This window comes from Eulemur rufifrons, chromosome 1 (genome assembly GCF_041146395.1).
Source record: "Eulemur rufifrons isolate Redbay chromosome 1, OSU_ERuf_1, whole genome shotgun sequence".
Taxonomy (NCBI): Eukaryota; Metazoa; Chordata; class Mammalia; order Primates; family Lemuridae; genus Eulemur; species Eulemur rufifrons.
The window spans coordinates 14,485,975-14,630,153 of record NC_090983.1 but is presented as its reverse complement, the minus strand read 5'-3'; the positions used below and the strand labels follow the sequence as shown (position 1 = coordinate 14,630,153).

At 39.4% G+C, this 144,179-nt stretch overlaps 1 protein-coding gene across 3 annotated transcripts; it reads right to left on the bottom strand.

Moving 5' to 3' along the window:
• Positions 1–50,265: 50,265 nt before the first annotated feature.
• PAX3 (paired box 3) lies at positions 50,266–140,874 on the bottom strand. Of its 3 annotated transcripts, XM_069466886.1 has the most exons (10): positions 140,790–140,874; positions 139,238–139,473; positions 137,787–137,916; positions 136,416–136,550; positions 78,790–78,995; positions 69,445–69,610; positions 68,324–68,538; positions 51,021–51,267; positions 50,497–50,527; positions 50,266–50,332 (listed from the first exon to the last, which is right to left on the bottom strand). In XM_069466886.1, exons 1-10 carry the CDS (start codon positions 140,872–140,874, stop codon positions 50,266–50,268), a joined length of 1,518 nt encoding a protein of 505 aa, XP_069322987.1. The 3 variants fall into 3 exon arrangements, with proteins under 3 accessions (XP_069322987.1, XP_069322988.1, XP_069322989.1); XM_069466887.1 differs by lacking the exon at positions 50,266–50,332 and having other exon boundaries at positions 50,493–50,527; XM_069466888.1 differs by lacking the exon at positions 50,266–50,332 and having other exon boundaries at positions 50,493–50,527; positions 137,787–137,913.
• Positions 140,875–144,179: the final 3,305 nt, after the last annotated feature.

The following is a 144,179-nucleotide window of genomic DNA, read 5'->3' as shown; positions in this document are numbered from 1 at the left end:
CAGACTGTATTTTTCATCTTAGATACTGTGGGGCGGTTTTTTTGTGTTTTGTTTGGTTTTTTTTTTTTTTTTTTTTGAGACATGGTTTCACTCTGTTGCCCAGGCTGGAATGCAGTGGCATCATCATAGCTAACTGCAGACTCAAACTCCTGGGCCTGCTCAGCCTCCTATGTAGCTGGGGCACATGCCACCATGCCCGGTTAATTTTTTTCATTTTTTGTAGAGAGGAGGGAAGGGGCGTGTCTCACTATGTTGCTCAGACTGATCTTGAACTCCTGGCCTCAAGGGATCCTCTTGCCTTGGCCTCCCAAAATGCTAGGATTACAGGACTAAGCCACTGCACCTGGACTTCAGATACTGTGCTTTTTATCTCTAGTCTTTTGATTTGGGTCATTTGTATATTTTCCATGTCTCTACTTAAAGTGTTCAATCTTTCCTCTATTTTCTTGAATATATGGAATACAGTAATAATAACTATTTTAATGTCCTTGCCTACTAATATTAACATTGGTATCATTTCTGAATCAGTTTTGATTGATTTTTCTCCTCATTATTAGTAGTATTTGCCTACTTCTTTGCATGCCTGGTAATTTTTTATTGCATGCCAAACATTTTGAACTTGACTTTTTGGGCACTGCTTTTTTTTTTTTGTATTTCTAAACATATTCTTGAGTTTTATTCTGTGACACAGTTGAATTACTTAAAAAACGGTTTGAGTTTTTCAAATCTTGCTTTCCAGCTTACATAGGCAGAATCAGTGCAGCGTTTATTCCAGCTTTTATTTTCCCTGGTACTGAAGCAAGACCCTGCGTGGTACTCTAAACATACCCCACGAATTACGAAACTTCCCACTCTGGCTGTTGAGAATAGGCGTCATTCCTGGTCCTGCGTGACCTTCGGGAGCTACTCCCTTTAATTCCACTGAATGGTTCTTTCCCAAGCTTGGACTAGTTGCTTCATATACATGTGCTGATCACTGTTCAACTGACTATTCAGGAGAGACTTTCTGTAGATCTTTTTCTCTCTGTGCAGCTGTCTCCCTTTTGGTATTATTCCTTGTCAATTTAGCTTCCTTGTCATGCTCAGATTGTCTTCTCAACTCAAAGGCCGGGTGCATCTTTCTGTGTCCCCCTCTTTGTGCTGTAGTCACAAAACCTCCTAAAGGAAATAAGCTGGGACGACCCTAAGGATCTCCTCATTTGTTCGCTGTCTGTCAGGGATGGCCATCTCTGCTTGCCCAATGTCCAGTATCTTGAGAAGAGAATTGTCATTTCATTGTCCAGCTCTTTAATTGTTTCATGTAGGAGAATAAATCTAATCCCTATTACTCCATCTTGACTGGAGGCAGAAGTCTTCAAGTCCAATCACTACTAACTGTACTTAATATTTATAAAGCTATTTGCAGAATTGTAGAATTTGGTGGTGATATCCATTAGAAAAAAGGAGAAAGAAAAATAAAGTCTACTGAAAAACTTAAATCTTCTAAAAGGAATTTCGTTGTCAACAACTGACAAATCTTTGTAATTAAACACACACACACACACACAAACACAAGAGCAGATCATTTTGTAAATTTTCTGAAAGATTTACTTCATTTCATAATAATCTGAGCCTTGGAGTTTAGCAGAAGAAATCACATTGACAAAAATTTGCTCTTGTGATTATGGGAGGAACACTACACTTAATAATGCCTTCATGAAGAGACAGAATGAATCATGCTTAGCACAGTGCCTGACATACAATAAATGCTTAGGGAGTGAATAATGACTACTATAGGAGAATACAGAAAAGAATGATCAATATAAGAATACAAAATAGTCTGGATAAGTATGACACATTATCAAACCATTGGAATACAAAAAAAATTGTGTTCATTATACTTAGTGTTGATCCTTTACATAGGTTTGAGCTGTGCAGGCCCACTTATACATGGATTTTTTCAACCAAATGCAGATGGAAGATAAGAATTTGTGGAATGTGAGACCCACATATATAGGAGCTGGCTTTTTGTGTACAGTATATATATTGTAAGATTATATGAAGACATGGCGCTTCTGGGGTGCTTAGAATGCTGTTTTGTGACCTGGATAGGGATTATACAAGTATTTATTTTGTATCAAATTGTTAAGCTATACCTTTATATTTTATGCACTTTCTATATGATCATTATAGTACACAGTTATGGAAGTGTTTTTAAGATTATATGAGAAACCACACAGTTGCTGGATTTAATTGTCAGCTTCGAAACTGAAAAGCTGAATGATTATATTTCTTATAAGAACTCATTGTATGAAGTCTAGTCTAAGTACAAGTTTAAATAAAAATTGAAGACAGCTTTTTTGATAAATGGCTTTCACATACATTACCTTCTTATGACTCCGAGGAATAGATATAATTATTCACCTCCATTTTGCAAATGGAGAAACTGAGGCTTGAGAGGCTAAATAACTTGTCCAAGACCATATACATACATGAAGGAATTAGTTGAATCATGCTGTAGCCACTGTACAACAATTCTATATTTATCTCAGTTTTAATACAGTGTGTTAAGGGTAATATGGCAGATACCGTTGGTTTGTTTCCAAGTACCCATTTTTCCACTTTTTTCTTATTAATCGAATCTGAATTTTGCTCAGTAATCAAGCAGCCATCTCTTGCAAAGTGTGGGATGACCCTCCTCTGCCCCAGAAGGTAGTACGTGATTAGTGTAAACCAATCATAGTAATCTCATTGTTTTTTCCAGTTATTGTTTATGAAAAGGGCATGTGATGCGTCTTGACCAGTGAAATGCAAGGAAAACCTGCCATGGAGCTTACTGTGTAAAGACATAATGTTTGAAGCTGCTCAGACATCTTGATAAGCCTGAGGACAAAAGTAACATGATGAGAAAGGCTGAGTAGAAAGATTAAAAAAAAAAAAAACAAAAAAAAAAACTGGATCTCTGATGACATAGTTGAACTCTACAAGTCAAACACCAAAATATTCTAATCTCCAAACCTCTTATTATGTAGGATAACAAACAACCCTCTATTGTTTGAGCTATTTTGACTGGGTTCTATCAGTTACCTACAGCTAAGAGCATTCCTACGAATATACTAACCGCTGAACGAATGATTTGGTGATTATCTTGCATTATCTTATTTAATTTTCATGAAAATTTTATAAGACAGATATTATTGCCACTTTTCAGAAGAGGACTTAAAGCTTAAAAAAATCGTCAGTAACTTACATAAGTTCACAAAATTAGAAGTACTAGTACAAGGATTCAAATCCATCGTGCCTGACTCCAGAGCCCAGGCATGTGACATGATAAACTCTGCAATAGAATCTTTTTCAAAAGATGATGACACAGTCATCATGGGATCGCTAAAAGTTATTGTGTTGTCACCATTTTAGCTGTGGCTACAGTGAGAATCAATGTCTTTTTCTCTTTTCTCCAGTTTTCAGACAGAGTCCTTCAGGGCAAAAGGCTTGCCTCCTGGTACTGAGCAATGCATTTTATCATAAAGATTTCCTAAATGTTAAGGGAAGACAAATATTTCTTTCTCTAAGGAAGTGCTTTCTAACAATAAAATGATTACAAAGAAATGAGTGCACTGTCTTAGGAAGACAGTTCCCTGTCATAGAGGCTTTAACATAGATATTGGGTGGCGGCATAGTAAAGATGTGGCATTAATCTGACAGGTAGCTGGGCAACATAATCGATGTTCTATCAACAATGGTAAAGTTTCATGGAAGTCACACATTTTCTACAGAATAACTTATCTATATGCATTCTATTTGTCCTCTCTCCCTTTCACTTTCTCATTTCTCAAAAGAGTGAAAAGATGAATGAGGTAAAAAACCCAGATAACTTCCAACTTCTCTAGGGAAATATTTCCAAAAGGTGCAGTGTAAATATTGATACTTTGTAGCCTGTCAATTCTTTTAATCTGCAAATACTAATTTTCGGCTCTGTGAATAGCAGTCTGTTAGGCATTTTCTAAATACAAGAAAGAAGTATAATGCATGTCCTTTCCCTTGTAGAATTTGCAACAACTGACTTGATCAGATGCATGCACATAAGAAATTAAACAAAATATAAGACAAATCAAGTGATGTTATTTGACAGAATATAATTACAGGCAAAATGGGCTAAACTTTACTGGATATAAGTTTTTAAAAAGGAAATATGTCCTTCTTCTTGCGCTTTTAAAGAAATATGTACAAGCCAAACAAATTTTGTTTTGTTTTGTTTTGTTTTTTTATAACCACTTTGGAGTAAATAGCCAGGTAGTAAATTCCACTCACTTGCTAACATAATCAAGATATTAAGCAAAATCTTGACCAAAGTCAAGCATATGGAACAATACATGTGACCATCAACTTAAATTTTACATCAGAACTTTCTAACCCGGGGTCCACAGATTGCCAAGAGATTCTTCAATAGATCTCAGGGAAGTCTGTGAAGATAGATGGAAAAAAATTACACCTTTAGTTTCACTAATCTTACCCGAAATCTAGCATTTCCTTCGACAAACCACAGTATTATTAGCAGTTTCTATGAATTGCTACCAATAAAAATCACAGATACTTTTGTATCATATTATAACTTTGGAGATATTTCAATGTATATTTCTGCTCATCCTACTTCAAAATGATGGCCATTATCAAGCCTCCTGCTAGTTTTTGTTTCCTACGTATTAATAAAGACACAAGTATTACTCTGTTACAAATTTGCTATTTCTGTACATATTTTGATCAACATCATGTTTCAATATAATTAGTTTTCTTTGTAATCCTGTGTATTTTGTTTTGTTAGAAACATTACCCAGACTGTCGAGGAATCTTATGGCATCAAGAAGCCTAAGAACCCGTCGTTGGGGTATCTTCACTTCCTGCTTGAATTTTAGTGAATATTTTGCTATTGGTTTGGCAGATGTTGCTCTATGTTTCTGGGTTTGTCTCACATTTGAGTTTTGGGTTTTTAATGTTTGAAAGATTGGCTACATAGAAAGAGATCATTAGTGTTAAACACAGCAGAATGTTTAAATGCACTTTTACATTTTGTGTCTCACATACATTTTGGGCATTTGTATCTCCATTCAATAAATGAAAGGAAACTAGTCCCAATTCTCTCTCTGTGGCAGAAGTGTCCAGATATAATGCATGAATGCACCAAGTCTTGGATCTGGAATATATTTTATGGGTTTCAGGAGTCTCTACCCTGGAAATTAGCTTTTTCCTGCCATAAGGAGAGGTATAATCTACTTTTTCTTTCTTTTTTGCCATAAATTCCCTGAGCACAATTTAACCTCAATGAACTCAGTTCTTAAAGATCAGATGCTTGCTCTTTGAAGAGTCTATATTTCTTTTATATATAAAACAAGTTAATTCATATTACATAAACACCTTTTAAAGCATACATGTAAAACTTTTTTGTCAAGGCATAGAAATTTGCATCACTTCTTAAGACTATGTTTGTTTGGTCTGAAATTCAATATGAGGTACATTGTATTTAGAAGAAATAAACACCAAAAGATGACTGTTGGCCGTTTCAATTCAGAAGGTCAATTTATTTTGCTCTATTCATGATGTTACCTAGCATGTAGGTAAAGATCAACAACAATTAAATAAAATAGAGAATATTAAAAAGAGATGGCTGTTATGCTGCTTTATGTGATTTTGAGAAAATAATTTTAAGATGACACTTTCAGAAAGAATTTTGTGTGTGGGGGGGTGTTTTAAATTTCTTAAAACTCTCCCATTACAAATAGCCTCTGGGCACATGTACGCATCGAAGAAAGAAAAACAAGAAACTGACCATGAACAGTAACCCCACAGGAAGTCATGGTCCAACCATGACATTTTAGGCCAGAGCCTTTGTCTAAAGCCTGTGAATTCCCATGGAATTCCAAGTCAGAATTTAACCATTGCTATGAATGCCCATTTGTCCCTCCAGCCATCTGAAAACATAATTTTTAAGGAATAAATAGGGAAGTGGGGGTTACCAAACAAAACTCATCTCTATCCTTTTTGTTTTTCATGTGAGAAGTCACATGAATCTTCACATAAAGAAAGAGTGCTATTTCAAGTACTTAACTCTTTCAAATAAATGAGGGTGGTTTATGCCTCAAGTAAAATTCACAGAAGATATATCCCTGAAACAGTTGCTCCAATGAGACTCATTGTTATTGCTCACACAGTTTCCTATCTATAATTAGATAATATTATTTTTTTTCAAAGACTCATACTTGGCCTCAATTTACAGGTTTTTGGATCACATGAACCTTCATAGGAGAGCCAGTATGAAAATTAGTACAAGTCAGATGACTCTACTTTTCAAGATACATTGATGACACCAATTTGGGTATCTTCTTCATGTTTTCAAACACAAATATGCAAAAACGAACAAAAAAGTTTATTTCCATTTTAAATACTACAGAACCTCCTAGAGAGATTATGATTATGAGATTGTTCTCATGGCTTAGCATTCCATCTAAAAACAAAAAACAGGGTTTGCCTTGAAATCGCCTGGGCCAGAGTGGAGGTGTGTCTCACACTGGATTAAGGAAGACTGTCACATCTGATATGCTAATGACACACAAGCTATAATGGAAGGTGCAGAATGAGTGGAGCTTCAAGGCTGCAGTAATTCATGCACACTTAATTTATCTGGAATGTGGCTGTGATTATTACCATGAAATTCTCCAAAGATGAGAAATTTCCACAACAAGACTCTTAAAGCACACAGACTATTTCACATTTTGAAGAGGTAGTGAAGGATAGAGAAAAGAACTAAGATTCTTTATTTTTTTTTTCAAAATAAGAACTAAACTCTTTGTATTGAAGAAAATTGGGATGAATGGCAGACCTCTGAGAGAAAAAAAGGCAAATCTTTTTTTATGGGACTGTTGTAGCACAAAAAAAGATCCTATTAATAAAAGCTCATTCTCAGAGACTGAGAAAATTCTTCACACTCACATTTGGAACACACAACTGAACATGTTCTGAAACACATAGAGATTCTCAGGTACAATACATACTACATAAGGTCCTTCTAAAAGCCCTCAGCCAGCTTTGTGATTGCTTCATTCCAGGTTGATGAAGACACCATTTAATTTGCATATTAAATTGAGAATAAATCGTAGTTTTCCCATATGATGAAGAAACTATATAATCAACACTCAATTTTGAAATATTTCCTGAGAAAAACTGAATGATTTGTTTTCACACATATAAAAATTCAAGTTAAAATATTAGGCCAAGTACAATCTACGTAGCCTATGTAAGAAGTGGCATATGCAACTTGGCCACAGGAAATATCTTGAAGGACATTGCAAAACAATGAATCCAAGAAGACTTATGCTTTTAGAAAAATATGAAGCTGCAAAGCAATAAAAAAGTATTACTATTTTATCTCCCCCCAAAATTTTTAAGTAATATCATAAATAAGTTGTAAACACTCTAAAAGCACAAGCCCTGGAAAGAAGATCAGAAGTAAAATTTCAGTGTGACTTTGAGCAAGTTACTTAACTTTCCCAACCAAGCTTCATTTTTGCTGCAAAATGGAAGTAGTAATTGTTATAGCCTAAGATGCAAGAAATGACCACCTAAAGACCGAATTGAGCCAAATTAGGAGTCTTTATTAGCTGGCCAGTGACCACCCCCTGTTCTGGGAAAGTCCAGAGACAAAGAATGGCCCCAATCTTAAAGTGGGCAGGGGTTATATACCTTTACCACTAACAATACACATACAGCTCAGAACATGTTGATTACAATAATTCATAAGCAAGCAAACTTACAGAAGCAAATAGCAACTGTTAAATCAAGGAACATTTCTTTGAGGAACATCCAAGGAACATTTTTCCAAAGAACTGCCAAGCATAGTACAATGTAACTATACACACCTAATGATTTTAAACAATCACTTACAAGTTAATCACTGTGTAAATTTTTTTCTGTTATTTATGTATTCTTTTTTTTTTAACTTCACACAACAGTGAGTCCGTATACAAGATGGCTGCACTAGCCTGCATACAAGATGGCTTCACTGTGGCTCACAGAGCTATAGTGATTACTGTGCCTCATCACAGTAATACCTACCTTACAAGATTGGCTGAGAATTAAATAAGCAGGTATCTATGAAGTACTTAGCAGGACTCCTAGCACTCAACAGCACAGAAGCACTCAGTAAAGGATACCAGTAATTATAATAATACATGTCATCTTACTACTATTTTATTCAAGATAGCTAACAAATAGACATGAAATACAACAAGATGAAACAAACACACAAGTAAATCAGTGCAGAGGAAAAACAAGGGTAGGGAAAATAACATAAATACACAAAATGTATACTGCTCATTCTTTCATGTACTCGTTCTACAAATATTTACTGAATTCCTACTATGTGCTCATTTCTGTGCTGTGGACACAAGAGTGAAGGAAACTTGCGAGCTTGAATTTGTGGAACATAATGGTGCTGAATATTTGGTAAAGATGAGAGACATATAAACTACTATCAGCATTAGGGCATTTTTACCCCATTTTTGATATTTATCTTCAAATCACAGATATATCAATATAAATTCTTAGGGCAGATTTTTTTCTTGGGTACTTTATAATAAATCTGCAATGCTATAAGAAATGTAGAACACAGTGCTTCCTTTGCTAGATGACTAGGATAGTGCACACACACACACACACACACACACACACAGCTTATGTGGAGCAAGGGGAATGCTTTGTACTGCACATCTCAGCAGGCTCACAGCCCCAGGGATAGACCCACAGAGTCAGGGTTGTGCTAGCAGCATCTGTATATCCTGCCACTATGATCGCTGTCCCCAGTTATCCCTTAAAGCTGTCATCTCCAGAGTAGTGGCCCACACCCCAGGAAATGCTCAAAGTGATTACTGGTGTGGAAGAAGAACAATTTTGAACATTTTACTTATATTTTGTAATAATAAAAAAGATAAAATTTGCTTTACTGATATTTAATGTATGGGTGGATGCTAGTGGCCTCTGTTGGCCTGTGTGCCACGGGAAGTGTGACTTGGTACCCAGAGTAACCTGAGGGAGGAGTGGAAGCACTAACAGGGGGCCCGACAGCGGCCCCTGCTCTCCTCCACCTCCTGCATCCATGTGCAGCATGTTGAGCCATTCTGCAGTTTATTTATGCCAGACTGAAGAGTTTTAGAAGTTATATTACCTGGTTTTAATTGAACCAAGTAACAAAATGGACAAGAGAATTAAAAATTCTGGCTAGGAAAAGATGCACTGAAAATAATACAAATAATGAAAGTACAAGTAGACAATTTCTCTAAAATGGCAGAGCTGAGACTCCTCCTGTCCCCAACACAAGCACTTTGGAGTCACATCACTACAAACAATGACAATATAGTCAGATATGACAGAAAGACGACAAGCCAAATTAGACATTATCAAAACCTTCTGAAGTATGAGGTTTTGTCCACTATACCAAAAAATGACCTCACCGAAGCGTGTCATGTACCTTAAGATATTATTTAATGATAGATTTCAGTCATCATGATTAACAAGACATTTAAAACCTAAACATCGAGAACATGAAATCCAAACTGTGATTTTTCTTTTTTCCCAGCAATTTTTAAAGTCATGTAACAGTCAGGGCTTTACAAATTTTCTCTAAAACTTAATGGAAAAGGTTTTGAAGTCACTTTGGAGGTTTCTTGCGTAATAATGAAAAGACAAAACAAAACAATCTTTGGCACAAACAAACAATTCCAGGCTAAGATTACAGATATCATCATACTAGAACTCACACCTTGCCTCACTCAGAGCTATGGCAACAAAGACGTGAAAGCCAGAAGTGCACAGTTACTCAGGATTCCACTGAAGTGCTTACTTTTCCAAAATCTGAAAAAATAGCACTTTTGTATTAAAAAAATGTTCATCAATTATTGTCATGAGATGGCAGTAGTCATAAAAAGTTTTGGTACTGAAGAACTTCCCTGGTTGCCCTTTGATTAAATTACTTGATTAAAAAATCATGTGATTTTAGAAGTTTCCCAACTTAAGAAGGAGTTGCATGTTTTTCCTTTACAACACAAGTGTTCCAAATCTGCCACCGTTTTCTATGACAACTGCCAGCTCTCAGTTGTATGCTACCTAGCAAATCTGTATCTATATATCTGTATACATCTACGTCTCTTTAAATTTCATCTGTCCCTTCAAAGTAAAGGTTATCATTTAATAACAAGTAAAAAATGATATTGCTTTTGGAGAGTAATACAAACTATGGATTTCAAGCATTTGAAAACAGAAGTTTAGAAATATTTTCATTGCTGCACGATTTGTAGAAGGAAAAACTGTGTGGCACTATAAAAATTCAGATCTGTGCCCTCAAACCTGGAAAAGAACTTTCTAACTGTTTTATAATCTTCTAAACGAAGAGTTTCAGGGTTTTTTAAACCATTTGTTAAAAATATAAAAATTCAGCGTATTCTGATTAATTAAAAATAAACCTAATGACCTCAGAGTATATTAAAACTTACCAGCCAAATTTCAATAAAAAATGTTGCATGATTAAAAAATGGAATTTAAAAATGAGTATCATATCTCAGTTTAGAAAGTACATCCATAAATGCATATCTTTCATTTGAATTTATGCATCTTTTAAAGGCATTTCTTTAAGCTATGAAACCCATTATAACTAAATATCAAAATAAACTGAACTATGAGACACACCTTCAAATAAATATTTCATAATATAATTAATCTATATTTTTTAAATAATGAAGCATGTTTGGTCACGCTGCTCTTATTAAAATATAATTAGTAATACCTAACAAGAGTAAACTATATTAATGATATTCCAGTGAGACCAAAAAATGTGTACAGCAACAAATAAAATAGGGTTCTAATATTTTAAAAATATTATTTGTTTCTTCTTGAGGTCATCCTAAAATGTTTAACTTCTATTCATTATGTATATTTCACAATGTACAGAAAGTGTGTGTATAAAAAAATTATTCTAGATTAGATCTATAATTTATAAATAATGTGTTAGGGATGAGTGCACAAACATTTACTAATGGGGGTTTCAGGTGAAAAAAGGAGTGGTAGATAACATTGCTCCAGATGACTATTTCTTAAAATGTGGACCTGCCTCTGGGTCACCAAAGGTACTTGGTAAAAAAATGAAAATTCCTGAATTTCACCCCAGAACTACTGACTTAGAATCTCCAGAGGTGTGTGGCCCAAGGTTTTATAATCAAGCTCTTCTGGTAATTCTTGAGCATGCAAACCAGACCATCTAGTCAAAAGAATCATGCTGAATCCAAGCTGTCATACATACTTCCTGCTCCCAGAAACCATAGATGATTATAAAGAATCCATTCCCTGGGTTGACAATGATAAGCCCATTAGCCTGTTCTTGGAATTACAAAGAATGATAGTTGGGGAAAGTAGAGGCTGTATGGGCAGGAGAAAGAGAACTCATTACACTTTCCTGTCTGTTGGAGGAAAGAATTGGGTTTATTAGGAAATTTTTGACTCTTCTTGGACTTTTCATCTCTATAGCTCATGGCAATTTATTTATGTTAACTTTTTTAGCCACACAAATCCCCATGGCATCGTCAGGAGGTGGGACTATGAAATTCTGAACAAAAAACTGAACAAATAACAATAAAGTACATATTTAAATAAGCATTTTAAAAATAAGTACTAATCTATCTCCAAGTAAAATTACACAAGAAAATGTGTCTTTTACATCATAATCTCTGAGAACTTGTAAATACCCGCTTTTACCCCTTTTAAAAATAAATAGGACTTTGCTTCAATAATACAAAGCCAAGCATAGCAATTCTGGTACTTCCTGAGTCCCTCCCTGGCCTTATAACCACAAAGTCACATGCTTTGGGGGTCTTACCTTACAATTTGAAGGACCATCTCAGTTTTCCTCGTCAAGCAAAAGCTTTCTACATTTTCTCAGTCCTGCTCTGTGTCATCTGCCTGTCAAGAAAGCAGTTGCTTGTTTGATTGTTAATTGCCCTTGTTTTTTATTATAGAACGCATTCAAATTTTGGTGAGTAACATGTTCTTCTTTGTAATTAGATATACTAGTTAAAATATCTTTCAATTCACCATGCCATTTCCCTTTAATCAGCACATCAGCCAGGCTTTAAGATGATGTTGGAACCATATCTGCCTTTTTTACCACAGCAGGACGGCTCAAAGAAAATTGTCTTGCAAATACATTTTGCAACTGAAATGAAATTCAAAGATAGGATTGCTTTTATTTTGCAGGCCTAAAGTGTGTAAACTAAATGAAAGTAAAATGTGGGTATTTCAATCATTTGTATCAACAAGATTCGAAAATTTTCTGTGAGTCTTAGGACGTGTATGGCTATAGTTATTCAGTGAGCATGTTTGAAGTGCTGTTAGAGGACAAATCTGTCAGAGTTCTGCAGAACCTGCTCTGTAGTAAGGCAGGCTGGTAGGCGGAAGCTCAGGCAGGAACTGATACAGCAGCCTGGAGGCAGAATTTCTTCTCTGAAAAACCTGTTTTTGCTCTTAGGGCCTCCAGCCTTCAACTGATTGGATGAAGTCCACCCACATCATCAAGGGAGATAGCCTTTACTTAAAGTCAACTGATTGTAGATGTTGACCACATCTAGAAAACACCTTCACACCATTGCCTAGATTAATGTTTGATTAAATTACTGGGTACTGTAGGCTAGCCAAGTTCATACCAAAAACTAAGCATCACAGAAGACAAGAACGTTTTTAAACACTTTCTCATTAAATCCCCTTCAAGGGAAGTTTTATTAGGTCCATTGTACAGAAAAGTAAATTGAGGATTAGAGCAGTTAGGAAGTAAGGTCAGCCAAGCCCCTCTCCAAATCTACAGCTCAGGCTCTTGCAGTGGAGTGTAACACACCCTGTGAGTCACCCCCCTCCTCTATCGATGGGGAAACCATGTAGCAACAGGGCTGGATCACCCCGTCTCCCAGGTTTATCTGCTGGTGAGCCAGCCTCACTTTACCTTTCTTCACCTTGAGACCAACTCATTCATGACTGATGGATCCACCCCAGACAAACCAGAAGATGAGGACAGTTGAGTACAGGCAGTGAATAAAAGAGGTCTGGAGTCAGACCCTTGAAATTCAAAGCCAGGTTTTGTCATATACTATGTTCTTAGGCAAATAATGCAATCTTTCTAAAATTTTTTTAAAAAGCATAATGTGAAGCACCTGGAGCACAGACTGCCTGGGTTTGAATCTCAGCTCTGCCTCTTACCAGCTGAGCAACTATGGACAGCTCCTTTTCTCTTCGTGCCTCAGTTTTTACATCCATAAAATGAGGACAATGAACACCAACCATATCAGGATGGGGGTAAAATGAGACAATTCATGTAAAGTGCATAGAGCTGAGTCTTGCACCTTATAGTGCCGAATTATCATTAGCTATGACTCTAAAACTGTACGTTTTATCTGTAAAGTGAGGATAAAAGTAGGACGTCAAAGAGTTATTATGGAACTAAATATGATGATGAGTGGGGAGTGCTTTGCTTACTGCATGGCACACTGGTGGATGTCCAGTAAATGTCAGCTGTCCACTCAAAGTCAAGTTCGCAAGAGTGGCACCTGTCCCCGTTCCTCACTATTGCATCTCAGCACCTGGTATGTGGTAGGCAATTTAAATATTGAGAAAGGTGCTCTGTATTATCTATAACCGAAGGCCATGCCTAGCAGAGTGGTGCGCTGGGAATGACAAGTTCACTGGAAAAGAAAAGGAGCTGGAATCTATGGCTGTGAGCACATGCACAGAGCTCCACACTTCTTAAATTAAAAAAAAAAAAATGGAGGTAAACTAGTACTTTACTTCCGACATACACATTTTTGAACATATACATTTCTCTACTTTTGTTGTCTCCTCAAACAGCAGAAATAAATCCAGACGTAGCACCAAGAAAGAGGTGCCCAGGATGGTTTGGTTCTCTCAGCACACAGCCCAGGGAAAAAATCCAGCCTGCACCTGTTTCTGTATGGTCTACCCACTAAGAAGGGCTTCTGGCAGATGAACATTTGCAGTTGATTTGATTATGGGGAATGCTAATGTAGAACTCCAAGTAAGTAAAACCTTATCAGCCCTTCCCCCAAAGAAAATCCCATTCCTCTCATTAGTATATCTGCATTATAAAAACTGTACACGATGATTATTTTTATTATTATATTTCTAACTTTGTCAATAAAAATATGTGGAAAATGTTTTTTCCTCTTTCAGTATATAAGTATCTACCTAATATCCTCAGTTTTGCCTCATGGCCTGAAAACCCTAAAATAATTACTCTCTGGTCCTTTACAGAAAAAAAAAATTGTCATTCCATTTCTTAAGAGTATCTATATCTAGCTTGTGACTTTTCATTTCCAAGAGCTGGATACTATGAACCAACTACAAGCTTTTCACTGATGAATACATTTGCTTTTCACTGATGAATACAAAGCGGGACTATATTACATTTCAGAACACTTCTTAAATCACAAGAGAAAACAACTTCTATGCCTTGGCAGTTTTAAACTATGAAAATTTTATCAACCCAATTCCTGTCCCACACACTTAGCCGTGAAATATATTTATAAGGCTGTGTGATCAGAAACATTGCACAGTGCTTTCTAGCCGTGGGAAACAGGATCATCTTGCTGACTAAATAGATCCATTCTTTGAGAGGAAGTTACCTCATATCACATGATTAAAAGTTATCTTCTAGGAACCACTTCTAAGGTTTTGGTGGTTATAATCGTCTAATTTATTTCATTTATTTGTTTAAAATGCCACCTTTCCCCAAGGGCCCTTAAAAGTACACATTCTAAGTTGGTTTCATGCTAGATGAAGACATTTTGGGCTCTTGACATCTCATAAATGATGAAAGCTTACAATTTTTACTACATTCAAACATTAAAATTCTATGAAAGAAAATATGAGCTGATTTCCTATTAGGGAAGACAGTTTTTGCTCAATAGCAGGAAAGTCAAAACTCTGGATGTATGAAGCGTGAAGGGAAAAGAAATTATGGAGACAATGTCCTTTATCAACATCTTTATGATTCAAACAAGGTTCTCCAATTCAAAAATAAGGATCAGGGTCAAATGCAAACAAAATGAAAAAAACAGCACCACCAAAATGAGCTAGAAGTTATCAGCAGACTCCAGTGAAAAAGTATATATATACATATGTGTGTGTGTGTGTGTGTGTGTGTATTATATGTAATAATATTGCTTCTCAGCCTTTTGGCTAAGATCAAATATAGCACATAAACAAAATATCTTAGAACATGTCAGAATATGGGAGAAACAGGAATGCAGAAAGAGAAAGGCAGGACCTTATAGACTTTGCTTGTGTTTCATCTCAAGAAATCTGGTAGAAAATGGGGTTAGTTAGATGCCTGTGGTGACACCCCATGCTGTCAGATCCACAGCTAATCAGGGAACATCACAAACACTGCCCTCCCAAAATAGAAGCTCCTCACTTATAGAAGCCACAGGTCATGACCCCCTGGGTTTTGACCTCCTTATGTATCACCCATTTCTAAAATTACCCTCTGCTGTCTGCCTGCAGGGTCCATGCTGGGAAAGGACACAAAGAGGTTTTGACAATTCTTTAAAAGTAGAAAAATGAAAGAAGCAATGCCTTTGCTGTTTTTTTCTTCTTTTCACCCATTTGGATAGGGAACATCAGATTCCATACATAGCAAGTCACAAGTAGTTATTAATACATCCAAGTATTAAAACAGTTTTGGGGACTTGAGGTGTTCTCAAGCATCCCATAAAACATCTCTTTAAAAAAGCAAATTTGTACAGTTTCTCACTACACAAATTTAAAAATACACATTTGAACTAATAATGGAAACTATCAAAAGACATTCCGTGATGCTTTTCTTGAAATGTCATTAACTGGCACTTCTGATAAAAAGGTTCCATCGAATTCCATCACTTTTATAATAGGCTTTACTAAAGAAAGGAAAAAAAGTCAAAAAGAAGCCACAGAACCACAATGTTAAAGATGAAATTGACCTTGAGACATAATTAGCCCATTACTCAGCTGCTCCTGCTGCCTCCACACTTACCCCACTCCACAACCCAAAGAATATCTTTAATTTAAGCCTCAAAATATAAGATACCACAAATTTCCAAAACAAGCAATTACCTCTTAAAGAAAATTTGACTTTCAAATGATCTCCACCTATAAACAGCCACTTCCTACCCCTTTTGATTTTGCACTTACAGGTACCAGGGTTAGTCTTGCTGTACCTTCTTGAGGAAGCCCTCTGTCCACCCTCACCCCCCATCCCCACTCTTCCTGGGAAGACTCAGATCGCACCTCCCACCCCCACGCATATGGTACACATGTACCATAGGAGCATCTTCCTAGTAGGAGTCACTGGAGTCCACAGATCCTATTCCCAGTGGTGGAACCTCTGACTCACCCCTTCCCTGAGGCTGGGCCTGACTACCCACCCATACCCCAAATTTGTCTAAATAAACCAAAAGTGCAATGGGGAAAGCACTAAAATTAAAAGCCATGCACTTATAAGCATACAAATATACAAATAAATAACACAGACACATTGCAAATATACATATATACACATTTGCATTGGTATGCCTGCATACTTGTATGTGTGTTATTTGCACATGGAATTTATAGATACGGATATACATATGCATAGGGAAGGAAAATATTTGTCACAAAAAACCAGATAAGGAGTGTGGCAGGCATAACTGGTACCCCACCTAGATTTGTGCCACTGAAGGGGTGCTCCCATCCACTAGTTGAAGTGGGTGCTAATATCTCAAAGCTGGAACCTTCTCTTGAGAGTTATCCTTGGCCAGAGGAGATACACTGTCCAAGAAAATGCCTGGTTTTAAGTGTCTTGTAGAAAAGTCCTGCCCCCTCTGCTCAAGGTGGGACAACTCTTGGTGTCTTTCATGCTCCAGAGTTTCATGTGGGACCAGACAGAGCCTAGACTTTAACTAGAGCCACATTTTGCCTGGCTTCTGTCTACTCTGCTTCTCTCTCCCTTACGGTTTTCAACTGAGAACATGGCCTCAATCCCTTGCTCAAGAATTCCTGTCTGAGATCCGGTATGTAAGGAGCTCAGCCTAAGCCAGGCAGCGACAGAAAAAATAACCAAATACAAAAGCAGAAAAAAGGATTTAAGAGTTCAAACATACCAGGTCACCTGTGAACATTGGGAGTTCATTAAAGAACAAACTGGAGAAGAATCCCACAGTGAAGTGTATTGCTGCCGTTTTTCCCAAGAGAGAATAGGACCTAGGCTAGAATTGTAGAGAGAACACAGCATCAGATTGGAGAAAGGGAGGTTTATGGCATGCTTGATTTCAAAGAACAGCTGGCTCAGGTTAACGGAAAGGGGGTTGGTGGTAGCGAAAACACGCATCTTACAGAATTCAAGGCAAAGCGGGACAACCAGCCTCAAGAATGTAGAAGAGGAGAGCTCCAGGACCTCAGCAGGAAGTCGTGGATCTTTCCTTTCTTATGTCACCAAAGTCTCTTCTTTTCACCTCAAATAAAACCTGGACTCAGGTGTTTGAAGTCCCAAGTAAAACTTCTCAGGCAGAATTCTGGGGAAATGGCTGACGTGGTAGCAGCAGGTCTACCAGGGAGTCATCCTGAATCCCCACACAAAAACTAACAGGGCAACTAGTGAACAAAACCAAAAGCCCACGGACAACATTTACAATAAAACTAAGTGACAAGAATGAATGGATAAACAAATTGTGGTATATATATAAAATGGACTATTACTCAGCTATAAAAAGGAATGATGTACAAACACGTGCTACAAATGGAGACATTATGCTAACTGAAAGAAGCCACACACAAATGGTCACATCCTACATCATTTCATTTATATGAAATGTCCAAAATAGGTAAATCCATAGCTTCAGAAGGCCGATTCTGGTGGTTACCAGAGGCTGAGGTCAAAGGGGAATAGGAAGTAGCTGTTTAGTGAGCATAGAGTTTTCTTTTTGGAGTGATGAACTATCTCAGAGCCAAGTAGAGGTGGTGGCTGCACAACATTGTGAGTGTACTAAATGTCACCATGTCGTATACTTTAAAGTGGTTAATTTTATGTTGTGTGCATTTCACCCCAATTAACAGAAAAACTAAAATTGTAGGTATTCCTACAAACCTCAAAATATAAGTAGATGAGGTCCAAATCACCAACAGCTTCTAGACCTAAATGTTATTGGTGTCTGCATGGATGAAAGCAAAGGGCGTCTGACAAATCTGAGAAGAGGAAAACCCCAAAGGAGTGGACAGACATTCGCTGGAAAGTGTGAAGGGGCCATTTGAAATCAATAGCCGGACAGGGCCACGCCTACTCCAGCAGTGGGCACGGCAGGAGACTGACTGCCCACACAGCTCTGAAGAAGCTGGGACAGGATGGCCCCTGTGAAGTCTCAGAACTGGTCCAACAGGCTAGCGTGAGGACAGAGCTCCACAATGAAGAGAAACTGCTAGGACAACCAAAATTAGACAGAACAGGGACAACAGAAATGAAGAAAATAAAAATTTCAGATCAAGTTGTGGGGAGGAGAGGGAGAAACAGATAGGAAATCTCAGACAACAAGCTGCCATTTTATTTACCACGTGCAAAAGTAATGGAGAGGGAATTTTGTAAAGTTGAAAGGCTCTCTGAAACCATTTTTTGTCTAAAATTTTAAGAAGACTAAATTTACACAAAACTGAGTAATTAAAAAGCAGCAAGGTCAAATCCCACACAAAAGTACCACAAGAAAAAAGAGGAAAGGAACACAATAACATCCAGTGGGATGGAAAGTTGTGCTCAAAAAGCAGACAAAACATGAAAGGCCAACATAAATCAGCACTAGGAAAATCTAAAAGTTATGTGACAGAATCTAAGAAAGAATTAAAAACAAAGGGGAAGAATCATTTTAGAAATGAAGACTGAACTACACAAACACAACAGACAGTAAATGCAACAAATAATGTTTTAAGAGAAATAGAAGCTAAAAAAAAATTTTAAATCAGAGAAATGAAGGAAGAAATAAAAAAGGTTTGAGAGAACATGGCACATATTGAATAAAGATGGGCAAAGAAAATCCAACTGACAGATAAGAAAATTCTTTGAAGAAGAAAACCAAAATAAGAGAATAGAACAGTTACTTTCCAAAACTATAATTCTAGAAAGCTTTCCTGAAATAAAAAATTTGTATAATTCTCAAGAGCATGAGAATATTATACCAAAACAACCAACACCAAAATATATTCAGGAAAATTACTGGGCATTCAAGAAAAAGAAGAAATTTGAGGGATGTCTAGACAAAATGGCGCAGGACTGACTTATTAATAGAATGAAAATTAGATTGTCTTCCGAGTTAACAGCAACATTTATGGAAACAGAAAATGCACTTATATATTTAATATTCCCCAGAAAAGAGAATGTGAGCTAAGCATTTTGTATGCTACAAAGCTTATTTTCAAGTATAAAGGGCACACAGAAGCTGTCACCAACAACTGAGGAAGTATTGTTGCATGAGCCGTCCTTAAGGACTCTGCTGAAAACGAGCTTGAGACAACCAAAATGACGAGAGAGACATCCACATCAGGACAGCTGGAGAGCACTAAACATGTAGTCACTCACAGAACACAGGATAAACAAGCACCCAAAGGGAGAAAATCTACAATAATATGTAAATGGCTCTGTGTTCTGACAATGAAGACATAGTGCAACCAGAAAAAAGTAGGAGAGAGAGCACTGCACATATTAAATGACAGCCAGGACTGTTTCCAGTAGCCAGAATTGGTGAAGGTGTGATTAGTATTGTTATTCTGAGCTCATTGTGTGAGTAATGTGGAAGAAAGCAAATGAGTATTTATGGGATTTTAATTCTGTCCTTTTCTGTGTCCTTGAGAAATAGGATTCTTAGTGAAAAAGAAAGGAAATAAATATTTAATACAGGAGAAGCTAAGTAAAAAAAAAATCTCCATTTCTATATTTGAATTGGAAATTTCAGTATGAATTCACAAGGTTATTTTTATATATGTATGTATGTATATATTATGATATATAGTATTTTAAAAATACACATATGTATTTACTTCATATATTTATATACATGTATGTATGTGCATCTATATATCTTTTTAAAATACATGTACATACATATTTCAAATATTTTTTATATATGTACATATACGTATGTGTGTATATATATTATGTGTTAGAAAAACATGTACCCATGTATTTATTTTATATACTTATTTATATGTATGTTTTCTCTCCTTTAGTTCTGGTCACTTAAAAGGCCTAGAAATGATGACCCAATCCAAGATCAATGAAGGTTTTTAAAACCCAGATTATGGCCTTGAAATACCATTTTACACTATAAGAAACCAGGGCTCCTTGGAGAAAATGGTTTATTCCTGGCCCGAGGCAAGAAATACATAAAATGAACCTGGGACCTCTTGATGTGTCAGAGAGTCAGGTACTGTCAGAGACTGTTAGGGCCACAGCAAAAGGAATTGCAAGCCCATGTGAAGAATCTCCTGCTCACAAAGACAGGCCAACTTGAACTCCAATAAAGATAAGAACTGCAATGAATTAAAATCTATCAAATATGTCTAAATCATGAGGTTATAATGTTTAAAAATCATATTAATAACTGGTCATCTAAGGAGGACAGGAATCCAATTCATTGTCTCAAAATACTGAGTAAATAAAACGAAAGAATCACAGATTTATCTTGTGTTTTCTATATAAACTATACCATTAGGTAGATGAGGACAAGCATCTCTTTACAAAATTATCCCAGCTAATAAATGAAAACAAAATAATAAAATTAGAAAAACACTACTTTTTAGCACTCAATGAATTACTACAACTAAGCATTGGGTAGCAATAGCTCCTAACATCAAAAAAGCAAAATAAATATTATGGTCCATCTTGTACAAGAAACACCACCACCTGTGGTCTTCTCAAAAGATGAAACTTGAATCCGATCCATCCCCTGCATTCAGTTGCTAATTTGCAGGAAAGATGGAGGACAGAGAAGTCTGCTGAACTTCACCAAGGTTTCTCAGTCAGCAAAATCCAAATGGAGGGAAACTGCAGATCAATCAGACTGGGTTCTTCAAAAGACAGATTATAGGGAAAGGGAAGTGTTTGAGGGGTGTCCTGGAAACAGACTCTGAGACAATCTGTGTGCAGAAAGTTTATTGAGGAATAAACTATGGAATAACAGCTATAAGAAAGTGAAGGAAGCAGGGGTGGGCAGAGGGAAGCTGAACTACCATGTAGTTATAACAAAGACACAACCCTGGAGCTGGGGGGCCCCTCACAATAATTTAAATTGACAGGAGGAAAAACTCTTCTGGACATTGGCTTAGGCAAAGAATTTATGACCAAGGCCCCAAAAGCAAATGCAACAAAAACAAAAATAAACAAATCAGACTTAATTAAGCTAAAAAGTTTCTGCACAGCAAAAGAAAGAATCAAAGGAGTAAATAGACAACCTACAGAATGGGAGAAAATATTTGCAAACTATGTATCCGAGGAAGGACTAATATCCAGAATCCACAAGAGACTCAAAGTCAGCAAAGAAAACCCCAAACAACATTTAAAAATAGACAAACGACATGAAAAGACATTTTTCAAAAGAAGATATACACATGGCCAAAAAAATATGAAAAAATGTTCAACATCACTACTCATCAGAGAAATGCAAATTGAAACTATGAGATACCATCTTACTCCAGTTAGAATGGCTATTACTAAAACTTAAAAAACAATAGATACTGGCCCGGATGTGGTAAAGAGGAAGTGCTGTTGGTGGGAATGTAAATTAGCACAACCTCCAAGGAAATCAGTATGGAGATTTCTCAGAGAACTGAAAGCAGATCTACCATTCAATTCTGCAGTCCCACCAGTGGGTATCTACCCAAAGGAAAAGAAGTCATTATATCAAAAAGACACATGCACTCATATGTTTATTACAGCACAACTCACAATCACAAAGATATGGACTCAACCTAAGTGCCCATCAACACACCATGGAGTGCTACTCAGTCACAAGAAAGAATGAAATAATGTCTTTTCCAGCAACTTGGATGGAACGGGAGGCCATTTTCTAAGTGCAGTAACTCAGGAACAGAAAAATAAATGCTGCATCTTCTCATTTATAAGAGGGAGCTAAACTATGGCTACACAAGGACACACAGAGTGGTGTGTAATGAACACTGGAGACTCAAAAGGGGGGAGGGTCGGGGAGGAGGAGGGATGAAAAATTACCTATGGGGTACAATGTACACTATCCAGGTGATGGGTACACTATTTAATAAAAGCCCAGACTCCACCACTGTATAATATATACATGTAATTCAACTTGTACCCCTAAACCTATTAAATTTTTTAAAAAGGGGGAAAAGAATGAATTAACCGAAAAAGGCCAAGCTGAGTCAGGCTTTGCATTGACCAGTCAGCAGAAACAGGCTGTTCCCAGGAAATGGGCACAAATGGCCTAGACTGAGGCCCTACAGTTCCTCACCGTCATTCCCCAGCATGGCCACTCACTTCATCAAACCAGCAAGAAGAGTCTCTAGAGAAAGTCTGCTGGCAAGACAGGGTCTTATATAATGTAACATCATCACAGAAGTGACTTTCCATCGCCATTGACATATTCTGTTGGTTAGAAGCAAGTCATAAGTCCTGCCTGTGCCCAAAGGGAAAGGATTATGCATAGGCATGAACACAAGGAGGCAGGGGTCACGGGCTGCCCTAAAAGTGTCCTCCATGGTCCCCCAACAGATGGTGTATGAGCACCCCAGTCCTGAGTGGGGAACTGGGGGACACCCCACAATGTCCACTTTAAAGAGCAACCTGTAGACTAGAAGAAACATCTAGCTCTAAGAGACATCTAAGTTTGTTTTTTATTTCTTTAATGGAGGACATTAAACCATAGTGTCTAGGGATGTACAGTCTAGTGATAAAATAAGAAAGAAGCTTGAGGAAGTGCTAAATATAAAAGATATTTCCTATTACCCAAGCAGCAGTTATGGGATAAAGGTGTGTCAAAACTTCTTTGGCACCATGGAAATCATAGCAGATCACATCAGTGATAATGTTTTTTGGCTACAAGCAAGAGAATTAAACTCGAACTGGCTTAAGCAAAAAAGAAACTTCATTACATAACAGAAAGTCCAAAGCAGAATCAAACTTCAGGGTTGGTTAATCCAGCAGAACAATAGTGTCGAGGGGACCAAGTTCTCTCCTCTCCTCTCTTCTGCCCACATCAGATGTCTGACAAAGTTGGATCCAAATGGCTGAATTAGCACCAAACACCACATCATGAAACAAGAAGGAAGAAGATAAAACATCTGTGTCTTCTTTTGATCTTTTCTTGGAAGGCAAAACTTCTCCTAGAAGGAGTCTGTAGACTCCTCCTCATTGAATCACATGCCTTCTTTTAAACAAACCACCATTTAGAGAAATGTGGTTCCTCTTAGAAAAATCACATTCACCTCTGGAGTGGGGGCAGGGGGTCAACCTCCCCTGAGACACATAGCTACACAAAGTTGACTAAACACCTCGGTAACATCAAATTCCATTAGGAAGGAAGAAGGAGGGAATGGATGCTGGGGAGGGGACGGATCCGCAATGAAACTAACAGTGCAATCAGCACCATGCACCACATAGATAATCGTCCATCAGGGGACTTTGCTCCTCAGAAGCTTCAATTACTGACTACAGAACTCTGTGGTTTTCTTACATACAAAAAATTAGAAGTTTAAGAAAAAAAAGAAGATAGGAAGGTATAGTGCAGCAAATGTGCTGGTATTCCCCTTTTCTTGTTGGTTTACTCCTAGTACACTACTAATATGGTGGAATGTCAGGCAGAGCAGACATTTAAAAAAAATAAATGGCTTCCTAATTCCCTGCAAGGTATCTGCCCATATAGTGTCATTTCACGCACGGTTGGGTCAGCTGATCCCTCACCCTTATCACTCCTATCTCCTTCCATATGTACATTCCTGTCGCAGCCCCTGGAAGTTGGGGAGAATTCAAAAACCATAACACAAAAGCCCAAGTTTAGTCAACCTCTGTATCTATCAGGCATTCTCTGGGCCGGCACTAAGCTTCCCATCTCCAGTAAGTCCTAACGAGCAAGGCGTAAGGCCCTATAACAAACAGTGGAAAATAGGAGCTCTGGAGTCAAACAGATGTGATGTGAGTTCAAGATCTGGGTCACCTTTACTTACCATCTGTGTGACATTGGCAAGTTCTTAACCTCTCTCTGACTCGGTAAAATTGGACAGGCTAATAATAACTGCTTTCTAGAATCTTTACAATAAATAAAATAATGCAATTGAAGTGTTTACCATAGTGCCTGGCACAAAGAAAGCATTCTATAATAGTTAGCTTTCATTATTATAATACTCTTTTTCATGAATTTGATCTGTGTTAATAAAATCATCATATCACAATTTCAACTGTAACTATCCCCTTCACACATCACTAGCTAAAGTTCAGGGAATTTTTTTCTGCAATAACAATGATTTAATACATTTATTGGGAACTTTTGTCCTAAATTGGTAGGTACTTGGCTATTTATCCATCAAGCCTTATCTTATTTTTATCCATCCATTTTGTTTTCTTTCTTCCCTAAATGAGTTTTTCAAATCTGAAAAATTAATGTTTAAATTATGATATGCCAAAGATCCATCCCATGATAGCACTAAAAGAATGAATAACAATCTCATGATCTAAAATGGTATATCTTATTAACGTGGATGACTTCACATCTTAACTATGGATGGCTCAAGTGCACGCTAGAATTAAACAAAACTGAATTTTGGATCATGGACATAGGTGATCCACAGAGGAATGACTGAGCAGAACTGTTTGATCACTCAAAGCCTGTGCACAAGCTTAGAATATATAGGAGCCCAGGGTCTAAGACACCATCATCTCTCACCTGGACCTTGTCTGTAGCTTCCTAACTGACCTCCCTGACTCCAAGTTTATTCTTCACACAACATACAGAGCAATCTTTTAAAATCAAAAATCAAGGCTGGGCACAGTGGCTCTCACTTGTAATCCTAGAACTTGGGAGGCCGAGGTAGGAGGATTGCTTGAGGCCAGGAGTTCGAGACCAGCCTGAGCAAGAGCCAGACCCCATCTCTACAAGAAACAGAAAAATTAGCCTGGCATGATGGAGCACACCTGTAGTTCCAGCTACTCAGCAGGCTGAGGCAGGAGGATCACTTGAGCCCAGGAGTTTGAGGTTGCAGCGATCTATGATGATACCACTGCACTCTAGCCCCAGTGCCATAGTGAGACCCTGTATCAATAAAAACAAACAAACAAAAAACCTCAAAACTCTCCAGTGCCTTCCCTTCATTCTTAGAATAAAATCCTCTGTTCTGACTGGCTGACAAGGCCTTGCACGATCTAGACCTTTCCAGCTTCCCCAGACTCACGTCCCACGACCACCTCCCCCCTCTCTCCTTCTCAGCTGCCTTTAGCCTCCAACATGCAGAGCTCTTTTCCTTTGCATTGCCTTCATACTCTCTGGTCCCTTTGCCTAGAATCTTCTTTTCCCAGATCATCACATAGCTAACTCATTCTTGTCATTCGAGTCTGCTCAAATATCGCCTACCTGGACACGTAGAGTCTAACTATCCCACCTAAAATAGCATTCTCAACCTAACCTCTTCTCCCACTTTACTCTTCTTCTCACCATTACAACTTGACCTGGCATTTATTTCTCATCTGTCTCTTTCACTAGAACGTAAGCTTCATGAGGGGTAAGCATGTTTTCTGTTTTGTACATCTCTATATCTTCTGTTCCTTGAAGCATGTCTGTCACATAATAAATACTCAATTAATCAATGTTTAGGCTAGTGGTGAAAGTTGGTCACAAAATAATAAGTGGGATATGTTTATAGACAATGGGAGCCATACTTAGTTATTAACAATGTCTGTAATGTAATGTTTGTTAATAGAGAAAGTCTTGTAATCATTCTTATAACCCCTTCCAGCGTGACACTGAAAATGCTAATATTCAAAACAAACACAAAGGTCTCTACATTGATATACAATCTCAAAGAAATTGAGATTAGTCCACTCAAGCTGGTATATCAAACTAGCATAAACTGGGCGGCTTATAAACAACAATTTATTTCATAAAGTTCTAGAGGCTGGGAAGTCCAAGATCAAGGCACCAGAAGATTCAGTGTCTGGTGAAGACTCACTTCATGGTTCATAGACAGCCATCTTCTTGCATCTTCCCAGCAAGGGATCTCTCTGGGGTCTCCTTTCTCACACACGAAGGCTCTGCCCTTATGGCTAAACACCTTCTAAAGGCCCCATCTCATAATACCATCATCTTAGTGAGTAGGATTTCAATCTATAAATTTTGAGGAGATATAAACCTCCACTCCATAACAATCACTGACCAAAAAAGTTAGATAATTTGTTACATTGTAAATAAATACACATTAAATATACTATGCTTTCCCATTTGCTTAATCAGTATTAAAAATATACTTTTTTTACATTCATGAAAATAACCAATGGAAATAAATGACCATTAATAATCACCAACGAAAATCAGAGAAACACTTGTGTTACAAGATTTATGAATGTTTCCAAATCACGGAAAGAAAAAAATATTAGCCTCCAACTCACAGCTTTCCAAAGGATATAAAACAACACTGTAATTATGTTCTGCAGATGTTGTGCTAATAATTTTCCCATCGCATATAAATTCAATTGGGGGGAGAGGGACAAAGTAGGAAATTGATATATTTTCATATTCAGTGGTATTAGTTTATAAGGAAGGTTAAAACATGTTCTGCCACATGGCAGATACTCTCAGAGTTAATTCCCAGTGAAACCAAAAACTGGTGGCCCTTATAGCCAGAGAATATTATAAGTGACAAATTCTTTCTTTTTTCTGTCTATAATTTAAAAGAATACATCCAAAAATTCCCACTACTGATGATCCGTGATAAATTAGTGGCTTGTTAATACTGACTCAGTCTTCTCCAACTGGTAAAATAAAGGGGGAAAGTTATAACAAGTCATGCCGCTTCTTGAAAGGTCTTTTGCCGACAAATCAGTTTTTGAGAAAGTTGGTCTTTTTTTCTTTTGCTTCCGACATCACCTACGTTTAGGCAGTAATTTTGCCTTCTCAAGCTGGACTTAGCCGAATAAGGTATCTACGATCCCCGCTGAGTCAGGAGCCTTCTACAAGTATTTAGCACGGTATCCTTGTTTCAGTGTTCAAAGAATACTTTTGTCTTCAAAGCAATACTTCTCCGCCATGGACAAATCACATTCTTGTTTCAGTGCTCACTCTCATTGAACTCCTGGTAAAGACCTTTTTTTGAATCGACTTTCTTGGAGCAGCTATAACTCACAAAGATAGTTAATGCCAGAAAAGAGCAAAACAATATGACCCAAAAAATGAAGAAACAGGCATTGTCAAATGGTTTGGATTGTGGATTTTTTTTTCTCTTCTGTAGCATTTTTTACGTTGCCTTTCAGTTTCCTTTCCAGTAGTTTAAAAACATAGAGAGCTAAATCTAGTTTTCTTGATTCATGCTGTGGCTTCTCTCAAGAATAAAAAAGGGTAACTTCATCTTCAGATCCTCCTTTGAAAAGCAGAGTCTTCCCTACTCACTGAATTCCAGCTACTTGGTAGTGAACAAGGGGTTGCCCTGAAGTCCTAAGTACCCTAAGCAGAAAATTCATTTGTAAAACTGAAACTAAAATGCACTTGCAGACTAAATACAAATCTGAATGTTCGTTGCAACTTTAATTAAATCAAGTTTTAGTATTGGAGTTCCATGCAGGCTTGACTTGTTTTTCCAGGAAAAAATAAAATGAAGTTTAAAAAGACAGATTGGTTTTATACATAATATTTTCACACAAAAACCTGAATCACCGCTCTCGTTTCATATATTTGCTCTTGGAAAAATAAGAGGTAGAAAAATCATATTCTAAAATCTTCAGAAAAGACTCAAAATTTAATATTTTCATTTCAGTTCCCAAACAAGGCCATGTTCTAATTCTACTCCCAAGAAAATGAAATCTTTTCATAAATATCTCAGAAAATGAAATCCTTAACTGTCCCAGGCAAGTTGACAGCCTGGAAAAACATCAGATGGGGGCGGGGTTGTAATTTGTCCTAAATTGGGTCCTCTTGCCTGATATTAGGCACCTGGGCTCCTGCAGACTCTAACTTCCTATTGTGTTTTACCAGCAAAACCATGCTAAAGTAAATTGTTGTTTTACAAAGTAGTGAAACTTTATCTCAGCTACAAACATGCTCACAGGCACACAAACTCTCCATCTCTGAGCAAACGACAATCCCAGCTGTTTCTGCCTGTGATCCGAGTCCTAGTGGCCAAGCACGCCCCCTTTGAAGTGGAGAGCACCTCTGCCGACCTGCATTTTGCTAACTTTGCACTGTTTCTCTAAGCCTGACCCCTGAACTGATTGTCTGATGACTAATTCACATGCTAAAGGCAAGGTATATCAGTATCACTGACCTGCCTGCGTTTGTCATTAAGGGTTTGTAGTAAAAAGAAAGATGAAAGAGGAAGATGTAATATTAGACCAGCAGCCAAACATCTCATGAGTGTGTTTTGAAAATGTGACTTATAAGAGAAATAGCCAACTCATTTAAAATGTCTTTCAAGTTATGTTGAAGATCTGTATACATATTTTTATTTGTAACTTCCCTTTCATTTATTTATTTCCAAACTATTACTACTGTTAAAAGTCTACCTTATATATGAACAACATCATTACTATGTGAGTTTCGGAACTGTATAAAAAGAATGTAAAAATTAATTCTTAAACAGTGCCTGCATCTGAAACTAACCTGTCCTTCCGTGTCATTACCATCGCCAAAGTTGTCTAACAGAAATTAAAGAAAAGCGCGTATGTAGATGTTTCTGATCGAAAAAGCTTAAATGGCTTGTGAAATCAATTGCCAATTTCTCTGAATTGGTAAGGTAACCTTTTTTCTTAAACATACATACAGAAGATGAAAAACCTGTTTCTTTTTTACTTCTCATTAAAAGAATTTTACTAAGGGACATTGTTGGCAAAATTTATGCCCTATTAATACTGTGAAAGATAGTCTGTTGGAACATCTTGGCAAATGCTGCAATGAAATTCTTTAAAGAAATAGTGAGGCCTCTAAATGTGGATAATGAGTCTTTGAACAGACTCTAAAGACCCATTTCCATAGACTGGACCAATTCTTTTCAAGCAATACATAGTAAGTCAAATAAAAGGGGTGGGGCAAAATGAGAAGATTAAAAAGAGTAAAAGATTAAAAGAGGGAAAGAATATAAGGAAAATTCAAAAGGAAAAAAGATCAAAAAGGGGATTAACCATGTTACTTGTTGTTTTTCAGAAATTAAAAAAGTATGGTGGATAAGGAATTTGTTTCCTTTTGGCCCAAGAAAAATGCCAATTATGGTAGCTAAACTGCCCGGATCACATATCAGCATGCTTTGGAAATGTGAGAAATGGATGGGAAATATAAACACACAGCAATAGCTTACAGTTATGTTATGAATTAAGCCAGAAAAATATCAAGATTTAGTCACTGAATAAGCTGCCAAGGTTAATTTTCCCTGATGAACTTGAGCAAGATCAGAATAGAAGCAATAGCACTGTGGTTACATGTTTTGTGCAACACCCCCACTGCTTTCTAGAACCAAATTCTTTATTTTCTCATAAAAAAAAAAAAACTCAGTCTAAGAAATCATAGTCAACAATAATAAAGTCATGGAATTCCCTTTTATTTCTTCATTTTTATTTGATCAGTGCCTTTGGTGCTGAGTTTCTCTGATATAGTAAAACCAGGTAGCCAACCCTGCCCTGAAGAGTCATTTAATGACGATCTTTGTACAGTATCAGCTCTTAGCTTTTTTAATTATACCATTTTGATACCAGAAACAATCATTTAAATTCACTTTAAAATATAGAGCATGTTTCAGTTTCTATATATTAATCAATCTGATAAAATTAATTTGTATGTCTTAAAATGGAATGTATACTTTATCACTAAATAGGCATGTATATCAGTCTATTTCATTTATTTTATACTTGGTCAACTTATAGCAATTTTTCCTTTATGTTTTTTCTGGTCCACATACTGTCTTTTGGGTTTGGTTTTTTGTTGTTTTTGTTTTTGCCTTCATTCCAGTTAATCTAAAATTAAACTTTGTTTAACCACAGATCTTTTTAATTGTCAAATATTTATTGTTTGAAAAATAATAAAATCAAACAACTTAGAAGCTCTAAAAGGTAAAGTGGAGAATCAGTAAATCATGAAAGAGAAACTAGAATGAAGAGAAAAAATTTAAAAATTGTTATATTACACTAATGCCAAATGAATTCTAATAAAAAATAGATTCAAATTCTAAATCATCTGGTGGAATTATATTAAAAAATTGTCTATGCCACTTAGGTACTCTAATGATATATTTAATATACTCTTTGTCAAACATTCAGGAGTGTATATACCAACAATGCAATTTCATGGAATTTTGAATAACACTTAACAACACCTCATTTTTTTCCCTCCTCTTTTATGAACTATGTAAAATGTTTCCTAAATCCAGATGCTTTTAGTTTTATTCAAATTCCTCTTAAAGGAACATAGCACAGAACAGATTCCAGGAAAGCACATGAATTTTATATTCATTGCCCCTTTTGTCAGCAGTCCAAAGGAGCAGGCTGTCACGTCAGCTTCTGAGGTTGGGTCACTATGAACAAACAACTTAGGTCAGGAGCCACAATAGCTACTTCCCTCCTGCTGTCCCCACCTCGTGTGCACTTTGGTGGAATGGCCGACGGTGGGAGCCCATGTGCCCCAATGCTGAGGAAAAAGGCTGGCAGGTTCCTGAAGCAGGTGGGGCATCTGCTGAAAAGAGAGTTGCTTACGGCAGCAACCCCACTGCTGGGAATCTCTCCTGTGGAAATACAAGCGCCAGCATAGAAGGATGTACACACAAAAGCTTATTGCAGTATGTCTACATCCATCCACCCAGAAATGGTGTAATGAATTATGATAGATCCACCCTCTGCAACATGATGCCATGATCTACTGCCAAATGTAAAAATAAAGCACAGAGTAATATGTGCTAAGAAAAACCCTCCATATATGCAAATATAAGTTTGAATATGCTTATATACACATAAGGAATGAGTGGAAGGATACTATTAACTTTGGGAGACTAGGGGGAGATATGCAGACTCTTAACTTTATTTATATGCCTCTTGGGTTTGGGCACAAGTAGCATAGAATCGGTTTTTTTATTTACACACACATACACACATGTGCATGTCTGCTGCTTTATTACTTACACACACATACGCATAAACATGTATGTGTATGTGTGTGTAAGTAATAAAGCAGCAGACCCCAACCTTTTTGGCACCAGGGACTGGTTTCATGGAAGACAATTTTTCCATGAACCAGGGTAGGAAGGATGGTTTCAGGATGATTAAAGTACATTGCATTTATTACTCAGTCAAACCTCTCTGCTAATGATAATCTGTATTTGCAGCCTCTCCCCAGCACTAGCATCACCACCTCAGCTCCACCGCAGGTTACTGGGCATTAGATTCTCATAAGGAGGGTGCAAGCTAGATCCTTCATATGTGCAGCGTATAGTAGGGTTCGCGCTCCTATGAGAATCTAATGCTACTGCTGATCTGACAGGAGGCAGAGTTTATGCGGTGATGTGAGCAATGAGGCGCAGCTGTAGATACAGATGAAGCTTTGCTTGCTCACACGCCGCTCACCTCCTGCTGTGCAGCCTGGTTCCTAACAGGCCACAGACCAGTACCGGTCCACGGCCCAGGGGTTGGGGACCTCACTAATAAAGGACCATAAGAAGACAATACATAATTTTTGCACCCTCCTCTCTTATTTTGGAATTCTTTATTCTAGGATCTAATTTTTTGAACCAACTCTGAAGATGACCTAGGGGAATGGGGAAAGAGTTTCCAAGTAGGCAAAGGAAAATGAAGTTGCAGAGTCTCTGGAGAAGGAATGTTTCAGGAAGAATAGGCACAGAATGCAAAGGCCCTGAGGTAGAGGGTACTTAGAGTGTAAAGAAACAGGAAGGAGGCCAGTGAGTTCAGAGCTGAGTGAAAGAGAGAACTAGAACTAAAGAGGTTATAAAAGGCCCCAGGGGTCAGATTAAGTAAGGGGTTTTCATTTTTCTTTTACTGCAGTTCAAAATAAGAAAAATGTTTTTGTACAAACCAATGCATCTGTATGTACACATATAAACACACATATACATGCACACTCACACACAGATCATAAACCAGTTTGAAAAACACTGAATTGTATTCTATGTACGAGAAAAAGTCATTGGAAGCAGAAGAGTTACAAGATTTGGCCTACATTTAAAAGATTCATTATGGTTGCTGTGTGGAAAATAGACTAAGGGTGGGGTGGCAAGATAAAAGGCAAAGATTCCACTTGGGGGACAATGAGACAGTGGTCTAGGTAAGAGGGAATATGGCTAGACTGGAATGTCAGCAGCAGAAGCAATGAAAGGTGATTAGATTTAGGATATATTTTTAATCCAAAGCCACTAGAATGTGCTAATAATTTGGAATGTTCAGTGTGAGAGAAAAATAGTCAAGAATGACTCCCAATTTGGGGGCATGATTGACTGGGCTGACAGTGATGTCATTTATTTAGATGACGAGCAATAGAGTAGGAGCAGATTGTGACAGAGAGGGAATAAAGAGGTCTATCAACTTGGGGCAGTTGAGTGACCACTTTTGAAGTTAGAATGGTCATGTGGCTTGCTTTGCTCAATGAAGTATGAGCAGAAGTAAAGTGTTCCACTCTGGTGGAGATGTAAATTTGGGTGTCGTCACTCTCCATATGGCTAGCTAGTAAAGCCAGAGAACAAACAGTAAGCTTTTAGGGCAGGATTTTTCAAACTCTGAATCTTGACCCATTTAATCAGTCATGAAATTAATGTAGGGGTCATAGCTAGAATTATTTTAATGAAATGAAATGGATAGGATAGGATAGCATAAAAGAACAGAGCAAAATAAAATAGAATGCAATGAAAAACATCAAAGGACACCACACATACACTTAGCAAGAACTACATACTTGGCCAAAACCTGCAGTCAATTATGATGAGCATGTGAGAGAGATAGTAAAGAAGACGTGATGAATACATGTATTGGCAAACAATATTTGATCTCTTTCATACCTACATCTCTTTTGACTTTCCAGTAAGTGATGATTTACCATAACAGGAAAGTTAATATTGTACATATTTTCAGTTAGGACATAGGAAGTGAAAGTAAATTGATAGAGAAAATCCCTAGGTCACAACCTAATGCTAGACCTTCCCCCACTGACCCTTTTTCTCTTTCTTTATAGCAGTTTATAACCTGTCTGGGATACATAATACTACAAGGACCAAAGGGCCCAGCCATGACCACTCATTCCATGGTTATTTTTCCATGTACTCAAGGATCTTGATGATGTCATTTTGTGTGTTGACATCTAAGTCTCCAGTCATATTTGTGTGCCTCAGTAATTTAAGATAATAAAAATAATAAATTCCAACTGTCTTTCTCTTCTTTAAAATTCAGATTTTATATACAAGAATAGGAAAAAAAATGAAAGAGTCTCCTTGGTTTCCATACATTTAAGTGTTTACTAACTGGTGTCTTCTAGTATTATAAGATTCATATATACTAGCCCTTATAGTCAAGTTAAATGACTTGAAACACTTGACCAACAAATATTTATTGAACAGCCATTAGGTTGCAGGAAAATTATTTCATTTATTTCTCATGACAACTCTGGGAGGGAAAAATTAATATCTCCATTTTAGAGTTGAGAAAACCTAAACTCATGAGGTTTAATGAGTTGCCCATTCAGCTAATCAGTGGAATTTGGAATTGTGAACCAGATCTTTCTGAAGTCAAGCCAAGCTTGTTCTTGTTATATGAAACCACAACGGCTTCGTCTGTGTGCTGTTGGCATTGTTTGTCAAAGGAGGAGACTGGAAGTATCCTACTTCTTTATCAAAAAGGGAGTGGTTAAGTGAATTATGGTACATTCAATAATTAAACACTATTGCATGCAAGAGAACGATTTTATATAATACAGAAAGGTCTCCAACATATACCGTGTGGAAATAAAACAACAAAATAATCCAACAATGAAAGACAAGACAGAATAGTGTTTAACGAATATTCTTATATAAGTAACAAAAAAGGATACATACATACATATATCCATATACACACCACATATGTTTGTATATGAAGAGAAAATTTTGAGCACGATACAGCAGAGCATGTCAATGGTGGCTGCCCATGGATAGAAGGACTAGGGGGTCTGGGGTAAGAAATAAAATTAGTTTTCATTGTTTCCCAAGTATGCTTTTAACCTAAGTGATAGTCATGAGTACTATATTAATAGTTCAAATAATTCCAGACATTTTCCCAGGCACACAGTGGGAATGCATTCCCCCTACCCTTTTTGAGGTTAGTCTGTGTGGCTTGCTTTGGTCAATAAAATGTGAGCAAATGTAAAATGTGTGATGTCTGGGTCCAAGTTTTAAGAACCAGTGCCCAACTCACCATGCTCCCTTCTCCTGTCCTAGCCACACTGAAAGCATGTATAGAGATAAAACCATCAGCTAGGCTCCCTGAGTAACTGTGATGAGCAAAGCTCTCCCGACAAATCACATCAGAAATGTAGAGAAAGCAAGAAATAATCCTTTGTTGTAAATAATCCTTAGTGAAGCCACTAAGATTTGGGGTTGTTTGCTATGGCAGCATTGTGCAGCTGATCCTGACTAACAGGATGGGAACATGGGAAAGAAATGCAAGACGTAAAGGAAACATAAACCCAGCAATCACATTAGAACTTTTTCATATTTTCAAATGTTAAGGGGAAAATGTGTTTTTAAATGATACATTAATTCATGTATTCGTTAAACAATGTTTAGTGAGCACCAAATATGTCCCAGGCAATTATAGGCACGGGGAAGTACTATTCACTAAGACATCCAAGAACTCCACTCTCACGACTAACATAAACAAATTAACAAGTAAGAAGATATCAAGTAATGATGCATGCTCTGATGAAAATAAAGTCTCATAACATAACTAGGAGGGACAGAGTTATTAGTTTGGCTGATCAGAGAGATCTCTGGGAAGAAACCACTTTAGCTGCTGGTTGCAATGTTGCAATTATAATGATACAGTCGACCCTTAAACAACATGGGTTTGAACTATGCAGGTCCATTTACAGGCAGATTTTTTTTTTTTTTTTGACCAAATGTGGATTGAAATACAGTACTTGCAGGATGCAAAACCCATATATCAGGAGGGCCCACTTTTCTTATACTCAGGTTCCATAGGGTTTACTTCAGGGCTTGAGTACACATGGATTTTGGTATACCTGGAGGTGGAGGGGGGGTAATACCAAGGGGCAACTATAGTTCTACACAAACTTCACAAAGAAGTTTCTTTAAACTTTTCCATAGTCTCCAAATTTTCTCAAGTAGGTCCATATTTCATTTTGAATCAGAATAACACCATAAAATAAATAAATAACAGCGGGTAAAATGGTTGGGTAATAGAGTCCTCAGTTAGAAAACCCAGGAGGCCCAGCCTTCATCTGAAAAGTGAAGGACCATATTCAGTTACACCTGCAGATGGAACTGATAGAGTCATAAGTGGATACAGAAGCAAACGTTGGCACCTCTCTAAGTGGAGGCGGCCACCAATGGGAAATTTATCCCATAAAACATCAATCAAGATAGCAGTAAAAGGGGTGAAATGTGTACACACGTAAAAACAATTGAAAACATATTTGCCTAATTATACAGACAAAGATATCAAGATGAGTGCTGAAAGGGAATGAAAAACTATAAGATGTGGAATCTCTGTTCTAAAGAAATCCAACTCCAGGGCTGGTAATATGGCCTCAGGGACAAGCACCACCAATTACAAAAACACTAAAGAGTTAATAATGCTTGTGAAGTCGTTCCAAAGAAAGGAGGATCTGAAAGAAGGCACAATTCTGCTTTTATCAGCAGTACTCTTTCATATTTTTGTATCAACTTTATTAAATCATTACCCAAAGGTCAAGGGGGATGTGTCTTTCTTGGACTATTTTCCTATTTCATGACACAGACTGAGTAACTGGATAATATGCACTGTATTTCCAAAGACTGGAAGACATTTATACCCAAATGCTGATTTCCTGTGGTGTGATATTAGTCACTTAGACAATGAAGTTTTATATGATGCTGTGCATGTGCAGTCTTTCAGACAACTCCCTCTTCTTCAGTGCCTGAAAAGTTTCCAGTTACCAGCTGTCAGAAATACACTTTAACGGTTTATCATTAAAATAAGAAACCAGTCCCGGTTCATCTCGATAGCAATAGGGCATGATACCCTCAGGATACCATAGTCAACACTTTTCTTAAATGACATAATTTATTCAAAAGGCATAAAATCCATTTAGCTCCTAGGGTAATAACCTTTGGGCTATCAAAGTTCTTTTAGTCAACATGCCTTCCTTCCCCTCATATCAAGGCAATGTTGGAAATTCTAAATGGTTGACCAATCCAAAAGAGGACCCCAATATTTAAACTTTTATTGCATCACTCTTATGATCATTTCGAAAGTGGCAATAGAACAAGGCACTATATTTATCTTTTACCCAAAAGTTATAAAAGTCTTTATAAATATTATTTCATTTTTCTTTCAGCATCCCTAACCAGCAGGCACTGCCAGATGTTATTATCCCCAGTTCAAAGAGGCAAAGAACCAAAATGTTTCCAGTGCTTGTGTTTAAGTTGTGGCTCTGTAGGTGGACGTTTTTCATCTTTCTACTCTTCTGTATTTTCCAATTTTTCTTTAGTGACCTTTTATCATTTTTACAGTGAAAATGGAGTTTTAACATTTTGAAGTAAATACTAACAGATATCACTACCCCCGGCACATACTCCCTAAGGCAAGGATTAATGTCTGTTCTCTGTCCTATTGTCACCAACCCGCCATCCTCTCTGCCAAGAACTCTTCCCCATTAAGAAGCAGAGTATGATGCTTCGTCTATACCAAGTGGGGAAGGAAAGAGAATTAACATTTTTGGAAGCTAATTTTATGTGCCAGAACTGTTCTAAGACACATAAAATTAACCCAGTTAGTCTCCCCATCCTATTAGCTAAGTATTTATTACTCAAGTCATTTTCACTTGATCGATATGAAAATGGCAGCTCAGAGAAGCTATGGACTCAAGGACACAAGTCAACTAATAATAGGAGATCGAAACAGGATCCAGACTCACGTCTGACTGATGCTGAAGCCCATGCTCTCTCCAGTGCTACATGTGCAGGTCCAGCCTCATCCTGCTAACTTCCCAGAGTTTCCCATCCTGCCTCCCTTCAATGCATCTTCCATACAGGATGGAAATTAGATCATGTCCCTCCTCTGCCTGAAAGCCTTCGGTCAACTTCCCACTGCCTAGAATCAGATCCAAGCTCCATACTGTGGCTGTTCTCATAGTATACTACACTCCACCACCCACCCCACACACCAGCTACAAGCACCTAATTTTAGTGCCACAAACAGGCAAAACGCTTTCTCAAATCCACATCATCACACGTGTTGTTTGCTCTCTCTAGAAAATCTTTGTATTCATTTCCCAGGGCTCATTTCCGCGAGACCCTCCCTGACCACGCAGTCCAAGTAAGGCCCGTTATTCTCTCTTGCACCTATTCCTTTCCTTCCAGCACTCATCATACTTCCCAATGACATGCTCACTTCTTTATTCACTTATACCTTTCTCCCACACATGAGCTGCAGAAGGTAGGAATTAAGTTTGTTTGTTGACCAAAACATCAAAGACACAAAAACAATTCCTAGCTGACAGAAGATTCTCAGAAAGTACTTTTAAATAAATGTATAAAAGCGTTGAAACTAGGTCCAAGGACTCCCAGTTCACATTCTAATTGTTAATGTAATTCTTAGTGTTCATTCAAAAGGTCATTTGTCCTGCCTGGGTCCAATTCTGCCATAAATTAGTATTTTCCTCATTCTCACCTTCAAGGGTGTGTCAATTGTATTATCTGAACATAATTTTCCCTTCATTCCTCGCCCTTTCCATGGATTCTACTGGGTCCATCTGACTTGAGCACATGGCTGTCATACACCTAAACAAAACTGGGATTCTTTTGGCAAACAAGGAGATAGGAATGATCATTTGGGTGGTCAAACAATAGACCATTCTTGCCCTGGATCTTAAGGTTACAAGTCCACAAACTTGTATCTACAAAAATCTACTCACAATTCCCCCCACAATAGTATAGATTTCTATAAAATCCAAACCACAAAGAAGTAGTAAAGCTTCTCTACAAGAGACTCTGATACTCCCAATAACTTCTCCTCCAGTCCTCTCACACCATTGTTAAGAATCAGTCTTGGGCCAGGCAGAGTGGCTCATACCTATAATCCCAGCACTTTGGGAGGCCAAGGCAGGAGAATTGCTTAAGGCCAGGAGTTTGAGATGAGACTGGGCACCACAGTGAGACCCTGTCTCTACAAAAAAAAAAAATTTTTTTTAATTAACTGGGCATGGTGGTGCATGCCTATAGTCCTAGCTGCTCAGGAGGCTGAAGGCAAGAATATTGCTTGAGCCCAGGAGTTCAGTTGCACTGAGCTATGATCACATCACATCACTGCACTCCAGCCTGGACAACAGAGGGAGACCCTGTTTCTAAAAAAATTTCTTAAATAAAAATAACAACGAATCAATCTCTAGTGAGATATTCCTCAGCATATAAGCATAGAAGGGTGGGGGAATTGGAGATCACTGCCTTGGACTGACTCTAAGTGCATTTCCTCTGAATCTTATAAACATAACATTCATATCTGTTTCATCACTTAAGTTCCAGTGATGAACAAGCCACCATCAGTAGAGATTCTTTGGAGTAGAGATAAGCTTATTTGTTTGTAGTTTTGGTCCCATTATTTTTATAACTCTCAGTGGTAAGAGAGAGACATTTAAAAACTATGACCTTATATGGCAACAAAAACCTATGAATTCATCTTCTGAATAAATCATATTCACATAAAACTATTTTATGACATCTCCACTCATGGTCATTAAAAATAATCCCTCCATTATTTTAGTAACTTGGGTAGATTAGCATGTAAATTTAAAGTCCCAGAAACATATTTTATAATCTGCATATTATGATTAATGTGATCAAATAACAATATTAATAGATAACATGTATTAATTGTTCAACATAAGCCAGACAAATGCAAGATCTCATTTAATCTTCACTAGAGTCTAACAAAGGAAATATCACCATTTTTCTTTCTTTACGGAACTGGACATTGGTTTAGAGAAATTAGATAACTCATCCAAAACTGCAACAGCTAACAAAAGATTTTAAAACTGCTGATTCAGAATTTAGAAACCTAAGTCCGTAATTTCCTAAGGTCTTTCTCCCCAGCACTAAGCTACACGACTTTGAGAATATCACTCTCAGAGCAATAGGCCATTTTTACAGATTTGGAGGGTGCAAAGGAAAGGGCAGGGGAGTTGTCTCAGAGGAAAGTCCCTCATACTTGGCACCCTATCTAGCCCAGCAGCTTAGGTCCATTTTCAACATACCTATAGAACGCCTAGGCAGAGATGAAGACCCTCTTCTATGCCCATGCGGTGGTTCTCATCTCGGTTGTTGTCAGAAACACCATAATGCAGCTCTCCAAAACAATGCTCCCAACAAGATATCTTAGGTTGTTTTTCTCCCTGATTTAAAAGTCTAGTCTAGCAGTTTCATACATACTTAGAAGGAATCCCTTATAATGGCATTCAAGGCCCTACAAGACCCAGTCCCTGCCATCCTCTCTAATGGCATTTTGACCACTCACTCCTAGCTTGCTGTACTGCAAACTGCCCAGGAAGAATCAGTCTAAACTTTAGTCATTTCAATCCTTAAGCCTGAGGCATGAAATTTAACAATAGAAAGTCACTTCCTCCTCACCTGGGCGCTTAAGGCTGGGCCATCATCCTTCCCTGTGTCCCAGAACAGAGGCTTCAAGCAACCATGTTAAAAGCAAGTGCTTGAACTCCCCCTCACTCCATCCCTCCAAGCCTCCACGCTCACTCTCAGCTGCAGAGAAGATAGAGGCAGCCAAGGTGAACTTCCTCAACTTCCTGGATCCCTCTTCCACCTGCAAACGTGTTTGTGTTCTTCCTTACTTCCGTTATTCAAGTAGAAAATGTTTAAAAAGACACACTTCTTCCTGGATAAAGCCAGTCCTCCAATATGGGTCCTGCACCTTATTCATTTCTTTCCTACTTTGCAAGGACTTGCTTCCAACTGGCCTTCGTTCTTCAACATCTCTGCATTGGTTCCCCAGGGCTGCCCTAACAAAGGCACTGCAAACTGGGTGGCTAAAAACAACAGAAATTGATTCACTTACAAGTTTTGGAGTCTTGAAGTCTGAAATCAAGGTGTCAGCAGGGTTGGTTCCTTCTGACTGCTCTGAGGGAGAACCTGCTCCATGCCTCTCTCCCAGCTGCTGGTAGTTTGCTAACAATCAGCTTACAGCTGTAGCACTTCAATCTCCCCCTGTCTTTATGTGAGATTTTCCTCTCCTGTGTCCGTGTCTTTTCTCTATTTTTTTTTAAGGACACGAGTCATATTGGACTAAGGGCCCGTCCTACTCCAGTATGACCTCATCTTAACTTATATCTTAATTACAGTACATCCATGAAGATCCTCTTCCCAAATAAGGTCACGTTCCCAAGTATCAAGGATTAACACTTGAATGAATCTCTCCGGGGAGGACAAAATTCAAACCACAACAACTTCTCATGTTATCAACCTACTCCTCTCAGACTATGAACATGCTTAAACCTCTCCAATCTTACTAAAATGAATAAATATCTTGTTTCTTCAAGCATCCATGACTCCCAAACACATATCTCTGGGCAGAAATCACTTCCTAACTTCAGCTTTATGTATCCAGCCACCTGACAGTGCCTCTTGGGATCCCAGAGTCATTCACCATCCGTAGGCCATGCCCAAGAGGAATACATCACCTTCTCCACACCTACTCCTCCTCCTGTACTCCCTACCTTAGGGAGTGGAGCCACCACCAAGCCCATCACCCAAATGAAAATCCTGAAAATTATCCTAGATTCTTCTCTGCCCTCAGCCTGCACATCAATATGTCAACAAAGCCTATCAGGAGTTTACCTCCAATTACCCCTCAAATCCCTTCCCCTGCTCCACAGTGCTGATCTGTGCCCTCTTCCTCCTTCCTTAAACTGCAATCGCTTCTTAACGAGAGTCCCTGCCTTCGGTCAGTCCCATTCAATCTGTTCTCCACGATGATCTCAGATGCCACGTCTAAGACAATCATGTCCTGTAGACCAGGAAACACAACCCTAACTCAGGAGCTTTGAAACCTACTCTGTGTTTTTTATTTTTTATGTTTCAGGATATTATGGGGGTACAAACATTTTGGTTACTTACATGAATTATAAGGATTAAGAAAACAAGAAATAACAAAGAGGGTATGGAGGTGCCTTTGGGGCGACAAGGAAGTGAGAGAGCTAGTCAGCTTTCATCTCATGGGGCAATGCAGGTTGGCTGTTGCTTTAGGAAAAGTAAACTCTCTGAGTATCAGATGATATCACTACATTGTTGAGTTGCTATGAGGATTTTTAGAGAATACGTAAAGTCCTTTTCACAATGCTAGGGAAGCCATTCTTTATAAAAGCTCAATAAAATATAACTATTATAATTACAGAGTTATTTCCTAAGTTTTTCCAGTAATCTAAGTTGTCGGTCTTCTACTCAGAGTCCTTCAGAGTCTCTTTACCCTTAGAATAAAGTATGAATATGTCAACATGACACAGTGCAAGGCGTTCTGTGTGACTGGGCCCTGGCTACTTTTCCAAGCTCATCTTTTCCTGTTTCTCCACAACCTCACCCAAAGGTAGTTCCAAAAACACATTAAGGTCTTACCATGACAAACTCACCTCCCCACAAATAAACCAGCTTAAGCCCCTATCCCCGGAGGTTTTTCTTTTCACCTTTCAGACCCAAACCAATGTCCCCTCTCCCAGACCTTCCTGGGTCATTGCTACCCAGGTCTGGCTTAGGAACCCCTCTTCTGTGTCCAACCCTCTCCAGATGTAATATAAATATTTACTAACTCACGTCTTCCTGATTCTGCTATGCACTCCTTGAAGGAAAGGCCCATACATGAACGATCCTGTCATGGGACTCCATGACATTTAATTAGAAACCACGTGGTATTGAAACGTCAAGAAGAAGCCATTTACTTTACAGAGCTGGAATTGGTGTATGAACCTGCAAGGCGTAGACAGGGCGGAGACATGCCTTGCTATTAATATAAGCGGTAGGTGGTTAAGTTCTCCAAATCTCCCCATCAGACTACCTCCAGCATCACTCTGCCACATGGACAACTGATGTTATATTTATCAACAAGATTTAAATGCAGCTGAGACATCCCTTCCTCCCGTCATCACTACTTCCCTTCACCCCCGCCTGCTCTGACACAGTTGGCCTGGAGCAGCCAGCAGTATAAGGATTATTAACTACAGCCAGCAGGCAATACTTAAAAACTGGCTCTGTATTATATTAGAGGAATAAGCAATGATCCATAATACCTTATAAAACTTAGCCAGCTTCTCTTACAAGCTTAGCTAATGTGAGCAGGGATCTAACAGACAGTAACAGTATGTATTTAAGAACCCACTGAGTACATATTCTAACTGAAACGTAGTATTGTGGAGAGATTACTAAACTGGAAAGTAGAAGGCCAGAATTGCAGTTCTGACTCCACCATTACTAGCCGAGTGGGACATTTTGGACAATCGTTTGACTTTTCTATTGCTTAGTATCCTTGCTGTAAAATAAGAATCATATTCTTGAGCTGCCTTCCTAATGAAGATAACTGGGAAGATCAACATAACATATGTGAACACTCCGTGAAATTGTAAGGTGTTATACTGACCCTCACAGACACATAACACTACTCCTCAAACTCTTTGATGTGATGTTTACTATTAAATAAAAAGTCTACAAATATAGAAACACATATGGAGACATTTTTTTGCAATCAATGCTCAAGGTAACTTTTTCTTTTCAATATTAAATTTGAGAATAAGGATAAAAAGAGAAGAAGGAAAAGAAGTGAGGTGAGATAAGAAGCTAAAACAAAATAAAATTTAAAAAAGGATGTGCTTGGATTTTATAAAAAAGAAAATCAGAATTAAGGAATTTAGTTTTTATTAATATTCCCTTGTACACTATAGGCGAAGCATAGCTCTGAGCAAAAAGAAGAAATAGAATACATTAAAAGCCCTATAATTCAGACTACATCATCGGAGTAACCAGAATTCTTGAAAATTATAGTGTATATGTGGAGAAATTAGACAATTATATGGGGATTGATATAAGTAATAAATTTTTTCTAAAATTTTTTTAATTTACTATAATTTAATGATCATGAAAATTCAGGAAGGTTTAGCTAAGACTGGAAGAGAATATGTAAAACTAGAAATGTCTCTCATGTTGGTAGAATAAAGTATTTGTTAAGGCTTCCCTAAAGTTAGACTGTTACCTTTTTTTAATTTGAACAAAATTGAATTGATAAAATTTTCTTAAGAAAAGAAGTTTAATTATATCAAATATATATATAGTAATTTAAGCTATCAACTTAAGAAATGGCGCCAACTATAAATTTCTATAAGTCCCTTTCTAAAAAAATCATGTTCTTCTAAATTATAATTACCATATAAATGATTCTTTTTGTGATCTTGACGACCTGACTTTTTTAATTAGTGGGCTCATTGTCAGCATAATGAAATTTACACTGTAATTTTCTAGGAAAATCATTTTTCCTTTCTTATACAAAAGTAGACTAAAATTTAGCTTTTATCAAGTAATCTAAACAATATTATAAATTCATCCGTAGACTAGAGCTTCTTGAATGGAGGAACCATGAGTTGTTCTGTCTTTTTAACCTCCAAAACACCTGAGACCTAGAGCAGAATTCACTGAAGTCCTAAATGCCCTCTATATTTTTTCTCCAACTGTAATAAACCATCCATGTTACATTATCAGAAAACCATAAATAGTAAAGAATACAATCGTAGAACATAGTATTTAAATCAATTACAACTGAAAATAAGTAAATCTATCATATTTAAGTTTAAAGAACTATTCATGTGCTGCATAATAACCAAGTATACATTTTGCCCATCAAAGTTGAGCAAAGACACTTGGATGATTAGTGAGGATGGACTAACAGGTAGAGGAAATGAAAGACATTACTGCTTCCCAGACAAATGCCAGGGACAAGCATGCAGCAGCTTCCAGACCTCCAACAAAAAGTCCTCCATGATAAAAATGCATCTGGGCCACAGGAATTAGCATTACACCCCTACCAAGCTTTTGGGGGCAGCTTAGGAAGGCGATAAAGACAACAGATATATGTTACTTCACCCATGAGTTTCTTAAGTGGCCCTTGAGATTCAACCTCTCTCCATCTATTTTTAGGAAAGAAAGCACCACCCCACTTTGGCTCATCCCAGATCTTCTGAACCCTATCAACTAGGGATTTCCAGAATGCTCTGGCTGGACGTTTCTCACCAGAGAATCGGGGAGCCCAGCCCGTATCTGATCTCCCTGGCTTCTTTTGTCTGACAATCCAACAGCTGTCATCATATAAAAGTGGAACTGGCATGCCCTTTCTCACTGCATCTGCCCAGTAAATTTTTATTTATTCTTAGAGATTCAGCCCCAGGGCCCCTTCCTCTGAAATGTGTTCCACTGCTGGGTGGAGTTATGCTCTCTCCTTGGGTTTCCATACTGACTTTTGCTTACATATTATTTGTGCTCCAACCCTTTGTTGACTGATCCAGCTCATTCTTCTGCCCTTCCATCCTTTGGCAGCAGGAAATGTGTCTTCCTCACCATTGTAGCCCCACCACCCAGCATAAGGTAGGAGCTCAGGAAGTATGCAAAGCATCAATCAATTAATTAGGAAATAGAAATCACTGCCTATCTCCCTCACTCCACAAGCAGTGAAAAGAGCCAGCATTTGTAGGGGTTACTTGTGAGACTCAGGAGCTGTATGAATGCTCACCATCACGGAGTGGGGAGAGCTGGACAAGTGGGATGGGAAGAAAGTTAAGGTTTCAGTTCCATGCTTTAAACTCTCCCAAATGCCACAGGATCACAGGAGCAGGGGGGAAAAGATGTCACCACACCTCTAGGAGGGGAAATACCCAAGCACTACTAATTTTTGCATGGTGGGGCTCTGTAGGCTTCCAGCTGGGAAAACGACACATAACACAGTGCCAACCAGTTGGGCACGACTCATCATCCTAATTCCACAACTCATCTCATGCACTATTATGGGAACTGCTGCCTTCCACGTCTCCCTCCCTGGCTTAAGAGGTGGTGGTCAGGTTTGGGAGAAGACAAGGCTGAGGTGTCTGCATATTCCAAAGTGACTTCCCTCTCTCAGGTGTGCTGTGCTGAATGGCTCTGACCACTGCTGCAAGCCCCAGAAACCTTACCTGGTCAAGTGCAGCCAAGACTTCAAAGCAGCCGAAGGCTTCTCCCCGAGCTCTTGCTTTGTCGACCCTCCTGGCGATTATCTCTGTGGAGTCTGAGTCCAGCGGTCTGGGTGGGCCCAAGTACTGGTTGCTCTGTCTTTTTTTTTTTTTTTTTTTTTCTGTAGATTACTATACAACCAGGGCTGAGAGCCACTTTTCTAAGCAATAAACTAACTGGTTCTTTCCCTTTTCTGTTCTAATCCTCCTAGTGGTGAATCCAGTAAATCGCCACCTTGTGCCCTCTGCATCAATCAGAAACACCGGAAATGTGGCTTTTCAGTGACTTGTTAGGCCCCCTGCCTCCTGCTCCATTCCTGAGGCTTTGCACCAATCCAATCTTGAGGCGATCTGTGCACCTGTGGTCCTGGAATCAAATGTCTCCTTGTTCAGTAGATCACGTGGGGACAGTATAAGAATGTCACTCTTCATTTATTTATTTATTCATTTATTCAACAGGCATGTCCTGAGTACTCGTTATAGATCGGACATGGTGCTAAGCACGTGGGAGGCAATGATCAGAAATACTGAAATCTATGAAAAAGGTAGAACTAGCTTATATCACTGGCATCTGGTGAGAAGCCCTATGCCAAGCTCTGTTTTCTTCCTTTTCTCCCCTGCATCATCTAACAATGGCTTCCAGATCCATGAGCCCTTGTCTAAGACTGAGGCTGGTCGTGTGCATCTTTTTGCATAAATACTGCCACCCGTCATTTATTGTTCTTCTCAATGTTTGACATCATCTCTCCTTATCCGTGAATGATTAAACACCAAAACTCATTCACTCAGAGTTGTGGAGGCCCGATTTTTTTATCCCCCAAATAGATTTCCATCTTATGGATACTTTGGTTCTGGTCCCATGTGCTAATTTAATTTTTAATTATGTAGTATGAGGATAAATTCTTCCATGCTGTGTTCAGACAAAGGGCACTATTAATCCATATCCTCCTCCATTTAAGACTTCCTCAACTCAGGACCATGAGCCAGAGATCTTGTCTGTAACTCTGATCCTATATGCCAGCACTAATAAACATCCCTTCTAAACTAGGATGTTCCCCAAACTTCCAAGTACATGTGAAAATACATTTCCAGGTTGGGCTAAATTAAAGGCATAAAACTATGATTTTTTTCCATCACAGATGTGAAATATGGTTTCGATTCCCAGGAAAATTGCTGCCAAGGAATGGCTTAGCAGCTGACAATAGTACATCTACCATTTAATCATTTTGAGTTCTAAGTTTCAGTTTTTACTTTTACATTTTCCAAATGAAATTAAATAACTATATGGACAAGGGGGAACTGCCCACACATAATCAGGTTCGCGCTCTGTTGAATGTGAATGATTCAAAGTCCCTAGACCTCCTTGTCCCAGCAAATGAGAGCAGGGACCCCGACTGGAAGACGTCAGATCGCCACTTTCCTAGAGTTTAATTGGACGTTAAAAAAAGAATTAGGAGAAAGAAAGATCTACAAAGACTTTCAGCATGAAAGATTTCAGAAACATGCAGAAATAAAAGAAGGACATAGAGAAGTATATCCAAAAAGATATGAGCCATGCATGGCAAGTTCTGAGATCGGGAGACAGAAAGCAAAGTGATGTTGTAAGATCAGTTGCTCTTGTGTAACCGGAATCCTGGTAGCATTTCTCTTGTGCCCTGGGAGTGAGTGTTTTTTTTTTTTTATGCCTGTTTTCAACTTGAATTTGGCATGAGGATGGGTTGACATAATAAAGTGGGTATGGCAAGCAACATTTGGAGAAGTAAAATAAAACAGGTTCTGCCACCAGGCTAAGTAGAAGTCAAAGCCTGCTTCCACTATTTCTGGCTGTATGTGGCCTTTGCCCATCTGCTTAACAACTCTGGGTCTTAGTCTACTCATCTGTAAATTGGGGCCCATCTCACAGGATTTTGTGAGGATTAAACAAAAGTAAAGATTATCTTCCTTTTCTCTTCTTATATTATTTTTGGAATAGACAATTATCAGAAAAAGAGCAACATATTTGATCAGAAGGACTCCTGTGTGGGCTTAAAAAAAAAAAACCTAAGGCATTTTTAAAAAATGGAACATTTTATGTACTGCACTTCAGGTCCTTGGGATTATTCAAAGATGAGCTCACTTGCTTTTAGATCATCTGGCCAAAGGAACTTTCTGTGACGATGGCAATGTTCTACAGCAACGCTGCCCAATGCTTCTGGCCCCATGCCACTAATGCACACTTGAGATGTGGCTCGGGACACTGGGGAGCTAACCTTCTAATTTTATTTACTTTTAATTGCTTTAAATTTAATTAGGCACACATGGCTAGTGGCTTCGGAATTGGACAGCACCCATTTAGATCTTCCCGACTGTAAGAGTCTCTCACACCATTCCTGAATCAAGGATGCAGAAGGACATGAGTTTAAGCACGTAGGCTCTGGAATCGGACTGCCTGGGTTCAGATCCCAGCTCTGCCACTGGATGATCTCATGCAAGCCCCTGTGCCCAGTTTTACATTTTTGTAAAAGAGGAATGCTAATGACATCACCTGCCTCATATGAGAAGTTGGGAGGAATAAATAAGGTACTACAAGTAAGAGCTTCGAAGGGCATTAATATGGTCATTTCCCCTAAAATAACAGTCCTCACACTTTATCAAAATTGTGCGCTTGCTTCTCTGCCTTCCCCAGAGGTTAGAAGCCCTGCTATTACACCAGTGCCAGCCACCATGCCTGGCGCATTTAAACTATTAAATAAGTGTGGGAAGAAGGAGGGAGGGAGAGGAAAAGGAGAGAGGGAGGGAATAGGAAAGGAGGAAGGAAGAATGAATGAAGTAGGCAATACTTCATGAAGAGTACAGTAAGCTACAAACATAAAATGAAATGAGAGCTTTAAATAAAAAAAACGTCAGTGGCGATGACTGTTAGAGATGAAGGTGGAGCCTGGTACCCTGGAACAAGCACACTTCCAAGTGACAGTGAAGGGATTTGGTAGCTCCGAGAGCACCAAGGGGAGAGGAAGGGAGGTAGACGGGAGGGGTTTTCTAGATTCCACACTTACAAAAACATCAACTTCAATCCTTATAAATGTGTTTAACCAAGTTTCTTCAAGTGAATACAATCCTAGGTCAAGTGACCTTATTTGGCCGTGGCATATTCTAATCTAAAAGGTTCCATTCGAAGTGAAGTATATGTTTTTTTGGGCTCCCCACTGCCAAGTTTTTATTTATACTGCAGTCACCAGTTCCCCAAAAACAGCAGTGTTGGGCAAGTTTTCATAACTGTTTATTCATTATAAATAGTAAATATTTACTGCACTTTTTACATGAAAGACATTTTTACAACACATCGTTGTTGGTTGAGGCTGCAACACAAAGATAGTACTTCTCTTGTTCCACCACCCTCTAAGACCAATGTACGAACTAAACTCGGCACTATGGCTAGTCGCACTAACTCTCTACGTCGTAGTTCTCAACTCTAACAGGAATGTATTTGTGCCTACCTCATTCATGGTTCCAAGAATAGAAAGAAATAAATAACACTGCCTTCCACCTTCCTGTTCCTCTTAACATCGCAAAAAAAAAAAAAAAAATTTATTGACATTCTAAAATGTCACCACACAAATGTTTGTAAACCTCAGTTCCTATTACCTTTTAATATTGGATATCAATGTATAATTTAAAAGTACATGAGAGCCACATGAACATTTCTGTTCTTGCCCTGCCTTTCATAGAAAAGAGAAGAATGTAAACGTAATCATTTTAAAAGCATTATCTTCTGACATGGTCTCTAATCAAAAGGAGCAAGCCAGGTGTTGGTTGTCCAGCAAATGGCGAACATCACTGCACTCTATCACAATGAATTATGGGCTGCGAAAATAAAAGCACCTGCAAAAATATATTTCTGATTTTGTTTATATCGTGCCTTGGGCACTGCCAAAGCATCATGAGGTATACGGTACTGCACACTGATAAGCAGATATGTGAATGCATGTCACTTCCTCTCCACCACGCCCTTCCCCTCACCCATGGGGGCTTCCAAACGAAGAGGAATTGGGAAAAAGTCCCACACCAAAAACAAAACAAGCTTTTCTTCCTGTTAGCCCCATATCCTGTTAGCAAGATGTGTCTGGGACATTTATGGACAACTAGATTACAAAGGAGGATACAATAACAAATAATTTATTTGGGAGGTCCTTTACATCTAGTCTAGTTTCCTAACAATGTTGGCATTTATTTTTATATCAATTTCCAGTGTGTACAAGTGAAGGGTTCCTCCATTCCTGCTTCATGGAGTGAGCAGTTTTAAAGTTGTAGAAGTGCCAGCATTGGACATTAAACATGTTATACTTTAGAGTATTCTCCTACTGTATTTTAGAACATTCTGCTTGCCCAAACCAGTCCTGGAAAATCTCAGATACGCATGTACACACACACACACACACACACACACACATATGCACACACAAGAATGGAATGTTTTAGCTTCTTGATCATCAGCACTGAAGAGCTGGGATATTCTGATATGTAGCCATGTTAAACCATTGCCTTAAAATGTTGCATTTGTCTTTTATTGCTCCGGGTCTTCCTCTTCTTCATTGCTTTTGTCCAACAAGTTCAAATGAATTTGAAACCAACTACTGGAGAAAAAAAATCAATCACTCTCTTTTGTCTCCTGTCAGGACCCCTCCTCCCTCCCAATAAAAGGGTAATTTTTTTTTTTCTGAGAAGATTCTTCATGTCTAGGCTGCGAACACCAGAAACAGGGCCAGTTTTAGCTTCAAGTGGACAGTTCTCTTATGCGATATCTGGCTTGAGATAATGAAAGGCACCTGGAAGGAAACACACGCAGCTATTTAGGTCGTGCTGGGACAATTCACAGTAAGGGGCAATATCAGCTACAGGCTGACAATGTCATATTTAATACCATGGTATCAAAGGATTGAAACTAATATTTTTATTCCTGAGACAAGTTTGACACAACTCTGTGTCCCTGGGATTATATCCCATGTGATCCTTGAGCTGACCTCATTAAGAACATGTGTTTCTAATGTTGGGGATTATTTCATTTTGGCCAACCCCTGTGTTTTACCTAGTGGCAATCAGGTTTCACGTCTCAGCAATTAATAACCACAAGATGTTGTTGACATCAGTTAAGAAAATAATTATACAAGGGAGCGCTTGCTGGAACAATCAGCTGGCTTTGCCACAAAATTGATACTGGGATATAAAGCATGATCATGCCTCTAGCTTCCCTTTCTTAAGCAAGAATTGAGTTTATCTCCCTTTCAGGAGTGATTACACCCTAGAAAGTCCAAGGCTTACTTTGTCCATACTGCCCATATTGGTAGCCTGTGACAGGGTCCATACTGTAGCCCGTGGTGCTATAGGTGGGTGGACAATAGGACTGAGATGTTGGCAGACTGTCCAAGCTCTTCATGTGGTCTAGTCTCTGACTGCAGCTGGCCGACACAGTGGTGGTGGGTTCCAGGCCCCCGGTGAGAGGGGAGAGCGCGTAGTCAGTCTGGGGCTGATGAGGTACCCCACCGTGGTTGGTCAGGAGTCCCATTACCTAAAATAAACAGGCAGATCGGGAAGAAGTTAAAATGCAGAGAGGACCAGATCGCAGCCCATAGCTCAAAGAATCACTCCCCAGTCCAGTTTTTTATTTCTTTGGAAATTTATTCAAAAGCTGTCCGGAAGACAAGACTCTCAATTCAAAGTGACAGAGATATTACATCATGCCCGATGATAACATCTGAGTGCAGTTTCAGCAAAAGAAAAAGGGGAGGGAGAAGGGAGGGAAAAGGAAAGGAAGGGAAGAGAGGAGGAAGGAGAGATTGAGATTACACCACGTCCCTGGTGATAAAATCAGGCTGGAATTTCAAAGAAGGGACAGAAAAAAGAAGAAATCATCGTATATGTTCATATAGAAAAAAATTTCTCATCCTTTATTATATCTGGAAGTTTCACATGTGATTTTAAAAAGGCATTTGATTTTTTTTTTAAAGAAACTTAAATGAATCCAAATCATGTTTTGTTTTTTTTAATGTATTTTGAGACCTCTGTGTCTTTTTTCATAGTATCCTTCTCAAGAAAGTTCCTCTCCTTACCTTGGCTGTCCTTTGGTAATTAGAAATAATTCCTCTCTCCTTGATGTTCCCTTGTCCTTTACTCATCCCTCCCACCGAATGTTCATTAGTTCTGTCACCTACTTTGACTGGTGAGAGCTTTGAGAGGAAAAACCTGCTCATCTTCACATCCCAGCACCTAGAACAGTACCCGGCACATACGAGGCGCCGAGTGAATGACAGTAAACGATTCTCCAAGTAACAACCTCCATCACTTATCCTTTTATTTCTTCTCTAAACCAACATTTCACAGACAAGAAGTGTTAAAAGGAAAGACAAGCCTGAAATGCAAACATGTTCTAAAAAGTTCAGTTTTTTGTAAATAACCCTGGAGAGCGAGACAATGTTAAAAAAAAAAAAAAAAACCTGGGATAACAGAACAACTTTAAGATCAGCATGGCAAAGTGTTTCACAAACTCAAGCTCACTGACCCTTTACGACACCTTGTGATAGAAGTAAGTGGATAATTAATTTTGCAGCTGGAAAACTGCCACACGAGAGAGGACATGATTTTTCTCAACGTTGTCCAATTCCGTGGCAGGGCTCAAAAGCAGCTGCAGAAGAAATCTACTGCTGGGTGAGGAGCACCCCAAAAAAACACACCTACTTACAAAGTATCGAAATGCAGGGTCTCACAATCATACAACATGTCCATAATGGTCCTGTTTTATTTTAGGAAGTTTGAAGCCTTATGGGGGTTAAAGTATAGAAATAAGAACTAGAAGAGAGGGCAGAAATGAAAACCAAGCCCTGACTCTAAGCCATCATGCTAACCACAAAGCAACCTTACTCAAAGGTAATTCAGGCAACAGAATCTTGGAACTAGGAGTTCCAGGAGGGCAGGCGTCAGGCTCAGGCAGGGAGCTCTAGTTTTGCATCCCAGAAAGCAGGACAACTCAGATTCCAAAAACAAGGATCCCATAATTCCTTTTGGGAAGGGTTTGCATAATCCCAATAGCTAAGCAAAATCTTCTTGAACTAAAGCTTTAAACTGATCCATTTGCAGTTAGCCCCAAAAGACAAGCAGTGAGAGAGAGAAAGAGAATCTGTTTACCACCTATGGTCACTAGAACAAGGGTTCTCTAGGGCCCTACCCAATACTGTTTATAGTATGTTAATCTCTTCATTTCCTCATTTAAAAAACTTGATCATCACCAAGAATGCATTTAAATTATCTCCTGGATGTTTTTCCATCTACCTAGATTCTTTCCTTTTTGTCTTTCTTTGAGCTTATGTAGATAATTTCATAGTGTATACTTGGAAAATTCACAAACTTCAATTGATATACTAATTTATTAAATATTTTATTTCAGTCCAAATTAGGCATGTCTATTAAAAGAAGAGAGTCTTTAAATTAGAGATTGTTCAGTGCCAAACACACTCTTTTTCAAATCATTTTTGTGTGCTAAGCTGATGGGTAAGAATGTACAGGGAAAATAAAAATATGAAAAATGTGGTTTTTTTAAATAAAAGAGAATAATGACACAGGCAAATCTTTTACCATAAATAAGTTGTGTTAAGCAAAAACCAAGAATTTAGAAAAAGCAATTTTGTGACTGTTTCAGTTCAGAAAGGAAAGATATCCAGTGATACTGCATAGGAAAGACGTATATTTTTAAACTAACAGTGTCCTTCATGAAGATACTTACTTGAAACTCAGTTAATGGTATGTCACTTTAAGGGAGAAATGGAATACTCTATGTACAGTTATAGTTAAGCTCAGAGCAGAATTTTATTCAAAACATGCACACTCTCCCATGAGCTATATGTACATTTTTGTGATAAATTTCTTTTTAATCCCTCGCCATGCATTTCTTGTTTGCATAACTTTGAAGACAGCAATAACTTTGTTTATGGGTGGGGAGGGGTTGGTGGGACCACGAAGATCCTAAAAGAGAAGAAACAAGTCATTGCTACAAGCAAAAATCAGCCTATGATGTTGTTCATGGAGCAACTTTTTGGAGTTGCTACATTAGAAAATTCTTTAGGACAGGATTTAACCCTAAGACCTGGAAATATATCTATTGAAGGAGGGAGAAGATCCCTGTCTGCAGGGCCATATTCGAGGGCAATCGAAAAATAGCTCCTCCAGGCTCAGGGCAGAGGACCTCTAAGACATCCTAGAATATGACCTAATAGGAAGCCTGCCTGTTGGGTCTTCGTGTGTCAGCATTGTCACCTACCGGAGGCTAACAAGGGCACCTGCTTTAGCCTTAGCTCTCAGCTCTGCAGCCAATACCTGCAGGCGCTGATGTGAGGAAACGAAGGGGACCAGAGCACCCTTTGACTTCCCTGACAGAGCCCAAGAGACCGACATTCTCTCAGAAGTTCTTATATCCACTATGAGAGTCACAGTGTTACAATCATATCTCAAGAACTGTATAAGGATGGGGAATGAGGCATTCATTTCTTCCTATATTTGGTTTGAAATTGAGATTAATAAATAACTATAACGATTTATTTCAATATTTCCCATTGAAAAAACTTGGGAAATATACCCTATTTTCATAACCTGTCATTTAAAAATTAAAAAGAAACTCTATGTTAGGAAAAAAAAAGTGAATATATCAATAGAAAATGCATTACTTTCCCCTAACACAATTTAAAACCTCAAAACTCAGCGGAAGGGTCCCATTCCACTTTTATGTCTGTTTCTTTAAAAGCTATTTTGTGTTTCATGTGGTTGACAGGAAGCTATGGAAATTTCTTTCTATGCATAAAGAAGTTGGTAAATGAACTTCTTAGAACTCCCCCAATATGGTTATGGAATGTCTTCTAGTCAGATTTTCTCTTGAAGAATATTTTCAGAATTTCTTTCATAATGCTTTTCCTACAGCAATTTGTAATTCAAAGCCTAAAATAAAAATCTCCCTTTATCGTAAAGCGGACTTTTCTTTTCTCCTTTTAAACCATTAGCAGGCTATTTCTGCCATGGGGCTGGCATTTTTTGCCTAATTTTTTTCATAATTTGGGGTGGGAGGGAATCTCAATTGTCTGGTTTTCACAAACAATTTCAGAGAAAAAGAAACAATTCAAGGCTACCCAAGTTCTATCCCCTGAACACTGATCACATTCTTATTAAATGCCAGGTAAATCCAGGAGACGCAATGACCAGAAAAGGAAGTGAGTGGAGCTCTTTTTTTTTATTTCTAGTTGTGAGGCATCTGAAAAAAGTCCTTTTAGCAGATTTCTAAATCCATACCTCCAAAATGTTTCCCAAACATCATTTCTAAATTATTTCATGGATAACCTTTAAAAACAAATTCTAATCCTCAGAATCTCAAGCCCACACTTTTCCCGCCGGTTCCTCTGTCTTTTGCATTATCAGAGACATTTTCTGAAGATCTCTTTAACTCATTCTCAAGTTTCAGAATTCCAAATAGGTTGTTTATATCTTGATTGGAAGATTTTATGGTTCAGGAAAAACTAACTGTTTACAATTACTTCATGCCGTATTTCTCTTGAATTAATTTTCCTATTGTAAGATTAAACATAATAGATAAAAACTATGGACCAAATTAAGATTTACATTTAAAACTATGTGTCTGGAAAATATTTGTCTTGGCACAAGAGTTATGGTTTTGCCGCCAGTTGAAAGTGCTCAGAGCTTATCAGAAATCTAAAATGATTTAGCAAATTATGGTTTACATATAGGTGCTTCTATTTTCCTTAGTAGGAATCCTGGTTCATGTCTTTCTTGCTCTTAAAAAATCAGATGTTCTTCTAATTTAACATTTAATAATGCACATTTAGTTGCTTTTTAAAAAAATCATTGTGAATTACAGCTTTCTATAATATAAAGGGCTTTTTTAGCCTCATACCCTTCCCTCCAAAAGTCTACTGACTACATATTTTTTTTATTTAGATATAACATATATTCAGAACCAAACAAAAATATTCAAATATTTTTGGCTAATATGGGTGTTACTGGAGTCATCTGATGGTTACATTTCAGTGATTGTATCTTTGAGATTGAAAAAAGCCTAAATTCAAACAGCAGAGACTTTCTGGAAATGTCTTCAGATTCAAATGCCTTAGGAATTATCCTGCAGTTGATTAGCATCTAAATAATTAGATTTTTGGTCCTGTCTGTTTGAAAGCTGTAAGAGGGAAGTTGCCTAAAGGCAGAAGTTTCTCTTAAGGTATGAATGGTGACCTTCTCACCCATCCTGAGAGTTATAGGAAAGGCATGGCTGACCTTTACCTAACCAGCTAGAAAACCTGTGCACATAAAATGCCCAGTTAAATATGTCCTTATTTTTTCTTGTAATCCTTAGCTCACATTTTCCTAGTAACTATGTTTAATGCATGATGAAAAAGATGAAGAGTGCCAGACAAGTGGGGTTCATATGTGGCACATATTTCCAAATTTCATTTGTAAAGCCTACAGTAAGTCTTGTCTCAGTTAAACTCTAAAGGACATATATATATATGCTTTTATCTCTAACCCTGTGACCAATTACGGAAATAACTTATATCTTATCAATTCTTTAGAATACTTATTTCTCAATAGAGCTAAGTGGTTAAATTGATAGCAATATTCTTTAGGGACTGATGACTAAAATATAAGCCTAGACAAAGAATTAGCATAGGAATGGCTTTCAAAAGGTATATACATATCCTATGTATATATACACACACACACACACACACAGAGTTTACTTCAAGCCAATGAACAACCATACCATAGCCATCTATTACCAATAAAATAAGGCCCATTAAGGAAAAGCTTATTCCACCTAAATGAAAAAGTATGCCAGTTAATACAGTTAGCATTTGACTATGTTAGACCCACCATGGGCATAATAAAATTCTCATATGTTTTAATTCATTTACGCATGCCTGCATTTAATATGCTTTGTGACCATGTCTACAATTAATATGATTTATGAGAAAAGAACATGTGCAATATTGGGAGTATAGCATATATATTTTTTTCTTCTATGAATGAAAACTATAACAAAACAGCTCAAGGAAAACTATTGGCCGCTAGCATATTAAGACGGACTGACAGAGCCCTGAGTAAACTTGAGGGAGTTAATGATATCCTCTTATCTGACCCTGACACATTTGCAGCATGTAATTTACAGAAGCTCTGTCCAGGGAATCTTGACAAATGCTCCTAAAGATGTCAGGGCAATGTTCCATTCTAATGTAAAACAGATGTGGGTCAGATACCCCCATTCATCACTTAACACCGAGAGTCTCCAACCCTCTCTGGGAGGAATGACATTACCTGCTGTTAGCTCTTCTCATTCCAGGACATTTCTCACAACCACAGTAGCCCTAAAGAAGGTGCACTCAAACCTATCACCATTTCAAAAACCAGTCTGAGAACATGACTGTGGAAAATCAAACATATATCTTGGTTTCATTTCATGACTACTTCAGGATACATTTACTAAATATTAATTGACCCTTTGAGACTTAGGATTTTAAATATAGAAGAGGAAAAGCTCTACGCTTGGGCAGCCCACAATACTTTAAGGAGATAACTTTTAAATATTTCTCTCATTGCCCATAAACTAAACTTGCATTTAAGGACACGCAAGACCGATTCACCCTAATAAATTTATAAATGCATTCCTTGCTGAGCCTTAATGGCACGGCTTCGCTCACAAATAACTTAGAAATAAGGGTTTCAACTCTGCCCCTCCCTTTGCTTGGGAGGGTCGACTATGCTGTATTCCCGTTCCCCTGAAAATTTCTCCTCCATCTAACACTCTAACAACATGGAGAGCAAACATTCTGACCCACTAAAGCGTGGAAAGTGGTTACCCAGCTCAACAAGGAAATTTCTTCTTCTTTCTTTCAGACCATGTGTGATGTAGACAAATATTTCTGTGACTGCCCAAAGTCAACATCATAAGACTCCACCTACCAAATGTCTGAAGACTATAGAAAAGAAATTTCCCTTCCCTTCTCCTCCTTGTGAAGAATGCTGTGTCCTTAAGATGAAGAAAAAAAAAAACAACTGAAAAGACCTAATGATACTGATTTAAATGTGGTACTGATGAGTAGATGTCAGGAAAAACACTTCTATTAACCATGGGAAAGCGGAGAATAGTCTTGCAGAAGTCTGAGAATGAACATACTCTTTGAAAAATGCTTTCTGGTTTGTTTCAGAGGCTCTGTGGCAAGGCAGAAAAAGCATTCGTTTACTATGCATGGTACTTGTCTCAACTCCACACATGTGAGACATCTGAGAACGCAGTCTTCCAGGAACAAGAAGCTACCACACCACTAAGCTAAAATCCGATTTACCTTAATTCTCACACACACCCAACTCTAAGGACACTAAACCAATAATGACACTGTGTTCTTTTCTCCACTCGAAAATGTATTTGTGCTCCTGATCATAAATTGGGCAGTGGCTATGTCTCCTACTGCACAGGCAACCTGGTATAGGCTGGCAACATCCAGGGGCCACAGAGAAGTCACTTACATAGTTCTTTTATCTACAGAAATTAAGTCTGCTCCTGAAGATCTTAACAAAATAAAATCTTAGTAATCTAAGGATTAAAAGAATGCTCCTCAATTGGTTAACTCAAAATCACTTAGGTTGTTCCTTACATTCCAAAATTTTTCTATTGTACCTATTATTTTAACTACCTTTTTTCCTTTGCTGATGAGAAAAAAGCATCACTGTGCATCAGATTCCCCTGCCTTTGAGGTAAGTAGCATGCTCCTAATTTATCCAATATCTAGCACAATAGAAGATGGACTGCATATTTTCAAAAATGTGTTCATGTCAATATTATATTTTAGTAAGTCTTATTTTCATAAGAATAAAAAAAGGAAAACAATAGTCCAAACCTCTTCCCTCCCCCTTCCTAGCCCGAGGCAATGAAGGATGGTTGGCTCTTGTTTTAGTTGTAGTGGGTTTTCATGTTATTATGATCTGAATTACTCCAACAAAACCAGTTTTAGTACATTGTATTTTGGGGTACTACCTTATCCAGGCATATTAAAATTACTGCATTCTGAATGGACATCAATATGAGTCCTTAATTCTTTCAAATGTCTAAATGGAATACTCAAAAATACTCTGGTCCTTAGAGAAACTGCCTTTTCTTTCATGTGACTCAGTTTCTACATTTGCTTTATTTGCCTTGGACAAACAAAAGTATATTTTTTATCAGACGTTTGTATAATATTAAGTAAACCATAATGAAGCCCTGTTGTAATATTATTCCTTTATCAAAAAGCATTTAAATTTCCTAAGTACGATGTTCCTCAATATGGCTCTATGGGACAATTCTTTTTCAGTATCTTCCAAGTTTAACAAGAAGATGCAACATAAGATAAGATAGTTCGAACAACCTCTCTGAAGACACACAGCTAGTAAGTGGCTGATAAGTCTTGGAATCTAGTGCTTTTGACCTTGGGGATTTCTTTAGATCAATGGGTTACATTCACACTATAATCAATTCATTAAACAGGAAATCTGTCTTTTCTTTACTCCCTCCTCTGCCTTATCTAAACATTATTAAGCAGTTTATAGCCTCTTGTTTAAAATTAGTCTCCCCCCTCCCCAGTTCTTACACAGAGGGCTGACAATGTGTTGAGGTCAAAGATAACATCAGACATTAATAGAAAGAAACATGCACCTGTGGAAAAAAAACCAAGGGAATCGTTTTAGAAATGGATGGATCATGAGTTCAGTCTCCACCTGGTTTTCTATCATTCAGTATTTCCTGTGAAACGTTCCTCAAAATGTGATAGTTTGGTATTCAACAAAAGTGCTCCATGGTCAAATTAGGGAACATGGAGTTAAACATGTTCCATACTATAAGACTTGTCAGAGCCTTTAGAAGGCTAACGTGCACTGGAACACTGAAAGATAAAGTGATATAATTTGTGACTTTCACCAAATTTTTTATTCAGAATACTTTTCCCCTAAACGACTGTTCCATGGAGCCTGTTTTAGGGAACAAACCTTTATTATGAGGCATGGCTTGGTTTCGGGGTGTTCAAATAGTACCATTCCTCTAGAAGCTTATAGTGGGTAGAAGTGGATACATTATAATACAATACAGCTTTAATAAGGTATATAGTAATGTAGCACCAACAGAGGCTAAAACAAGAAATTCTGCCTGGAAGAATCACAGAAAGATTGACATTGAGTTAGAACCAAGAAGTCATACAAATAGAGGGTCAACTCTACGGGGAGTATTTTTTTTTTTTTTTTAGACAGGGTCTTGCTGCTCTGTCACCTGGTCTAAAGTACAATGGTGTCATCACAGCTCACTGCAGCCTCAAACTCCCAGCCTCAAGCAATCCTCCCTACTTGGCCTCCCAAAGTGCTGGGACTACAGGTATGAGCCACCGCACCCCGTCTGCAGGGGGTATTTTTAAATCTCAAAACAGATGTAATAGCTTAGCTAGAGTTTCTCAATGCAAGGTGCTCAAAATGAGACATCGGTATTTTGTGAGAAAGAAAGGATAATAATTTCTTTAAATAATGCATGCTTCCTCCATCAGTTCAGTGCTGAGGATTACTGTGCATTCATTCCACAGCTAAGAAATATTCCTTTCAACGTAGAAATACTACCCCATGATTGTACAAAGTACCCTGTCTCCAGAGGTCTCCCAATTTGCTGTCTGTTCCATTGATCAGCAAGGACAATGCAATCTCTAATCTCAGAAACTCCAGTTTACTGAACTCAAGCTACATGTCAAGAGTAATTTTTAAATATCATACTATACATTGAAAAATATACACCTCTGATGAAACCCAGACTGTTTAGTAGAGACAGATTCTTTAGGGGAAAAAAACAAAAAATAGTACACAACTAATGGTTGAATCAAGTCTTCTGTGTCTGTAGTACAAAGCACACATTCAGCCTCTAATTGAATAAATATGCAAGTATTCAGATTTCTGAAGATACTGCCATTTTGCAAATGCAGTAATAAATTAAAAGCTTTACATTGCATTCCAACCACATATAAAGAGTTGATTCAGGCCATTGGTCCCACACTAGTATGTAGCATAGGTTTTCTGTGTATTATTGACTACAAAGAAAAACTTTTTATTCTGGTAGCTTAGAGAATAAGCAATCACACTCCATTTTTTTTCTCCTCAATGGCTAGAAGAATTCAAATGGGCCTAAAAGCCATAGAGTTGTTGCATTTGATTTGCCCAACGTACAGGAGAACATAGCTGACAAGAGTTTCTGTTTAAATCAACTCACCAGACATGAAAAAATTTAATTCAGCAAGAAAGGGTTTTCTTGTGGCTCATTTCAGTGACATGATGTAAGATTCAGTCACTGGCTGCTACTTCCTCCCTTTCTTTAAAAAGGAGATTTTGGCCAAGTAGTTGTTTCTCTCACAATTCTCCAAATCTAACTAACTCAAGAGGCTATGACTAGAGCTGACATAAACCAGGGCTCTTCTCATGTTCTTTAAGTGCAGCAACCACAGCCTTCAGAGAAAAACCAAAGGCACCAGGTCAATTACAGCCTGCATTGATTCAACAAATGGATTAACAACAACGTTTTCACCACGGAGCAGAACATCTCAAAAACCTGATATGGCAGAATGGAAACATGCGAATGGCCACTGGTTATTCTGGTGCAGCTGAAATGCGCTCATTTATGATCATAAACATCCTTGAGCCTTCGTAAACATGGAGGCTTCTGAAGCCCTGGTAATGAGCTCATGAATTGCTTTAGAAAAGAAACAGAATGACACACAAGCCTTTGAGAGGCTGCCACTTTTGTACAAAATGTCTTTCTGTCCCACCTTTGTTTGACACCCAACAAATCTCTTTAATCAAAACCACTCCTTTTTCTCCCACAGATGAATTTCTGGAAAGTATGAAGGGAAGGAAGTGCCTCCATTGGGAAGTGGGCTGGTGGCAGGCCACCTGCTTGTCTGGTTCTTTGCAATGACAAAGGGAAGCTGGGGGCACAGAATTTGCAACCTGTTGTGTGAAACGGACAGAACAAATGGCTTATCAGAAAGACTAGCATCAAGGAGCTTCTGGATGTGCACCTGAGAATGTCCAGGATTACAGCTATCTTAAAATAAGAGGTGACTCTACCACCAGGGTAAATCTCATTGCTTTTACCTGTATCAACAGCACAAGAGAAGGGCAAGGAATCACCATGCCACAGTGAAAAAGATTTTCACTGGAACAAATGAAACAGAAAAGGACCCACTGCAACCATTTTTAATGACTACATCCCATCCACGTAACAAGCTGATCCGTACGTAGTAAGCCCTTACAACTTCAATGGACAAACAACCACCATCTTGCCTTGCAGCTAAAGAATTTGAGCTCATTATTAACACTGTGGTCCAAAACATGACAAGCAAAATCAAAAGCAGTCTTGAGTTTTGTGTACACATATTAACACTTAAATGCTTCTCCCTAATAAGTTTCAGGATTAACAAATGTTTGTCAAAAGAAACTAGGCTGAGCAATTGAAATCTAATTTGAAATGGAACCACGATAGTCTAATACATATATGCATGAAATGGAGAGGCTTCCTAATAAGCGTAGCTGACACCAAATATGCAATTTACATACATTACACACTAATAATCTCAATTTTAGTATTATTCTTTAAAAGCAACTGGATGGGTAGTTGAGTTAGAGGTTTTCTTTTGTAAAATGTGAATAAGAACAAAAGTTGATCCTGATGTCTTATACCATTAATCACAGTCTTGTTAGCGCAAAGATCTCTCTGCTCTTTCTGGGTCTATTTCAGAGATGGCGTCTCGTCACTGCGAGGCTGTGATGATTCAACCAGACTTAATAGATGAATGGCCGATAAACTTGATGAGATCTGCAGACCTACTCTTTGTTCCTGAGGTGCTGAGTGGTGGGTAAACATTCAAGCGTTTTCAAGCCTGGTACACAAATCTTTATGAGAATTTTTTCCTTCCTTCGTAGATTATCCATGAAATAGGACAGGTGTACTGGTTATTCAATTACATCTAACCCAAGACCTGGACAAAATTTGAAACAAGGACTCAGAGCATATAGTTCTTACCATGGGGATTTATTAATTACAGTTAAATGTTCTCTAAGATGACATTTTTTTTTTGTAATTTAAGCTTATTTTCTTATTTTGTCATTGGTTTCACTCATAAACCAGAAACTAAAATCTGCCCATCTGCTCTAAACAAAAAATGTGTTCATAATAATCTAGATTTATACCAAATGTATTTTTAAGTATTACTGAATTGAGAGGTACTCAAAATTTATGGCCTCTGAGGTTGCAAACAGAACTTCCTCTTTTTAGAGAGGAAAATGCTTAAAATGAATGTAGGAAAGGCTCAGAAAGCTTCTTGGATATCAAATGACTTCATGGGGGAAAAAAATGTCAATGATATAAGAGTAAATGAATCAAAACCATATGGATCAAATTTTCCCTAAAATACACAGTTTGAAAAATTAAGGAGGAAAAGTGCTTGGCAAAAATGTGTTTTAGGTTTTACCAAACCCAAAACATTTGAAGAATCATTTGCAATGGTTGATGAACCCTAAATGCAGCCAAGTTGGCCCATTTTTATATAAAACAAAACAACAATAGGAAAGCTTCCTAGAAACCACGTAACCCACTGATACTGTATTTCACTCAAGAAATTATTAGAAACTGTCACCAAAGAACCATGGAATTTGTAGAAAAGTAAGGTGGGGGTGGGGGATGAAATGATAAAAGTTTGTTAATTTAATTGGCCTTGTTTGGAGGGGTTGGCTACGTGTGTCTTGGGGGTGGGAGAGCAGTGAGGGTAGTATTTCTTTGCAAAGAAAAGTTAATTAGAAGAACATGGGCCAAATGTTAATTAGTCTCACATCTTGAGCATATGGTAGTATTTCCTTGGCATTCCATATTCCAAGTCAGTATTCCTTTTCCCTTCTGCACGTGTAGGAAGGTGTTGGTAACGCACTGTCTGGGGATGGAGGAGAAATACATGGTCCATATTTCCCCATGTTCTGTATCCCCCCACCAAGAGAACACACTCTTCCAAGAGAAGGCTGTGGGGCTGGGCGCAGTTGCTCACACCTGTTATCCCAGCACTTTGGGAGATAGAGGCAGGAGAATTGCTTGAGGCCAGGAGCTTGAGACCAACCTGAGCAACATAACAAGAGCCCATCTCTGCAAAAAAATAATTTAACAATTAGCCAAGCATGGTGACACACATCTGTAGTCCCAGCTACTTGGAAGGCTGAGCAGGAGGATCACTTGAGCCCAAGAGTTTGAGGCTGCAGTGAGCTAAGATCATGCCACTGCAGTCCAGCCTGGGTGACAGAGAGAGACCCTGACTCTAAAAAAAAAAAAAATTAAAAGTCAAAAAAATCCAGAAGATTGCTACTGCAGTGAAAGCCCTTGCTAGAGTGAGTTAAATGGTTTTTTCTCAGAGAGTGTTTTGTTGGTGTCATTAGCCTACCACCCGCCACCCGCCACCCCCACCCATCACTAAGAGTCTCGCCTCACATTCCCTGACAGCCGCAGCCTTCCAGGGCATGTGAAGCCAAGCCTTACATTGGTGAAGCCATTCCACCACACCTGCAGGAAAATCAGGTCAAGTATCAGTGCAGAAGCCCGTGGAAAACTATGTAGGCCATTATGCTTCCTCAGGTGGAGACCAACCACTGAAACTTGTTATTTGTGTTCATAGAATTAGTAACAACTGGGAGAGAAATAGGTTTGGCTTTTAACCCAGCCAGTACCTCACTCTATCATTTAGATGATTGAGTTGCCTTGGCCTCAGTTTTCTTGTAAGGAAAACGGAAATGTTCCCCAGATACAGTTGCTGATTGCCTCAGAACAAGAAAAACTTGTCAACGATTAAGTGCATAGACCCTTTCAGCAATTCAAGGAAGAATAACACCAAAGTTTCTAAAGGTGGGTATTCTGAGCTTTAGACTGTCACAAATACACATCAGTCTATTGCTACCCTCTCTGACCATCTGGACACGTGTGACCTCCTTGAGGTACTGTTACTTACCCACCCCTCATGAAGCTGAGACCTTCCCGGAGGAAAGGTTGAGAGCATCTATGATGCACCATTTGGCAAATGGCTCTGATTCTGAGCTTTAAAAGAAACTTTGCTTGAGAGATATTAGAGATGCCAAACAAAAACCAACTACCATACACACACACACACACACACAGAGAGAGAGAAACGATTTGGGTTTCCTTATGATGTCTATTATTAATTCCTTGACAAAAAACTAGCAAGTCAATTCAACAATGCTTCACGTACATTCCAACTTATGGTTTCCAAGTCTGAATGGTAAATAACACATCAATTTCAGTGACACTAGGAAAAAAAAATAAAATGCACAAATATTTCTAACATGTCAAATAACCTCTACTGAAGAGACCTACAATGAATTGATGATAATAACTCAAAAAACTTTATATCCAATTCAGTTTCAATTCATAGGTGGGGAAAGACCTATGATGGCATCTAAAGGCAGAGAAAAGGCAAGATGCAAAGGTGTATATAGTACTATCTCAATTATGCTTCTAAAAGAGGCATAAGACCCCAAAATCTGAAAGGCGATATGCAAAAATATTAATAGTGATTGTATTGGGGGAATTTTTTTCTACTCTAAAGACACTTTTAAAAAAATTTTTCCATATTTCTATAATAAGCATCCAATGCTTTTATTATTGGGAGAAGTTAAAAAAAATAGAAATTAAGCTTAGCAAAAAGAGCATAACTTAGTATGAACCTAAAAGTTTACAAAACTAGTCTCTACTAGATTATTTAAAATATAACCAAAACCCCCTGCCCCTGCTTTGTCAGGAAACCTGTTTCTTCTTCACTCAACTCTGTGCTATCCTGGACAAGAGTCTAGACTAGGAGATAAGAATCCTACATTCTAGTCCCAATTTCCTCACTCTCAGCCCTGTGGCCAGCAGTAGGTGACACTATTTCTGGGCCTCAGTTGATTTATTTGCATGTTAGATGACCAGACAGAAGAAGAGGCAGTAGAAGAGTAGGTGGAGAGGAAGAGGAGAAATGGTAATCATACTATTAGTTAGTTTTATAGGATCCAATATATTAATAAGCACTTTATGATAAGCAGTGACTAAAGGGTCACCAGCCTTTTTTTAGTCTCTTCATTAGTTAACAGGAAAACCAGGTTACTAGACGTGGGCTTTTTGCTTCGAATTTTTCTTTACAATATTTTTAATAAAGTGAGACAACCAAAAGTAGTGTAGGCATCCTCTAGTTTAAACAGAGGCATTCTTGAGAAGTGATAAATCCCAAAGGCTGTAGAAATCTGAGTTCTAATCCTAATTCTACTCCATTGTCTTATAAATATTTTTGGCAAGATACTGTTTCATTTACTGTCTTTTGTTCCCCAGCTCAGCCTGGGACATGAGGAAGAACTTCATATTATTTGTCTCTTTTCTTCCTCATTAGGGTCGCTACAAGAACTAAGACAACACGGGTTCGTAGTGGTGGTTTGAGGTGGAAACACATGGTGGAAATGCAAAATATCCTGGATATTTGCAATATAATAAGTAAGGAATTAACATGATAAGCAAGATGTAGTAAAAAAATACAGGAAAAAAAATGCCTGTGGAATTTTCCATTGCTTGATGTTGGAATGATTCCCCCTCCCCCACCACCAGCAACTCTAGAATCAGCCAGGCTTCTTGAAGTCAAGCATTAATGGTTAGGAGATCAAGTTCTAGCAATTCCACCTATGTAATTCTTCTATAATACACCATAGTACACATCATAACATACAAGATAATACACTTAAAATGCAAGAAACTAGCAGTTTCACCTATAGAACACAGATTTGTGTTATTGTTATTATGACCAAATAAGATAAGGTACTAAAAACTGCAACAGAATCCTGGATCTCACCTAACAGAAGCAGCGAGGGTGAGAGTTTACTTTCATTAAAACTGTCAACCAAATCATGTTCCTAAAAAGCTTTTCTATGGCCCAAAACTACTAAATGTTAAAAATTGCAGAGATAACTACTTCTGATGTTATTTCTAAATTGTGGAAGAAGAAGTTTATACACTATGAATATGGGCATTTTAAAGATGACTCTATCAATGTGAGTCCATGATTTTCATGCAAAATCACATTCACAAATGCCAGCACTTGGAAATGAAATGTATTAAAAGTCCTGTAGGAAGCATTTTCATTGTTTTCATGTTGTTATTTTTCAGCTGAGGTTTAAAGCCACCTCTTATTTTTTTATCCCAGGATATGCTATAGGAATCTATGAAACTTAATTACATTTACTGTTACAAAAAGGGATTTATGAACTTTTGCCTTTAGGCAGAAATGTTTATTCCATTGCCTTTGCTATCCATTCTTTTCAACTCCAACGGCTTTGAACTTTTCAGCTGCTCGGAGTTATCACCGTTGCGCAGAGCCCAGGAACTCCACTCTCAAGACAGACACCACAAGTTGAAGAAAACGAAGAAGGCAAAGATATACGAGTCGTTATTTTGGCCACCCTTTGTGCCATTAAAATCTCATTTTCTGCCTATTAGAATGCCCTCTTGGTGCTTAGGCAGCGGTGATAGTCAGTGATTAGTGTGTAATTGAGGATAATTGTCTTTTCACTTTTCATTTGTGTCATTCGGAGCTTCTCTCTGTTTTTCTAACCACCGAGAGGAAAAAGGGGGTTGAGAAAAGATAAAGCTGTTAAAACTCTCACTCTCAGCCCTGAAGAGATTCTTGATTGCAATTATAGATTGCAACCCCTTTGTGACATTTCTCCAAATTTAGTGGGCAGCTATCCTCACCACCTGGGCTAAACACTCTCTAATAAAATCAAGTGATCTGTATTTAAACAACTGCTAATAATATCAACCTCAGACAGATGCCACATGTAGGAAATTTAACCAACCCCGGGACATGCAATTATCAAGGCAATTTATTAATATGATCTCCCAAGAAAAGCTCACAGTCCAATGCAAATTAGAAAAACAATTATAACATTCAAATATTTATATATTCCCACAGAGCAGCAATTCTCCTAATTTGTGCATTTATAACTCATTTATTCCAGAATTCGTAGCCATCAACTCGGTCTCTCTCTGCATGACTTGTTTGCTTCCTCTCCAAGTGTTTCGTCAAAGCTTTAGTGCTTCTTTATGAAGTGCTTTTGCTCACAACCTCATCCGCTGACCAAACAGCATTTAAAACAAGAAACAAAACCAAAAATAAAAACCCAGCCATGTTTGTGAGTTTCTTAACCAAAGTCCAGAACTAGGATGGAGAAGACGACACATGACAAACACCTTCACAACTAAGTCTAAACACAAAGTCTGCATGATTACATCAAACATCACTTGAATTTTAAGTCGAAGCTAAAACTTTTGATGCAGCCAGAAGGAAGGGTGAAGAGAAAGGAAACCAGAAAACTGAAATCATGTGGCTTGTATAAAGAATACATTATGGTTTAAATTTGGCAATTCATTACACCACTGCCTCAGGGAATTGACTATTTGGTTCTGGTATACAGCAAATCGTCTGTCTAGAAACACTGACCTGAGGTGAAAGGCCATTGCCAATGGCGGGGTTCATGGGATTGGAGGGCCCCGATGGAGGCACGAAGCTGTCTGTATAGCTGGAAAATCCGTGCCTGGTGCTGGGGAGGCAGTAGGCAGAGCTGCTGTCCGGGTTCGGAGGAATAGTGCTTTGGTGTACGGTGCTTGGAGGAAGCGGCTGAGGTCTGTGAACGGTGCTGCTGGGATCCGACACGGCTGAAATGAAAACCATTGTCAGCTCTAAAGTTTCCGTGTAGGACGGCAGAGAAAGTCCAACGCAAAAGTTCACAAGTCACCAGGCCGTCAGTAGTATCTATTGGTCAGATCAAATATCCATTTCTAACTGCATTTCTTAACATGCAGGTGTAGAATCACTCACCACACATACAGTCACATGTATCTTTGCACATATCTGAAAGGACACAACTTATGTATATACTGTCCATGGCACACTCAACCAGACTACAAATGCAGAAATCACATTAACAATGCTAACAAGTGTATTTTGGTAGTGAATGTTATTAATCAATGTGAGAATCAACCAATATAAGCATTAACCAAGGTAAGGAAGGCAAGCCTCAAATTTCTTATCAAATATACTTCTAAAGCACCTAAATATTAGTGTCATAGTCTAGTTTCAAATGCCGGGAATGCTAGCTTTCATAGTCCCAAATAATTGAGTCTTACAATTTAACATTATCCTATTCAGCTGTGTGTGCTAACAAATAGTGACCGTATCAAAGCTTACCTTCTCTCTAGTACTACTGCAGTTAGTAACCACCATACAACTTCAGTTAGTTGCAAACCGGAGTACAAATGTAGAGGTAAAATTTTACCGAAAGCAAAGCAAATCCCATGTTTATTTAGGAAGGCTGTTTTGTTTCAAAATACTGCAGTGGTGTTGTATTACAACACAGTTTATCTGAGAGATTCAGGTATGTCATAGAACAAACTATGTTTCTGAAATGTGACAGGTACATTCAGGACAACCCAACGTAATATAATTAACATACAAACAACATCGATGTCAGCATCGCAGAAGGATTTCACTTGTATAAAATATCCACCAGAGAAAGCGATTGGAAGTTACATTTTAATCTCCTCGACTCTCTTCCTCTATACCTTGTGGAATCGACGTGGGCTGGTAAGAGGTCTCCGACAGCTGGTATGTTGGCAGCGTCGGCATGGCCGTGGGAGGGAAGCCCCCCGGAATGAGATGGTTGAAAGCCATCAGTTGATTGGCCCCAGCTTGCTTCCTCCATCTTGCACGGCGGTTGCTAAACCAGACCTATGGATTTAATTTAAAATTTGAGGATTTCACTGATGAAATAATAGCACATTCTTAATGAATTTTTCATGCTAAAACAGATTAAAGGCCCCTCACTGACAGGGCAGATAGATGCAAGAGCCCTCCGCCTCCTGTGTTGTTTGGGAGTATTGTCAGGGGTGAAAGGAGAGTTAAATGTCAGGGGTCAGGAGAGAGGATCCAAGGACCCACCGTGGTAATGCAACAGCCCCCAGCAACCTGGCGATGACCGTGGGCAGGAGTCACAGAGCAGGAACAGGCACAGCAGGCCCTCCCCACCACTGTCACAACACCCACCCACCTGCATGTAGTACAGCCTCCTGGGAGGGTTCATGAGCCTCTTTGACCCCCACATGACATGTCCAAAATTTGGTCTTCCCTATTACACTAAGCCTTGTATTTTATATTCTTATCAGTCTGTCTCTGTCTTTCGATGGTCGTTATTCGTATAGCTCCTGGATAGTCATATAGATTGAATAGGAGGATAAATGGAGCCATTTTATCATCTCTTTCAAGGAATGAGACATTGCACTAATCTCAGTGAAAATAAATGCCAAAGTGGTGTTTCCAGACATGAAAGTGTTTTTTTATCTTAAATAACTATTAATAGTTTCTTTATTATTTCTTTCAGCAACAGCTGTAAGCACCTGTAATATCTGTGTCAGGTACTATGCTAACCAGGTACATTCAGGAAAACCTGACGTAATATAATAATATGCCTTCAAGGAATTCAAAGCCCAAGTTTTCTGTGTGAGTCTGTGGAGAGAAAGGGCAATAAGAGCAGCAAGAACTGTAACTGAATACCTAAAATGTTAAGAAATTGTGATCAAGGCCTTTAATGGCCCCATGATCGCGCCCAATTCCTACCTCTGCTGAGTTTATATATAGAATTTGGAGTGATTTTTCCAGAGTTCATACATGATGTTTCCCCCTAAATGAGAGAGGATTTCTACCACTTAAAGATATTCTCCAGTTGGGTACAGTGGCTCATGCCTGTAATCCTAGCACTTTGGGAGGCTGAAGTGGGAGGACTGCTTGAGGTTAGGAGTTCAAGACCAGCCTGAGCAAGACAAAGACCCTGTCTCTACAAAAAAATAGGAAGATTAGTTGGGCATGGTGGCGCATGCCTGTAGTCCCAGCTACAAGGGAGGCTGAGGCAGGAGGATCACCTGAGCCTGGAAGTTTGAGGCTGCAGTGAGCTATGATGATGCCACTGCACTCTAGCCCAGGCAACAGAGCAAGACCCTGCCTCAAAAAAAAAAAGAGAGAGAGAGAGAAATATTCTAGTTGCTACACCAAAAGTTCATTGAAACAATATGGGGAAAGTATTGTGCATGGCCTTGGAGGGATTAAAAGGGAATAAAGTAGGATCCCTGCACTCAAGTGGCTTCCTGCCTTGTCCTCATGGAATTCACAGAGTAGTCAAGGAGACCAAAGTAATTGCTCACTAGAAGTAGAAGTACCATGTTTGGAAGTGCAGAGAATTAGGAAAACTTCAGAGTGGAGGCAAAGTTTCAGCTCATTTTAAAGTTTGGATATGATTTTGATGAGGAATCACTCCAGCTTGTCTAAGAGAAAAGATGAGACTTGGTTTCCCGATAGAACACTGTTAACAATTATACAACTTGATTGTAACTTTTAAAGCCATACAATTTAAGAGAGAAGGAAAGCCCAATTTAGCAAATACTTTGCCAAAGGATCTGCTCAAACTTCTGTTACTCGCCCAGGCATCTGTGTGAAAAGGGTTTTTGTCTTCTCTCACCACTGTTGCAAGACATTGGTAAGGAAAGCTGTTTGAACTTCCCCAAAATATTAACATTTAATACTCCTTAAGTTTCCAACAGGAAAAAGAGGTAAGTCAATATTTCCCCACGTTGATACATAATCGAATTAGAGTTTTATTTAACTTAATAAATTGCCACCTGGGGTAATAGAACTACGAACAACACTCAATTTCTGGTGTGCATCACTTTTGCTTTCTCATGGCACGTCTGAGCGCACGTTACCGTGACTCCCAGAGGCATCAGGGTAAGAAAACCACTTTCAAGGAAGTGCTGGGAACAAGCTGTGTTAGCCTGAGGAAGCCGAGAGTGAGAAATGAGGGCCACGTTCATGCCTGAGTGTACTGTACCATCCCACACACTGTAGTCATATTTTATATTATGAAACTTCAAGACTAAAGAGGTCCTCCTGGCTCAGATGAGGTAATGCCCCACACCTATCTAGACCAACTCTGTGCAGTGTGTCAGCTTTATGAACTAGGCTGGGAGGAGAACTGGACTTCTAAAAGTTCTTTGTAACCTCACCCGTGAAGATTTACTATCCTCAATTCCACCAGTAAGACCCTTTATGAAGAGCTCAGAAACTTACACTTCGGTTGTTGTCGGAGGACACAGCCAGTCTCTCTGTGGCCACCTCCTTCTGTAACCTTTAGATAAGTAAACCAAGTCTGATTTGCCCTGGGGGGTAGCTATGCCTGATCTCTCCATCAGTCTCAACCTGCTGTTAACACAAGGTTCATTCTAACTCCACTATACCCCAGTTTTTAAAATCAAAAATGTCTTTGCTCAAATAATAAAGGAGGAACATCATGACTTTCTACAAATACCTGCGAAAGATAGAATCCAAACAGACTAGAGGTATAAGGGTTTTGAAGTTTGTTTTCATTTTTTTCCAAAATGATACAAATAAGTATCAAAGACATTGAGTAAACCCACCAGGAGTTGGGTTAAAAAATTCTTATATTAATATTTATGATATAATATCTATTATATCTATAATAAAAATTGAAGAGAAATAGTTGGGAAGCAAATTTTTACTGAAAAACAAACCTTCAGCAGGAAGTTCAAGAGATTCCCAAAGGAAGGAATTTAAACATTGTTTAAATTTAAGCTAAATAAATCCAGAGGGTTATTCTTGAGAGGATCAGGGCTTAGTGCGGAATACCCTGCCTGTCTCTGGCCATTTAACCAGATTTTTTATCATCTTACCATCTTTTTGCATTTCCTAGAACCAGCTGAGTCTGCCAAAAGAAACATTAAAGGAAAAATACACTGAAATTGCAAGTTGGGAAGGGGTTTTTGCCTTCTTTATTCTTTGAAACATAGCTTTTGTTTTTAAATAAAATATGTATCTTCTATTTTTAGTAGGGGGAAAAAGGTGCCCTTGAAATAACTTTCATTTTCAATACCCAAACGGACCAAACACAATAATCCTGGGATGCTGTTATCATTCCACATTTAACCAAAATTCCCATGATACTCAGAAGTCCTTGATAAATCTTTCAATAATAAATCACTAGTTCCTAGCAGACAATCAACCAATAATCTACTGAATGGCATGTGTGAGTTTACAAAACTGAATAAGTTCATCTAAAATAGATGGAGGGCATTTATGACTCAGTGGTTAAATTACTGGAAATTTTCCCTTGTTTTGAAAGGAGTAGCAACAGCAACAAAGATAAACTGGCCTTTCGTTGATACTCTTGGAGAGAATATGAATTTTCCACCAGTGTCTTTGTCAGTAGGGCAGAAAGAACAAGTTTTACAAATTTGGCTATGTACCTGTTTAATGTACTTCTGTGATCTATAACTCAATGTAATTTTACCATCTCCGTATCACACTTAGCATTGTAAGGAAGTGGGGAGGGTAGGCACAAATTAATTGGTAACCTCTTAGCACAGTTAATTGCCTATAATTGGATGTATAATTCACAATAGGTCAAATCTCTTCCTCAAAGCAAGTTGATAGTTCATTGATAAACTGCAGCCTGGTTCATTTTCAACTGCCCCCTGGACTTTTCCCCACTGGTATGTCTCTCTACTGAGCCCTTCCGTAAAGCTATATTCATGCCTTTTGGAAAAAGATCTTTAGATACATTTCCAGAGTGGTATAATATCCAATGATATTTTTCAAAGTAAAATTTAAATTGATTGAAAGAGCCCCATAACATTGCGATAACTAGTAAAAAAAAATATAATGATTCACAAAAGAAAAATAAGATTTTCACAAGTTTTTCTCTTCATGAGCAAGTAAACCAATTTGTTCAGACTCTCAGCAATACAAGTTGGGGGAGAACTCAGTACTTTCTACAGTAAAGATATAGTAATACTTTTTTTTCACAGGGGTGCCATGTAGACCAGGCAAAAGTTGAGTCCCAGCTTCCTCACTTACTATTTTTATGACCTTGAACGGTTTGCTTCATACTTGTGGGTCTTTGTTTTCCCATCTGCTAAATAGGGAACATAAAAAACTACTTCGAAAGATTGTTATGACAATTAAAAAGATATAATATATTCAAAGCACTTAAAAGAATACCTAGAAGAAATTAAGTGTTTAATAAATGTTAGTTATTAAGTTAAAAGTCTCACATTGAGATTTCTGTCTGAGAAAATCAAGAATTAAAGCCTCGCTTTATTTCCTTCACTCTGTGGTCTGTAGCCAAAGCCTTTTGTGCCAATGTGTAAACAGGAAAGTGCCCAAGGAACACCTCAAATAATTGAAAGCCAGTTTGACTTGAATGGAGGCTTGGGTCAAATTTGCATCCAAGTTTCATGGATTAGTGCTAATTGTCCCATGGTGTAAGCCTAATTTTGCCCTTCAATAAATTACTGCTTCACGTTTTTGGTGTTGTCCTTAAAGGCAATTTAACCTACGTCATTCGAGATGGATTATTTCCAGTGCCATTTGAAAAATGGGGAGAGCATGTAATACTTAATCCTTAGAAAGAGAATTCACAACAAGAGTATAAAATGCTTGATTAAACACTAGACTCAGTGATGTCTAATGCTGCAATGCCAAGTATGGTACTTTTGAAGTAAGTAAATTCAGTGCAAGCTGCTCATTTCCCTGGACCTTCTCATTCACATCATCTTCTTTCGCTTTCTCTACCACGCTCTCCCCAGCCTTCCTATCGTCGCTGCTCTCCAGTTTTGGCCACTGCATGGAGAGCAGGTTGGGAAGAGGATGGGCAAGTTTGACAAGGAAGAACGTCATGTGCCCAAGTATGTCTAAAACTCATGGACACTCACGAGCACATTCAGCCACATCTTGATACAACTCAAGAGCGAGCTCCTGCAGAGAGCTGTAGAATGACCACAGTCTTGCTTCATCGTGGAGTTCAGGATATTCCATACCTGTCTTAATTTCTGAACTACATAGATATGTTGGGTAGCTTTAAATCACCATGATGCTTCTTTGAGAATCTCAAATTACTGCTGCTATAAAGGTCCTGAGAGATCATGCATCCTAGTAGTTTTTAATTTGGGAGTTGGGGAAAGATTGTATTTGATAATGTGATAAAAAGCCAGGGGTCCTGGTTAACAGTTGTATATAGACAGACAGACAGACACACACAAACACACACACACACACACACACACACAGAAAGAGGCATGAAATTTTGTGTACAAATCTCAAGTTTCCCAAAAAGTCCATCCATGATTATTATAGTTTGTTGTGGACCCAGACTGAGATCATCTGATCTAACCAACCCCATATTTTAAAAATTAAGAGGAAAAAAAAAAAAAACACCTGAAGCCCAGAATGATTACAACAGGATTAGGTGACTTGCTCAACAAAACACTTTTGGCAAGCTTGGACCAAAACCCCTGTCTTCTGACTCCTAATTAGATGCTATTCCCACAAGTAGCTTCCTTTCCTGTCTTCCATTATCTTGATGGTGAAAAAGAATGATACTTTCCTAATTCCTGGGATTCTTAGATGGAATATTTACTAAAACTTTTTTACATCATAAATATTTGCAAGTAATTCTTTCTCACAAAACTTTAATGCTTGTCATTATTTGCATAGTAACAGCTACCCAGATGAATTAGGCAAATAGTCTTATTTTTTCACCTGTAGTGTTGTTGTTATGAGGCAGATAGTCTTTGGTGTACAACAATTCTTAGTTCGTGTATTCAGATTTGGCTATGATAACTCAACATAGCTACTGCCCAAATGAATTTTTATGAAACACTGGCAAAGGTCTAAAAGTTATTATAGCTTTAGTCTCATCACTATCCAGAAGAGTCTAGAAATAGTTTTGCTCAGGAAAGAAAAAGGGAATGGAGGCATGGTTTTCTAGAGTTTGGTGTTTGGTTTTCCAGATGCCCCAAATTAAACTAACTCACACTTTCTGGCTATCACTCAAACTGAGTTGACTTTGCTACTGCTTTCCCAGATCCTTCTAAAAACTAAAGGATTTTCTCCTGGCATTTTAATCAGTGATTAACTACTCCCTTCTTTTTCCTGCTGAGTTAAGTAAAAGATCCATATGCTGGGTGTTCGAGGGAATTTGTTAGGCTGTAGATCACAGCCGTGGTGCAGGACATGATGTGTCTCAAGGGAACTAAAGAAGCCATAAGGAATGTAAAGAGTCACCGGGTTAAAGCCACATTAAGACAGCTGTTACGTTAATGAGGGCCCTGCTTTGGAGAGGAGGTCACTGTATAGAAAAATATGAACCTCTCTTTATTGGTTTGATCCCATGTCCTCTGAAAGTTAATGGGCCATTCTTATCATCCTTCGGCATTCACTGAGCCAGATGAGATTGCTGGGCACTGTACAAGCTACACGGAGTTGAATTTATTCTGTCCTCATCCTTAGTTTTGACAAAGGCAGGAGTAAGTAGAGCAACACTCAACACTCTTTTCAGTGTTTCATCACCTTCTTTTTCTGGTCTCCTTAAAATAAGTGTTTATTTTTTGACTCTCATTCAGTTTAGAGCTGATATTTGACCTGTCTTAAGAATAGATCTAGTATGTGGCCTTGGCCAGCCACGGAGTACAGGGACCAGTCCCTGGAATACAGTGAACACTCAAGGGAGGAGCGATTGGCCTTCACTTCATATTTAAAGCAGGTAATCTCAGAACTATAGCAAAAGTAAAATAGATTTAATGTACATATTATTTATAACATTGTTATATATGATACTATAGTACAGTATTATAATATTATTGAATTCCTCCACCCATTTCATTGGGATACAGGGTGTTCCTCTGCACTGCATAGTACAGAAATGACTTCCATTAACCACAAATCATGATAATATATTAATGTGTATATTAATATATCACAAACATATTAGTACATTATTAATATTTATAATATTAACAAATCATATTATTAACATATTATCATGATATGTTAATAATACACATATTGATACATATATACATATATATTTAATTTATAATGATAATATATTAATTATAATATATAATTAGTATTACATATACACATAATATATAAAATGCATATATTGAATATAATATGTATATGAATATATTATCATCATTGTAAATATTAATAATACAATAATGGGTATTAGTGTTGTTAATAATAAGAATGCAATAATATATTTATGATATATTAATATACACATTTACATATTATCATGATTTGTGGTTAATGGAAGTCATTTCCATACTGTGCAAGGGGAGGAACACTCTGTATTCCAATGAAATGGGTTCAATAGCTCCAACTCCAATGCATCAACCCTGTGACCCTTAGTATATCTGTGGCTCTGCCCTTCATTCACCCTCCTACCCAGCTCCAGCTTACACAGCCATCTGCTTACATTCTGCCCCTGGATACCTTCCTCCACCATCCCTTCCTTGCCATTCCCACTGCCACTACCTATTTCACGCCACAGTCCCCACTGCCTGTCATAGCCAGTGGGAGCTCGCTAGCCTGAAACCCAAGCCGTCCACAGGACATCCTCAGCCTCGCTTCTGCCACCTTACCATTCCTTACACTGTCCCCAAGCTGACTATTCACTGTTCTCTTGATATGACTGGAGTGAAAATAAAAGGTCATCTTATACATGACCCACGCACTCCCACCTCTCTGTGCCTGTGCTCATATAATTCCCTATTACTAACATTCGCTCCTCACCCACCTTGTCCAATGAATACCTGTCCAGCCTAGAAAGTCTGTCTTAAATCTGCCCTCTTCACGCACCTCTCTTATTGACTTCCAGATCTCATCCTTTCCTCTTCTCAACTCCCACTACAGTTTTCTCTCTCTTTCGGTGCTTTTATCTGCTTTGTTTCTAAATTATTTGTATGTTTACTGTATTTGTTTTTGTATGTTAGACTGCAGCTCCTTGAAAGAACTGTCTTAATTCATTTTAGCATGACTTGACTTTCCTAGCACTATGATGATCATATGGAAAGTTAAATAAAACAATCTCTCTGACTAGGCTCTGTGGCCTGGAAGAGGCTATCTCTGTAAAATTCTGTAATAGGAGAGTTAATTAGCTGCGTCTGCGAAAGTGTTGATCAATCTAGGGACCATGACAACTGCTGCGCCCCCAGCCTGACTTTGACTACGAAAGTCAAGTCTCTGGGAATAACAGATGATATTTTCAGATAAGGTAACAATTTCTGGGGCAGCAAGGAGTTCCAGTATACCCTAAAACATATGCAATCTTTCAAACAGTGCTTTACTAACTTGAGGGAAAAGTTTATCATTAATGACAAAAACATTACACTCGATAGAAACATAGTACATCTAAGTAGCCTTTTTCAAAAGGTTTTGAACACATCTAAGAGTTCAAAAGATAATTCAACATGTTCTTAAAACAATATAATTACTTGAAATGTTTCCAGACTACAAAACCCTTAAAGGAAGGAATTTTACCTTGTTTACCTTTGAACATTTTTCAGACTTGTAAGGCCACAGAGATGAAGCGTATGGGATCCAATTATCTCTATAGCTATGCAGCTATGCCACCTTGAGTAGTTACTTAAATAATCAGAGTCTCAGTTTCCTCATCTGTAAATTGGGGATAGCAATTACAGCACCAACCTGGGGTTTTAATGATAATTAAATGGATTACTTCATGTAAAGCACTTAAAACAGTGCCTAGCACAGAGTAAACACTCAAAACTTGTTTGCTATTATCTGTATGCTGCCCCCAAAGGCACACAATAAGGTGAACAATAAATATTCCTCAAATGAATTGACATACCTCTGTGTATCATAAATATAACCATATTCTCTTAGAAGTAACAACCAAAGTCTAAAAACGTGCATCTACATTAAAGGGCTATTCCTAATATATTTATTTTCTTGGTTTAAAATATGTTTTAGATGAGAAGATACTTTTTGTTTCCTGGCTGGCTTTAAGTAGGACATGAGAGCCCGGGCGTCAGTACCTGAACTCGGGCCTCAGTAAGCTTCGCCCTCTGGGCCAGCTCCTCTCTGGTATAAATATCAGGGTAGTGGGTTCTCTCAAAAGCACGTTCTAGTTCTTCAAGCTGTTCTGCAGTGAAGGTGGTTCGGCTTCGGCGCTGTTTTCTCTTTAGCGGTAAATCTGGTTCAGAGTCGATGTCAGAGCCTTCGTCTGACTGTGGTACTGAGGCTAAAAGCATAAGAGAAAAAAACATCATAAAATATGAATCAAAAAATAAAATAAAATAAAAGTGTATCAGAAAAAGTCTGGCCAAGCCATGATAATTCAAATCTTAGTCTATAGCACATTCCCAATGTCTTCCCGTGGGCACCCAGCCCCTCATGCAGTAATACATCATTAAATGATATTTAATCTCTTCCCCTTCCCTGTCTCTCTGCCCCCCAAGCAGAAATAATTGCTCTTGGCATCTGTCAGTATAGGCCGATTATGAGCGCTTAGAAAACAGGGACAGGCCTTATTCCATTTTTATGGCCCTGTACTTGACCACTTAATGGGTACTCCATTCGTGTCTAATGGATGAATCACATTTAATTTCGTTCCTGATAAATTTTCACCAGCCTTTACACTGGGAAATCTGTTAACAAATGTGATTTAAAAAAAAAAAAAATTCCAAAATTGGCTTAGTATCTAAATAGCCAATAACAGTAAACTATTGCAGGATTCCTATATATTTATAGACTCTACTGCTCCTATAAGAAAAATGATGTTTAAATTTAGTATCTCATTGTCAGATCTTGGGAAATGCTTTAAGGAGAATCTATGTACTAATAATATAAATCTCAAGAACCGGCCCAAGAAGAAGCAGGCATCGTCTAGCAAACTGTTCCTAAACTGAAGTTTAAAGTCTGGGTCTCTGCTGAACTATTGGGCAGCTTCCCAGGACAGCTGCTTGGTTTGAGGAGCACAGTGCAAAAAGAAAATATGGGGCTCCTTGTTCAAGAATTATTATAAATTTCGGCTGGGTGCGGTGGATCACTCCTGTAAACCTAGCACTCTGGGAGGGCAAGGCAGGTGGATCGTTTGAGCTCAGGAGTTCAAGACCAGCCTGAGCAAGAGCGAGACCCCATCTCTGCTAAAAATAGAAAGAAATTATATGGACAACTAAAAATATATATAGAAAAAATTAGCCGGGCATGGTGGCACATGCCTGTAGTCCTAGCTACTCAGGAGGCTGAAGCAGGAGTATTACTTGAGCCCACGAGTTTAAGGTTGCTGTGAGCTAGGCTGACGCCATGGCACTCTAGCCCAGGCAGCAGAGTGAGACTCTGTCTCAAAAAAAAAAAAAAAAGAAAAGAATTATTATAAATTTCAAGATGGCAACAAGAGAGCCTTAACCCAAGAACAATGTCCCTGAAGCCAGCCCTTCTGTGGCCCTCTCCCCACAAAGCTTGCATTTGCCTATATCCCCAGGGGGAAGGGGCCTTCAAATTTTTGTGAGCAGGTACCTAAGAAGAGAAGGGCGAGCTGAGAAATAAGACAGAACTTGCATTAATGGTACAATATAGTGTCTGCTACTATAAGAACAGGGTCTGAAGCCTTATAAACAGAAACTGTGACTAGCAAAGCTTGGACACAAGTGGTGCCACTTCCAGGCCAGGGTTTGATGGGGGCAGAATGGAGTGAGCATTCTCCCTGTTTCTGCTAGTACTCCCACGGCAGAGTGAATTGCAACAGTAATAGAGCACCTGTTGGCCTATGGAGGGTTCTTTGGTTTGAGGATGCATCAGACCAGGGTTCTGGGCAGGACAGCATCCCTCTCCAGAGGACCCAGACATTGAGGCAGTGAGCAGAGGGCCCTCACCAGCCTAGCAGGCCAAAGACCCTGAGCCTAGGGGAGAAGGCAGAGTAACCTGGTGCTTGAGCACATGCAAATGTACTTGGAAAACTCCCCACAAACAACTGGGGGATCCTCTAGAGAAGGAGCTCAGATATGCTGTCAGCAAGTGGGGAAGGTGAGCCAGAAGTGTAGATTATTAACGTCAAGCTCAAGGTAACTCATTTGCACCTTCAGGCTGGTAGGACCTGGGGAAAAGCAGGTGGCACTAGAAGCAATGTAAAGATGTATATGTCTCATACTTTTAATTCTCTTTGATCTTAGGCTCAAACTTAACTCTGCCCTACAGAAATCTAAAATTTAATTCTACTTCAGGATAAATTATAAGCTTCCCAAAAGAGTACACATCCAAAATGAATTTATTAATATAAATATGATTTCAAGTTTTCTAATATTTTAATACTTCTACATTTTATTGACATTTAAACACTGTGAAATTAAGAGGCAATAGAATTAATTAATAATATACATGACAAAGTAAAGAAAATATACCTGAAAACAAATACTTGTGCATAAAAGTAAAAGAGAAGTATGATATATATCTACTGTGTGTTAGATACTATGCTTGGTTTTTCAATTGTTATCTAATGTAATATAAAATGGTTTCATTTAATATAAATCTTATTTTAGGGTATTTTAGTATAAACTTAAAAAATGAAAAGAGATTTTCTTTAACTATGGGAATATTTTTAAAGGATGATTAACATGCTAAGAAATATGCCATCTATTGCATCATAAATTTCAAAAGCTCTCAATACAACTTATATGCGTATATGTTTAATAAATGTGAGCTAAACCAAATGATCAATAATTTGTTCATAATTTTAGAACAGTATTTCTCAAACTTTCAGAGCATCAGAATCCCCCGGGGGGGCTTGGTAAAACAGATTGTTGGCAGCTCCCCTTCCATGGTTTCCATTCAGTAGGTTTGGGGTGAGCCCCAAGAATTTGCATGTCTAACATGTTCTCAGGTGATTGATGCTGATTCTTCTGACTCTGTGTGACACTTTGAGAACCACCCCTATAGAATATTCCAGATTAATTCTTTTCCCTCTCAACATTTTGAAGTGTATAAAATACTTCCCGCCACAATTTACCAAAAAAAGTCACTTCCACATATATATTTTGAAATTATAATAATATGCTCCCTAAGAAACAAATGACTCATTCTCCTAAGAAGACAATAAATTTCCATAAAAGGTTTCCCTTCCATGCTTCCAGTTTCTGTTGCCCTGGCCTTTCTTTCCGAAGTGAATTCAAGTGAAAAACTCAATAGCATTTGAGAATTGACCCAAAGCTTCCTCTGCCCGAGAGAACCCTAAATCTTTGCTTGCACATTCTCTTACTATGATCCCATTAGGATAATAGTATGTGGAAATTTTCATGTTTCCTTTGGGAGTCTCAGGGGTTATTAAATTCTTCCAAGTAAATATGATGTGCCATGCACTGTCAGTTCAATTAATCAAAATCATCTCTGGTTTCTGAAGAAAAAGACTGGTTAGATTTACGAGCACCAGGAAGAATTAATCTGGAGGGTCAAGACCACATTGTTTCACCCTAACAATCAACATCCCCCAGAACATAACTCTGTGAGCTCAAGGCCCTTCTCTGCCCGGTTCACTGCTGGAACCTTTAGAACACAGTAGCTGCTCAATAAGTGCATTTTGAATGAATGCAAGTGCAGGATACAATTTCAGTTTTGCTCTAACACTGATTTCTTTGCCACTATTTCACATCTTTATTTTTAAAATGGGAATTCTGTTCTTACGACATCTCCCGACATCTATGTAGATGGGCTTCGGAGGTCCGTGAACCCTCAACAGTCATTTGGGGAATTTTGCAAGTATTTGCACACTGCATTTTTCTGGGGACTAATTATCAATTTTTTCAAAGCAGACTGATTTTTTTAAGATGAAGAACTACCAAGAGCTAGTAATTTAAAAGACTCAGAATTTGGGAAGGTACACCTGTCAAACGGTAACGCAGGTATATCCAAAGGTAAGCTTAGGGAGGACAGAAACCTGCCATAGAGCAGAGGAGCAAAAGCTCCCTGGATCTTGACTTTTTGTATGAATACAAGCCATGAAAGCAGGGTCTCATGGTCTTTAAAAATACATGTATTCAGAGTTTTTATGAGTTTAGTATGACAGCCTTTACCACCAAAATAAATTTTTTTAACAAGCTAACAAATCACTACTTTCATTTATAGACTGTTTATTCAAAAGCAATGGAAAGGTTGCATCTAACTAGGAAAACCACCACACAGCATCATTTCAAAAGACATGGAGGAAATGATTTCCCTGACTCTTCTTCTGGAAAATTATTAGAACCAACTGATAATTTTTGGCAATATGAAGCCACAATCTAACAAGTTAATTCTAACTTTTCCCCATCTGTAAACCCCAAAAGGATGTGGGCTTTAAAATATGTAAAATCAGCAACCCCAGATTAATCTACCAGCTAGGAAAAACTAGCTATTTCTAAAGATGGAAATACTACTATATCTTATATTGTTCAATAGAAATAAAATTCATTATTTGCACAGAACTTGATTCCCAACAATTGCCTGAATTTGAATCATTCAGTTTTTTTTTTTCTACCTCAGCTATGATTGCATTCCATGAATCATTCAGTTTTTACCAGGAAAAAATCTAAAACTTAAGTCCCAGTTTAATAGCACACAGGTGACCATTTTGTTGGAATTCGTCTATTTTACCTACTCAGCTTTACTCAAGCTACTAGAACAAATTAGATACTAGATACAAAGTATATAATCCTATATATTATACAAAAGTAAAAACAAGGCCTTCTCTCAGGCAGCTTGATAAAAGGAAATTATATATTTTTTCCATATAGAATATTGATGCTATGACTTGGAAAACTACAAACAGTGTTAGCAAGACAGTTATCTAAATGAGTTAACAAATTATCAGGATACAGCAACCAGATTAAATATAATCTCTTTGGAATATTACTACTGTAGAACCTTAATATTAAGGGAAGATTTTTAATCAGATTTAAGTTGTTCGATCATATTCTACAGATGCCGTGACAAACAAAATTTGCTTTATTATTAATTAAATAGAGATAATGTCCCCCAATTTTGAAATCCCAGGGCAGCTCTCAAAAGAAAATTTGTATCAATACATAATGCACAGCCTTCTAGATGGAAATTTTGTACTTTAAGTTGCATAACAATTTGCAGATTTTATCCCAATCCATATTGTTATCAGATGTTGAAAATTTTGACTCAATTATTGAAATCCCTTCACAATCCATTCTCTTACTTATACATTAACTCAGTGTCAGCAGTGCCTCTGAAGCAAACCTTTCCAGGAGGATGAGGATTTCTCTCGCTTCCCCATGTAACCACACAACAACCCTAGTAAGTACGTATGTCCCCCACCAGACAGAAAAAAGAAACTGAGACACCGAAAGGTTGTTCAGGTTGCACAGCTAAGAAATCGAGGATTTGACCCAGGTCTATAGGACTTCAGAGGACATGCTCACTTTCTTCTAGCTTAGAGAATCCTAAATAAGTGTTTAGTTCCTCTACCACATACATACACTGTCCTTTTGAAGAGAAAGGAATAGCAGCAATGAACTAAAACAGAAATTCAAATGGCAATTAGTTAGCTGATTGGCAAGACTGCTACCATTTATCCCAAATTTTCAAAAACTGCCCAGAATCAAATGAAATTTATAGAAATTCTAGAATTGCATCAACATTATACACCAATTTTCCAGCAAAATTCAATTCAATTCAACAAATATTTATTGAACTCTTTAGATATTCAAAGTATAGTTTTCAAACAATAGTAAAGCACTAAGAAATGAATCAATTTTGCCAGAATATTAAATTTAAGAAAGCAAAATAGTCAGCCCAACCATTGGCAGTCTCTACTAAGAACCATCACAAACCACTGGTCAATCTGGAACTACATCTCACTGTGAGCAATTAAACTGACCACTCATTTTATATTTTTATTAAAGTCCTCTTTTTGGCATGTTTTATTACAATGCATATAGTGAAAGGATATCAAAAGCTGAAAAGTTCTTTTTAAACAAAAGTGCAGGAATACATAACTTGAAACATATTGTGATATTGATAGGTCATTCAGCAGAAATCCCAGAGCGATCATTGGAAAGCATCACCTCTGACCAGGTACCTGAGTGTTTCAATCCTGTGCTTTATAAGAATGTTCATTTCATTTTATTGTATCTCAATCTAATTTTAGGTTTTAGGAGCCAACTTTTTAGTCATCCCAATAATTTCATGTTAACTCCTAAGATTAAACTTGGGAAAATGGCAAGTATAGGAGGATCGAGTATAGGACAACTGTCATACCCCACAGGATTACAAACTCTTCCTTTGGAAACAAATCAAACTGGGAAGAAAAGGCAAAAGTATTACCACCAGTGGACTAACCATGAAGTTTAATTAAAGCAGGAATTACAGAACTAGAGAGTATGTCTTTGTCCGTCAGCCCCTCGTGACCTCCTCTGTAGCCTCGGGAAATATTTCATCCTAGTTAACACTATTATACATGAAATCTTGCCTCAATTTTATAGGGATTTAGTCATGTGGAATTCTGTAATTATTGGTTTCCAGACAAATATAATTCAGAGATGGGAGACAGGCAAAAAATGGAGAAACAAAATAATTCACAAGCATGAATTTGGCACATTGTCTTTCTTCTCAGCCAGACCTTTCATTTGAATAATTAAAGAATCAAAACATGACAACCATTTAAACTCTATGTTTGCCCTAGATATAATACAATGCGATTTACAGGCCCGGGAGGAGGTGGGGGGGAATCTCTGGAGGCTGAACTTCCTAGTCATCGTTCATTTGCTATAAGATGGCCTCGCACCAAATCCGATGGTCTTCTCGTCCATTTTAATCTTTCTCAGCTAGACTTGTTGGCATTTTTACTCTGAGCTGTGTCTCGCTGATAAATAGAACAAGATAAAAATAAGAATCCTTCCTGAGCGCTTCATGAAGTCGTAGTTTCTTACCGAGTCTGACCATTTAAGAGTATTTCATAAGTCTATTCCATAAAGTCTTTAACCGGTCATCTAGGAGTTTGATACACCTACTTGGCTAATTGCAGAATGTCTCCAGAGCCTGTGAGTTTTGCCGTTCAACATGAAGCCTACAATGGGCCGACTAACTGTTTTCTGATCTGAAGTAGCTCTTTTACACTGAGAAAGATGTGAATGACCTCTCTCGTGTTTGCTCGGGTGAAAGTCAGGAGGAGTGGAGCAAGACTGATATTCACTCACAGACCCAGAGTAAATGACAAATGACATTTTCCCTTTGTGATCTTTGGGATTTTTGTTGACTTATTTGGAGGCTTTTGTTGGATCCCAAGAAATGGCCTGTGGCTGAGGCCTATTCTAGCGATTTCCACGCTCCATCTGTGGAATCCATCAACGGGGCATTTGCCCTCATTCAGGGTTCTGACACCTGCCTAGCAGGGCGCAGGAGACACAAAGGAAGCCGGAGTGGATGAGAAAGGGGAGGTTGGGGTGGGTTTTTTTTTCAGAGACGGGAGGAGGGGGGAGGTTGAAATGGATGCCCAGTAGGGGTTAATCCAAGCCAGTTGAGAGACTTCAGCACCTGGAAGCTTCTCTTCCACATTAATTCACAAGCTAAGAAGTAATCAGTGACATTTTTTTAAGTGTTTTGAAATTGTATATGTGAAGAGGGAAAAAAGAGATATACACCACCAAAAGGAACAAACCAAAGATTTACAATAAAATCCCAAGGTACAGCTAGAAATTGTGTATAACCAAACAAATTATCAAAGCAATAAATTGAACTTTCCAGAATTCTTAACCCAGAACTAAGATTTGAGTAATTGTTATTTTGTTAGTCGATAAACTAGGAGAGATGGTTTATAACCTAATCAGAGGTCTAAGGAGGGTGAGTAGAGGGGTCTTGTTTTGTTTTTATTCCCTCGACAATTTCTCCCCCAAGTGTGCCAGCAAGACTCTTTAGGGAATGCAAAAAAAAAAAAAAGACGATTTTTGGCAAAGATATGCTGGACTTTCTCAGGAAAGGTTCTTTCAAAAACACCAAATCTAATTAAGATCCTCTAGCCAGTTACCTACTCTTGTTCCTGCTCGGCAGTCCCCCAGTTTTTGGCCAGAAAAAAGTAACGCTACTCCCCTCCCTTCCAACCCAAGCCCTTCCCTCGGAAGCTGCCGTCTCACAGCACGAGGTCATTAGAAGGAAAATAAGCTCCTGCCAGGTTGGGGCTAATCAAAATAGCACAAATAAACCCTGACACTCAACAACTCCCCGAGTGCCTGCTGCCCTGGGAGGCGAGTACAGATTGGTTATGAATATGGCCAGCCCTGGGCAGTCCAGGAGGGCCAGCCGTGTGCTCCATCGCCCTGGAGTTATTATAAATGCGCAACATGGACAGTTGAGTGTTTATTTAAGATAAGGGCTGACAAGCAGAGGCTGGCAGAACAACCGAGCTGCCTCCAAGGTGCTGAACTGCGCGACCCAAAGATGCCTGCATCCTGAGGGTCTGAGCACTTCGAGTTTCAGGTGCCCGCCGGATTTCTGTCCGCATTTCCTTGGGAAACCTTTCTCTGGTTGGAGTTCTCTCACAACAGCCACCACCTGACTATTAGTCATTTAAAAGGCCTCCTTTGTAACAACACAAGAAAGAAAGCTGTATTTCTTCTTCATTTTTTTCAAGCAGCTCTGCCAGTGATTATTTTTAGTAGCTGCATTTGCTGGTACGTTTAAGTAAAAACATGCTTGTGCTTTTCTCATCTCCTAATACGAGCAATGTTTTGCTTAAGGGAGCCACAAAATCCCAACCAAGCTGTACCTCTTTAAGCACCTCCTTTCAAAGGTTTAAAGCGAAGGAGGAATCTGTTACGGGTTTAGTAACCCTGACACTGACCCAAATTAACCCAGTGGCTTCTTAAACCCCTTATTTTGCAGGTTACGTGTGTGTAACAAGAATTCCTTTTCCAACATGAATCCCTCCCATCAAACGAGAATATCACCCTTCCCTACCCGCCCCTCGCAAATGACTATTTGCAATATTTTTTTTTCACTTGACTTTTTAAAACTCCACGGTAACCACCGCCAAAGCATTTCAAAGAAAAAAAGAGACTAAAGCCCCAAGAAAATGTGTTACTATTCAATTAGGAAAACTGATTAGTTAACTAATTAATCAGCTAACAGCTTTCTAAGAATAGTCTCCCGTGATGAGAACTTTCTCCCTCAAGAGCTTACAAGTCAGTCATAATTAAAATTAAGAACCGGGGCCACTATTCATAGTAAGGCTTCGTGCCTCTAACAGCAGCAAGCTGAGCTCTAGTTTCCTGGGACTGGATTGCAAGGAGCGAGGGAAGGTAATCTGCACACTGAAGGGGAATAGGAAAACAGTAGTTCTCCTGAAAGGAAAAGGGCCAAGTGACTTTTATTTACAATTGCCAAGAGAGAGGCCATTATTGACCATATGTGCCACAATTGCCCTCTTATCTCAGCCTGGCCATCATGTCCTTTGGGAGCTGTTAATGAACTGGGTAATTGAGCTGCTGACATGTGTTACCAAAACAAAACAATAGGAAGAAGAGACAAATGAACATTTTATTTGCCAATCAGAGTAGGTTCAGCTTTTCACGGAGCCACAGCTAAGTAACTGACTGAATACATAAAACAGTGCGTTGAAAGCAAGCAGATGCAGACACAATAATAGTTAACTGACAGCTTATGGCCCATCTGTGCTTAACATTTTGTTAAAGAAATTACTTGACTTGCTAAAGAGACAAATCATACAGCTGCCCCGAGTGCTGCATTATAAGAGATAAATCATTAGCTAAACTGTTTCATGCTTAAAATGACAATGCTTATTAACAGTTATGTTGGGACATTTTGTCAGCACAGCTTGACACAGTTATTACTTACGAAAAATGTGACAACTCATAGATATCCCATGGAATTGGGTTAGGAAAAAAAGAACACTGCAAACAATTTGAAAGAACAATAGGCATTTTTAATCTCTCACGATTAAATATGCATTTCAGAGATGCTATAAATGAAAAAAACTATGAAATAGAACATAAAATCATGTTTTGTGCAGTAATTATGTACCTTTCTTCCATTTACATCTTATTTATTCAAAACTGCAGCATAGTAGAAATGCTCTGAGTTGATTACTATTAATTTCACCAATGATAGAACAAAAATTAAGCAGATTAATTGTTTCTAGCCACTGTACTTTTCCAGATATACCCATTTCTTCCTTTGGAAAAATATTTCTTTAATAGGAAAAAATATATGTTGCAAAAGACTAGTTTTATGAGGGGATTTAGCTTATGTTTTTTGTTGCTGCATCTGAATTGAAGCCACACGTTTTTGTTTAAGTGTGTTTCAGCCATTGCCATGTAGACCAACCCTGAAATCATGCCTAGGAAAACTGGTTAACTACAAGCAGAACGCGGATCTCTCAAAGCCCTTCTTGTGAGAGTTTCTTCACCATTATGGGCAAAATTAACTTAATAGTAATAATGATAAAAGAAAAGCAGCTATTTATTAACCTGATGACAGCTGCTTGCTATACCCAACCACTACTCTCTGGTTGGTCCTTTGTGTTTGTTTTCTTTCATTTTTACCCAAACCCTCTTTGGAAAGGTATTGTCATACCCATCTTACAGATGAGCAAAGATGAGGTTTACAATGATGTAACTTGCCTGATTCATGAGAGCTCAGAGAAGCTACCTTAATATAGAATCTTATCAGCATTTGAGGAGTAGGATTAAGGAGAATTGAAAGAAAAATTGTAGCCAGTATCCTCACATTTTTTTCTTCCTGGCCTACAGAGCCAAGACTCAGATATCACAGTCAACACTATAAATCAGTTGTGAAAACATGAGCATAAAAGGTGCATAATATTTTCAGTGGTGCTTGGTATAGGTGAAAATTATGTTAGGTACAGTTACTAAGAAAGAACTCCGGCTATGAAACCTAAGCCTTAGCTGTATTTACAGAGCTTTAAATAGGACAAAATGTGTTCAATTATGACATAATTGACGAAAACAAAGAACTACTTTGCCTTCATCTTGATTTTCCACTATCAACTATTTTTGCTGTTGCATGCATGAGTTGTTTTAAAGTCAACAAATAAACTAAGGCTCAATATGTCAAAGAGGTAACAAGTTACACAGAAAGCCTTTCAGGAGGTAGAAAACAAAAAGATTCTTTTGCCATCCTTATTAAGTCAAGACTACCCAAAGACACACAAAACCTAAACCGCTTTATCCACGACTAAATTTTTCCAGGATTAGCATGACACGAGTTGTTTGGAAAACAGAAGAAAAGCAAATTTAGAAGAAAGTTATATGCTACCCTTTTAGTGCCAGAAACCTACATAAACAGGTATGAATATAAATGACTAAGAGAACTGAAATGCCAGGGCAAAGCATTTATAAAATTGCAGAATCATTGGAAGAAACTCTAGGCCAATCCCCTCGTTTTACAGATGAAGCTCAGAGGGAACAAGTGGGGTTACCCCAGATCACACATCGTTCACCAACCATTTACTGAATACCTAAGAGGTGGCTGATATTGTCCTTGGAACCAGGGATGCAAATATGAGTAATATATGGAACCTAAACTCAAAAAGTAAAACTTCCACTCCAGTGCTCTTTCTACCAAGGCAAAAAGTGTCAGTATACATAGGAGTTAATCTAGCCATGCCCTGCAGCAACAGAAAGATTAAATACCCTCTCAAGGCTGGAAAACCTAGATACATTATTTACTAAATAACAGAACCACAAATTCTGCAAGCCTATGATCTTTAATATAGAGATCAAAATAATACATACATGATTTTAACTGGCACTTCCCATATGGTATTTCAAGATTGTTTCTTTGCTTCCCATTTTCTCCTGGATTCTATAAGGAAGAAAAGCAGCAGAGGAAGCTTGTTTTAAAAATCAAAATCTTATCTGGGTCAATTATTGCTTGTTGGAAGATAGAAAGAGGTAATAACTGAACATAAATGAAAGAGGAAACTCTTTTCCTGGAGGCAACAGAGAAGGCTGAGCTTAATCCTGGCTGGCAAAAGAATTAGTAGCAACATCAAGGTCATCATTAGAAATCATGCATGGGCTACCTACTGTGCGAGAAACACTTCCCTAGAGGCTGAGAAGAAGGGGATAATGAATCAGAAGAGAGTGTGATTCCTCGCCTTGCTTCTGCAAAAGTATGAGGTTCCTATCTAGACAGTGGGCTTTCAGATTAGTGTCACAGCTCACCAAAGGAGCCTGGGAGGAATTGGCAAACCAGTCAAAAGGACCAAATAGAGGATGTGAATGATTTATCACCAGCCTAGGGACAGCTGATTTTTGAAATTTTGTCTTCTTCTCTCCGTGTCTAAGCAACAGTTGCCATTGAACTCAGGAGAGGTGATAGGTTTGAGCAAAGGAAGCTTCATGTCACAGTGTCATGTCCTACAGCTTAGGAGACAGCCCAAACTACTTCAAATGCCCACTTGGCCACTTCTCGGATTTGGGGCAAGTTTATTAACTCTCTGAGCCAGTTTTCTCATCAGCAAAAGAGAGTTTAAAACATCTGCTTCAAAGTCTGGTTTTAAGGAAAGGAGGTAGTTTGCAAAACTCAACACAGTTCCTGACACACAATATATGCTCAGCAAATGTAATTTTCTCTGCACCCCCTTCCCCTTCCTGTTAACCAGCTCTACCAGGCATAAAGGAATAGCCTGAGAAAAATGTTCTCTATATTCTAAGACTGAGAGTGACATTGACTGCCAAAACTGTAGAGATATTTGTAGAAGTTCCGAAATTTGTGAAATAAGAGCATCTTCCAATATCACATCTACTTCCGCTTCTGAAGATCCTGCACATAATCAACCACTGTACGTATCCACTGAAACAAGATATTCCACTCTTGCTCTATACCTAATTCCCTTAAAAATCCAAAATGGAGGGCAGGGTTACTCAACTCCACCTGGCCCAGGACACGTGTCTGTACTGTGGGATCAAAGATTAGGGAAGCTATGAAAGTAAAGAAATTCTATGTTCTCAAATAACTCAGGGCCTAACCAAGAAGGCTGAGCTTAACAAAAGTCAGGCAACTAGCCTAAAAGAAATTAAACATGTGGCCTCTCCTTTATGCCAACATTCACATTGGTTTTCATGAGGAAGAACTTCTAATATGTTTGCTTGAAGGCAAATTCTTGTGTTCTCTACGTCTACTGATATGGATCTGTATAGGCAAAATGAAGTATGGTTTTGAGCAATGCACTATCTGACCATTTTGATTAGTGTCCACAGTCAATGTGAATAGTTCGGGTGCCCAATATCAGAAAAAAATATCAAGAATTTCTTCCGTAGCAGACTTCTGCATGAATTATTGGGCAAATGCCTTTCCTCACCACATTGTCTTTTCAGGAACAATCTTACAGAACTGGAGGGAAATGAATATGGAAGTGCTAGATTCAGGAAGGGAGGAGAGAAAAGAGGAGAGGGGAGAAAGAAGAGAAGAGAAGAGGGTCAACTTTCTTTTCTATAATAGCAAAGAAGAGTAATAAGGCAATAGGCAGTTCAGGAGTCAGTGGGTTGACTACAGCCACTCTTTTCTCCAAAAATCTCTGATGACAAGTCTTTTTGAGTTAGGAAAGCCTGTTCTGAGGGACTAGAGTTGGGAATAGGAGTCTGAACATGTGTCCTGATCCCTGACAGCTTTAAATAAATTAAGGCCTCTCCTGGGTAAAGACCAAATGCCGTCCCACCCATCCTGCCCGCCCACTCCAGCCAGTGACTTTACCTGGAAATCATCCTATCAACATGTCAAGACAAATGCCAACATTTAAAGAAACTGTTGCCAATTCAATTTAAACTCAAGCCCGTTCTTCTCATATGTTTATTCCTAAGAAGAGTTTCTTGGACAAAATATATTGTTTCTTATGTCATTGTGAGTTTTGTTTTTATATTATAAAGATACATTATATTATGAAATAAAATTTGGGCAATGTCTAAAAAGAAGAAACAATGATAGTCCCAAAATCCCAAACAATCACTATTGATTTTAAATTAGATAATTAGATTATACAGGTGGATCGATGGACAATAGATCAAAGATAGATATAGACTGACCAAACTCCTTTACTGTATTTCTTTTCATTCTTTTTTTCTGTGTATATTATTAACAAAATATAAGTTTTTAAAAGCTTTCTTGATTTGTTACACATTAAAAAATTAAATAAAACTTTTTCCTCCAGCAAGTGTTCCAATGAATTTATCCTTGTTGTTTTAGTAATAACAAAAAAAATTATTTGGTTCATAATACTGTTTATATTTGAAATTTCAACTTGAGTTCTGAAATTATGTAGGACTATTTCTTCCCAGTTGCTCCTATGCACCTGTAGATGTATTTGGTTTTTTGTTATTTTTTTTTGAGACAGAGTCTCACTCTGTTGCCCAGGCTAGAGTACCGTGGTGTCAGCCTAGCTCACAGCAACCTCAAACTCCTGGGCTCAAGCAATCCTCCTGCCTCAGCCTCCTGAGTAGCTGGGACTACAGGCATGTGCCACCATGCCCGGCTAATTTTTTCTATATATATTTTTAGTTGTCCATATAATTTCTTTCTATTTTTAGTAGAGATGGGGTCTCATTCTCGCTCAGGATGGTCTCAAACTCCTGAGTTCAAGATCCACCCACCTTGGCTTCCCGGAGTACTAGGATTACAGGCGTGAGCCACCGCCTCCAGCCTAGATGCATTTGAACGTGCAGATAGGAATGTTTGCCCATCTCTCTATATGAAGGCCAAGATAAATGCACATATGTTCTCATTACATTTATATAATGCAGGTACATAATTCATTAAAACAAGCATTGAACCTATTCTCATACATTGCTTTTTCTACTCTCACAATAAGTAAGCCATAGTTTTAAGAAAGCTCACCAAGAGCCTGGGCCATCAGAGGTGGCTGCCCTGACTCTCCATCCCTCCCAAGTCCTCATCCTTATTTCTATTCAGGTTGCAATTAAGTAGGATGGAGCTCTTAAAACGCTTTCTTCTTTCTGGTGGGAGAAGCCAGAGCAGGACAAGAGTGTGAATGCCTGAGGGTAAGCCTATGCATAGAGAGAGCAGCTGGAGAAGAAAACCAACCAAGGCATAGCAAGACAACGTCCCAGGCAACCAAAAATGTCATTAAATTGCAGGAAGTCAGCAGTAATGTCTGGGACAAAAAAAAAAAAAAAGAAAGAAAGAAAAGAAACAAAAAGAAAAAGAAAAAATAATTGAAGGGGGAAAATAAATATCATTTTATATTATTTTTCCACTACTTGCTAGAGATGTTCATGTTTTCTGCTATACATGCTACTTCAAAAAAACAAAAAACAAAAACTGAGTTTCAGTTGGATGAAATGATACCTCCATCAACACCTAGCTTGTTGGTGGCAGAGTTAAATTTCAAACGTAGATCTTTAAATTGTAAATTTCGGGTCTTTCCACTTTATCACATGATCAAGTCACTATTTTCTGTGGATCTGGCTAATTTTTTTTTTTTAAGAGATGGGGTCTTGATATTTTGCCAAGCTAATCTTGAACTCCTGGCCTTAAGCAATCCTCCCACCTTGGCTTCCCAAAGTGCTGGGATTAAAGGCATGAACCACCATACCCAACTGGATTCTTAAAGTTCTATACCTCATTATATCTTTATAACAACTCTGTGAGTTAGATATTCTTATCTTTTTGTTTTTAAAATGAAGTTGATAAAAATAACTTGCCCAAAGTCTCAGCAAGTCAATTAGATGTCAGAGCTATGAAGATAATCACTACTCTTCTAAATACGCATTAAAATGTCTTCCGGATGATCTATTGCTTAGTTATCATTCACAAATTTTTTTACTCAAATAACATGTATATTCAAATACTGATCATTAATAATCGATTTTTATAATAAATAATGATTAATATATTTCTGAGTAAATCAGCTTTAAAATTTAGAAAACTAGTAACTAATGTGAAATTGAGCATGCACACAAAAACTTGTCAAAAATTCACTTAGTGGAATTTAAAGTTTTCACTGGACTGGGACAAACCTACTTCCCAGAATCCCAAGTGCTTGCCAAAATGGACCCAGAGTTGCTCATATCTCAGCTTTCTCACCCTCACTCACTATCTGCTCCACCTAGAATGCCTTTCTGTCCATCTTTTCACAATGTCACACATAGGTCTCAAAACCCAGGTCCACAAAGCTTTCACTGAACCTCCCAGCCATAAATGCCCCATCCGTGCTCCGCACTGCAAGAGCATTTTGTACTTTCCCCACCTGCGGCACCCACCTTTCCTTCCTAATCTAACCATTGTGTAAAACTTGCAGGTCAACTCTTGTTGCAACAACCCTTATTTCTCTGATTGACCACTTCCTTAAATTTGTGTAAATTTAGCTGTGTGTCCCAGTGGTACTTTTTCATTTTAAAAGGTCAAACAGTCAGAGGTCAGCAAAGCAACTAGCAAGTTCATACAGACAAACCTAACACATGCAAACACTGCCTTACTAACAGGGGGTTTTGAGGGAGCTCAGTTCTTTGCTTGCCAGTTGAGTAGTTTTGCTAGTAAAAAATTAGATGCCATTCTAAAAGTCTTTGCATGTCAAAGTTTAATGCTTATTTTGACTACCACGATGTTAAAGTAACCAAAAATAAAGGGGGGGGAGAACTTCCTGATAGTATCATATGGTATTATCAAAAAATAAGGAAAATAATTAAGCAGCATGTGGACCATTCTACTTCAATCTTTCATAGGATTCCAGTTAATTTTGGAGACATTCACAGCCATAAAGAGATCCTTTCTTGGTTTCAGCAGTTACCAATGAAAGAAAATATACGAAGGTATTTAGTAAACTGTAATGTTCATAGAACATATATTTTTCATCATCGTCACCACCGCTAGATTGTTATTATTATAGTAAATAATGGAGTAATAATTAAACAAATTTTATTAGCCATTATTAAAAAGGCATTATATTAAGCTTTTCATTTTCTACAGAAAATAAAACCATGAGGGTATGAGGTCATTCTCTGATCAACTGAAGACACTTCTTTTCTCAAACTTCCTGATTCTTTTCTTTGAATATAGAAAGACACCAACAGTAACATTCCTCTCTCAGCTTAGTGACCCTTTCCTTGAATAAATCTTTTCTTTTCCCATTTTGCTCTTCAGTGGTAGGCCTTAAGGAAGGTTTACTCTTCAACTTCCAGAATCCTACATATCTGTCAACAAAGACATATTTTTCTTCTCCACTTTCAAAAAAGGTTTAAATTCCAGCCCAAACATACAAAGTCAGAAACAGATCCATGTTTTGTTGAGGCCTGAAGCTTTTACAATTGGAAGAAGGAAGCTCCTCTTTAAGAACACAAAACTAGCCTCCTTTTGCATATTTTACAAAATCACATGGCCGGCCATGTGATATATCATCCAGAGGGTTCTTTGCAGGGTTTCAGAAGGAACCCTTGTTTTTCATTATAAACTCACTGTTGCTCATGAACCTCTGATGAAGCCAGACAGTCCCTAAGTGAAAGACACTGTCCTCCTGTGTCTGCACTTCCTGACAATGACACCGTGTAAAACATCCCTAAACAGCAGTAATGACAGCCCTCCTCTCACCCCTGCCCAAAGAGCAGAAACAATCAAGTCAACCAAGACTCATGATTATAAACTACCTAGCATCTTTGATGGGGGAATGGGGTTTCTTTCCCCAATTCCAATGAAATTTACCCTCAGGGGTAGCTACTACCTCAGTCTATGGGTAAATGGAGACATATAGGTCATGGATTGTTCAGAGAACCTGATGATTAAATCTGGGAAGCCGTTTAAGTTTCTATTCTAAACTTAACAAACAGTTGTGAGCACCTGGAACCTACCATAGGTAAGAGGATCATAGGGTACGATTGCACCCTTCTGAAACAACTCCCTGATAATGCCATGGTTCACGTGCATGCTCCTTATACTCATCAGGCCTCAAAACAATGCAGTTGAAATGACTTGTAAAATTCTATCTTAAATATTTTTTCTCTAATGAATATGTATTGCTTTTGCAATAATGGAACTAGTTCCATTAATTGGGAAGTAACTTAAAAGAAGCTTGGGTATTTTTATGAGAATTTGCAAACAACCTGGAGTCAATTCAACATTCTAGCCAGCATGTATAATCTTTCTGTCCCTAAAAGATGATACTGCTAGCACCCTCCTAAACTTGAAAAAAAAAATCAGTGACAATAATAAATACCACTAAAAATTCTATGCATGTCAATTCACTGTGTAACACCTTGCATAGGAAATATTTGCACCACAGGAACTTAAAAAAAGTTGTCATGAAAAGGGGAACACGCACCAGACATAGGCCAGACTGAATACCCTAGAAATTGAAGTGGAGGAGTTGGGATATTAGAAAATTATAAGGAAAGGCCCAGAGTGGTGGCAGGAGGATCACTTGAGGCCAGGAATTAGAGACCAGCCTGGGCAACATAGGCCCTATCTCTACCAAAAAAAATTTTTTTTTAAATTAGACAGCGATGGTAGTGCACATTTGTAGTCCTAGCTACTCAGGAGGCTGAGGTGGGAGTTCAAGATGAGCTATAATCGTGTCACTGCACACCAGCCTGGGCCATGGAGTGAGATTCTATCTCTCAAAATAAAAAATACAAAAAGAAAAGTATAAGGAAAAACAGTGCTTTTGGTTAAATTGGTTGGCTATTTTAGGCCAAAGGCTTTAGAATTTCACTTACATAAATATTACTTCTTTACTTGGCATCTGAAGATGTGGCCTTATTTTCATCCAAGATTTCTTAAATTCTGAATATGATATGGGACCTCATACAGTTTTGTCCCCAATGACTCATTAGAAACCATATTTCTCTACATTTCTTCACACTTTTAAATAAGTAAAATAAGAATTTCACATATTTCAGTAGTTCTAACACATTACCATTGAGGAAGATTTGTTTAACATGGAAATTTTGAGCTGACCGCCAAGACTCCTGAATTGAAAATAAATGCATGTTTGCATTTAAAGGACCACCTACCCCAGCACTTCCATTGTCCTCTAGTGGTGCACCACGGGGTGGGTGTAAACACTCCCAGGTGAATGAGCAATCGCTCTGCTACATAACCAAAAATCACCAATAGAACTCAAATAAGAATCACCACAACATAGATGTGGTGCTAGAAAACAAAACAATATTTCCAAATTGAAGATGTGACAATCTGTACTAGGGGTCGTCCAAACATGACGCACAGCCTGTTTTTGCCTGTGAGTTAAGGATGGTTTTTATAGTTTTTAACTGTTGGAAAGAAGAACAACATTAACACGTGAAAATTACATGAAATCTTAGTGTCCACAAAGTCAATTGGAATATAACCATGCCCATTCATTTATGTATTTGCTATGGCTGCATGCTACAACAGAAGAGCTAAGTAGTTGTGACAGAGACCAGTGGCCCAGAAAATGCCAAAAATATTTCCTCTATGGGCCTTGACAGAAAAAAGTGGCCTAGTCAACATGACAGCCAACATTTGATGGGTTATTACAATGTACCAGGTACCGTGCCAAGCATCCTTACTTGCTTTCCTTTACCTAATCTTCAAATCATGCTATTATTGTCCCCCATTTTACAGATTAAAAAATGAGGCTCAGAGAGATTATATAGCTAGCATGTAGTGAAAGTGGGAATTGACATTAAATCTCTCTCATGTTGATGCTCGTGTTTATGAATTCTACAGCAAACTTCATCCCTCATTCCCTGTCACCACCAGAGCCCATCACTACTGCCATTATCCAAGAGCAGGTAAAATACAGACTTAACACTCCCATTAGCCATGGCACGATACAAGTCCCAATCCCCCTGCAATGTGGTGGAGGGTGCCTTGCCCTGTGTCCTATTATTCTCCCATGTCCAGACATGAATGAAGCTAGAGTTATGTGAGATCTTTTCCCATGAGGGCTCGGGTCTCTGTGATGTTACTCAACTTTATAAGGCAGGTGCCAAACTTAATTCATGAATTAATTATACCCAAGAGATGAGCTATTGCTCAGTTCACAAAGAGGGGAAGAACCAGGCAACTCTTTTAAATTGGACAACAGTTTTCTAGGTGGTCTGGCATCTTGGTGCTATGCTTCCTTTAGCTTAATGTTGACCTTTGCTTTGACTTTATTCTTGGATTGTCTTGGATTTCGGTGCCACAAACTCAGTAACCTCTGACGTGAACCACTGACTGTATCCCTAGAAATGCTAAAACCATAGTTGTTACCTCACTCCCCAATCCCACGCCCTGGCGCCCCATAGGCTACTTCCATCATTGCTATCTAAATAGCCACCGCCAGGGCAGCAAGTTTGCCTACATGGTAAACAAGGAAGCTAGAAGCAGCACAAAAGAAAGAACTGTTATTCTATTCCCAGGAATCTTTTCTCAACCCAGACGGTCAGCTGAGCAAGTTGCCTAAACTGTATGGCTCTCAGATTCCCCATCTGGAAAGGACTAATAGCAACCCACAGGTGACTGTGAGGGACAAATTTACAGGGGTATGAATAGACTTTGGAAAAATGTAGGGAACTGTAGAATGTGAAATAAAAGTAAATTATAGTGTTGGTGTATAAAATGTATATCCTGGTTCAACATTCATATGCTAACTTTGTCCAACCCTAAGGACATCTTAGGGAGTGATTTAGCATCCAAAACTTCATACAAACCAGGACTCTGAATAAACCTAGATGGTGACCCACCAAAAACAGCAATAAAACAAGTTGTGAAAGATATAATCAAAGTCCAGGTAACAGGACATAACCTACATCATAAGTTTAGACATATGTTTTCTTTCCCAGGGGTAAAAAAAAAAAACAGGTCAAAGTTTTTAATAACCTCATCACAAAATGTTTCTCTAAATTCACATTTATTTATTCACCAAATACTTATATAGTGCCCACTGTATGTCCAGTTCTTTGCAAAGCAGTGCACACACAAAGCTGAGTAGAACAGAGCTCACAGTCCAGCCAATATCAAATTAAAATAAAATCTGACATACAATCTCCAGGAAATGTCAATTGCAAATGTTTTTTTAAGTGGAGAGTTTCACTTTAAGTTTTCAGTCAGACATGTTAGATGGTTAGCCAGATAAAAGTTGGACTTCTAATCCCATTTTGTGTTCAGTGGATATGTTCTTTGCCTGAGGGAAGGTGGAGGAGCTGTCACAGTCTTTTTTCATCCTAAATTTTGTCAGTCTTTTCTCACCTTACATGTAGATTAGTTTTGTTGTACTGAAATATGCTTGTCTGTGCTGACATGCTTCCTCTTGCAATAAGCATTGTCCAATGCTGCAGACACATAGGGTTACCCTGAGGGTCTAAAATTCATGGTCTCTTAGATGATCAGAAAGACCTTTGGAAATCTGGGTTTCCCACAGTCACTAAGCATTATTTGATCGAAAAGACATCTCTCAGACCCACCTCTGGACCTGCCCCTAAACTGATGTCTCCCTCAATGTCATAAGTACTTAGGATGCAAGAGAACACTGTGGCTGGCTAGGACTACCAGAAGATCTCTTAGAGAGAGCTGGCGAGCACTTCCTTTTGTATCACGTCATGTTTCTGATGGCACTCTACAGCACAAGCACACCAAAATCTCAGTTAATATCAACACAGCATTTATCACTGACTTTCATAAACTTAAGGATTACTATTGAGCTTTTCATTCTCAACTCGGAGAGTCAGCTGGGCAAGTTGCAACATTAATAGAAATTGAGATTTTGTTTTGTCCAGTAGGCAGACTCATTTACAAATTTCACTGGGGAAAAAGGAAATGTGTAGCCTTCAAAAAGATGAGTCATGGGACCTGATCTTGATAACTAAGCGAGGTTCATCCCACTGTTGAAACATGTGGTAGAACATGTCTGCCCTGCCTATAGATTATGGTCAAGGGCTCAAGGAGATGAGTGAAGAGTCTCGAGACCTCCTGGCCAGAGTCCCCATTAGGAGATACTACGCAAATTGTCTACCAAGACCTGTCTCAGAATCACCTGAAGGGTTTGTTAAAAACAATGATTTCTGGGCTTTATCCCAGACCTGCAAAATCAAAATCATTTAAATGGCAATATTTAATATTTAATTAAATATTTTTTTAAACAAGGACCTCAGAAATTAATTGTAATAATACTAATACGGCCTCTACCATGTCAATCCATGCGCTGAGCATGTTGCATACACTAACTCAGGTTCTCTTTGCATGTGACTCCTAGATTCTCTGAAATTAGGGAACCACTGACCTACCTTATTTTGGAGTAAGATGCACATAAAGCCAAATCCTGGACTTGTCATTTTCTAGCACATGCTGTCTTACAGTGGGCACTTACACACATTTAAGAAAATCTCTGTAATATAATAGTAATGACATGCCCAATCATATTCTTTACTCACAGTTGCTAGCACCTACCTCGAGGATGAGTGATCCTCTTTGGCTTGTCCTAAACCCTATCCTTGGAAACCTCGGGGTCTTGGATTCTTTTTTTGCTCTGCTATTTGGAATGTGCCAGAATCAATCACATTTCAGGGAGGGCTGGCAGGCAGATCCTTTTAAGGGTTTTCAGGGTTTGCATGAAGGACTTTCTGTGTTCACAGAAAACTATTCTTCCCTTCAACTAGCCCCACGGATGGTGCTCACCATCCTCTGGAGGATTCCTCGATAGGAGCAGAAGTCTCATCCCAATAATGCCATCCCTCCCTCTCAGAGACCCCCCGCTGTCCTTCCTTGATCCCTTGGGCTCACACTGAGGCAGGCACTTCCTGATCCTGCTCTGCCCCTCTCCACTCCCACTGAGACAATCCCTCAGGCACAAAGACCCCCTAACCTCCTCCAAGTCCTTTGGCCCAAGAGACTCGGAAACTGCTCTTTGATTTCTGTACTGCAAGGAATTAACTTTTCATTACTAGTAGATTGGAAGTCTCATTTTCTCATGAACAACAAAAGTAAATATTGTATACAATGACTTTTAAACTAGTAATCTTTTAAATTTCTTTTTCCTAAAAATCATAAAGTAAATACTAATATGGTATTTTTAATGTTGTGTTTCCACTACACAACTTGTTTTAGGGAAAGTAACCTGACTTCATCTCAGAAAACAGTCGTTGCATTTGAAGACCTGGCTTTCCATTTTGAAATGTGACAGAGTGTCCCCAGGTCTATTCTTCCTCCAAAAAGTACAGATACAGCCATCCAACACCAAACTCTAAACTTTGGCTCAACCTGCATCATTGAAATGGACCCTATCACTGAGAGAGAGTTTTCTCTAATAAGGTTAATATGAGATGGTAAATACAGTGAGTGTGCTGGTAAAATCTGGAAAATAGTCACAGAATGGGCACACACGGGCACACGATACCATAGGCTCTTTTATAATAAGGAAAAAGAGTCCTAAAAGAGGGTGAAAACTTTTGTACAGACATACATTTCAAGCTGTCTACACTTTGCTTGAATGTCTCCAGGTGCCTTGCTCTTAACAGGGACACAGTCAGCATTGGCAAAATAAATGGCTCAGCAATTTGGGACCTTCAGATAAGTTTCTGATCCCTCACACTGGCTTACTATTGAAATTTACTATTGAGGTTTTCATGCCCCAGTAATCCAAGATGTATTTTGTTTTCCTTTTCTTTGAACTCATAGAGCCAAATATAAACGGTCAATTAATAGTACACTTTTTTGTTCTAAGCCTAGTACAATGCTAGAACAATTATTTTTCTGCAGCAACAGCTACCCCAAAATTTTAAAACTCCGTAGCTTGCCAATGTTTAAAAAATAATGATTTGGGGTTTTATCATGCTCATCATGGAGACTCTTATTCTCAGTGACTGTCACTGAGATAGTGCCTATTTTCCAGGCATTATTTCAAACACATCCTCCATGTTGTGTAGAAAAAGTAATCAATGTAACTACCTGTCTCAATTCATCTTTTCAAATGCCAGTAAGAAGGCATGCACTGGTCACAGCATGATATGTTCTCCCACAGATTTCTCCTAAAAAAATATTCTGTGCAGAATGTATTCATGGAAACAAAAGAAGAGGAAAAAAGTACGGAATTGCCCCCAAAAAATAAAACAATGAAACATCCTAAAGATCCTGGGGCCCTTCACATCTGAGAGCAGTGCAGAAGGCGGTCAGGTGGGCAGGAAATGGGCCATTTTGTGTCCAATGGGACCTCTCTGCTATTGCCCCCCACACCACTGACCACATCCCTGGTCCCAGCTCGGCTCAGAGTCCCCACACCACTGCTGTGGGAATACCCAGGCGAGGGCACAGAGGAGCTTTGTAACAGGAATGGACGGCAAACTTCTGGGCAACGGAGAAGGAGGGATATGCAAAAGATATTCTTCCATCCTAAAACTGACTTGATTTCCTGGCATGCTCTCAGGTGCATTTATATTTTAAGTTAAATCAAGATTCATTCATATCACACCATCCAGTTTTTTCAGAGGGAACTGCAGTGATGGAAAGAACAGCATATTTGTCTGCCTCTTACTATGACCTTAGAAGAGGTAGCCATGTTTTTAAGTCTCAATGATTTCATCTGCAAAGTGGGAATAAAAATATTTCCCTCAGAACATTCTTGTGAGAATTCAATTATATAATGTATGTGAAATTTTATTATCATTAACCTTTATCAAATTATTATAAGTGAGAATGACTTTCTAATTTCATTATTAAAAACTATTTAGTAAATCTAATAGGATAGTTTTTTTAAAAATCTAAATACCTTGCCACAAATTTAATTAAATACACAACTTACATTCAGGGCCAGAATGGTGACACCATCATGACATTTCCTCCCACACCCCCCAACTTTTCATTGACCGAGAGACAAACTTTGACCCATTGTTTGATAATCACACTTTTTCTGAAGATGCCTTGTTCCTTTTAGGAATGACAGCTTGACCCCGGAATCTGGAAAATGACATGCATCAATATACCTCCCCGCCAACACTCCCATGGCTCACCAGCAAGAACCTTTAACCTTTGTACTTGATTTTTCATTCTTGTATCTTGTTTGCAATTAGAGAACATTTGGGGCAGATGGAGGATTTTTTTAATCTGAGTTTTATTGGGTGCTGACTATTGTTCTAATGCATGGATCTGAAGTTCAGCCCCTTTTTTAAAAAAAAAAAAAAAGAAAAAAAATCTCTTACTGATAACACTGAGGTATCTTTTTTTCCTGAGTCTTATTCTCTAAGGCCAAATCTGGGACTAACTGTGTGGCACCGATTTGAAACACACTATAAAAATCCCAAACCCTGAGGCTTACTATGGAGTGAACTACCAAACCAGCCCCAACAAGAGAACTAGAATAAGGAAACTTCCTTCTGAGGATTTGGTCCTCTGTGCCTTCTTTTCTTTTTTTTCCAAAAAATTAATCTTAAAGTTTCAAGTTTCCTAAACAAAATTTATTTCATATTTTGCCTCATCTATAGCAGCTGAGATCTGCCTCCCAAGAGTGGTTTCTTGTGAGAGGAAAAACCTACTTTTACTACTTCAAACCTACTTTTACTACACGCACGCATGCACACGCACACACATGCACATCCACACATTTGGAAGCAACGAACACAACTTATCCAACAGAACATCATTGTTTGAATAAGCCCATTCCCTGCTTCTTGATACATTCTGAGATGGAAACTCCTAATTCCTGGAATCACATTACATTAAAGGCATGAATCACATTGCTTCTGCCTGTTTTATATCTAGATCAAAAGGTAATGCCAAAAGATTGTACAAAGCAAATAAGCACTTTCCAGGTAATATATGATATATCAAATATAAAGACCAGGCATAGCATTATACCAATCAACATCTATTAAAGACATCAAAATAAAAGGAGTTTATAACCACTAGTCCAAACACAGAAATTACATCAGGAAGTAACATTGCGTTTAGAGAAAGAAAATGTAAGCTCATACTTTTAGAACATTTCAAACCAAAGCTGGTGCTACAGAATGTAGCATTTTTGTCTTTTTTCTTTTTGTTTTAAAGGGAAAATTTTTTTAATCCAATAACTTTTGCCTTAGAATCAGAAGTTCAGTATTTTGAAGTCATCCTTTCTCTTTTCTTGCAGACATAAAGTAGGAATTTGCTTTACCTAAAAGTAAAATGTCCTTTCAGATTGGCAATAGGAGAATGAGGCTACCATCTTGATCCTGCTACTTATTAATATTGGCTTTATGGCCTTGGGATAGTCATTTAATTTCTCTGATCTTCACTTTCTCCATCTTTAAGATGGGAAAATAATGTCCTTCTACAGTACATCACAAGATTGAAGTGGCAAATATAAAAACTACATGTAAAACAGCTATAGAAAAATAAAGCAGTATAATGATCATTACTGGATTGTGATAGTTTTACTGAATTATTTTTCTGTTTCTCTGTTAACTAAGAAATCAAACAACTACCTTTCATTTACACATGTATATATCTCAACACCATGAGGTCATGGTTGAGGAATAAAAAATTATTTCAGGCAACACAAAATTTAAAAATAATGCTTTCCCTAGAACCATTTAACAATCACCTAGAGACACTCAGACTTTTTACAAACATTTAAAATAGACTCGAGTTGCAGCCAGAAACATTCAGTACAACATCATTTTCAAGGCAGTGAAGCCTCAATGCAGAATTCTTAAAATTACTTTATTGATAAACTTTAGCCTTAGATATTCATCTCAATATGCAGTTTTTAAGGACTAATCTGAAATGCAAACTTAATCTAACCCAAAGCTTCCAAAATTAGATCAACAAACAACTATTTTGCCAGGGCTGCATGCACATAGTGGGCTGCCAAGGTGTCCACAGGGATGGACTACAACAGCCTCCCTCAAAAAGCTAAGAGGTTCACAGGCAGTCTTTGCCAAATTTGAGACTCACTTCTTGAAGCCCCAATTATATTTTAAGCTCGTTTTCATAATGCTCACATTGACTTTGTAAGTGTTAAATTTTAATCTTATTTGAAATGTTAGCAAATGAGTAGAAAAGAACATACCAAATACCTAGCACATACCTCAATTTGTACAAGACATTAGGACAAGGCATTCAAAGTCTACTGGAACTTTGCAATGAAATTCTAGATTAGGAGGAAAAGGTACCAAGAAGATTCTGACATCTCTCTAAATTGTCCTCTTCTGAGGCAGAACAGAGGGTAGATTTCTTTCTTCACTCAAGCAGGAAAAGAAAGCAAAACTCCTTACCTTCTACTTCCCTTCCTGAGTTCCTGGTGTCCTAGTCTTTAATTCATGGGCCAGAACATTGGCCTGCAAACCTTATAATATTGCATATTTGCAAATGCTTTTGAGAGGACCCAAATGCTTACAACTGTATAAATTAAATAAATGATATAAAAGCCATGAGCAAGTTGACCTCTTTCTTATGAATGTACATTAAATGTTTCATGTATGCCTTCTTGTTCTCTGAGAATGATTTTGAGTGTTGCATGACAAATGAGTAAAGCAGGTTAAAAATGCATGACAATTCAGAAGTTTTTCTCTGGTGTAGATATCATGACTTTGCTCACCCTCTCTGACTTATAGCCAACCATCTTACTAAAACTGAGCATTTATACAGAGGAAACATTTGTAATAGAATGACATCCTCAGTTTGGTAGATAATATTCTTAATTTTGTATGTAATAGAAATAGATTAATTTCATCATGACTCTCTGATTTCCAAAATTCTTCAAAACCAAAATAAAATACCTGCTGAAAAATAAATTGTTCCCAGAAGGATTTGTTTTGTAGATATAAACAAACTAATTAAAAAATGTATGTGGAAAAGCAGAGAAGCTGGAATAGTTTTAAATTTTTTTGAAAAAGAAGAATAAAGCTAGAGAAATCACCTTTTTGGATTTTAAGAATTACTATAATGCTACAGTGATCAAGACATTGTGGTATAGACAAAAGGATAGACTCCTGTGTCAATGGAACAGAATAGAGTTCAGAAAAAGAACTATATGAATATAACCAGTTGATTTTTTACAAATGTGCAAGTGCAATTCCATGGAGAGAAGATAATCTTTTCAACAAATGGTGTTGGAACGATTGGACATCCACATGCAAAAAAATAAATAAATAAACTTTGCCCTAAACTTAACAACATAAACAAAAATTAACTGAAAATTGATCATAGACACAAATGTGTCTTTACAGGAGAATATCTTCAGGACCAGGGGCTAATCAAAAAGCTTTTAGACAGAATACTAACAAGGACAACCCATAAAATAAAAAATTAACAAATTGGACTCCACCAAAATAAAACTTTTGTTCTGCAAAAAACACTGTTAAAGGAATGAAAAGACAAAGTAGAGACTGAGAGAAAATATTTGCAAATCACATATCTGACAAAGGATTTGCATTGAGAATATAAGAACTCCCAAAACTCAACAATGTGAAAACAAAATAAACATAAAATGAGCAAGAGAGTTGAAAAGACACTTCACTAAAGGGGATATGTGATGACAAATTAAGCACATGAAAAGATGTTCAACATGATTAGCCATTAGAGAAACATAAACTAAAGCCATAATTAAATATCACTAAACTACATTAGAATGGCTAAAATTAAAAATACTGACAATAATAAGGGTTGGCGTGATACAGAGCACCGCAAACTTTCATGTATTACTGGTACAGTCATTCTGTAAAACCATTTGGCAGTTTCTCATAAAATTAAACATGCAATTAACATATGACCCAGAAATCACACTTTTAGGTATTTAGAAAAATGCTGGTGTTTGCATAAAACTTCTACACAAATGTTTATGGCAATTCTACTCATAAAGAAAGACCAAAAACTGGATATAACCCAAATCCTCAACAGGTTGTTGTTTCTCAACAGGTGAATGAATAAACAAACTATGGCACATCCATTCAATAGAATACTACTCAGCAATAAAAAGGAATGAAATATTGACATATACAATAACTTGGATGAATCTCAAAGTAATTTATACTGAGTGAAAGAAGCCAGTCTCAAAAAATTAAATACTGTATGATTCCATTTACAAGATATTCTTAAAAGAATAAAACTATGTTGACGGAGAACAGATCAGCAGCCTCTACGGCTAAGGGTGGGAGAAGGAGATAATTTCAAAGGGAGTTTCTGGGGTGTTGGAAGTGTGCTCTATCCTGATTGTGATGGTGATTACATAGATTAAGATGTGTTAAGATCCCAAAAAAGAACAAATACCTATGCATACATGTTCATAGCTGCTCTATTCATAATAGCCAAAAGGTAGAAATAGACCAAATGTCTACCAATGGATGAATAGATAAACAAATTAGAGTATATAAATACAATGGAATATTATTCAGCCATAAAAAGTAATGAAGTACTAATATGTTCTATACCACGAATGAACCTCTAAAACATAATGCTAAATGAAAGAAGCCAGACACAAAAGTTCATTTACTATGATTCTATTTATATGATTGTGAAATAACCAGATTAGTTAAATCCATAGAGATAAAATGCAGATTGATGGTTGCCAGGGGATGGATGGGACATTGGGAAGCTATTGCCTGACAGGTACCAGGTTTTCTTTAGAGGTGACAAGGTTTTAGAATTAGACAGAGCTGGTGATGGCACTGCATTGTGAATGTACTAAATGTCACTGAAAAATTGTTAATTTTGTGTTATATGAACTTTACCTCAATACAAAATAACCCCCAAAGAAGTCTACTTTACTATCACAATTTCAAAAATAAATTTAAAGCCACAAAAAGAAGGAAACTAGAAAAAATTAATAATAGTTCATAACTCCATGCTCAGATTACCTCCCTGAACAAAACACAAAGGCAGCGTTAGAGTTACATTGTTAAATTCCAAAGGACTTCACATTTCTGTGCACCAGGCTCTGTTCTTCCAAAACTGTTCCTGCAAAATGGTCACCCATAGTGGAAAAAGGTTTTGTCCCAATTAAAAAAAAAATGTATATAAAACTTCTTCTTCTTTTCAAGCAATACTTGCTTGATAACAAATGCTTAAAGTAACCTACACAGTCTTTTGAAAATATGAGTGTGTTTTAGAATATATCACTTGTTCATTTTTAACATAACAGAATAGAAACCAGAAAAGAGGGGTGGGTGTATTTTGCCTTTGAAGACTGAGGAATTCATGGGCAGGACCACTTATTATCTTCAGCTTCTTGCCATTCCCTGCATACATTGCTCCACACTTTTGCCCATGCTGCTCTCTCTGCCTGATACTCTTCCTTCTTGGGCTGGTTAACTCCTAGTCATCCTCTAACACTCAGCTCTGAGATCTTTTCAAGAAAGCATTCCCTGAACTTGGGGTTGGCCAGGCGACCATCTCCTGCATTCCCACAGTACTCTGGACTTTAAAAACACTTAAACACATGAGATTGCATGATGTTCTCATGTGACTGTCTTCCCCTCCAGGCTCTAGGCTCCTGGAAAGGAGAGGACATATCTTACTAATCATCATTCTCTCCAGTAACTAACAAATAGTAGGCATTCAATAACTGTAGCTTGTTTGTCCAGATTTTGTTGCACATTTCTCATAAAACAGTCTGAATGGGTTTCTGGACAAGGCCTAATCTCTCCTTAATTTATACCAGGTTTTTTTTTTACCCATGATTTAAAATAAATTTTGATTCTCTAGTTTCTCTGCTTTCTCAATAGCTCTAAGTTGGCCTTCTGTGGGTGCTTTATACTTGGAGCAAGATTTTTCCCACTAACTCTTTCAGGATACTGGGAGTTAGAACATTTAGCAAACCAGACTTCTAACAACTCCAGAATAGGATTAGGTTTGGACTTCTTTAGTTCATGCAAACACACATAGAATCTGACAGAACAGCTAGAATTGTCATTAATGCCTGTGTATGAATCAAACTCTGAATCAAACTCTTAATCACACAATCAGCAAAGTAACCAATTTCCCACTTCCCTCCAGAGCTGGAGACAGGGAGTAGTTAGTTGGCTGATCCAGGTTTTATGAAGCTTGAAGCTTGTAAAATTTGGTGGACCCGCTTTAAAAAAAAATATACATTTACAAATACAAAATCAGGCACGAAAAGTGAATATTTGTTTAGAATGGGGAAAAAAATCACAACAAATTACTGGAGCTCCCTTTGTGTGTATCTCTCCAGGCAATTCACTAGGAATGCCTACGCAGAAACACATCCTCATTGCATCCTGGTTTTCCCTCCTCACTTAGAACACTCGACAGCACTCAGCAAACACTCAGCACTCTCAAGGATTCATGCCCATAAAGGTCCCAAAATTTAAGCTTTATTACCTACCTGGGAAAGCCACCTCTGCCACATCCTACAAATAAGATTAACAAAGACAATATCTGATGCTTGTTGAGGGGCATTTGGCACCCTTGTGTATCATCTCATAAAATCTTTATCACAGTTTTTTAAGGCAAATACAATTATTGGCCCCATTTCATAGACCTACCAGCTGCAGAGGCACTAGACCCACTCCCTAAAAATAGCCCCCTCCTCAGTACTTTCTTAATGCCACTTGTCATTCCAGAAGCCACAAGCCAGTTAGACAGTGTGGCAGTTAAGAGTGTAAGTCCTGGAGTCAGGCAAATCTGGACCCTGAGCCCAGCTCTGCCCCTTGTTAGCTGTTCCTCAACCTCTCTAAATTTCTGCTTCGTTAGCTATAAAGTAAGCACATTATTATTATTGTTTTGTGGTTATCTGCCTGGCCCTTGAAGGGCTGCCTGTCAGATCCCAAAAACAAATTTATCTCCGAGGGAGATGGGAGAGAAAATTCTCTACCTCTATGATTTGAAAGAACCACTAAAACCATGAGATCCCAAAGATCACACAGATTCCAGGAATTCCTTATGTACTTCTAGGAAACAACTTAGGGAATGACCGAATTGGTTTGTTGCATTTGAAACCTATGGAAGCATATGGCATTGAACCTGTATGAAGCAGGAGCTACAAGTGCCGTAACTGTGAGCCTGCTCTGTATGCTAGATGAAGACACTTCAACACAAATTCACCAAAGCGTAGACAGAGCAAGGGATAACATTTATCTTGACTTCAGGACCACAGTCTTGCCTAGAGATTGTACAAAGTTCTAACTGATAATTCAAAAAGGTGGGCAAAGTTAAAATGAGAGACAAAAAGGAATCCAAATGAAGTCTTCTTCACCACTGTTCCCTAGCCTTCAGTCCTTGCAACAAACGTTTTGGGTTTGCATGGGAAAAAGAATATGATAAAAGAGACTGGAAGGATAAAAGTTGGTGGAAATTGGCAAATCACTCAGAAGGTGTGTGCAGTGGAGTGGCAAGCTGCAAGGTACATCAATATTTTCAGTATTCTAGGACAATGACACTTCCTAATCTTTCCAGATATTATGACTTCCAGTCATCCTTTCAAAAAGATATCAAAATGAGCTGTGTATTTTTAAAACTAAAATAAAACAATTTTTCAAAATTACTATGAAAAAGGGAATGTACTCTTTCTATAAGTGGAAAAATTTCCATGGTTGTTATTAATGAAAATGTCCTAGCTTATTCTATTTCTATTACCTGAGTTTCCCTCTACTTTATAATGTATTTTTAAATTAAATTTTCATTAGTATTTGAAATATTTTGTGGTACTTTTCTCCCAAGACACCTAAGGAAATTTGCAATGCCACAAAATTGATTCCTGTTTAATTAAGCAATTACCATTCAGTTAACTGTTTCTGTGATGATAACAGCTCCTAATGCCTCAAACTTTGTTCTGTTGTAGCACTAAGTAGGACAGAAGAGAGAATTATGGGTTGGTCCTACTAAATAGTTATAGTTACTAATATATTTTTTAAAAAGCATATAATTTGTTTTCATAGTTTTATATTCAAGTCACCCTGGGTGACCCTAAAATCAAGACTTTTTTTTAAGAAAAGGAAAGTTTCCCAGCACTAGAATATGATTTTGTTAAAATGTGGAGCAACTGAGTATGTAGCTCAATAATGGACTTTTTACAAAGGCAGTAACTTTTATATTAATAGCTACATTCTGGAACAGTATGTCAAAAAGCTGCATAACAGATCCTTCAGATCTATTACTGTTCCTCCAAACAAAACCCATTATGCACAAATGCAACATCAAACAACAATCTGTAACAGACCATGTTGCAAATAATCTGAACACAGTTGTCAGGGGTCTCTTTAAAAGCTGACCATATTTTGCAGTGACAGAAACATATTCCACCTATCTGCAGACATTTATGTGGGTGCTTGGGTTTTCTCCCCCTCTTACCCATACACCCCCTGGGGGAGTCTGGAAATATTTTTTAAATCCCTTAGCTCACACTTTCAAAAGAAGTGCTTGGTTGATGTTGTTCTTTTGTTTTTTATAATGACCAATAAAAGTGGAATCCAAAAGTATCCACCCTAACCACAATAATAGAAACCGATCAAACCTCCAATCAGCCCTCCAGCCCTGCGACTCTCTCCGCCGGGCTCTCTAGGTAACCTGTGTGCGTCGCTGCGGCTGCGCCGTTGCCACGGAGGCTCCCCGGCCGCCTCCCTCCAAGGGCGTTTCAATAACCAGGCACAATGGAGAAAGCTGAGAGCTAAGTTTCCGCCCTCACTCTAGAGCTCCTTGTTTTCACGGGGGCGGGGGCGGGGGGATGGAGGAAGAGGAGAGTGTTCACCAAATTTTTCATATTATTTGAGTACAGCTCTTGCAGGCTTTTTTTTTTTTTTCCTAAAAGAGAAGTTTCCTAGATGGGTAAACATGTTTGTCTTTAAGGTTTGTTCTAGGAGAGATCGTGCATATTTCAGCCAGCTCCAGATGAAACGAGTTAAGGGATTCTCCAGCATGCTAATGTTTGAAAATGCCATATTTGTGCCATATTCGGACCTTTTACTAGGAACTCAACTTCAATGCAGCCTCCAAGCCCTCGGCCCCCTCCCACCCGCTCCTACTCCTTTATGTATATATGTTGCATAATTATGGAGCAGTGAGTATTTATCACCTTTTCTGGGCAGTAAGCAGAAAGAAATACAATACCATTACTTCCAGTTACTGCCTTTCCCAAGATAATTAGGTAACACAGTGGAGAGAGCCTTGGTAAGCCTAATGCTGTTCAAGTTAAGTGATTGACACGGCTCTGTCTGGCTGCTCTATTAACTGTTTCATTTTGTTGCTATTTGCAGTTTGCTTGGCTAATACTCCGAACAAATACAGACTGTTTCTTTAGCCCCTTTTTTCTCTTTGACCTTCTCCTGCCCATTTTCTTTGACTCACTTCAAACTGCCTTGAAAAGGCCTGTTGAATGCGCACAGTCCATCAGAGGCCCAGGTTCGTCCCTACCCTTGCCCTGAATGCCTTACTTCAAAGATGGGCCGCATTCTTTAATTGCCCTTTGAATTAATATCAAAGGGTCACAATGCGAGTGCCAAAAGAGAAAGGGGCTTTAATGAAGCAAAGAGCTGCCATTCATTTGCAGATAAGCACGTTTTTATGCCTGAATGGTCACCAAGGCTAAAGGCTTGGGGAAGAGGAGGCTGGCCAGTAAGGACTTTTCCTTAAGTAGTGATTAGTGCAAACAAACAAGAGTAAACAAATAAAAAAAAAAAGTCTACAAACAGCGACAACACAAAATAAATAAGGCTAAATTCTGGAATAGCTCCAGACATTTCCCTCCCCCACTTCCATTAAAAAGAAAAAAAAGGTTGCGCTTAATAAGCAGATCCATTCAGCATTTTTTAATTCCATATTTCAACATTAAAATTCCAAGGGTAAAGTTTAAAAACATGCCTGGGATGAAGTGTTTTCAGTCTGAAACTCTGTATGATGGGTAACACAGGGGGAAAATGTTATGACTTTAAAACGTAGGGAAAAATCTCTCACCAAAAATGTTCCAGTGAGCTCGATGTAATTACTTTTGATATGAACATTTGTGCCTAAATTATTGATGCTTGATTCTTTCAGTACAGGGAATTTAGTTTGAGCCTAAAATGGTAAAACTTTATCTATCTATACATTTAGGCTATATATTCCATTTCTCCCAGAGAAATCACTATTTAGTGGCCACTGTCTTCATTGTCCCCTTGTAACACTGTAGCTGCACCTACAGACTGAGCAAACCAACATCACCAGAGGTCAGCCTAAGGTAAAATACAGCTCAAATCATAAATGATTACAGAGTGAAATAGGAAGCCATGTTTCCCCTCCTCGTCATTCTCCTTTTAGAGAGATGGATGATTAAAGAAGAATTTCAGTCCTGGTGAATTATCATCTTAGCCAAAGCTCCGACTAGCATCTTTAGTGCCCAGCTACAAGCTAGCTGGTTGGCCTCTTGTAGACATAACATCTGGACGATTGCCTGGACCTTTATCTCTTCCCTGGATGCCTTGGTGAGCAGAGTTTATGTTACTCTCAATGAAGTACAAGGAAGGTCCTTGCTCAGATCCTTCAACCAGTCTCCAGAAGTGAGTTTGCAATCTTAAATTCGTGCAAGTAGAATTGCCACTGCTATGCTCAGAGAAAGAGAGAGGATTCCCTTATCTTTGGGGAAATGAAAAGCATCTTCTCCTCACTGGCCTCATTTTCCATGAGCTTATCCATCCAGTTCAGAGTTGCCAAAATAGAGTGAGAAAAGGGCAGCGAATAAATGTCAGAGAGTCAGCCAATCTGCATAAATCTCCAACTCCTTCCAGAGAAACTCCTTTCCTGGCCTGCTGGGCCTTCCAAACTTATGACATGAGCCAACAGGCATCGGAACAATGTGGAAATCAAAAGACTTATTTTGCCCAAATCCAAACCCTTAAAAGCAGCTTCTCCCATACCAGTTTTCCCTAGATGTGCACCAGTGTGCTGTTTTGCAATAAAGCAATGTTATCCCAGCAACTAGGTCCCATATGTCCTGAATACAGAATTAGTTCCGTATATTTTGGACTGACCACAGGAAGACCCACTTAATCCTTGTTAAACTGTACTCTAAGAAAGCAAGAAGGCAAATCAATTAGCTAGCAAATCTTGTTTAAATGAGTACAAAAGCAATCAGCAGATTAAAAGTAAACAATATTTTATATTTGTTCAGAATTTCTAATATGTTTGTGGTCACTAATACATCACAATCTTTTGAGGCAAAGGAGCAAGTATTTTCACCTAATTTAAGAGGAATCCAGTTCACAACAGTTAGTGACTTTCCCATGATGATGCAGCTATTCGGAGAGTAACCTGGAACACAAACCAGTCTCTTAACCCTAAAACCTTGGATAAAGCCATAGTTATATCTGGTGCAGAACTAGTTTGGAACAGCTCTATGTTCCGGGGATTCCTCACCAAAATCTGTGACTGGAATAAACTTCAAGATACCACAAATCCAGCTTAACAAGACACAAGAAAAGTGTTTGCACCACATATTGCAATGTTTCCCCAGGATGCTATGGTCTTATAAATATTACCATTGGTGAGCTTCATCCCAAACATAGCAATAATAATGATGCTGATGGTGACGGTGACAATAATGCTGCCGGTCACTGATAATGATTATATCTTGCATTTGTCCATGGCTTTACACTTAGAGTGCTTTTACACCCACTATCTCATGTAATTATATGATTCTTCAAGTTGAGAAAAAAAATTTTTTTTTTCACTTTAAGCACCAAGGAATAAGGCAACGTGCCTTGATGTCAGGTGAAGTAAAGCAATTTGAAGCTTTTGAATCTAAATAGCCTCGTCATTGAAGTTACCCAAGTAATAGGTTTCTTATTTTCTATGTAATTCTCAATGAAATTGACGGGCATTTGATACCCACGTAAAATTTATATTACCAAGGGACAAATCATTCGTGACAGCATTCTCTTCTCTAGCCACCCTCCCATTTGCAGCTTGAAAAAGGTAAAAGGTGCTTCAGAAATTCAGTTCCATGTGAAGACTGCTTCTAAGACTTAACGTGCAAGCTGCAAAAATGCACCAGGAAAGGTGTTCCAACTTCACAAATAGCTGTTTTATTGAAGGACTTTCCTAGACTTAAATGAAAGCCTTGTCCAGATGCCTGCTGGACCTCTCTCCTGAAGCTTTCACTTTCTCCATGTCACCAAGTCATAACCACAAGGCTGCTCAAGTTGCATGCAACCATCCTACCAGACAACATTGACCTGGGATCTGATGAATATTTAGTTCAGGAAACACTGCATAGTAGCTTCCACTGTTTTTCCCCACTTAGGAATCAGAGTCGCACTTGGAGGAAGCTCTCCTCTTCAATGCAAAAAAAAAAAAAAATGGAGCAAGCCATCCTAAAATGTGAAGTTACAAAAGTTGTATTAGCTTCACTTCTTTAAAAATGTAATTATACTTCTTCTTATCTTGCTGCCACTTCTCCCAAGCACCAGCATGTTTCCCAAGCATGGAGTAAGTGTTATGTCAACTAAAGAGGCTTAAAGGGGAAGAAAATGTGATCTAAACAAATCTCTAGGAGCAGACATCCTGCTGTAGGCTTCAATGGGTAACATTTGTTATGAAGTAATAAGAATTTGCATAATTTTGGGGAAGACTTTGTTTTCAAAGTAATTCTCTTTTTCACCTGCTTAGGCCTTTACCATGTATGGCTTTGGTTAAGTTTTGTTGATGGAGGCTCATGTTTAACCAACTGTTTTTAATTTACAAATTAAACTTGTCAGAAGTAGAAATCCTTCCCTTGGAACTCTTCCAATATGTCAAGAATTAATTCTAATGAAAACGGCATTGCCTAAATGCACGATGGCCAGTCACTTATTTTATTTACACAAAGTCCTTCTCAGTTTCTTTGATAAAAGCAGCTAAATCTTTTTCCTCTTTCATGTTTTGTCAGCACTTGATTCCTTTTGTCCCTTGGCTATTTGCCTAGCTGTGGACAATAAGGCAGGAAGAATAGAAGCAGATTGTTGGAATGGCCCTCAATAAACCTAATTATGACATGTTGACTGCCCTCACCATGACACAGTCAGGGGACCCAGGCTTATTCAATTACCCTTGCCAGGTTTCTCTTTCAGACCTAAAGTTATCCTTTGACTGTTTGTATTTCTGAACAGTATTCATGTTCATTGTGAAAGAAAATCCCCTGGACTTTGAGGGGTTTTTAAGTTGATGCTGTTATTGTAGCTAATTTTTATTAACTGAATGATAACATGATAAAGAAATAGACTTTTGTTATGTAATAAGAACAAATCAGTGTGTGCTTAAAGTTACACCTTTCTTTCCTTTCTCTTCCAGCCAGCCTGGCAGGACATGTAACCTGAATTAATAAACAAAATAATTTCTTCAACCTGCATGTCCCTTACAACATGATACTGAGTCTAACAGCACGGAACAGGACTGTGGCTTCGTTGTGATTCTTCTTAACTTAAAAAAATAATAATAACCACATGATTTTGGTGTGTATGTGTTTCTTTTTTAACTACCAAGAAGGTTCTTTGCCCTATTAACACCAGAGAACATAAGTTCATTGGTACCTTTATGCCAACAGCTATTTCTTCAGCTGTTTAAGGTAGACAGGATGGACAGTATTTAATTAAAACTCTGACTGCTGGTTGAAGGAGCCCTTTCCTTCTCAAACAGATTGTTCGGAGATCATGCCAGTGGTTCCTGCAAAGCCAGTGTATAAAAGCTGTGTGTCAAGTGAACAAAAGGGTGGAAAAATGAAGGAATGCCAAAAATCAGCTCCTGATCCATGCTAGCTTTTAAGTCAACTAGATCTGAAAGAATTAATATTCAATTGCATTTAAAGCCACACAAAACTTAGCAGGGAGGATTGTTTTATAGTTATAGCATCTTTGGATAATTTCTTTTTCTTCTTCTTTTTTATTTTTTCTGCTGAGAAACTCATTGTTCCTTTTAGGTAATTTGGCAGCCCTTGGAACTATAATAGAATAAAAACTCAACTACAATATTACAAAGTAAGTGCTATCATTTTAAAAATGTGCTTAATTCATTTCCTTCATTAGAAAATTTCCATCATTCCAATAAAAGCAGGTCTAAATTGAAATCTGCCCTGCAAGTGAATTTGGAGTTTGGTATTTATTTGGTTCCTGGGAAATTACCTTTTTAATCCTAATGTGAGAAATCAACCACACAAAGGACTTGGGAAATAAAATGTACAGATTCCATAGTGTGTGCTACACTGTATTCTGCTCTGCTGGTCCCTCCCTTCTTAAATGGCAGCAGTTTCATTTTCTCCAAATTCTGAAGGGATATTTTAAATTTAAGTGTCCAAAATGAATTGTATAACAAAGTCTTTAAGCATTATTAATATAAATAATTTTGGTGAAATATATGCTTATAGAATGTCATTCTACAGTTTTCTTTTAGCATTTGTTGATTTCAGTTTCAATGAGTATAAATTTACATTTATATTTACATTAAAATCCCTCTGAACAATTGCAAAAATAATCATAATGGTACTCTACCTATAAATAAAAAATACCTCTTTTAATAGCAGAGTAGAAAATAGTAAATGTCTCACCACTGTAAAGTGTTCTTCCAAAATGTTTAAATTACTTTAATCAGCAAATGTAACCTTCTATATAAAGGAAGTTTAAAAAAAAAAAGTCTGCTTTTGCTACTTTAGAGTGGAAATGTTATTAAAATATCCAAGATGTCTCAATATTTTAACCTGAAGCATATGTATTTTGCATTCCCTAAAATGTTTTAATGTTTTTATATAGTTAAACAGAATAACAACTCTTCTTCGAATCTCAACTAGCACTTCCCTAAGAAAACATAGAAAAAAATAAGTAGAGGAAATCAAATACTCAGATCGAGTGCTGCTCACCACCCCAAACTTGGCAAAGCATTATAAATGCCTGCCGTTTTAAAAGTTATACAGTTATCGTGCTAGTCAAACCACATTAAACAAATTTATGCCATAACTCTCATAAACTCAACTTCTTCGAACCTATTGGAACCCAATTAATGTGGCAGTATAACTCAGAGTTTTGTCTGTGGATACAGAAAAAGGAGTCAATAAAAATTGGAGTTGTTTTGATTTGTATGGAGTTACTCAACAAAAATTCTAATGTTGGCTAAAAGTGGCTGAGATCAGATTTCTTCTTTAATCTCAAGGTCAAGTAATGACTTTTTCCCTTATCAAATAAAAATTTTAATTTCAATTCAAGTTTCAAAATTGCAATATATTTGATCTGAGTACAAGATAATCACTAAGAAAAACAGAAACAAACTCTTTCATATGGTAAACAGTAGTGCTTATTATTCTGAATGTAGAAAGGGGTATAGGTTTTCTTCCTAATGTTCTCATTTTATAATGTTCAGCCTCTATTTTAAAAGATTAGCAAATATTTTATAGCAATATTTGCTTATATATATGTTCACAAGCCTATTTAAGGTAAAGAAACTACAACAAATCTTGAGCCATAGATATCAGGTACATAAGAAGAAATATGCATGCAAATATTAGTTTGGATATTTTATATGCTCTAAAGAATTCCTCAAACAAAAAAAACCCAGATTTTTAGGATGTATTTTACATTGTTAATTTTATCTTTCAGTCTTTTTAATTAAAAATTGTAATATATGAATGAATCACTGTCTATTTTCAGACTATACAAGTAAAATGTCGATACATTGTAGATGTTGACTTTTGAAATAATTTTCCTCCACAAAAATAAAATAGTAATAAAGTGGAGGGAAAAAACTTAGTAAAATCTCCACTTGATAGGCTGTGACATTTTGCCTTGAATTGTTTTCAATATAACAAAAAATATTTCTCACATTCTTTCCAAGTTTCTAAAATGCTTCACAGCAAAGTCTTCACAAAAACAGTAAGTTTTCAGATTAGAAATTATCTCCTAATCGTCACGAGTTTTCTCTCAAACTCTGTTTTGTGTGGAAAATTTTAATTGATTAAAATAAGATTTTTTTAATTTATGAGTGTGTATGTGTGTGTTTTACTCAGAGGCAAAAAAAGAAAATGAAATCTTGTTTGCTAGATTCAGTTTCTAGCAACTACTAAGTGTGAGACATGAAGGTGTTAATTTAAGTTTAAGATATGACTTAGAATTGTCTGATTCTCTCTCTCTCTCTCTCTCTCCAAGCCCAGTTGCTAGCTTTGGGGTAGTCAGTGACCACAAATCCTGTGTATCCCTCTCTGGACACAGCGAGAAATTGTCTAGACACAGAAAATTTAAAAGAGGGAACGTTACCCTCCTGTCTAAGCAACTTTAACTTTTTCTGGCAGAATCACGTGCAACCAAGTGAAGGGGAAGCTCTTTAAACAATACCTACAGGCCTTTCCAGCCTCTTCTGAAAGCCACAGCTTTGACAGGAGGTGCAAGAAAACATAGATTTCCCCACGTGGACGAGGCAGAGTCAGTATGGCCACCTGTGTGACCACACAGAAACATTTCTTCCAGCAGTCTTCTGTTTGCACCTCCTTCTTCCAGCAACTAAAGGCATCCTTCCCCCCAAAGACAAGACAAGGTAGAAGCTGCTCACCTTCTAAGACATGGAGGGGCCACAGCCCTCTCCAGCCTCGCCCTGATTCCCTGGCTGCCTGGAGGCCCCACTGTTTGCTCGAGCAGCTGCCTGGGGCTTCCAGAGGGCAGGACGGCACAGCTGCCATGGCCGGCCAGAGCTGGGAGAGACGGTGGCCTTTCCCTGGTACAGAGCTTCCATTTTTCAGAGGAGGGGAGAATGAAGTCCAGAGTGGGAAAGCAACCTGGTTATAGCAATAGTTTCAGAGAGCTACAATAAACATCTAAAAATTGCCTAATGCAACCTTTACAGCTGAGGAAACTGGGCCCCTCCTCCAAATTAAGGGTTTTGTCCACTCGCCCTTATTCATGGAGTGGATGTTCCTCATCTTCTTGTGAGGAGTCGGTCCAGGATTCCCCTAAGGGGCTCCCTCCAAGGACAGAGGCTGTCGTGTACAGTAGGATATCATGGGTAACGTGCCAGACCCAGACTTTGGCTCCTTGAAGTAAACAAGAAACAAGGATTTACGCTGCAGACTATGAAGTGCAAGACACACATGGAGGGTAACTGCGTTGCTAGTATTTTGTTCTCACACTACACACACAGAAGTGTGCCATCGCTACCCACCTCTGCTGAACAAGGACAAGGGTAGATGCAGTTTTATGGGGTCTGAAACTTTTACAATATAGGGTCCCCCTCTTGAGAAATAAATACCAGTGTATCTTAACTTTGCAACATTTACAAAACCCCAATCACAGGAAGATATTGTTGGGGTACCTCCCAGAGCCTGGAAGGGACACACACAGGTGAGGTTCCACAGATTCATTAGCTCTACGGTGAACCCACCTTTGACAAGGACACCTCCTCAAGAGATGTGGGCTGTTTTTAGATGCTTGCATCTACTGTCCTTACCTAATGTTTATAAAGCTGAAATCAAGTCTAAGTGCCAATGTGGAGGTCCAATGGAAACCCAAAGTCATTTCAATAGTCCACTAACACAACAGGCTATTTCTGAAGCCCAGATATCATAGATGGACTAAATCCCAGCTGTTCCACTGGGACATCCGTGGCTTATATCCTCCAAAGCAATGTATTTCTGAGGCTCTCAAGGGTCCCAGGACTGAGCAGGTAGGAGTCTCTGGGATTTAAGCCTTTGGGTTTCTCTGACCAGAAGCTCTCCCAGCTAGTGTATTCACGATGGACATCCTTGGATGCTACTCTTCTTGATGAGTGGAGTCTCATCTCTTCAGACCTCTGACAACCATGCAGGAGCCACTAGAAGTATGAGAGCTCAGATCTGACCTCTGCTCCTTGGCGAGGGTTTTGAGCTATAAGGCAAGATGAGCCCCACACTGCCCTTGGGTCTATGGCTCTGGGCCACAACGACCCTTCATGTCTTTCCTCTACTCTTTGCCAAGGAAGGCGCCCAGAGGACACAAGCCAAGACCCTTCCCTGGCACTGAGGAAGCGGGAAAAATCTACCTGCAGTGTAGGATGCTCTTGGCCCAACCTGGCCCCGCCTCTTCCTGGATGGCTCCATGGCGCACCACGCCCCCAAAAGGTCTTGCTCGCCAGCAAGGGCCCCCCTCATTGCTGAACTAATCCTGTCCTTTCACAGTGAAGATAGATCTGCTAGGTTGTGACTTCAAGAGCATCAGAAACCTATTCCTTGCCCCAGCAAAAGCTTTCCTACATGGACACCTGAAATTCTATCCTTAAGGATTCATTCCTCCATGCTAAGTTGTCAGCTTTCAGAGTCTTTTAGGAAAGTACAAATACTTTCCACTTAACTGGTTGGAAGCATAACCAGCCGAGTTTCTGTGTGAATGAGGTAGAGCTGGGTGGAAGCACATGGGGAGTGCGTGTGTGTGTGTGTGTGTGTGTGTGTGTGTAGTCAGGGTGCACAAGGCAGATGGAAGCAAGGTAAGGCAGGGAGGCAGGAAAGGAGAAGTGATAGCACCCAAGACAGACTTCACTCTTTTTCCCCAGGGTCAGCCCACAGAGCTTTGTATGGAACGAAAGCAGGAAAAAACATTTTTAAAGGGTTTGGGGAAGGAGGGTCAGGGGGTAGAGGAATTTTCAGACATGCCCGTGAAAAGCCTAAACTTGTTCTGGTAACATCATTTCCTATAAATTATAGGAAAATTATAGTTTGAGTGACAGTTCTTTTCATTTTTCCTAAACTTTTTCCAAAAGGATTTTTCCAAGTACCAGAAATTTCAATGTGAAAGATAGTCATTGTCTTACCTAATAAATTTAATTTGGGTTTTCATTTAAAAAAAATAGAAAGGATTCATTTCAGGGGAAAAATCATTAGTTTAAACTAGTAACATTAAATTACAGTAATTCAATAAGATGATGAAAGTTAGCCAACAAACGAAGATTCAAACCAAATTTGATTCTCTATGTCATTTGTATTTTGTAATAAAGAAGTTATTCCTCTTCTTATCTGACCAACGTATATGCTGGTACCCCATTAGAAATTGAAGCTCATTCAATGGCTTGGTTTCAATTTTCCAAAATAGGACAGGCAACATGAGAAGAGGGTGTGCCAGGCAATGTGTACTTGTTTTGACCTCCACAAGAGCTATATTCCCCTACTCTCTACTGACCGATGATTGAGCCTTTTATAAAAACAAGATGAGACAGCCATCCCATCTACCTACCAGCTTGATGTTCAGGAATTCCTCTGAGGAAGACCAGCTGACAGTTTCTATAGGCAAGGAGAAAACACAGAGAAGCCAAGGTCCCAAAAGTTCACTGAGAAGCCCAGAAACTGAATCCAAAATAGATCAGGCCTTAGGTTTCCATCTTGGCCTCCTACCCGGAGCCAATTCCCGGTATAACAGGGACGTGCCCAATACCCAGGCATTCCTCTAGCCCCTGCACTCTTAAGCCTGGCTCTGTGCGGTTTCTGACCTGATGCTAAATCCCCAGTCTTCCATTTGCCCTCTTCCTTCAGACAAAAATTCAGCAAGTATTTAGAGCTTGGCAGGGCCAGTGACCACAAGCAGACATTGGCTTCTAGTAAGAAACTATAGAAGTCGCCTTTCAGCTTCCCTCTGATAAATGTGTGCTGCGCACACACATGCCCTGGATGTGCCTTGTCTGCATAAAAGCCAAGCACATCCACCACCTGGAAAGTTTCCACACTGGATAGGTTCCCAAAGCACATTCTGCTCCGGCATCCTGCTAGTCCACTGGACGCACTGTGAGGAGACCACCATTTATTTGCTCAACTTCCAGAAATGGACTCTCAGCCCCCTTTAGAAGTGGCCTGAGAGTTTGTTAGAAGACTCAAAACTTTCCAAATTATAACCAACAATTCCAGACACTGAGGTCTCATTTACTTGGGAATCATGAAATGGAAAATTGAAGCACTTCCCCCAGTTGAATTCATGGTTCACTTCCTATTTTAAAGAATTGCAAGTTTACAAATTAGAAGCCAAGGGGCTGTTCTCCCCAAGAAACACCTGCTCGCCGACATTAAGCCAGTTCCCTGGAGAAAGGCTCTGCTTGCCACTTCCCTTTACCTGTGTGGGTGACAGCAATGTGATGATCTGTCATGAATCTAAAGTTTGGTCACTCTGCTGACACAGGCCTAGAAGCAATTTATTTTATGTGGTCTAAATTTTTGTTGAGAACATCACAGCAACATGAACAGCAAATCAAAATTTTCCTTGTTGATATTAATCATCCCTAGACCTTTCTTCTTATGTGGAGAGCTGCATACTTTTACAGGTAGTAATCAAATGCCACAAATTATGAGCCTGATTCAATCCAAATTACGCACAGAGCTAGGAGAATGGGGCAGAAAGCTGCTTTTGATTCTTCTCAGCGCTTTGTAAATGTGCTTAATGCCAGGCCTGTTTACATCCCCTAACTGACTCCTTTAGATTTCCATAAGCAAGTCAGAGAGAAAGCAGGAAAGAATTGAGGGCACCAAGCTAGCAGTCTTCTATCTAAGCACAAACAAAAGTGCTAGCATTAAGAAAACGCACCTTCCTGCCTGGAGGCTGGCAGATCATGTCCTGTCCTTTCTGGGGCTGACTGCAAAAACCGTCAAGAAGGAAGACTTGTTTTTGTTTATCTGTTATTCTTTGACACCAAATCAAGATTTTGATTTTCAGAAATAAATCCCTTGGCCCTAGTTTGTTCTCCTATTTCTGAAAGGCCCATTCCTGAGAAGGAATGACTTGAAACATGGACTTCATAATGTTGGTTGGTGTTCAGACCTCCAGTTTTCTCAGGAGGATTTTGAAAAGGTTATTTTTCTCATATAGTTGGAGCACAGTTCCTTCTGGCTCATTTCACAGACTGAAACTTTGAGCTTAGGTAAGTCAGGCATTCAGCAGCAGCAACAACTGGATTCCTGAGCATCAGATTTAAGGGAAAATAGGCTGAAATGATTTGAGGGAGGCAAGGTTTGTGAAAAAATATAAAAAGTCTTTTGTGCATAAAAAGGAATGAATATATACTCCCTAAAAATTCATAAAATTAAAAATCAGCCATTACCAAACTCAAGAAACCTCTAGCAGCAGTCCCCAACCTTTTTGGCAGTGGTTTCATGGGAGACAATTTTTCCACAGATGGGGTGGGAGGAAGGGAGGGGGAGAGCATGGGAGAGGCTGTAAATACAGATGAAGCTTCACTTGCTCTCCCGCTGCTCACCTCCTGCTGTGCGGCCCAGTTCCTAACCAGCCATGGACTGGTACCAGTCTGCAGCCCAGGGATTGGGGGGACCACAATCCTAGAGCGTCAGTTAGCACTTCTAAAAAATTAGAAATACAAGATCATGTTTTTTTTTTTTTTTTAAAACAATAGTTTCATATTTTTTCCCCACCCCCCCTTTCCTGAGTCAGCACCTTCAAGTGTTACCACTCCCCAAACGGTGCACAATGCACTCATTGTGTAGGCATACCCCCATCCCCTCCCCCACCCCCCACCTCAGTCTGATGTCCAATTGGTGTCGTTTCCAGATTTGTATTTAGGTGATGATCAAGGAAACCAATTTTCTGGTGAGTACATGTGATGCTTGTTTTTCCATCCTTGGGATACTTCACTTAATATAATGGGTTCCAACTCTCTCCAGGAGAACCATAGAGATGTCGAAGATCATGTTTTAACATTCATTCATTACTGAACTCTCTTACTAGTTCAAACCTAATTTGGTGACCTTGGAAGACAATTTCTCTTTTGTAACTAAACAATTAGAATAATTTGCCTCTAAATTGTTATAAAACTATCCATGATTTTTCTGACACAGAAAGAAAAATAAGAATACTTAACATAAAGAGACTATTTTTGATGGTGAAATTAAATAAACAGTAAACAAGGGAAAGAAAAGAAATAAAAAGGGAAACAATAAGTCAAAGAAAAAAGTTTCCGTTGGATTTAGAGAATTTTCCCTTTGGAGGAACAATAGAAACTTGGAGGACTTTCCAGAGGGAACATTGTTAGTGGAGCAACTCTAAGCAATAATTTCAAAACCTATGGTCCTAGTTACGTACAGTGGTAGCGGAAAGTGTCTCATTTTTCTTGCGCAAATGCCCAAAGGCAAACACACTCTGGCCCCATGCTTTCTAAGAACTTCTTTACCATTTGTTCTCAATGCAGAACTCAAATTCCACCAAAGTTACCAGAATTACAAATGTCTTTCCCTTTGTCCCTAGCTCAGAGGAATTATTTTACAAATAAACTCACACATGTGCCAAATGGTGCTGTTAGGTTGAAAACTACCTAAATGTTGTTAAATAAATCATCATTTGCCAATACAATGGAATACTATGCAACTATACAAACAAGCCTGAGAAAGAACATCAGGCCCAGATGTAGGATAATTGCTGCAATATATTCTAAAGTGAAGAAAAAAGCAAGATGCAGAATGGTTTATACTGTAGGCTACCATTTCTGCAAAAGGTAGGAAGAGAATTTTTTTTTCATTCCAGAAGGAGAAATGTAATTGTTTGTTATGCAATTATATTTCTCTGGAAAAAGTGAGAGACTTTCCAGAGTCTTCAGAAAGTTAGACAAGATCCTGGTAGCCAGCAGAGGTAGGAGGAAAACTTGTCACCGTACCTCCATTTATATCTTTTCAATTTTGTACAAAGTGAATGTTTAACCCAGTCAAAAATAAATATGATGATTTAAAAATAAAATCTGACAAAGCATCTATTTCACTTGAGTGTTTGGGTCGACGAGAGTTCAATCCTCAGAATAAAAGAACATTTCCCTTTGGAGGCTGAGAGTTGGCACACATAATCCAGGAGTCTCCTCGCATCTAAAAGCCTTCGGGGGCCAGGACTGTCCAGAAGGAAGGCCCCATGGCCCGCCGGCGAATTTTTATCAGTTCACTGGGGGCCGGGCTGGCCAAGGAGCCCCGGCTGCCTGCTGCGAAGCCTAAGCCGCAACAGCTGCATAAACTGGCTGTGCCCCCGCCTGACCTATTTCAGAGACAGGTCAGACCAGTGCATGCGGGGATAAGAAAACAACCTTCCTTGCAGCCAGTGGCTGCACTGTCGAGCTGCTCTGGCAGGAGAAACGCCCGGGCAGGAGGGCGAAAGAAGCCCCCAAGAGCGTTAGGAGCCGGGCTACTTTCTGTTCACTCTCACATGGCACCCCGATAACACAGGAGCCCCCAACCTTTGGGGACTGGATGGAGGGAAATCAATACAAAGGTCGTTGAAATTTATCTTCCAGCTTAAAGAATGCTACTTTGGAAAGTTTCCTTAAAATTTCTGAGCTTCACTTTTAAAGGAGAGGGAATTAAGAAGAATCATGCACAAAGGAAAAAGAATGCACACAATCTCACGTGCGGAGTTAGGAAGACATTTAACAACAATGAAACGGGCCCAAGAGGAGAAATAGTAAGGAATTGTGTGAAAACAATTCCATAAAATGAGATTGTAACAGCACTTCAGGAGTAAGAATATATGTATGAGACCCATTTTCAAAAAGCAACGTATTTGTCAGTCCCTGATCCAGTGGGGGCGGAAAAAAACTTGTGCCAAAAACAAAGGAAAGTTTCATTTGGAGGAGTTTTGAAAAAGCCAAGTTAATCTAAGAGAGAAAAGTAATCTTTTAAGCTGGGAGGGAAAATAATTAATAAGTAACTTTTGAGATCTTAATGGTTTTAGAATTTTATTGTTTTTCTTGGCTATCAAATCAATGAAGTTTTTAACATTAAATAGTTGCTCATAAACTCACTTTTTTTGACTTGGTGAAAGTGTACTTAGTGGTGTGGTGTGTGTGTTTGGTCTTCATTGTTGCTCCTAAGCCCTGAATTAAGCTTTTATCTGCCCTTGGGCAGAGTCCATCTGCTAGTTTGCAGGCTGGTCACTTTCTGTGTGTTCAGAATTTCCCACCCCCCCACCCCCAAGACTTTGAGTTTTGCTGTAGTAGGCATAATTTGCACGTAACATCCCTCTTCTCATTTTATTCTCACAGAACCCTGGAAAGTTGGTATGATGTGCCCCATCCTACAGATGTCAAAACTGAAGTTCAAGAGGTCACACCTAAAATGTGCTTGGTCTCAATTTCAGAGCAAAACTGGTGATGCAAGAACAGACCACCTTGGGTACTATGCTTTTGCAAGGCAAGAAAAGATCTAAAAAAGTACTTTGGAGTGTGCTTAAATCAGACCAGACAAGAAACACTCAATTGCTTTAGTGAACTTCAGTTGGGAAACTGGCCAAGTGGGGATTCACAAAAAAGAAACCTATTGCTTTTCTTATAAAAAATGAATTGGACCAATTAATTTTCTTTAGTTCAGGTTAAGCTCAACCATGGTAATTGAGACACACAAATATGCACATACTCTTTAGCCAAAATTTTCTTAATCATGATAGTACATTTGAATATTGGGAGAATTTAAAAATATGTGATTGAAAATACTCTCTGAATCTATAATTATTTTGAAATAAAATGTTAAAAAAAGATTGATCCTATAAAGAAAACTAGTACAATATTAGTACTCATGTGCAAAGCCCAAGTCCTGTGAACTGGATAAGATATGCCTATACTAGGGTTTACTAAAAAAAAAAAGTACATAAGAAGGATATGGTTAAAAATCACTTTAACACTATGTGTATGTGAAATATACATGTACATTTATCATGTTTGTCTACCTGTAAAAATCACAAAATACAAACGTAGGCTTTCTCTTAAAAATGCAACTGTGTATGTAACCATATCAGCATTTACTATGAAAAAGTACACAATACACTAAACCAATTCCATGTTGCAATACAAATTACACAGCAATTAACATTCCTTTCTTAACTATTCTACCCTAACTTACTTATTGTTTCCATCTAATGATACAAGACCAAATGCATTTAACTCTATATTTATTTCCAGAAATATGCTTACTATACAATTATAAAAATTTTGAAAATCTACATTTAAGTCTCTATAAAACTATATTATTTGAATTCTCAATATGTTTCTGTAAATTTTTAAATGCTGAAAATCAGTGGTATTTTCTCTCCCTCTTGGCTATGTTGGTCAGCCAAAAAGGGTCTCCCATCCTTGTCACAAAGCATTTTGATCAGCTATTTTTAAATGGAATCCATTGGATTAGGTCCAGGATGAGTGGGGAATTGGCTTCTAGAACTGAGAATTAATATTAGTTTACCATTACAGATGCAGCTAATATGACCAAATAAAAGTACATAAAAAAGTTTAGTTCAGAAATTACTGAATGGATTTGAGGAGACAAACATATAGCTAGTTTAATACTGCTTGTCATGAGTTCTAACCTGTTTTACTAGGGAAAGTCATTTCTTAATAAATGTAGTAAGAGGAGTACATAAAAACTCAGATAACTTTGTTCAAGTTGTTTTAGTCCAAAATGGAGGTGTTTTGCTTTGTTTTGTTTTACTTAAAATCCTGCAGCAAAAATGTAAAGTGCTACAAACTTTGCTATAAGCAATGTGCAAGACAAAATCCTTTCTCCAGATTTTCCTTTCTAGGAAAGATGTACATCAAATCAAATTCTAAGTTGTACATTGATGACCTTTTTAAAATACAATTTCTTTTTTAAAGAGAAGTGGCTGCTCCCATAGCAGAAATTATCTGTTAGTTTTTTCTTAGTCTTCATCAGTATGGAAGGAAGCAAAAAAGATATTGAAGGTATGGATCCATAAAACCTATTATTCCTCAACTGTCTTCAACAACTACATTCTATGATTTTTATATCTCTCTTTGACAATGGTGAACTTTCTAACTCATCTCTCTTGAATAGATGTTTTGTAATGTTAATGGGCATTTTAATAACTGTGCATACCCCAATTGAACATTGAAAATTAGACACATTTTGTTAATTTTGAAGCATAATTCCAGCACAGATAATTTGAGGAAACCTTTCTTAGAGATGTTCTGATTCCAGCAAAAAACTCACAATGCTATTGGAGCTCAGTGTTTGGCCCAACTCTGCAGGGTAGAGCTAAAAGCTGAAGACAGGAGTGAATGGGGCAAAAATATCTTTCCCAGTACAGCTGGGATGGACATCGGGCAGCTCTGTTCCTGCTTTGGCATTCATCTTCCAGAAAATGGCAACGTCTGAAATTTCCTTTCATTTTCTCTGCACCCTTCAAGATGACAGCTCCTCAACTAAAGGCAGCCAATCCTTGGGTCAGCAATTTTGCCTTGGTTCTAAGATTAGGCCTAACTTGGAGCTGGAATCTGCTGTCCCTCTGTCAGTGTATGAACACATAGCCTAATGCCCAAAGGGAAAAAGTCGCTTTAACTCCACATGTGTATGAAATATACATGTGCATGTGAAATATGCAACAAAGAACTCTCTAATGCTGCATCTATACTCAAGACAAGGGAACCATAACACATCTGAGCCCACTCTAACTTCCAACTTAATCTATTAAGTTGTTCTACACTGCAATGATTGGTACTAAACATTTTATATCAGAGAGCATTTGAGCACAGATGAATTATTAATTAATTGGGGGTTATAATAGAAAATAGTAGAAAACATCCACTAATGGTCTGCTCAGTAATGTTAAGATTTATCTTGTTCAAGAGTGAACACAAAAGATTAAAAAATGAAATAAAAATAAAACTCTATGAACTACTGTTTAGTACTGAGATGAGCACACAGAAGAGGATTCAAAAACTACACACACAGGCAAATCTATGATGCACAGTGAAATATCCAAAGCCTGAATCTGGCATAAATTTTAAAACCTCAGTTACAGTGATTTGTTGGAATTTGCAAATTAAGCACAGAGATGGTATTTCCAAAAAAAGACCTTGCAGGATTTTTTTGCTTTCATAATAAAAGAAAAACCTATGCAAATATATTGACTTCTTAAACCAACAAACAAAAGTCTAATACTTCATCTAAATATCAACAGTCAAAAAGATCATAAAAATGATTCAGGGTAATATTTCTCCTTGCATTCAACATCTAAGTATGAATTGGGAGGTTGTGCTGTTACCTCAAATTCTGATGGGAAGTACAATCCATAGGACAAAACCAAGCTTTTATTTTGTGCAACTGGATATAGTTTAGTGCCAGCAAAATTCTTATAAATACTAATGATGTACACACACTTACTCCTATATTACAGGGGATTTATAAATATACATGAGAATTGCCTAACCATCTACAAACACAAAAATTATGGAAACTCATGTAGAGAGATGTAGTCAATATAACTCCCAGCTTCCTGTGTATTTAATTATTCCTCACCTAGATTTACATTAAAATATAACATCTTTTCTTTATATAATTCCAGCTTGGAAGGCAACTTCAGTGAAACTTCCACATTTAGAAATTTAGTAACAAGCAGATATAGTAGCTTCCAAGCTTCCCCATACTCCCCCCATAACGAGAATTGATTTGATGATAAATTTACCATCTTAGCCTCAGTTCTAAACAAGAAATCACCACGGGATAATTAAAAACACCCTTGAGTCCTCCCTACAAACCTACAACATGTAACTGGTTTCAGTTCCTATTTCTTAAAGAGAATTTAGTCAATTCCTCCTCAGAGGTTTCGGAGGAAAAGAAGGATTTTCCAAGACAGATAAATTGAAATGATCCCGCTTTGATCTCTGTGGTTAAGAATCCCTCACAATAGAAGATGACCACTGAGGGGCCGTGCTCCCGGCCTTTTAATGTGTAACAATGGTATCAACAAACAGCTACTTAATCAATATTTGGCCAGAGCTGCTGAAAACTTCCTTTTCAGATTTTAATTCCTAGTTGTAAAACAACCCCAGAGCAGCCAGAGAGAGAAGACATTAAACTGACTTCTTAATTGCCTTTTAGTGTCTTGTTAGTTATATATGTACATTCTTAATGGTTCTTTAATCTTTATTTACCCGCATAAATAAGTTACCTGTCATAGAACCCCATCAAACTTAAACCTTCTCTGTTCCAGTCCAAGCCAACTCTCCCCATTTGTTTGTTGCTGTTGTTGCAGTTTTTAATTTTCATTGGCCATTTGCTTTTGAACAACTTAAACATTTAATTTCATGATCAGGAAGGATTTTTTTGTATATGTCCTCAAAATATATGTATTCATGGATGTTGAAACCATCCGGATTTAGTAGCTCCCTAATTCACGTGATTGATTTCTGTATATTCCACTGGCCTGAGCCGCGGCGCACTTGCTGGTTCCGCCTCACCGCCGGGCGGGTTTTAATGCTCAGCCCTGGGGACTTTTAAATGACCCTTCAGTAATTATTACGCACTTGAAGCCCCTGCGTCCCCGTTCCGGTGCTATCAACAATCAAATCAAACCCCAAAATAAACATACAATTTCAAGCATTAATTGGGAAATCTGTGTGTTTTCAATAAGGCTAGACAGTAAGCGTACAGCAGTCAACCAAACCAAACAAGCGAAAAAGAAAAAGCTATGAGCCGAACTCTGGTGTTTCCTTTCAAATTGTTCCAGCAGGAAAATCGTTACTTCCACGTTAAGGAAAAGAAGAGCATAGCGTTCTAATTTAACTCGCGTTCTGGTATCTGTAGCGCTTTTTAAAATATGGATGATATTTACCATGTTGAATTTTGTAAGGACTTCAGAAAACATGAAATTTACTCTAAAGACTAGAAAACGACGTTGAGGTCAAATTCATGATCCTGACAAATAGACTTGGAGAGTGGGCTGGGCTGTCCACTTTAATAAAGGTTCCGATGCCGCAAACCTATGATTCTATACCCCATGATTTTAATCTATGGGAAAGTTTTCCGCCGCCTCCCGCATCCCTCAACATTGCGCCAAAATTTCGTTGGTCGCTAACTACCCGGGAAAGAAATGGCCCTGCGTTTCCCTGGATTTCAGCGTGCCCTTAATGATAAAAGTGCCCTTTTCGGGATTCCACTGGAAATGAAATACTCCAAAAACCTTTAAAACTTTTCTGCGTTTTTTAACTGCTGTATCTCAGGCCCCCGTGAAAAGCTGAAATCCTCCTCATCGATTTTAGAAAAGCTCATAAGCTTACAAACGAAACGGAAACTCGAGCAAAACATTCTGTCACTTTTACTTTCTCAAATAAAAAGCGGGGGGGGGGGGGGGCACTCTTTTTCGTAAACGTCAAATAGAAGGGCTGAGATAGGAAAGGAATACAAGTCCCCAACGAGCTATGCTTGAAGTCTTTTAAATTGTTGCAAACCTCCCACGCTCACTTGTGATTTTAAAAGGGAGGAAAGCCTTATGAGAGTGTATCTCCAGTCCCAATCAAAACAGCAGTTTGGCAATCTGGCCTCTCTCCCTCTGCACTCCCGAGCTGCCACTTCAAAGCCGCTACAACAAGTCAGTAATTGTAACGTTGCATCTAAATATTTAAGCGAGAGTCTTGCAGTCGCGTGTCCATTTACAGTCCTCATCTGTCCTCTAATTCCATTACGGCACAAAGCAAAAATGTTTCCCCAAACTCACAAACAGGAAAAGCGTCACCCTCTTGGAGGAGGCGGAGGAGGAGGAGGAGGAGGAGGAGGAAGAAAAAGAAGAGGAGGGGGGAGGAAGAAGAGGAGGAGGAGGAGATGATGAAGTTTCTATTGATTAGTCACCGCTTTTGTGTTAAGGGCTTTCTTTAAAATCAGGGGGAAAAATGGGGGGAGGCTGCAGAAATTTCACTAATGTGAGCCTCAGGCAAGGGAGAAAAAAAAGAGAGAAGAAGGGGGAGGCGGTCTGTGTCTAGATGAAAGTGAGAAGGACATAAAGGAGGCAATTGAGTCGGCTGCAGCCCGGCGAGCTAAGCTTCGAGCCGGCCAGAGCATAGGGGAGGGGGCGGCGCGGCGCGGCGCTTTGGCGCAGGGCGCAGGAGTGGGGGCCCAGCCCATTGTGGCGGCGCCCGCGGGCCCGCTCCGCCAAGCCGGGGGAGGAACAGAGGCGCCCATTGAGCAGCCGCAGCGCGGGCCGTGCCCACAGCCCCCGATGCCTCGGCCGGGGTTTGGCTTTCCCGGCTGCGCCTGCTCCCATCTCAGTGCGGGCCAAGGGCAAGCGGGGGGCGGGGGAACCAAGGGCTTGGGTGTTCGTGGGCCGCCCAACGTTCTCCTTTCACACGGGCTAGGGAGCTAGAAGGTTGAACTCAGCAGGGGCGCACAGCGCCTAGCGCGCGCCCGCTAGGGCGCACTAGCTTGAGAGCACCAGGGCCGCATGCTGCGCTGCTCTTGGATTGGGTGAGGGAAAAGGGAAAGTTGGGAAGGTAAGGGGGGGCCATCTAGGAGAAAAGGCCATACCCTGGAGAGAAAAAGGAGGGTGATTCTGACCTCTTTCAGCGTGTCTCTTTCCCTGTGTCCTAGTAGGACCCCAGGCCAAAGATGTCCCCTGAAAAGTCAATCTCAGCAGGACCCACCAAGCTCACTAAGCTGGAACCTCCAGCAACAGCACACCACACTGGTCAAGGCACCCAAAGTCCCTCCTTTGTCAGCTTTCCTCTCCCCCCGGGCCAGGGCACAGCGCTAGCTGCCCTTTAACAACATTCATTCTATTTCACAAGCGGGGCAGCCGGGAACTTTTGATGCCCAAACAACAGAGGGGAATTTTTGAGGTTTCCAGACTTCAAACTACACCTCAATCTATCCTTGCTCTGGGCCCCTCTTGCCCTCCAGAGCTCATTCGGAAGGGAGCTGGAGGCGCTGAAGGGACTGATGCTGCATCTTCCTTGACAACCCTAAATTAAATTAGGCTTCAGCCCCCAAGGTGTGTGTGTGTGTGTGTGTGTGTGTTTTCAACAGCACAGCCCCTACTGGGGAGAATACTGATTTTAAAAATGGTAGCAATTGTCCTTGAATGGCAGCCAGCCCAGCTAGACGGCCCAAAAGACTAGAAACATTTTGTAGGTGAAATGGCCACTTTTTCCACGCTGGAGAGTCCATAAAACTTCCTGGCGCAGCAGCTATTGGGGCTCATTGAATAATTCATCCCTCATTGCAAGCCCATAATGTCTATTCTCCGCCTTTTGTGGTGCTGTTTTCTCTTCTTTTCTCCTTGAATTATAAAAAGGTTGCCTTCCTTTGTTCACATCAAGCTGCTCCGAGCTGGAGCTTTGTCTGGGCTGAGCTAAAGTGTGAGTTTCAATGGACTCTCCAGTCTTTGTCTCCCAAGTTCATCTCCAAGTGTAGATTGTGTAGAGAAGGCCTTCTTTGTAAAAGCTGGAAAAGTTGTACAAATGTTTGACCAGCTCATTTGGGACGTTTTGTCTCCTGGGCCTCGATCGCCTGTACTGTGAGGGAGCAGCCGGACTGCTGCGCCGGTGCCTCCAGCAACAAGTAGCAAAGCCAGTGGGGCCCCCAAGCCTCTCTGACCCACTCTGGGCTCTTCTCCCCACTGACCGTAGGGACATGTTTGGTTTAGGGTTGTCTGAACCCTTGCCTTCCTCTCTTCCTATACCTCTATGCTGCAGCTAAGCCTGGGGTAAAAGCTGAGGTGTCTTCTCAGAGACCAGGGCAGAAACCCACCCCTCCAAAAGGAGGAGTTTAGACTGAGTCCACATGGGGCCCCTGCTGAAAAGGAAAGAAAGCAACAGCATTTTCTGTCTCCCTGTCCAACCTGCTGTGGTTTGGGTGTCTTCTTGATTTCATGTGCACACCAGAACATCTACATTTCTGTTTATTCTTGAAATCAGGCATTTGGATTTGTAACATCCAACTCTAAGTATTCCTTCAAGGTTGAGTACAGATTTTGCATTTGTTTGTAAAGCAGCTGCTTGAAAGAGCCAGCAGCTGCCCCACAGTTAGGCAATGAAGGTAAAGGAAGTCCCACCCTGGGTCACCTGACAGTGACCAATATAAGCCCACCTGGAGAGCTGCCTGACCCTCTAGGGCAACTCCAAAACTCAACTCTGCCCAAAAAAGTCCAAGCCCCAGAGGGGGAAACTCTAAGTGCAGGTGTGGCCCCTGGCCACTCATAACAGTTGTTAAATTCGAAGAGGAGCAACCATCTCAAAGGCCAAAGCTACTGAGGCACAATTCCCCCTTTCCCAGTGAAATGATCCCTTCCTGGTTCAAATCCAGCTGCATTGACTTTCTTTTCTTTCTGTCTTTTTGTGTGTATACCTTTAAAGTTGGAGACGGCTAGCAGCAGGTGAAGGGGAAGCAAGCTACACTTCTGGCTCCCCTGGGGGAAGATTTTTTTCTTGGAGCCCACAGGCCACTGCCAACAAGGAGTGGGTGGTCCACGCCCCTAGGGGACAGAGGGTGTCAGCTAGGAGCCCAAGAACCCAGAACCCTCAGATTTGTAACTCAGAGCTTGAACTCCTTTTGATACCCAGACATATTTGGAAACCAATTTAAAACAAATCAAAAACAGCCAACATTTCTAGGGCAGCCAACGTGGGGCAACTTTGGGGTCCACTGCCCCAAAGAGTTTCCCCTCTTCTCTCTCCTTTGGTGTGGGAAAGTCTGGAGACCAGGGCCTTCCCTGAGGACATAAAAGCTACTTCAACCTCTAAAGGCTCAAGTACCCTCTATCCCCAGCCCCTCAACGGCTCAGAGATGCCCAGTCCCCTACACCTAAAGGCAAGAAGGTACCCCCTCCCCCCAGCGCCATTCACAGTTCTACACTCCGAGAAGCTGAAAAGGGTGCAGAAGACTTACAACATAGAAAAATTAAACACAATAGAGAATATTTTTGTTTTAATTGTGTCTTTCTGGTCTTTCACGTGAATGCCCTTACCCGGGCAGGCGCAGAGGCTGTGAGCGAGGAGAGACCCCAATCTGAGCCTGGGCCGGCCGCCATCAGGACCCCAAAGGCAGGGAGCCGATGCCCGCCACGGCCCCGAGCACGCGGCACCAGGCGCCGCCACTTACCTCGCTCGCTCAGTATGCCATCGATGCTGTGTTTGGCCTTCTTCTCACTTTCCTCTGCCTCCTTCCTCTCCAGGTCGACCTCCTCCTCTTCGCCTTTCCCAAATTTACTCCTCAGAATGCGGCTGATGGAACTCACTGGGGGACAGGAGGAGGAAGGGAGCAAGGGAGCGCACAGGATTGAGACTCACGGGGCGTACACGAAGCGGCCCCCAACCCCCAGCCAGGGCTCTGGAACGGCTGCCCAGCAATGCTCCGTCCTGTCTCCTCCTGCATCTCAGGGCACCCCCGTCCTTCCACCACCCTCTCACCCTCCCACTCAAACCCCCTGCCCCATTATGGACATCTAGGGACAGGCAGATCTCGCCTGTGAAGTCCACGCCTCCAAGTGAGGACCGAGAAATGCCATTTCTGTCCCCCTCTTTCCCGCAGGAAACAGTTTCCTTCTTGACTCCATAGACTGTGCTCTACGCCTCCAATCTAAGAGAATCCCCCCCCCCTCCCCGCCAGCCCACCCTGTACCCTCCTTTCTCCCCACCTGAAGGCAGGGGCCGCGCAGTTTGCATTAAGGGAGAAAGAACACTGCAGACTTGTCCCCTAAACTCAAGTGATTTTTTGTTTGTTTGTTTGTTTTCTTTCCTTTTCTTTTTTTTTTTTTTCTTTTTTTTTCTTTTTTGGCTATAAAGGATTTAAATTTCAACTGCAGAATCGTTTCCTATTGTAAAAATCAAAAGAAAAGGCACTCTCTCCCATTTATTTTTTCCAGATTCCAGTCTGGTAAACAAATCCATGTTCTGAAATATATCGTTCTCGAAGAGGGAAAAAGGGAGTTTCTTTTTAATTAAAAACAAACTCTCCCGCGCGCCCTCGCACTGGCCCTGCGCTCGCCCCTCTGCTCGCTCGGCCTCCCCCAGGCTACCGGGGGCGCCGGATGGTCCTAGGACTCTGGGGGACAACCTCCGCCGGCCGTTGCCGAAGCCTCCCCTCCTCTGAGCACGAGGCAAAGTCTCGCCTGGCGCTGCCCTATCTCGCTTCGGTTGGGGTTACCAAAACATTTGTTTCTCTTTAAAAGGGAACATCAATATTAATAAACGCCTGGCCTCCGCCTCGCGTTTCCTGCCCTCCCTCCCCGACAGAAATCCTCTTTGGGGAGACCTCAGCGATGCTCTCTCAACCCTCAGCCCCCAGGACAGTGGCTCACCCCTCCCTCCATAAAACGCCAAGAGCGTCTGGTTCGTAAATATTTCAGGGCCTTGGGAGAGGCCGCCTCCCAATAGCCCGGATCGATAATTGGGGTGATTATGGCTCGGACGACCCGCCAGGGTAAAAGCGACTGGCGGCCGTGCCTTGGGGAGAGGTTAATGGGCCCAGTACCTGAGGGCACGGTGTTTCGATCACAGACCGCGTCCTTGAGTAATTTGTCTCGGATTTCCCAGCTGAACATGCCGGGGTTCTCTCTTTTGTATTCCTCAATTTTCTTCTCCACATCAGGCGTTGTCACCTGCTTTAAGAGAACAGGCGGGCCAGCGTTGGTACCCGGTACTCTGGGCCGGACCTGGCGGCCCCACAGCCTAGGGGCCTGTCCAATGCTCCTCACTGTACCCTCTGGGAAGACACCCCATGTTAGCAAAAGGACCATACGTCTCTAAAGGAGTTTAGTTTAGAAAGGGGCAGACAAGAAATCATCCCATCCCAGAGCAGCCTGGGGACCCTACACCTCACTGCTTTAGCTCCCATAACGGGGTATAGTAAGAACAATTATAACATCTTGGTGGTGGGTGGGTGTACTTTCTGATCCCTGGAAATAAGGCAACTCCTAACCCAGAATCAACATGAATACGAAACTAAAAAAGGCATGCTTGAAAGAGGAACTGAAAAATCAAGTAAAATCTGCAACTTGTGCTTCTCCAAAGGGGCACAAGATTTTAGGTAAAGTGAAGAGCAGAATGAAATGCAAGAGGTATCTAGGTTTTTAAAAATTAGAATGGACAACAAATATGGATAATTTGGGAGACTGTCTCTTCCTCCTCCCCTCCCCTAATTGAAAAAAAAAAGTTTACAAAGGTTCTTAGAAAAGTTGTGGAAGGGTTTGAGTAAGTGGGGGGAAAGTACAAGGTGTTTGGAAGTCTTTTTAATCATGACTCTCTTAATTTTTGCCCAATGGCAAATAGAATATTACGCTGGCTTTTATCCACATCCAGCAAAAAAGCAGAACTTGTGCAATCCCCTCCTTCTCAGCCATAGCCTGTGTGAGTCTCTTTCTTTTTTAAAAAAAGAAACCAAAATAATTTGAGGATAGCACCAAACTGCTTTTCTAAATGGAGTCATTGGCTCATTACAAAAGAAAACTAATCACCCTAGTTTTTGACTCCTTGAAAACAATTTGCACTAGGAGAGACTGAGGGCGTGGGTTTGGAGATAAACCATTATGCAAACTAAAACTGTTTCTTAGGGTTGGGAAAGGGCAGTGCCAGGGGTGGAGGCTGGGGAGATAGTGGGGAAGAATTCTGCAACAGGTGGGCACATACAGCTTGCATGCTTTAGGTGTTTGTCCCTTAAAATAATTTGATGAGTATTCCAAGGTTCAGGGGTATTTTAAAAAATGTTATTTTTCCTTTGCAAAAAGGCTGAAGTTTTCCCCTAGCTTTCATCAAGGAGTATGGAGACACGTACACACACGCACACACTCACACTCGTGCCCCTTAACGGACTTGAAAAATAACTCTTTGGGAAGCCTCAGGTGTCAGCCCTTGCCTCCTGCCGGCTCTTTCCCAACCCGGGAGACCAGAGGCGGGGAGGCGACAGGGCCAGGCCCGCGTGCTCACCTTGGGCTTGCTGCCGCCTATGGCACCAGGACGTATGGAGCCCGTCTCCTGATACCTGCACAGGATCTTAGAGACGCAGCCGTGGGACACACGCAGCTGGCGCGAGATGACGCAGGGCCGGATGCCGTGGTGGGCCATCTCCACGATCTTGTGGCGGATGTGGTTGGGCAGCGGCCTGCCGTTGATGAAAACGCCGCCAAGCTGGTTGACGCGGCCCTGGCCGAGGGGGGTGGACACTGAGGGGAGAAGGCGAAAAAGAGAGGCAAGGGGAAATACACTTAGGGAGAATAGAAAGCAGCAGGAGAGATTAGCAGCACCTGATTTTGCACTCTTCTGGCCAATGTGCATGTTAACAGCTCCAACACTGAAACTGCTCAACGTGGGATACCCAGCTCCAGATCCTCTTTCAAACACATTTGTTAAAAATTATTAAGCAATTCAGGCACATATAATCTTATGTGAAGAGAGCAACTGGAGCAAAATAACTTGCCCTACAGAAACTGTCATCCTTTTGGGCTCAGGAGGGGTGGCAACTTGGAAGGAGACCCTGAGGCTGGTACAAAGTCTATCTTGCTCTAGCAACAGCCTGCAGGAAGAGAGAGGTTCACCCAGGTGCTGGCTTTGGTGAACTCTGCTCCCATCAAACCCTGTCCGATTGGGATCACTTCCTTTCTAAGGGACTTGGGTGAGCTGACAGCCCTTGGGGTTTCTAGCTAAGAGTGCAGCAGCCAAGGGTCAAAGAGGGTCCGCGAGGAAGTGCAGGCAGCAGCTTATGTCACCTGTTACACCTCCGGATAGAGACAACAGCGCCGGGTCTGCTCTTGGGTTCCCTAGCCCCCATTTATGCTGTGGGTGTTACATTCTACTCTGGACCCGGGACGAAGGGAGCGGCCGGATCAGCATCCCGGCTCTAACCTCGAAATCCTTTTGGAAGGGCTCAGACTGGCAACGCTTCCTGACTCCCTGGGATTCCCAAGATCTTCAGACTGACTGAAAGGCAGTTCCCAAAGAAGTTTATAGAAACTTCAGAAACGCTATTTGACATGAATGCAATTATAATGAATTAATTTATACTGAAAATTCCAATCACAATGGCGCGCTGCGTCTGCCACCACAACTTTGCAGGGCAAGCCACTTTGCACGGCATGAAAATTCTTCCCGAAGTAACATTTCACAAGTGTAGCGGGACAATTTCAAGATGACTTTGGCTGAACAAAACTCAGAGAAGTTGCTTTTGGTGCTCAGAAGCCGGTTCACCCCATTCCCCACTACTGGCATTTTCAAAACAACAGGGGAAAGTGGACCGGCCCGGCGCAGGCCGGGCCGCACAGCTCCGCGGGGATTTGCAGAGAGCACCGCGCTCCGTTCGCAGAGAGGAAATAAAGTGGGGCCCCGACTCCGACTGTTGCTTCTTGGGGCGGGGGGGAGGGGTGGTTGGTGCCTGGGGAATGGGCTTCCTGGACGCACCAAAGGAGCCTGTGGAGCCTGGGGATGGAGTAGGGCAACCGGTCCCAGATCTCGGCATTCAGGCGGCGCTGCGGCCCTCCCTTACCTTCCAGCGGGAACCCGCTGCGCGGGTAGTTCTGCCCCGGGCCCGGCCGCATCATCCTGGGCACAGCGCCGGCCAGCGTGGTCATCCTGGGGGCAGCTTCGCTCGGAAATTATATCCAGGTGAAGGCGAAACGGAAAGGCTAGCGCAGCCCGGGTGACCCTCGGGAACTCTCTGGAGCGTAGAGAGCCCCTCCCCAAAAAGGCTGGAAAGAGTGGGAGGGACGCGGGGAGGGGGGCTGCTGGCTCCTAGTCGAGAGGCTGGAGATGGAACCCGGGAAGGGGGCGGGCAGGGAGGCCCCAGAGTCCAGAATCCCGAGCCCAGGGTGGAAAAGTTTGGTGCAAGTCTGGGCGGATGGCCCCGCGGCTGGGGGCGCTGGAAAGGGGGCTCAGAGAGCCACGACCAGTCGGGGACGGGGGAGAGGCGGGAGCACGGCCTGCCTGAGTCTCCTCCGTCGTGACACCGAGTGCGGGGATCCGAGCTCGGGAGCATTTATTATGTTCTTTCACCCAAAGCTTGGTCAGGAGCCCTGAGCTGCGATTGGCCGATGGGGAGACCATCCCGGGTGGCGGAGACACGCGCTGATTGGGCGACAGCGGCCACTTTCTCTTCCCATCCCTGATAGTGCTGAGGCCTCTGCTGCCCGGAGAGGGACCCTTGCTGCGCCCCTACCCCGGGACAGAAGGGTGGACCCGTGGAAACTGAGACGGCCCAAGGGAGATGGCAGTTACTGAGGGTGGAGAGGGGGTCTCTGTCTCTCTGTCTGTGTCTGCCACTTTCTATGTGTATCTCTGATCTCTCTCTCCCCTTGGCTTTCTATTTCTCGGACTCTGTCTCTCCATGTGTGTCTTTCTCTGTCTCTGACACTGTTCCTCTCATTCTGTCTTTCCATGTGTCTTTCTGTCTATATGTCTCAGTTTTTCTACCTGTGGGTCTCTCTCTCCCTCTCTCTCCCTCTCTCTCATTTCCCTTGGCTTACTGCCACTGGAGGGGGCACAATTCCAATAAGAAGGCATCTGGGGCCCCAGACTTGTTTGGCTTTCCTTCCTCTGGTCAGTGCCCCTTGGCCTAGGCTTGTTACAGGGTCCTGCCTGTGGGGTTCCTCTCAGGAGGAGGCCAGGGTGTGCTGATAACGTTCTTTTGTCTTCTCAGTCTGCAAGCCGGTGTACTGTGAAGCATAGGAAGCTGTCGCTAGGCCCCAGGACTCGCTAGTTGTAGAGTGGGGTGGGGGCATAGGGGGAGGGTGGTGGGGAGAGAAACCATCTCTTCTTGATTTAAAAACCCCTCTGGGAAGCCAAGGCTCTAAATCTCTACATATAGATCCCCAATGCGTCGACAGAGATGCGTCTATATGTTAAAGTTTTGCCTGGTTGCAGCGTTTGTTCTCAGGAATTTATTATGGCATTCAGACTAAACTGCTGGAAAAATAAAAGGAGCGAAGTCTTGGCTAGGAGCTGAAGTGTCCCCAGCAGGATATGACGCCAGGAGTGTTGTAAAGACTGTCTGTCCTTAGAGAAGGTACCATTGTGCATAGCCTTTTATGTATAACTTGGTAAGTGCCAGCGAACTCGCCTCCTTTACACCCCTGAGTGCCAGCCCCGCGCTCCGCACTGCGCTTTATTCGCTCGAGTCTATTCAGGGACTGTCACTCCGGGGCCGCGAGGTATTCAGGGCCTTAATCAATCAAAAGGATGAGAATCGGGCAGGTTTTTCCCTTTGAAATAAAGGAAACAATGACTTCTGGGCTTCAAGTTCCCCCTTTTCCTTTTACGATTTTTGAATTTTTTTCTGCGCCTGGAGTTCTCCACCCCCTCCCAACCTCCCCTTCCCCCACATTCTTTGACAGTTTTGACCTGGACTCGGGCCTCCAATCCTACTTCCCCACCCCCTAATTAAGGCAAACTCTGAAGGCAAGATGAGGAGGGGGGCTATAGCTACTCAACAGTCCATGAGTTGGCCCTTTAAAAACCCACTCACAAACGGGGAAAACAGACAAGCTTTCAGGCCGCCTGTTGTCAAAAGGTTTGGTTGACCCTCAGAGCAGCCTAGACAGGTCTCTGGAGGCTCTCGAAAATGTCTGGACCCATGGGAGGGGGCAGCATGTGCATTCATGGTACAAAGCTGAGAAGCTAATTGGAATAAAGCCCTGTTTAACCTGGTTTTACATAAAATGATTCAATTTGTCAAGGGGAAAATTTTCTCAATTTCGTTCTGAAAAGGGGGGCACCAAAGTCTGTGTCCTTATTTCCCAAGCCACTTCACAGGGAAAGCGTTTCGAAAGCTAGACTTTTTTCAAGATTTCTTCTTCCAAAAGGTTGAGCGGAGCCGAGGGAGCACTTTCTAGGGTCAGTAGTAATTGTTGGGGGAGGGAGGTACCCGAAGTGTATTTTAAGAGGGCAAATGTAGGCTTAACTCTCAACTAACAGGAACCTTAGAACCTTGTGAGCAAATAAAAAACGTCTAGGGCTGAGTCTCATTTGCTTTTGAGAGGAGGACTCGGTCTCCAAGCCCTCCTGGTGTTGACCCGTCGCTGTCCTGCCGCGTGTTCTCTCTCTTGAGAGCCGGCAGATTCGCGAAGGGACGCACTTGCGGCACACGTCGTTCTCCCGGGTCCCATAAGCTGGAGAGCCAGCTAGATAGACTACTAAACAGAGATATTGCCTGTTGAACTGGGTCTCAAGTGCCCATGGAGGCTAGTCCAGCAGGCGCATCCATAAACTAGCTGCCCCTTGCTATAAAAATGTACAAATGGAGGCTATGAGGATGTGTGAGAGTTGGGGACCCCATGACTGCCGGAGTCGACAGGCGACTCACTTTCTCTCTTTCTGGGCCTCTCCCCTGCGAGCGCTCTGAGGTTTATGTGGGAACAACAGAGGATTAGCTCGGCCCTTCTCCACTCGGGCAGCAACCAGAGGTCCCCAGAGACCGGGGCAGGGAGGAGGGTTGGGGGCGGGGGAGCTTGCAGTGGGCACCCTCGGGCTCCAGACAGCTGGGCAACTTCCAAAGACCTAGGGAATCTAAATTCCTCGTGGTGTGCGCCCCCAAGTCCGACCTAAGAGGGCCAGGACGTCGATATTGGCGGAGACTCACAGCCGATGGCGCCCACACGTCCGCCCAGAGCCGGGACTCTGCAGAACTGTGCAGCAACAGGTCGCAGGAATGCTGGGTGATTCCCAGTTTCCCAGACTGGTTTCCAAGAACGCACCCCAGTTTAATACTTAAGCCAGTCTTTCTCCATCTCCAAGGCCTGGGCCTCTTTCTTACTTCTTTCTGAAGTCTCTCTGGAAGCCGCGGCCACCCCGCCCCAATCCCCGCAGCTGGATGGGAGCATCCTCCCAGGCCACTTCCCCTGTTGGGAGCCTGTGGGCCACGAAGTCCCGGTGCCGAATTTGG

What these genes read in the sequence shown, in the direction of transcription:
- PAX3 (XM_069466886.1), bottom strand. Translation starts at nt 140,874, where the DNA reads ATGACCACGCTGGCCGGCGCTGTGCCCAGGATGATGCGGCCGGGCCCG. An exon ending in GCCCACGTCGATTCCACAAG is followed by an intron (nt 68,539 to 69,444) that starts GTATAGAGGAAG and finishes TTTTCATTTCAG; the next exon opens with CCGTGTCGGATCCCAGCAGC. An exon ending in GCAATGGCCTTTCACCTCAG is followed by an intron (nt 51,268 to 68,323) that starts GTCAGTGTTTCT and finishes TGTTTATTTTAG; the next exon opens with GTAATGGGACTCCTGACCAA.